Source organism: Dermacentor variabilis, chromosome 1, assembly GCF_050947875.1.
Source record: "Dermacentor variabilis isolate Ectoservices chromosome 1, ASM5094787v1, whole genome shotgun sequence".
In the NCBI taxonomy this organism is placed as follows: Eukaryota; Metazoa; Arthropoda; class Arachnida; order Ixodida; family Ixodidae; genus Dermacentor; species Dermacentor variabilis.
In genome coordinates this window covers 26,197,102-26,319,753 of record NC_134568.1, presented here as the reverse complement: position 1 = coordinate 26,319,753, position 122,652 = coordinate 26,197,102, and the positions used below count along the sequence as shown (strand labels likewise).

At 47.2% G+C, this 122,652-nt stretch overlaps 1 protein-coding gene and 1 long non-coding RNA gene across 4 annotated transcripts; one reads left to right on the top strand and one right to left on the bottom strand.

Moving 5' to 3' along the window:
- The first annotated feature begins 25,747 nt into the window (after nucleotides 1–25,747).
- On the top strand, nucleotides 25,748–106,384 carry LOC142570493 (alpha-(1,3)-fucosyltransferase C-like). 3 transcript variants are annotated; one of them, XR_012825669.1, is made up of 2 exons: nucleotides 25,748–25,969; nucleotides 104,682–106,384. XR_012825669.1 is itself a non-coding variant. In XM_075678878.1 (2 exons), the coding sequence occupies exons 1-2, from the start codon at nucleotides 102,269–102,271 to the stop codon at nucleotides 105,895–105,897; spliced, it is 1,221 nt and encodes a 406-aa protein (XP_075534993.1). In that variant the 5' UTR covers nucleotides 102,106–102,268; the 3' UTR covers nucleotides 105,898–106,384. The 3 variants fall into 3 exon arrangements, 1 of the variants encoding a protein (XP_075534993.1); XR_012825670.1 differs by lacking the exon at nucleotides 25,748–25,969 and adding an exon at nucleotides 69,204–69,359; XM_075678878.1 differs by lacking the exon at nucleotides 25,748–25,969 and adding an exon at nucleotides 102,106–102,273.
- On the bottom strand, nucleotides 73,454–103,166 carry LOC142570509 (uncharacterized). Its single transcript, XR_012825671.1, has 3 exons — nucleotides 103,065–103,166; nucleotides 87,666–87,707; nucleotides 73,454–73,722 (listed from the first exon to the last, which is right to left on the bottom strand). It is a non-coding gene; the product is annotated as an uncharacterized LOC142570509 (long non-coding RNA).
- Nucleotides 106,385–122,652: the final 16,268 nt, after the last annotated feature.

The following is a 122,652-nucleotide window of genomic DNA, read 5'->3' as shown; positions in this document are numbered from 1 at the left end:
ATTGAAAAGATGGCAACACCGGCCTTCACTAAATTTTGTGATGCGTCCGTTCAAATTATCCAGTGAGACGGAAATTGATCTTGAAGGTGTGCTCGAAGTTTTGCGTGTTTGTGGTGCTCATTTCCATCCGAACGAAGTGGGTGCCCGTGAGCACGCCACGTCGTCCGCTCATAAGACCAGCGCTGACTGACAGAACCTTGCCGTAGGGTGATAGTGCGTAGACGATGACTTCGTTCAGAACGCGCGCGCGCACACACACACACACACACACACACACACACACACACACACACACACACACACACACACACACACACACACACACACACACACACACACACACACACACACACACACACACACACACACTCACTCACTCACTCACTCACTCACTCACTCACTCACTCACTCACTCACTCACGCACGCACGCACGCACGCACGCACGCACGCACGCACACACACACACACACACACACGCACACACACACGCGCACACACACACGCACACACACACACACACACACACACAAACGCGCGCGTGCACAAACACACAAACGCGCGCGTGCACACACACACTCACTCACTCACTCACTCACTCACTCACTCACTCACTCACTCACTCACTCACTCACGCACGCACGCACGCACGCACGCACGCACGCACGCACGCACACACACACACACACACACACACGCACACACACGCGCACACACACACACACACACACACACACACACACACACACACACACACACACACACACACACACACACACACACACACACACACACACACACACACTCACTCACTCACTCACTCACTCACTCACTCACTCACTCACGCACGCACGCACGCACGCACGCACGCACGCACGCACACACACACACACACACACACGCACACACACACGCGCACACACACACGCACACACACACACACACACACAAACGCGCGCGTGCACAAACACACAAACGCGCGCGTGCACACACACACTCACTCACTCACTCACTCACTCACTCACTCACTCACTCACTCACTCACTCACTCACTCACTCACTCACTCACTCACTCACTCACTCACGCACGCACGCACGCACGCACGCACGCACGCACGCACACACACACACACACACACACGCACACACACACGCGCACACACACACGCACACACACACACACACACAAACGCGCGCGTGCACAAACACACAAACGCGCGCGTGCACACACACACTCACTCACTCACTCACTCACTCACTCACTCACTCACTCACTCACTCACTCACTCACTCACTCACTCACTCACTCACTCACGCACGCACGCACGCACGCGCGCAATGGCGTAAAATACAACAAAGAAAAAATTAAGTGAAAAGCAATTCTCAGTGTACAATGCTGTAGCGCATAAAAATACTGGCAAAGGTAATGTAATGAACGATGTAAACTCAGTTATACAACTAAGAAAGGTTAATGGCATGATTAAATGCATGGAAGAATGGAGATTTAAGCGTGTTGGGCAAATCATTAAATAGCTTTATAGCCGCAAATGAGGATGGAATTTTTCCATAGACACTGGAAATTGGAGTTACGGGCAAACCTCGCATTATTATTATTATTATTATTATTATTATTATTATTATTATTATTATTATTATTAATGAAATTCATGGAATCAATGAATTCGTATGAAAGCTGTTTAGTAAATAATTTATAAAGCGTAAATGTTAGATGATAGTTGAACAAGCTCATCACAAGTACGATGTTGCTTTCTCGAAGTAACGGAGTAGCACGCGAAAAAAAGAACGCTGTTAGTGATAATGCGTATTGCAAGGTTTTGTTAGTGCATTAACGTGATTGTGAATGAAAGCAAAGTATAATGCTAATAACGCGTCCTTGGAGAACTATGCACTTGGTTTCATTAATGCTCTAATACCGAAGGTACACTTTTGCTTAATGGAGGCAATTGTAGAGAAAACTTTAGCTTAGAGTCTAGTTTGATGGCCAAGAATGATAGACAGTTGGAGACAGGAATGTGACGACCATCCATAGTTATCTCAGGCATATCGGGTAGTATTCTCTGGCTCGATCGGAAAATCATGAATAGAGTTTTGGTAGGATTAATTAAATAATTGGAAGAACACCAGGCAGCAATCTGTTCAAGCTCATTATTCAGTTTAAAGATTAAGGTTAAGGATTTGTCACACAAGGAGATGATAGTATCGTCCGCGTATAGTATACAATGTGCAGATTTAAGGCACCTGGGTAAATCATTAATATAAATTGAGAATAGTAAGGGATCTACTATGGAGCCTTGTGCTAAACCTTGATTATTAACTTGAATGTCAGAGTAAGAACGTCCCGAAGAAGCTGTTTGTTCTCCATCATGCAGGTATCGTTTTAGGAGCTTTAAGACTGGACCGGTAATTCCCAGGGCTACTAGCTTAGTAAGAAGTATGTTGTGATTAACCATGTCAAAGGTTTTAGTAAATCTAAAAATACCGAACCAACGAAGTTACCAGTATCTATCGAGTTACGAATGTAGTCGGTTAGGGATATTAAAGCTAGTCGAACTGCCAGCGCGAAAACGAAATTGAGAAGCTTGCAACAAATAAAATGTTTTAAAGTAAATATTTAGGCGCTTACGAAAATAACTTCTGAACAACTTTACTAATCGAGGAAATTATAGAAGTGGGACGATAAACACCTCCGCACAGCCACCGTAGGAATGGGACCGCATCGATCCGGTACGATTCGCCTTGTAGGACGTGGGACACCCCAGGGCTCAGTTCTTTCCCCTACTTTATTCAACATCGCGCTCGCAGGGCTCCTCCGACTACTCGACCAGATCCCTGATGTCGCCCACGCTATTTATGCGGACGACATTACTATCTGGTCGACACGGGGTTCCGACGGAGCCATCCAGGACCGACTGCAGCAAGCAGTCGATACAGTTTCCGAGTACGCGAGAAAATGCGGCTTAAGATGTGCTCCGGAAAAGTCGGAGCTCATAATCATTCGCCCCCGGAGCCGTTCCTCTACTCCTCCTCTCACTGTGCACGTGGATGGCACACCGATACCACAGGTTAATCGTGCTCGTATCCTCGGCCTACACGTCCAAGCGGATGGAAGGTCAAACTACACTGTTTCCCTTCTATCCAGACAGATTGAGCAAATTCTGGCCATGATCCGGAGGGTCTCCAACAGGCGCTCGGGCCTTCGAGAAGAGGACCTGCTGCGCTTGGTGGAGGCGTGCGTGATCAGCCGCCTTACATACCATCTCCCATTTCAGCGGTTGACCCAAGCGCAACAACTTCGCATAGACGCAATGATTCGCAAAGCGACGAAGCTGGCCCATGGCCTCCCGAACTATACTTCCACACACCGTCTCCTTAACTTAGGGACACATAACACACTAGGCGAGCTGCTAGAGGCACATTGGGTCAGCCATCGCCAGCGCCTCCTACTCACTCCTACTGGCCGCCATCTTATCACACGGCTAGGATACTCTGTTCCACCCCTTGAGTGTGAAACCCGTCCAACGATCTTGTCGTCAGCGATACGCCAAGCACTAAGTATTCATCCATTGCCACGTAATATGCACCCCGAGCATGACAAAGGGCGGCGCAAAGCCCGTGTACGATACATTGGCCGCATGCTTGCAAACACCCCGGAAACACATACTTTATACGCGGACACATCACGCACTCAAGAGGGCTATACCTCGGTAGTTTTGGATGGCACCGAATCCCTGAGAGACTCTGCTGCAATGCGCGGAACAAATGCCGCTTCGGAGAAATTCTCGGCGTTGCTCTTGCAATTCGATACGCCATCCGTGTTCCTGAGGAAGTGTATATATTGACGGACTCGCAACAGGCATGCCGGGCGTTTCTATCAGGACATGGCATCCGAGAGCGGCGCACCAAATTCTCAAACAGATCCCGCAAAATACACTAACCACACCTCCCCGCATCCACTCACTCTGGACCCCTGGTCATACCTCGCTGCCGGGTAACGAACGCGCACATGCGGTTGGCCGAGAAATTTCCCTCCGGGCGACTCGGCGTGGTGAGGCGACTAGTTCAGAGTGGAGGGATCCCTTGCTCCGTTACAAAGACATACTCCGTCATTATACACGCATTCGTCGCACCACCGCCGCACCACCGCCGTCCTTCTCGCGGGAGGAAGCAGTGGCATTACGCCAGTTACAAACCGCAACTTTTCCTAATCTTGTCTCTCTCAATAAATTCTACCCACACTGTTATGCAGATCGTTGCCCTGGCTGTGGCAGCTCGCCCACAATCTTCCACGTCACGATTGAGTGCACTGCAAACCTCTTTCCTCCCTCGCCAACTCTCCTTTACCCCCTACGCAACCAAGAGCTGTGGGACGATGCCCTCCGCGACGGACCTCCCGAGGTCCTCCGAGCTGTGATACAACGGGCTCGAAACATCGCCGGAATCATCTTAGGGACCCTGGACTGAGGGTTCCTCCCACACTGCTCTCGCCATTCAAATATTATTAATAAAGATGTTTTACTCTCTCTCTCTCTCCGTTTTATGACCTTTCTTATATACCAGAACAATCTTTACTCTTTTAAGTGAACTTGGAAAATTACACTATTCAAAAATATGAATAATGATAATAGAAAGTGTATCGGAAATAAATGGGGTAACAAGTTTTAGATGAAATACAGAAACGTTACCTAAGCCAGGGTTTGTATTCTTCAAACCTAATACCGCGGATCATACTTCATCTGAAGTTACGGGAAAGACAGAAAAGGATTGAGTGCAGCGATGAATGGGATAAGCAGTCGTCATCTGACGGCTGCTGTATATTTTTTAGAAGTGGTCAGTGAAAGCGTTTGCGACGTCAGAAGAATCAGTAAGGGTTTCATTGTTGTAATTTATTTTATCAGCAGTGTTAACGAACTTAGGTAAATTCATGAACGGATTAAGAAGTTGCCATTGTTTTCGGGGATTGTTGTTGTGTTTTGCAAATTCATTTTCGTAATACTCTCGTTTAGACTTCTTTACCAAGTTATTCAGAATGTTACAATAATTTTTACAACGTGCCGCTCAGCGTAAATTAAAAGGTTTCTGTTTAGATCTTTTGCATATGTTTTCTTTTTTTTTTCTCATACTAGGTAGTAAACCTTTCGTTAGCCAAGGATTGCTTGGAAACTTAAATGTTTCCCGCATTGGACGGTAGTTGTGTTAGTGCGAACAGCTTCTAGAATTTATTTTAGAATTTAAAAGTAAGTAGTAAAACAGCTGCATCAGAATTTGAAAGACATTTGGTAATTCTATCATATTTGTTCAGTCATTCCCGGTGTCGTTTATACCTCCCCAAAAGTTTCGACGCTTGCATTTACAGGCTTGTTTGATGACTTAAACAGACACTGGTGACTGGCCGTTCGCAGATGGCGCTTGCGTTTCATGCGACGGGCCCAAAGCAGGGCCTCATTGTAAAAAAACAGAGGAGTACTTATTGATCGGTTTTTAATGTCCAAAAGCAAAAGAGTAGCTATATATGAGAGACTCAAGAATGGAGGGATCCAAAAATAATATTGACCATTTGGTGTTTCTTATCGTGAACTCAAAGCATAGTTGCACAATAGTTTTTGCAAACCATCCCCACCGGAATGGGTTATTTGCGGTTGGGTATCGAACTTGCAGCCTCGTGCTCCCCAGCATCGGGACGCCACAGTCACCGTGAATCGCTGCACTTTAGGGGACCTGCATGAGTACAATCTAATTTACGGAAGCCTTGTAGTGCAGCCGTCTTGGGCTATTCCAAAGGGCGATTCCTATCTGTTACAACAAAAGCACGAAATTAAGGTCGATTCACACGCACAAAAGTAGTTGTACAAATGCGTTCGGTGATGCACGACTAGGCAAGCTTATGGAAATTGCGCACAAAATTGACAAGTTACTCGAAAACAGTCCAAGATGGTGACATCCATGAACCAAAAATAAAATCCTCAATAATCAATCGCCTTTCTTGCACATTATTTCGTCGCACTGAAAAAACTTGTGTGAGCTTTGTATTCAATTAACTGGTCTTGCCTTGCTGGTCCTTCCGACGAGCAATCAAGGCCTGCGGTAACCCTTGGATGCTAGAAATTATGACAGTCGAGGTTACTCAGACACTCGACGGCTGATCTCATTCAGCCAAAAGAAAGCGTCATCGATCTTACACGTCGAGGTCATGGCGTGTCATGGTGAGGACCTCAGTATTAGTGTATAGAAAGGAGATCGCGCCAACAAGCTGGCTTAGAACAAGTCTGGCAAAGCCTTGTAAAAATATACCCGAAATAAGCTGTATGGTTTAAGCATACAATCTGCGTCGAAATCTGGCTTGTATAAACTAAATTAGATTTCGCACAGTATATATTTATAGATGTTATGGGAGAAAGCTCTTGTGACAAGGTTGGGGAGAAAACAGACCAATATCTGTTTTGCCTATGTATTCCAAACACCTTGCAAAGATCACTTTATGTCAACTATACAGAATATTCTTTTTTTTTTTTGAAGAAGGATGTCTGAATGTCCGCACGGTTTCACAAATGGCAAGTCTACTGAGTCTGCGCTCCTTGTTAAAAAAATCATTCTCAAGAACATTGAAGCGGGAAAGTTGACTCTTGGAATCTTCATTGATTACAGCAAAGCATTTGACTCATTCTACCATGACAGATTTTAACAAAACTAGAACAATCCGGCTTATGAGGTGCAGTGGCGTAGCCAGAAATTTCGTCCGGGGGGGGGGGGGGGGGCTCACGTTGCAGGTGGACCTCCTCCTTAAGAGGAAACATTAGGTCGGATGCTCCTATCTAAATACATGTAGAAGGAGAATTCGTTTTTCTCGGCAACCACTGGCGAGAAACCTGGCGAGGTTTGTCGCATTTAAAAGAAAAACTTAAATTCTAGTGACTGTTTGTTTCGAATTTTCGATTTAGGTCGTCAATAGGTCGTCAAAAGTGGCAAAAATCAATAATTTTCAGAAAACGAAAAGTATAAGTTTACAACTCTGTAAATCAGCAAGGAAAATTGATATCACAATTCTGTGAATTCCACATAATAGTACATCTACAGCGGACAAAACTGATATGTTACACAAGAGTCTCAAAAATTAAGTATTATGGAAATACGGCTTTTGCAGAACCCTTGTACATAACATAACCAATTCACGTAAGATACACATTGACATATCGAATTTGTCCGCTTCGAATGGTGTACATAACATAAACAATTCACGTAATATGCACATTGACATATCGAATTTGTCCGCTTTGAATGGTGTATAATGGATGCCGTTTACAGAACCACGATATCTGTTCTTGATGAATAGCTATTAATATTTAAACTTCGTGCTTCTATTTTTTTTCGAACTTTCGAATTTTTCAAAAATTTTTACACAAAGTGCAGGCCCTAAATCGCAATTCCGCATCCAACAGACACTAGAATTTAACATACTCTTTCAAATGCAACAAATTTCATTAAAAGCGATTTAGGAGTTATCTCAGAAAACCGTTTCTGCGTTTTACATGTATCTGAATAGGCCGCGTCGGAGTTGGGCCCGAGCTAAAGCTTCCTCTTAAACAATTTGCCTAGGGATCAAATACGCGAATAATAACTGCATTGCCATTGCCAAAGATGTTGCAAACGAATTGTTGAACGCTATGCACTGTCAGTACAAGTAAAATATGTATTTTTTCATAAAAGAATATACTCGTATGTGCCAAGAGAGAGAGAGAGATGCAAATGAGAGAAAGGCAGGGAGGTTAACCAGACTTAAAACCTCCGGTTTGCTACCCTGCACTAGGGGAAGGGAAAGGGGAAGTAAAGACGGAAAGAAGAGCGTGACAAAAATAAAAGCGTGAGAAAAAAAAATATGAAAAGGGATGAAATGGGGTCCTTATAGTCTTTCTAATAGGCCACTGTCACGTAGAAAAGTCAACAAAGCCTTGACCGACTTTTGCTGCGACGACAGTTCACGTCGGCATTCCAAAACTGACTGTTCTGAAAGTGGCCTGTCGTCAAGGCGTGCCAACGTGGTCGCTAGTGACAGCCGGTGCGCGCTGTATTGAGGACAGTGGCAGAGCACGTGTTCGATGGTCTCCTCGCCGCCGCAGTGTCTGCAAGCCGCGCTGTCGTCCATACCGACTCGGAAGGCGAAGGATCTTGTGTAGGCGACACCAAGCCACAGTCGGCAAAGTACTGCTGTTTCTAGTCGAGAGAGTCCAGATGGGGGTCGAAGTCGAAGGGATGGGTCCAGTCGGTGTAGACGTGTATGCTGTAAGCTTGGTGTGTTCCATAAAGTTTTGATGGATTCATTTGCAAGCACACGAATTTTCGTTGCAGCGTCTGTTCTTGAGAAGGGAATGGAGTCTTGCAAGCCCTCCTCATGTGCAGATCGTGCTGCTGCGTCGGCAAGTTCATTGCCCATTATGCCACAGTGGCTTGGAATCCACTGCAACGTGATGTCGTGTCCTTGCTCGACGAGGTGGTGAAGCAGCAGTCTGATTTCTAGAACTAGTTGTTCGTGGGGTCCTCGGCGTAAGGCAGAAACCAAACAATGAAGCGCAGCCTTAGAGTCAGTGAACACGCTCCATTTCTTGGGTAGTTCTTCAGAAATTACCCGAAGTGCACAACGAATAGCAGCAAGCTCCGCGGCAGTCGATGTAGTCTGGTGAGAGAGTCGAATCTTTATGGTGGAAGGTTTTGCAGGAAAGATCACCGATCCTGCAGACCCATTCACCGTGGTTGAAGCGTCAGTATACAGATGATGATGATCGTTGTACGTCTCGTACAGCAAGAGCAGTGAAAGCTGCTTGAGTGCTGGAGACGAGAGTTGGGCTTTTGTTCGTATGCCTGGTACGATAAGTCGAACCTTTGCTTGAGCCAAGCACCATGGTGGAAACGGAACTTTCGCTGGAGCTGTATAACCGGAGGGAAGGTATGCACGATAGGGCAGGACAGTTTCACAAAAGGAAGCGCGTGGTCGATCCTCTGGCAGTGAGGCTAGATGATGGGCAGGGGCTCGAGCAAGGTGTCTTACGTGTGCTCTGAGTGCTTCCATGACTATATGGGTCTTGGCTGGGAAATCGTGTGCAATCGCAATGGTTTCAGCCGTTGATGAACATCGAGGCAATCCAAGACACACTCTTAGCGCCTGGGCCTGGACGCTTTCGAGTGTACGGATATTACTTCTGCAGGTGTTGGTCAGCAAAGGCAAGCTGTATCGCAAATACCCAAGAAAGAGCGTCCTGTACAGTTGCATCATTGCATGTACTGAAGTACCCCAGACGTTTCCTCCAAGAAACTTAAACACATTAGAGATATCCGTCAGGCGCTTCTTTAGGTAGGCCACATGAGGACTCCAGCAGAGGTCGCGATCAATGATTACTCCTAAGAATCGGTGCGTCCCGACATAAGGAATGTTTTGACCGTCGATAGAGACATCGTATAATCTCATTGGCTTCCGGCTAAACGCGACCAATGCGCATTTTTCTGGCGAGATCTTGAGGCCTTGTTCATTTAAGTAGGCCGATGTTGACGTGGCAGCTTTTTGAAGCCTGGCGCGTACTTGCGGCCGTGTCACACCAGATGCCCACACGCAGATGTCATCGGCATACATTGAAATTTTAACTGTGTTCGGAAGCCGTTCCACGAGACCAATGAGTACAAGGTTGAAAAGCGTTGGACTCAAGACACCACCTTGTGGAACTCCATGGTGCGTATAATATTCCGAGGTTGGGCCAGCTTCAGTGTTAAGAAATAGAGACCGCCTATGTAAATAACTGCGAGTCCAACGATATAATGGACCGCCTAGGCCCACCGATTCCAATGCTTCAAGTATGGCGTCATGAAGAACGTTGTCGTAGGCTCCCTTTTATATCTAGGAACATTGCGACAGATAACCTCTTACACGCCTTTTGGTGTTGAACATAGGTTACCAGATCGATAACGTTGTCGATAGAACATCGGTGACGTCGAAAACCAGCCATGGCGTCCGGGTAGATTTCGTAATGTTCAAGATACCACTCAAGTCTGGCGAGGATCATTCGCTCCATTACCTTCCCAACGCAACTTGCCAGCGCAATCGGTCGGTATGAAGTAATCTCTAAGGGAGACTTGCCAGGCTTAAGAAGCGGTACCAGGCGGCTGAGCTTCCAATCTTGAGGAACTTTGCCCTCTTGCCAGGACTCGTTATAGATATGAAGCAGTGCACTTCGTGCCCGTTCACCAAGGTGACATAGCATGCGGTAAGATATGTCATCCGGACCAGGCGACGACGACCGATTACAGAGGGCGAGCGCCGCGTCAAGCTCTTGCGTCGTGAAAGGCAGATCCATGCGTGAATCGCGTGAATCTGGAATACGGTTCAATGTAAGCGAACCTGTGCGAGTTGGCTGGCCCGCAATCATAGCACAGAAGTCTTCCGCCACATCAATGTCTTGTCGGCGCTGGAATAGTGCTAGGGCCTTAAACGGGAAACGCTGTTCCGGAACAGAACGTAGACCTCGCACAGTTCTCCATATTTGAGATAGCGGTTTGCGGGGATCTAGCGACGCACAAAATTTCGACCAACGCTGAGCCTCTAGTTTATCCATGCGCCGTTGTATCTTCTTTTGCATTCGCCTGGCTGTTCTGAGATCCTGAATTGACTTAGTGCGTCGATATCTCCTTTCGTCACGACGGCGAATCGCACGAAGCCGCTCCAATTCCAGGTCGAATTGAGAATACCTTGGAGAACACGTAAGTGTGCGCGTGGCCGTCTGTGCCGTGTTCTTAATAGCTTGTTGAAGGCCACAAGAGAGGCCTTTGTGACAAGCGTCCTCAATCTGGGATGTAAAGACAGACCAATCTATTCTTCGTATCGTGGTGAACGTATACGTGTTAGACATTCCCTTGATCTTGAGGTAAGTGGGGATGTGGTCACTTCCGTGCGTTTCAATGTCCAAAAACCACTTAACATGTGTGGCGAGGCGGTGGGAGACGAAAGTCAAATCGAGGCAGCTGCTGTACGTTATTCCCCGCAGAAATGTTGGACTCGCGTCATTCAGCAGGCAGAGACCATTGTTGGAAGCTAATGAAGCTAGTCGTCTTCCCGTCGCGTTAACCTTTGAGCTTCCCCAAATGGTATGGTGAGCGTTGAAATCCCCAGTGATAATCCATGGACCAGGTTGTGTTTTCAAGATGTCTTCTAGTCTTTTGGTGTCAAATCGACTCGATGGAGACAGATACACCCCCAAGAGTACAAAGGTGACTTTCCTATTTTTAACAGTCATGCACACATACTGATTGTCGTCATGATGTTGCACCGGTTGGACGACGTAAGTGAGTTCACGGCGAATAAACACGACCACCTTGCTACTTTTGATGTCTCTTGATGAGAATATTGTCTCGTAGCCGGATAGTCTCATTGGATGGGATAATCTTGGTTCACATATGACAATGATTGGAAAGCGGTTAGTGAGAACAAATTGACGAAAATCGGCGATACGAGATCTTAGACCTCTCGCGTTCCACTGAAGGATCGACGCTTCTCTGACCTCCTTACGAAATGACTTGTGATTGTCAGTCATGGCTTCACTCAAGGCTTGCTAGGACGGGGCTCAGCGCGTCGAGCACTTGTAGTCCACTACGAGCAGATGGAGTGTCAATGCTTGTCAGCATGGCCCTGATGACATTCACAATGGATCGCAGCACCGGGATCATTTGGCAGTCGACTGTTGAAGCCTCACCGACAGAAGCGGGCTTCGATGGGAGCATCAAGCGTGGAGGCTCCTTAGAAGACTGAGAGCTTGCAAGCGCCGGCCACTCTTCCACGGGGGCAGCAGTTCCCCTCTGAGGCTTCCTTGTGCTCTCGGGCGTTCCATATGAAGATGATGGCGTTGGCGCAAGCGGCGCACGAGCTCCACCCTGTCTTGAGCGTTTCCGTCGATGACGACGTCGACGCCGGATCTTTTCTGAGGCTTCTCTATGGGTTGAGTTATCCCTCACCATTTGCTTCAGAACTGCGAACTCTTTTTTGATTCTTGGGCATTCTTTAGACGTCGCTTCATGGGTGCCTTCACAGGTGCCACACCTTAAGTTTGTGGCACGGCAGACATCTACCGTGTGTGACTCCGCGCACCGGGGGCATATTGGGGAGTTTGTGCAGGCGCCCTTAACATGTCCGATCTTAAAGCACTTGTGGCATTGAAGCGGCTTTGGGATAAACCGTCGTACGACATGTCGGAAGTGACCGACCTTTACGTGCGAAGGGATGGAATCCCCCTTGAACACAATCTTCACACAACGGCTGTTGCCAAGTCGGCATACGTGCGTGATGACCATTCCTTCGTATGCCGGTTTGATCAGAATTGGCAGGTCCGAGTTCGAAATAGCCAAGTCAATATCGTAGATCACACCTGCAGTGCAGGCCCCATCCATAGGTATGACCGATCGTACTTTTATGTTGCCCAAATCTGTTATCTGTCGTAGCGTTTCCAGCGTGGTTCCACGGGTTGTGTCGACAGCTAGAACATTCTTTCGTGTGTTCAGCCGGACTTCCTTGATTTCGTTAGGCGCCTTTCCCTCAAGAAAAACAGAGAGAGCTTGCCTGTTCAATACTCGAAGGTTGACAGAAGAATCCACTGGCATGAAGAGGATGGCGTGCGGCCAGCGTTCACTACCTGCCTGCATGGTTGACGTACTCGCTGGTGACGAAGCCTTGATAAGCCTCCTTTTAGCCCTTCGGCTCCTCACCGACACGAAGCTGTCATCAGATGAGTCGTCACCTGTGATTGAGTAGACCTCTGTGTCTTCGCTGGTGCTGGACCAGGTGCCTCGTTTCCTTGAGGAACTTGTTAATGTAGTGATCTTGCCAGACGGGCCGGCAATAGGCTCTGCATCCATGGCCACAGGAGTAGGAGTCTCTCTTGAGTGGTCACTGGTGGTTGACCAGGTGCCTTGACTCATAGAAGAGATTGCCGTTGCAGACTTCTGGCAGCACGGGCCTGCGGAACGTTCCGCGTCCATCGCCTCAAGCCAGGACGCGGAAAATGCCCCAGAGACTGATGAAAATTTGACGAAAACTGGCTAGCTGGGACAGATGCGTTCTAGCACTGAGTAACTTCCGTATGTGCCAAAAATTGTGCCCAACATAACTGATGTCAATGCTTCCATGTATTTTGTCTATTTAATAAGTATAGAAAATATCACACGAACATTAGAACTACATCAGTTCGACGCCAACAAAGCAGTGCATGCCGCTGATATGAAAAATGTAAAGGCCATGAAATGAACAAGTTGAGGGCAAATATGTTAATGACACTTTGTCATTCAAGATCCTTGTTTACATTCTTGTACATATGCAATGGTCAGTGAAAAATCTCAATGACGCTGCCATTTGTTCCAATGTATTACGCAGCAGCAGCTGTCACCGGTCGTGTATCGTGAGTAATTGCACCGAAATTATAGTCGCAACAGAGAGCACGTATAAAAAGCGGGAGTTCTGCAGAATATACGAGGGCGAGTCAAATGAAAGTGAGCTAATGCGAATATATAACAAACGGAGTACTTTAATTTAACGTAGCCCCCATGAGCATTTAGACATTTGTCCCAATGACTAAAGAGTCGCGCAATTCCCGTCTCATAAAGCTCCTTGGGTTGCTCCTTCAAAACGTCTGCAACTGACTTTCACGACATCGTCTGAGACGAATCTGTTTCCCTTGAGCTGTTTTTTCGGTTGCCCCAAAATGTGGAAGTCGCAAGGCGACAGGTCTTAGCTCTATGGCGGATGTTGCAGCGTTTCCCGCTTGAACTTTGCCAGTTTTGTATTAACCACATTAGCCACGTGGGAACGGGCATTGTCGTGGAACAAGATGACCCCATTCGTCAATTTTCCACGTAGTTTGTTCTTGATTGCGACACGCAGCCGATCCGGCGTTTCACAATATCGGAAACAATTGATAGTCTCTCAAGATTTAGCAAATTCTATCAGTAATGACCCCCGACGATCGAAAAATGAAAGTCAACAACACCTTTCTGGCGGAAATGACGGCGTTTGCTTTCTTTGGGGAAGGTGAATTTGAATGTTTCCACTGTAAGCTTTGCCGTCGTGTTTCAGGCTCTTAGGAGTGGCATGATGGTTCGTCTCCGATCACAATTGCAGACAAGAAATCGTCACCTTTATTGTGATACCGGATCAGTTGAGTAAAGGCAGCGCTGATCTTCTCCGTATTCTGGCGGTGGTTCAAAATCTTGCGCATCCATTGCGCACACAAGAGCCGATAACCGAGATGTTCATGAATTATGGCGTGAACCAAACCGTGACTGATGTTCACACGCTCTGCCAGTTCATCGATGCTTATCCTCCGTTCTTGTCTCATCAGCTCATCAACCTTTACAATTTTGTTAGGGGTGATTTCACGATGGCTTTGGCCCGGTCTGGGATCGTCTTTGCAAATTTCACGTCCTTCTCTGAACCGTTTGTTCCAACGCTTCACAGTGGACGATGAAATGCAATGTTCCATGTACACGGCAGCCATACGGCGACTAATTTTTTTTGGGAACCACCTTCAGCTGTCAAAAATCTGACGGCACCACGCTGCTCAACTTCTGGAGAGTCCATTACGGCACGCAACCATGTTCAACCCAGTGTATGAGAGCATTAAAGAACATTTATCCTCACACCTGCGTGTCACTTTTGTAAATGAGAAATGCCTGTGTGCTACGCGCAGGCCTTGCAGATAATCAACAGAACCATAATTGCACGGGGTGGGTAGGCTCACCTTCATTTGACTCGCCCTCGTACATTAGAAATGCGAAGATGTAATGGAATATACAAATGCGAAGATGCAGCTTGATAAAGGGCAAAAAAGTGCCACTGGAAACGAAGTTCACTGCACGTATACACAAAAACTCGCAACAAGATATTTAAACATACGTATAAGTAAGTCTCCAATAAATCTACGTATCTAAGAAAAAGTCATGGTATATAATGCGTCAAACAAGGCAAATAAACATGTTGCGCAATCACAGATCCACAGAATCCTAGATCCCGCCCCCATTCCACCCACTCCCCCCGATGTATCGCGCGCGACGGAAGGCGGCGCGCTTGCTCCTCACTTTTCTCCCTTGCGCGCACAAGACTGAGCCACTATCTTCGGCTCACCCATTCCCCCCCCCCCCCCACCCCCCGCACACTTTCACTCGCACATACAGCATGCGGCTCGGGGTCACCATGTTATCGCACTTGGACTTTATGCGGAACATGAGGGCGACGGCGACGGCAGGAATGCGCCTAGAGTGTCCATATAATTGCTATCGCAATAATATAATAAGAGTATCCGGCAGCTGAAGCGTCCCATGGCCCTTTACTTTCCGCAAAAGAAGTAACAAAATAGCACTTTCACCAAACGACAATTCGCTGCACCGCAACAACGCTTCTTTTTTTCCTTTTGGGGGGCGGGGGCACCGTAATGAAAAAAAAAACGCTAAGTATGTTGGTCACAATAGGATGCCTAGTTTGGGCAACTGATATGGCTATTAAAGGAACATCGAAGAAAACACGAGACTCTTGGTCCACCAAGAACCATGCGCATACTGCTCGGCATCCTACACCGGCGACACAAGACTTTCTGGAGAGGTTGCGCTCAAGCGAACGCGCTGCAATCCGCCAAGTGCCCACAGTGATGGCGGCTAGCGACCATTGTTTCTTTTTTTTCGTCTGCTAGCTAGAAAGCGTCCAAAGCTCTGCCAGGCGAAAATGCACTCGGCCAGAGAAAACCGAACGCGCACCGAAGTGTGCCGCGCGGTGGTCAGGGCAACACGGGAAAAACGCATGCGCTCTGGCTGTCTCTGGCAGCGCGCGGGTAGGGGAGCGAGAAAAAAAAATGAGGAGGCTCAATGTGTTCTCGCGATTAAAAGTCAAAGTAGAAAAATAAATAAGAACGTAGTTGCCTTGGCTGGCTTTAGTGTCTTCACTGGATGCTTTGGCCCAGGTGAAAAAAAAAATTATGTGACATGACGGCACGAATGAACCACCACAACGCTTCGTCTCATCGGGCCTCGCTGCGGGCTTTGTCAACTTGTCTGATAGCGTGTTCATTTGGCTTGTCTCGTTTTATGACCCCATGTACGACTTTGGAAAAGTCAATGCACCTTTCGCGTCAAATATTTATGCGAGCATTAAACTTACAAAGTTCCGCAATTGAAAATCTAAAGCACATGTTTGGAAATGTCAATGCACCTTTCACATCAAAAGTTTATGAGAACTTTATACCCATAAAGTTTCGGAATTTATATCCACGCGCTCCGTAAATTCCATGATAGAGTGTAGATTCCTCGGCCTCCGCGAAATGCCGCGGCGAGCCCGTTCGCCATGAAAACATCATTGAAACTTTGTGCTCGGATGGGGCTGCTTGCGTTATGTGACTCCCAGTGCATGGGCGTTGCCGCGAAATTCAGCCCGAGTTCGCAATTTTCGCGGTGAAATGGCTCTTCGAGCGTGAAAAAGGCACCTTAGACAAAATCCAGAATGATTTCCGGTGCCGGGGGTTGCTTTTGTCGGCGGTGCATGGACAGCACGAAAAAATTTCGGGGGGGGGGGGGGGCTGAAGCCCCATAAGCCCCCCCCCCCCCTGCCTACGCCCCTGATGAGGTGTCGTTCACTCAATTTTGCAGTCGTATCTCTCCTGTCGACAGCAGTGCGTAGTTATAAACAGCTCTACGTCATCCTTTCGTCCATTACTGAGTGGCGTGCCCCAGGGAGGCATCTTGGGCCCCTTTTTATTTAACGTATATGTAAATGGCTTACATTTTATTGACCATTAAGTGTACAAATTTTGTTTTATACGAAGACGACACTAGCCTCTTTGTTTCTTCTGATAACGAATCAGGCTTGTTTTTATACGCCAATAATGCGCTATACAAAGTGTTCGAGTGGTCCTTATGTAAACAGTCTACAAATCAATGTAAAAAATTTAAAAGCCGTTGTTTTTGCTGCAAAAAACAAATTTGTCTCATGCTTTGACTTAAACAAAGGTTCCCATTCGCTTGATGTAGTACAGGAACACAATATTTTGGGCGTTGTATTTCATAGACACATGATGTGGAACTCACACATAGACTTTGTTGTAAAAACATTGTCTGCTGCGCTTTCTGTGCTATTTAGATACCGTCATATGTTCCCACCTCGTGTAATCTTCCAGCTTTATCGTTCCCTTTTTGGCTCGCCTATACGCTATTACACCTTAGTATGCGCTCAACTACTCAGTGTAACATTAACAGGTTGTTGCTACTCGAAAAGAAAGCTATTCGTTGCATTAACAATGTTCACTATTTACATCTTACAAAACCGTTATTTTAAGAAAACGGTGTAATAAACGTCAAAACTCTTTACGCATATCGTCTCCCACGCCAATTACGTTTTGCATATAAATATTACAGGCTCACCACTAATCGAGAGTAGATGTAAGTATGAAATGGCTACCAGCAAAGCAAATTGGTTGGAGAGGGTACTATAGCCACAATCTTTAAATGGTGTAGTGCATGTCCGGAACAGCACACCCCTCCTCACCGCACCACATCACGCCATAACGCGTACTGACCCATATGGATGCTGCTAGGGTGGCTAGAAGGGGCCACCCTAACGCTGGCCTTCAGAAAGAAGAAAAACGGCTGTAGGCGGCACGACTAGCAGCGAAAGACGCCAGGTAGACAGAGTGCACTGCCCAGCTAGAAAGAGCCTGAAGGAGGCGCCCCGCAGTGTGGCGCCATCTCTCGAGGAAACGCAAAACCCGCGCCACGAACTCACGGACCGCTGGCACTCAAAAGAGCACAGGCAAGCCTGTCTCAGCGCTAAAAGACGTCAGTGAAGTGTATGATGCCTGTATCTGCATTTTGATCATCGCCTATTGGAAATGACAAATAAAACTTCAGCGTACTAGGAGTTACAGTTTGAATGATATTGCGAAGAAACATTAGGAAGAACTCGGAAGCAATATTTTTGTAACTTGCTTTGGCATGAACTTGCGTATGTAGCGGCCCTGCACAAATTGTTGGGAGCCTTAAAGTTAAACCTTAAAATAACGCTAGCAAAAAGGAACTATCCCCAAGTTGCCCTCGATAGAGCTTATGATGCCGCGTCGAGATTGGAGAGACAGTCGGAATTGGCGAAGAGACAGCCCACACTAGAATCTGACAGACCGCCGGCCTTTATAACAAAATATTCTAATGCACTTCCAAACATAAACAACATCCTAAGAAAATACCACCCAATATTATCAAGTAACGAGCGTCTGCGAAAAGCGTTCCCGGATGTACCTAGGGTTACCTATCGCTGAAACAGGAACTTTAAAGACATGTTAATGCACGCAAAAGTCAGCCAAAAGCATTCCCCCGTAATAAAAGCATGTTGTCGCCCTAGGTCCAAAACCTGCAGGCACCTTCAAAGTGACATTAAAATTAAAAGCACCGCAAATAGTTGTACACATTAAGTCAAATCTAGCTTCACTTGTACAAGTTCGGATGTGATTTATATCCTCGAATGTTCCTTCTGTAAGAAACAATATATCGGTGAAACAGGACAATCAATGAACGTCAGATTAAACGGACATCGCGCGGACACAGCTAAAAAGCTTCCCATAGCCGTCGCCGAGCATTTCAACCAACCAGGTCATAACTTTGATGAACTTAAGCTCTACATCTTACAGTCAGATTTCCGCTCTGAACGAGAGAGAAAATACTGAGAATCATACCTTATCCATAAGTTCAAGACATTGCAACCAATAGGCATAAATGTTTCAAAGGGAACTCTAGAATCTATTCGCTATGCTAAACTTCAAGCTATAGGCAACGACACTTAGTTTGATTTCTCTGCGTATCCCCCCCTTTTTTTTTCTCTTTCCATTCCTTTTTGTTTTTCAGCCGGTGTGTCAGACGCCCTTGACACGCCAGCTAACAGGGGTGCGTTGACAGATCGCGGTCGGGGGGGGGGCGGGGGGGAGGGGTTGCCCTGGCTGTGACCTTGTGAACAGCGTTCTTTTACTCTCAATTCGACACGCTAACACACCTTCCTTCGTTACCGCACCTTCCCACCTCACACCCTCTCCCCTTTAGAAGAACCTCACCTATATATACTGTGGCGAGGAAAGCGTACGTCGCCTTGAGGAAGACAAGTCCAATTGTCGAAACGTTGGCTCCTGCATTCACCTTGTTCTCGTTTTGCTCATCGTCTTGAATTTCCATCTCCCGCATTCCCCGTCTTTTCCCTGGATTTCCCTATACCAGTTTTCCGAATGGCACGCACCGCTGCGATCACGAGCGCAACATTTGGAAAAATTCGCGAGCGGCGAGAGCGGCAACCAATGACAGAGCGCCTTGAGCAGTCACGTTAAGATCACGTGGCAGGGGCGTGGCCAAAGCGCGGACGGCCCGGGTAATCGGGCGACTCGCACGCTCGAGCAGACGGTTCTAGTGCACCGCCACGGGAAGTTCTTTTGAGGGATCACCAGCCGTTTGTGTGTAGGCGCGAGAAAGAAAATCTGGGTGCTTTTGCTCCTTGAATATATGACTCTGCCTAGGCATTACGGAGGCAGTTTCTTAGCGCGTGTTGCATTTGTTTGTCCCCAGACATGCTGGCATTGTGGAGTGAGGTCGCTTTTACGCTCAGCCGCTGGCTGCCCGCGCGGTGAGGCTGTGGGAGCGGTCGCCCTTTGGTGATCGCTATGTCTGAAGGAGCAAGGTTCTGACTGGCGTTGTGTCGCGGGTAGCTTTTTTCGTCGCGAAGATAGATTGCATATTTACAAGCACTGCTCCAGGAGGACACATGTAACCGGCAAAAGGAGGCCTCAGGAGAGCACCTGAGGTTATAATAAAGCAGGTGGCGCAGGATCTCCAGGACACCCAAGGGGTAGCAGGGGGATCAAAGCTGGAAGCAGAGCGGCCCGTGGGTTGGGGCCGTGGAGGCCGAAGCGTATCAGGGGGTGCTCGCATAAAAAATCGCGGACAGCCAATCTTATATATCCCTGGCACGCGCAGGCCTCGGCGAGCCCCAACCCACTTACCAGTCCGGGTCCAACTTTGGTGTCCTGGAGGCGCCGCCAATAATGCGAAATAATGACACGTTGTTACAATTAGTAAAAAAAAAACACACGATTGAATAAATATAATTGCGCCCAGATGTCAACTTGTGACGATAAGTTCAGCACTACCGCGCCCCGCGACTTCTGCAACACCAGTCAGAACTTTGCCTCTGAAAGTACGTCGGACGGACTTTCTCACGCCTGCGGCGCTGGTGCTTAGTCTGTCATCGTCACCGGCGGCCTTTCACCCACTTGCGTTCAAGCGGGGTTGCTAAGGCGCTCTGCCTTCTAGATTTTCAATATGTGCGGCCCGGGCTCTACTGCGGTCGCTACTGCTCCTACAGAAACATCTGTGATGTTATTTACAAAGTACATCACCGTAAGGCGCGAGGAAGCTATGATCCGCCACGACTGACTTAGCACGAGCGCCGCAGGGGCGAGACAGTCTGTCCGACACAACGGTTGCCAAATCGGGCGTCAGTGCCCGCTGCTTCCCCTTTTTTACCGCGCTGGCAGCCAGCGTCCCAGCGTAAACAAACTCGACCCCACTCCGCACGCAATGCCGTCACGCCTAGGGACAAGCGCCTACAACATGCACTAAAAGAAACCTCCTCTGTAGTGCCTAGGCAAAGTCATTTATTCAAGGAGCAAAAACCCCCAAACTTTCTCTCGCGCTCGCTCTTACTCGCGCCTGCGCACAAACGGCTGGCGATCGCTCAAATGACCGTCTCGCGTGCGGGCGCTTCCAACAGTGCGCGCGGGATGACTGAAGTTCGCGGCTGCGATTTATCCTTTGCTCTGGTGCCAGACTGCTTCTTCTGTGGTGACAGCTGTAGGGAAGACGCTGACCTTTGTGGGAGCGGGTATGAACACAACATGGTCCACATACGTGCTAGGTGCGTCCCGCCGACAAACGCCATGAACCCCATTTACATGAAGTGGAGCTCACGTTAACTAGCCGATAAATTTTATTGAGTAATGCGATGTCTCGATCGTTTCTTTCAATTCTACCCTTGCCGTAATGCTGCTTCTGTACCTCAATAATAAGCGCCCGTCGTTAGTGCAGACTTATATCCAACAAGTCCGCACCATGCGATGTCTCCATATGCCGTTTTGATTTTTCTGCCCATGAATACATGTGACATCGCCGAATAAGTGCAGTCAAAGTGGCCTCAAGAAGAGTAACTGCGAATTTATTGATGGAAACGCGTACACTAGTCAACGAAGTCACCAAACGCACGGGATAATAAAATCGCGAGTTAGCTCTGTACCACCGATGCAATTGTGCTGCATACGCCGATTAACTGCTGTTCCGGCTGCAGTTTTTGCAATTTTAAGTTCCCCAAGAGAGCTGCTTGGAAACGTACGAAGCTAAAGTCTAACTTCTCAGTATTTTTTAAAATGTTACTAGAGAGAGGTGCCGCATGATATACTTAAAGGTAGAGCATCGCCAGTCAAAGTAGATAAGCGCTGGCGGCAAGGCTGGGTTTAGTCCTCTGCGGCGTAAGCATAATCAGAAAGAATTCAACTGAGTACGAAATTCACATGCTGCAAAAAGGGACTACGTTGTGAAGCAAACAAATCACTCGGCGTGGCAAGGCGAGAATTACCGTACCATACGCAGGACAGAAATACCATGCGCAGCAACTATTAGTCTTTCTCGCCCTGAACTACCCTTTAACACATTTTCCGAGGAAACGCACTATCTAAGATACCCTCGGGCGAGAAGAATAAAGCTGTTAAAGAAGCACCTCCTTGGTATCGTTCCGATAAGACACAGCGTGATTTGCACCCTTTACAAACGAGGCACGCTGAAAACCTCGTAGCTCAAAAGAATCGACAAGAGTTATGCATGAAGCAACTAGTAACAGTTAAACATGTGCGAAGCGAAGCCTAATATAGATGTAAAAACATGAAGGTGCTCGGCAGCTCGTGCGAGGATTTACCGAGCCCTATAAAACTAACAATTTCAGTTCTTGCAAGCTTCAGTAGCTGTAAGATACAACATAACGCGCTCGTGCCGGCGTGCTGCCCAGCTAGCGCAACGCGGTAGAGAAGCGGCAAACGGCATTCCGACCTTTAGCGAAATGCCATTAAACCACATGCTGCACTGCAGACGAACTTCGTCCTTTGCGCGTTTAACTGTGATCGAGTGGAAGAAAAAAAACACCGACGCGACAAAGGAAAGGATGAGAAAAAATTTCCCGCCGCAGCGACGATGCAATGCTACCGTTGCTCCCGCTGATGAGGCTTTGCGGGGAATGTTTAGGAACCGTATCGCCGGCACGTTTTTGCCAGTATTTGAGCACCCCCCGCACAACAATTCTTCTTCGACATTTCTTGAAGCTTGGCCACCCCACACATGCGAAAAGTGTTGCACATTTTGCTCTGAAAACGTGCATAAGACAGAGAAGCACGATCAATGACGCAGAAAACTACGGCGCGTGGCTACCTCCTTTCCCGAGCGCCCTTCGCAAGGCTGCCATCTGTGGCGCGTTCATCGGCGCGCGCTATACGTACAGTCGGATACAAGTCAAGCCTGCAGTGAAGCCCCGCCCACGCTCTCATAACCGCCAGCCACTGTTCCTCCGCGAGACTGCAAATAGTTCGCGCTTCAAATTTTCCCTGTTACCTAAATAAGGCTGTAACCACAATAATAAAACTATAAGCGTGTAATTTTGGACATTTTCATTCGTCTATTATTGCGGAATGGGGAAAACCTAATTGTTTATTGAACTGAAATAAAACGCTTGCTACACTGCAACTATTTATTGTCAACTTTCACTTCAGTTGGCAGTGAAGTTTCATGAGTAAAACGGGGATAGCAGTGAAATGAACTTTATCGCGGGCTTTTGAAGAGTGAAATGCTCAGACTCCATACACTTTGGCCATGTGCACATATTTGGCACACCTCATCGCTTCCGCCGATGAAAAGACCCTTCAAGAACAGCAGACGCTCCGGAGGTATCAAGTACGATGCAATTTTGAAATGGTCGCATGAGGACGATATTGTTTGCTTTTGTGATTGGCTGGCGGAGTAACAACCTCGCGCGGTCCCTGTGCCTTGGTTGCCAACTGCTGTTTTTTTAAGTTGTATCCTACTCTATCGGAGGACATTTGTAGCAGATAAAGTCCGCTGCCAGTTTGCAATGTCTCGCGCGGTTTTCAACGAGCTGATCATCACTCAGATTGTGCAGTGTCCAATTGTTTGGGGTGCTAAAATTTAGGATTTTCGCAACAAAGAGGAGGGAAGAAATCTTTGGGAAGAAATTATGGGCTGAAGCCGAAGGTACTCCTCGTCGCAAGTGACGCATACTTCCATAACGTAAATGTCTGTGTCGCTCGAATACTGGCCATGTCCGTTGGTGCGTCATAATTGCCGCTTGCTTCCGTCTGTCGTTTCCGAGCTCCATTCTTTGGAGACAAATTGTCCCCACGCGCTGCTTTCTTCTTGCCTCTTCTTTTCCCCCGATGGTGACCACTTATGGCGACCACATATAAATCGCGGAAATGCGAACCAACCCATTGATTTGCTTCCATGCGGTTAATTCTGTTTGCCTGTACTAAGCAAGAATGTTAAGCTGTCGGCTATCAAGAGCTAAAATAGACACAAATGTCACACACACAAAATAGACACACACACACACACACACACACACACACACACACACACACACACACACACACACACACACACACGCACACGCACACGCACACGCACACGCGCACGCACGCACGCACGCACGCACACACACACACACACACACACACACACACACACACACAAATATATATATATATATATTGGCGCCAGCATGAATACATTTCCCTGGTGGTTATGTTATGTACCCCTACTTCAACGTGCTCGTAATGCATATACATGTACGTAGATATATTCATGCCCAGGGAAGTGCATATATACCACGTGTGGTATTAACGATGCTACCGTTATAAAAACATTGTACTGCGGATGTGTGCACTGCTGTTGTTGCCTCGTGGTGGTCCCCTCGTCAAGCTTTATGCTTACAGCTTTCTTACCAGGGTGGCCATAAACAATGTACTTTGTGCATGTTGTGAACAAAACTTGACTTGTTTAAAACGTTAACTGTCAGCAACCTGCCGTAATCGCTTTCCACGAAAGACGATTGTGGATTTCGTGACCCGCTGTGATTGCTTAGTGGCTATGGTGTTAGGCTACTGAGCACGAGGACCGTGCGACCACGAGGACCGTGCGACCACGGCGACCGCATTTAGATGGGGGCGAAATGCGAAAACACCCGTGTACTTAGATTTAGGTGCACGTTAAAGAACCCCAGGTGGTCGAAATTTCCGGAGTCCCCCACTACGGCGTGTCTCATAATCAGAAAGTGGTCTTGGCACGTAAAACCCCATAATTTTATTTTTGGATTTCGTGCGGCTGTTTTCCTTTTCTTCGTAAATTACGGATCCGCATGAGTGGTCCAGTCTCGGTCGATCGGAAATGTTCCACTTCAGGCGAATAGCCAACACATTTGCTTGAATTCGTAAAGAAACAATACGACACGCTTCTCGCGTGTCACAGCCTGACATTTAGCTCGTACGAAGGATGGGACAGTGCTTATAAGATACTTTATTAAAACTAAACTGTGTGGTTTTAGATTTCAAAACCACGATTTGATTACGAGACACGTCGTAATGTGGGAGTCCGTAAATATGGACCACTTGGGGTTCTTTGACGTGCGCCAAAATTTCAGTACCACGGGTGTTTTCGCATTTCGCCCCCATCGATATCAGATACTTTACTTTCTGCTAAAGTATGGAATTAAAATGCCACCCTGTCGTCATTTGCATTATCATGACTGCACGCCAAACAGCGAAATTAGCTGACGTCTGGCGGCAATAAATGTACGGTTATGACGATATTGCGCATAAATAAAATTCCCTTCACATTCATAGGCCGATCTGAGAACTGATTAATAAAACATGGTGAAACTGCACAAGTGAGTTCATCACACTCTTCGAAAGTGTTACGGGTTCTGTTCACTGGCTCAAGGCGCCGTATAAATGCCGTAGCAGTTGCTAGTGCGTCCGAGCGGGATCGTGACGGTTCTAACGCAGGCGACGTTGAAACAATACGGATTCAACATTCACCGCCGCTGCCGTACAAACATCTAGCTGACCTCCAAAGTGGAATCGCTGTAAGGCGACGGGTGAAACAAAAGTTACGTATTACTGGATGAAAAAACGCGCATGTAAGTTGGGGCCTTTTATTTTACAAGAATGTATCATTGCACATTGTGTGTCAAACGAAATCTGGGGCTGGGATACACATTGCGTCGCATTTTATTTTATTTATTTTATTTATTTATACATACTGCAGCTTCATTGAGGCTATTGTGGGAGTGGGATGAACAATAAACTAACATTTATAAACAAGCTTGCGTGAATTGTTTCAGTGGTAGTGAACGGATGTTACCCGGTAATGCATTCCAGACTTCAATAGTTGATGGAAAAAAAATTGTGTTTAAAGGAATCAGTGCGGGCAAAAAGGCTTGAGATATTTAGATCATGGTGACTCCTCGTACATGAGGGTGTGAGAAAAGTCAAATAGTTATCTAGAAAGGAGAGGCGAGGAAAATTGCTTAACGTGTGAAGGAATCTTAAGCATTCCAGTTTGCGACGCTCTGCAAGAGGAGTGAGACCAAGTAGGGGAAGAGAGTTAGACGGCGAAAATTCCTTGTCATATCTCCTACAAACAAAGCGCACTGCCTTTTTTTTTTTTGCACTGATTCTAGTTTTTTGATGTCACAGTGTTGGTATGAATTCCATACAACGCAGTCATATTCGAGGATGAGGCGAATGAGGGTTTTATATGTAAGAAGTTTAGTTTCTTAAGGAGCAAGACGCAGCGTACGATGTAAGTAACCTAGTATTTTAAGGGCCTTGTTACATGTGACATCAATGTGTTTCGATCATGACAAATCGTGTGTTAGAAGGATTCCTAAGTATTTGAATTCGAAGAACCTATTTAAGGTAATATTGTTAAAGACTTAGGCAAAGAAGGAATGGGATGGGCGTCGTGTAAAGGACATAGAGACAGTTTTGGAAAATATATTAATTTGCCATGCTTTGGACCAGTTACAGAAGTCAGCAAAATAATTGTTGATGACAACATGGTCAGTAGGAGGTTTATTGGTATGATATAAAACGCAATCATCTGCAGAAAGGAGTATTTTAACTGAGGTGTGTACGGGGAGATCATTATTATAAAGCAGGAATAAAAGAGGACCCAGTACTGAGCTTTGGGGAACCTCTGATGAAACAGGCATCAAGGGTGATTTAGTAGAGTTCAAACATACGCATTGAGAACGCTGGGAAAGAAAGTATGATATCCAACAAACTAAAGATGCATCTTTAGTATAGCGAACAGCTTGTGAATAAGCTTAGGGCGTGAGGCAGTGTCGAATGCCTTTGCAAAGTCTATAAAAATAACATCAATCTGGTCACCTATGTCTAAAGAGCTGCTGATGCCATGAACGAATTCTGTCAGTTGAGTTATAGTGCCGAGGCCATGCCTAAAACCATGCTGGAAAGTGTGTAAAGTTTTGTTAGTTTCAAGAAATTCCATAATATGTTTAAAGGTAATGCGTTCGAGTAATTTACATGAGTGTGCTGTTAAGGAGATTGGCCTATAGTTAGATAATAATTGAACGTTACTCGACTTAAATAATGGCAGAATTGAAGCAAGTTTCCACGAGGAAGGAAGGGTGGCGGTTGAGAGAGATTTCCTAAAGATAATTGTTAGATATCTGCTGCACCTAAGCGAGTATCGAACGAGAAAAACAGTCGGGATACCGTCAGGACCTCTCGACTTTTGGTGCCTAAGTTTAGGATTAAATTAAGTATACGAAGCTCTCCACATCTCAGTAAGGTGCCTGGTGGTGGTCTCGTGCTGACGATGCCCTCTCGGTGAGCGCATATTTCCCCCCTCATCTTTTAAGAGATTCAATACATACAAGCATTTGTCTCGCAAACCAGATTTATTCCAAGGGAATTTTCCACGTCTCAATAATTTCTCTCGTCGTATTCGAATGCTGATTGCCGTGTTATAGTTATTTAACGAAACTACCCCTCAAGTCTAAATATTGTAAGGCAGTTTGTCGTGTGCGTATCATGGCCACGCATGCTTATATCGCCTTTCCGTTTCTCTACCACGGTTGCGCTTTAAAACCACGGTGCTGCAAGTTTGCTTCAGAGACTTTCCTTTCCTTCCCTCTTCTCCGCCCTTAAACTGGCTCTCTTAACTACTACACGCGGAAACAAAGAAACAGCGCACGCTTTAGATCCTATAGATGAGATGAATATTTACAATTATTATTAGGGTTATAATTATATTCGAGCGCTGATTGCCGTGTTATAGTTTGTTAACGAAGCTTCCCCTCAAGTCTAAATATTGTAAGGCAGTTTGTCGTGTGCGTACCATGGACACGCATGCTTATATCGCCTTTCCGTTTCTCTACCACGGTTGCGCTTTAAAACCACGGCGCTGCAAGTTTGCTTCAGAGACTTTCCTTTCCTTCCCTGTTCTCCGCCCTTAAACTAGCTCTCTTAACTACTACACGCAGAGACAAAAAAAAAAAAAAACAGCGCGCGCTTTAGATCCTATAGATGAGATGAATATTTACAATTATTATTAGGGTTATAATTATATTCGAGTGCTGATTGCCGTGTTATAGTTTGTTAACGGAGCTTCCCCTCAAGTCTAAATATTGTAAGGCAGTTTGTCGTGTGCGTACCATGGACACGCATGCTTATATCGCCTTTCCGTTTCTCTACCACGGTTGCGCTTTAAAACCACGGCGCTGCAAGTTTGCTTCGGAGACTTTCCTTTCCTTCCCTCTTCTCCGCCCTTAAACTGGCTCTCTTAACTACTACACGCAGAGACAAAAAAAAAAAAAACAGCGCGCGCTTTAGATCCTATAGATAAGATGAATATTTACAATTATTATTAGGGTTATAATTATATTCGAGTGCTGATTGCCGTGTTATAGTTTGTTAACGAAGCTTCCCCTCAAGTCTAAATATTGTAAGGCAGTTTGTCGTGTGCGTATCATGGACACGCATGCCTATATCGCCTTCCGTTTCCCTACCACGGTTGCGCTTTAAAACCACGGCGCTGCAATATTGCTTTCCTCTCCTTCCTTCTTCTCCGCCCTTAAACTGGCTCTCTTAACTACTACACGCAGAGACAAAGCAAGAGCGCGCGCATGCGATCCCATAGATGAGATGAATACATATGTAGAAAAGCATCAGTCATAGCTCTCGAAGTATAGCCTTCTGAGCCGTTTCCTTTTTTTTTGTTTTCTTTGGAAGAAGTCCTATTAGGGTTATTATAATTACACGAAGGTATTTCGCCCTCGCCAGCAGCAGTACTTGAGATAGCTATTCCGGCGGCTAGCTTCCCACGCTATGCGTGCCGCCTTCGCACCTGTTTAAGCTTTTCCTAGACGCTAGAGCTACACTATGCCTGCGCAACCTTGAGCGATCGGAAAGCGCGTTTTCCACGCTTGGCCGGCGGAGAGGGGAGGCTTCGTTCCGGCCGCGAAGCTCTCCACATCTCAGTAAGGTGCCTGGTGGTGGTCTCGTGCTGACGATGCCCTCTCGGTGAGCGCATATTTCCCCCCACATCTTTTAAGAGATTCAATACATACAAGCATTTGTCTCGCAAACCAGATTTATTCCAAGGGAATTTTCCACGTCTCAATAATTTCTCTCGTCGTATTCGAATGCTGATTGCCGTGTTATAGTTTGTTAACGAAACTACCCCTCAAGTCTAAATATTGTAAGGCAGTTTGTCGTGTGCGTATCATGGCCACGCATGCTTATATCGCCTTTCCGTTTCTCTACCACGGTTGCGCTTTAAAACCACGGCGCTGCAAGTTTGCTTCAGAGACTTTCCTTTCCTTCCCTCTTCTCCGCCCTTAAACTGGCTCTCTTAACTACTACACGCGGAAACAAAGAAACAGCGCGCGCTTTAGATCCTATAGATGAGATGAATATTTACAATTATTATTAGGGTTATAATTATATTCGAGCGCTGATTGCCGTGTTATAGTTTGTTAACGAAGCTTCCCCTCAAGTCTAAATATTGTAAGGCAGTTTGTCGTGTGCGTACCATGGACACGCATGCTTATATCGCCTTTCCGTTTCTCTACCACGGTTGCGCTTTAAAACCACGGCGCTGCAAGTTTGCTTCAGAGACTTTCCTTTCCTTCCCTGTTCTCCGCCCTTAAACTGGCTCTCTTAACTACTACACGCAGAGACAAAAAAAAAAAAAACAGCGCGCGCTTTAGATCCTATAGATGAGATGAATATTTACAATTATTATTAGGGTTATAATTATATTCGAGTGCTGATTGCTGTGTTATAGTTTGTTAACGAAGCTTCCCCTCAAGTCTAAATATTGTAAGGCAGTTTGTCGTGTGCGTACCATGGACACGCATGCTTATATCGCCTTTCCGTTTCTCTACCACGGTTGCGCTTTAAAACCACGGCGCTGCAAGTTCGCTTCAGAGACTTTCCTTTCCTTCCCTCTTCTCCGCCCTTAAACTGGCTCTCTTAACTACTACACGCAGAGACAAAAAAAAAAAACAGCGCGCGCTTTAGATCCTATAGATGAGATGAATATTTACAATTATTATTAGGGTTATAATTATATTCGAGTGCTGATTGCCGTGTTATAGTTTGTTAACGAAGCTTCCCCTCAAGTCTAAATATTGTAAGGCAGTTTGTCGTGTGCGTATCATGGACACGCATGCCTATATCGCCTTTCCGTTTCTCTACCACGGTTGCGCTTTAAAACCACGGCGCTGCAAGTTTGCTTCAGAGACTTTCCTTTCCTTCCCTGTTCTCCGCCCTTAAACTAGCTCTCTTAACTACTACACGCAGAGACAAAAAAAAAAAAAAACAGCGCGCGCTTTAGATCCTATAGATGAGATGAATATTTACAATTATTATTAGGGTTATAATTATATTCGAGTGCTGATTGCCGTGTTATAGTTTGTTAACGGAGCTTCCCCTCAAGTCTAAATATTGTAAGGCAGTTTGTCGTGTGCGTACCATGGACACGCATGCTTATATCGCCTTTCCGTTTCTCTACCACGGTTGCGCTTTAAAACCACGGCGCTGCAAGTTTGCTTCGGAGACTTTCCTTTCCTTCCCTCTTCTCCGCCCTTAAACTGGCTCTCTTAACTACTACACGCAGAGACAAAAAAAAAAAAAAACAGCGCGCGCTTTAGATCCTATAGATAAGATGAATATTTACAATTATTATTAGGGTTATAATTATATTCGAGTGCTGATTGCCGTGTTATAGTTTGTTAACGAAGCTTCCCCTCAAGTCTAAATATTGTAAGGCAGTTTGTCGTGTGCGTATCATGGACACGCATGCCTATATCGCCTTCCGTTTCCCTACCACGGTTGCGCTTTAAAACCACGGCGCTGCAATATTGCTTTCCTCTCCTTCCTTCTTCTCCGCCCTTAAACTGGCTCTCTTAACTACTACACGCAGAGACAAAGCAAGAGCGCGCGCATGCGATCCCATAGATGAGATGAATACATATATAGAAAAGCATCAGTCATAGCTCTCGAAGTATAGCCTTCTGAGCCGTTTCCTTTTTTTTTGTTTTCTTTGAAAGAAGTCCTATTAGGGTTATTATAATTACACGAAGGTATTTCGCCCTCGCCAGCAGCAGTACTTGAGATAGCTATTCCGGCGGCTAGCTTCCCACGCTATGCGTGCCGCCTTCGCACCTGTTTAAGCTTTTCCTAGACGCTAGAGCTACACTATGCCTGCGCAACCTTGAGCGATCGGAAAGCGCGTTTTCCACGCTTGGCCGGCGGAGAGGGGAGGCTTCGTTCCGGCCGCGAAGCTCTCCACATCTCAGTAAGGTGCCTGGTGGTGGTCTCGTGCTGACGATGCCCTCTCGGTGAGCGCATATTTCCCCCCTCATCTTTTAAGAGATTCAATACATACAAGCATTTGTCTCGCAAACCAGATTTATTCCAAGGGAATTTTCCACGTCTCAATAATTTCTCTCGTCGTATTCGAATGCTGATTGCCGTGTTATAGTTTGTTAACGAAGCTTCCCCTCAAGTCTAAATATTTTAAGGCAGTTTTCCTAGTCTCTAAAGCCGCTCGAGTTCAGGCTGCTCCTCTGGCGGCCATTTTTCCAAGAAATTATGCCTTCCAACCACTTCCAACATCAGTCCCTTTCCACATAAGTATGTGGCTCGGAGCAGGAGCTATGGCGCTTGAAAGTAACCGCTGGCTTGACGAACCAACCGACTGAGCTACCTTTCCGGGCAACATTGAAGGATCACGAGTTCAAATCACAAGTTATGTTCCTTTTTTTCCCCCTTTTTTTTCTTTCTTTTTAATGTCTTTTCCTTCATTTTATCACTGTACGGAAACCCTCCTAAAAAAAATTATTTATCCTCAATTATGTGTGGCCACACATGTGCAGGTCATAAATACCAGGTTCTCTAGCCGAGTGCCATCCATGCGGTATAACCGAGCTCAGATTGGCCCACCTTGACTGATCAAATAGGGCACCACTGTAGGTTAAATGAGGCGTACAACTCCGGCGGGACCCGCCGTGGTTGCTCAGTCTTTATGGTGTTAGACTGCTGAGAACGAGGTCGCGGGATCGGACCCCGGCCACGGCGGCCGCATTTCGATGGGGGCGAAATGCGAAAACACCCGTGTACATAGAATTTGGTGCACGTTAAAGAACCCCAGGTGGTCGAAATTTTCGGAGTCCTCCACTACGGCGTGCATAATCAGAAAGTGGTTTTGTCACGCAAAACCCCATAACCCAATTTTTAATTTAACTCCTGCGGGGACGGTAGAGTATCCGTCTCCAGTGCAAGAGGACCGTGATTCAAATCCCGATGCCGCGCAATTCTCCACCGGAAAGTACAAAAAAAAAACGTGTGTTGAGAAAATTGCACAAACAGGCCTGGAGTGCGGTCTGATCCCGGTGACCAGAACCGGTAACGCACTCTCTCACCAGAGCAGGATTGGCCACCCTGGTGCAGTACTTGGCCACAACCTCCTATATGAATACAACAATCAAACCCCGGCCCTCAGTCCCCAGCAGCCGCGAAGCAACTGACCACGGCGGCGGTCAGATCTGTGACGCTGCAGAGGGTGCTAAGAATACCTGGCTCCGGACAGGCCGCCATTGGAATCTGAACTTGGCAACGTTTAACGTTAGAACGCTATCTAGTGAGGCGAGTCTAGCAGTGTTATTGGAGGAATTAGAGGGTAGTAAATGGGATATAATAGGGCTCAGTGAGGTTAGGAGGACAAAAGAAGCATATACAGTGCTAAAAAGCGGGCATGTACTGTGTTACCGGGGCTTAGCAGAGAGACGAGAACTAGGAGTCGGATTCCTGATTAATAAGGAAATTGCTGGTAACATACAGGAATTCTATAGCATTAACGAGAGGGTGGCAGGTCTTGTTGTGAAACTTAATAAGAGGTACAAATTGAAGGTGGTACAAGTCTATGCCCCTACATGCAGTCATGATGACCAGGAAGTCGAAAGCTTTTATGAAGACGTGGAATCGGCGATGGGTAAAGTCAAAACAAAATACACTATACTGATGGGCGACTTCAATGCCAGGGTAGGCAAGAAGCAGGCTGGAGACAAGTCAGTGGGGGAATATGGCATAGGCTCTGGGAATAGCAGAGGAGAATTATTAGTAGAGTTTGCAGAACAGAATAATATGCGGATAATGAACACCTTTTTCCGCAAGCGAGCTAGTCGAAAGTGGACGTGGAGGAGCCCGAATGGTGAGACTAGAAATGAAATCGACTTCATACTCTGCGCGAACCCTGGCATCATACAAGATGTAGACGTGCTCGGCAAGGTACGCTGCAGTGACCATAGGATGGTAAGAACTCGAATTAGCCTAGACTTGAAGAGGGAACGGAAGAAACTGGTACACAAGAAGCCAATCAATGAGTTAGCGGTAAGAGGGAAACTAGAGGATTCCGGATCACGCTACAGAACAGGTACTCGGCTTTAACTCAGGAAGAGGACCTTAGTGTTGCAGCAATGAACGACAATCTCATGAGCATCATTAAGGAGTGCGCAATAGAAGTCGGTGGTAACGCCGTTATACAGGAAACCAGTAAGCTATCGCAGGAGACGAAAGATCTGATCAAGAAACGCCAATGTATGAAAGCCTCTAACCCTACAGCTAGAACAGAACTGGCAGAACTTTCTAAGTTAATCAACAAGCGTAAGACAGCGGACATCAGAAACTATAATATGGATAGAATTGAACAGGCTCTCAGGAACGGAGGAAGCCTAAAAACAGTGAAGAAGAAACTAGGAATAGGCAAGAATCAGATGTGTGCGCTAAGAGACAAAGCCGGCAATATCGTTACTAATATGGATGAGATAGTTCAAGTAGCTGAGGAGTTCTATAGAGATTTATAGAGTACCAGTGGCACCCACGACGATAGTGGAAGAGAGAATAGCCTCGAGGAATTCGAAATCCCACAGGTAACGCCAGAAGAAGTAAAGAAAGCCTTAGGAGCTATGCAAATGGGGAAGGTAGCTGGGGAGGATCAGGTAACAGCAGATTTGTTGAAGGATGGTGGTCAGATTGTTCTAGAGAAACTGGCCACCCTGTATACGCAATGCCTCATAACCTCGAGCGTACCGGAATCTTGGAAGAACGCTAACATAATCCTAATCCATAAGAAAGGGGACGCCAAAGACTTGAAAAATTATAGACCGATCAGCTTACTGTCCGTTGCCTACAAAGTATTTACTAAGGTAATCGCAAAGAGAATCAGGAACACCTTAGACTTCTGTCAACCAAAGGACCAGGCAGGATTCCGTAAAGGCTACTCAACAATAGACCATATTCACACTGTCAATCAAGTGATAGAGAAATGTGCAGAATATAACCAACCCTTATATATAGCTTTCATTGATTACGAGAAAGCGTTTGATTCAGTCGAAACCTCAGCAGTCATGGAGGCATTACGGAATCAGGGTGTAGATGAGCCATATTTAAAAATACTGGAAGATATCTATAGCGGCTCCACAGCCACCGTAGTCCTCCACAAAGAAAGCAACAAAATCCCTATAAAGAAAGGCGTCAGACAGGGAGATACGATATCTCCAATGCTATTCACAGCATGTTTACAGGATGTATTCAGAGGCCTGGAGTGGGAAGAATTGGGGATAAAAGTTGATGGAGAATACCTTAGCAACTTGCGATTCGCTGATGATATTGCCTTGCTTAGTAACTCAGGAGACCAATTGCAATGCCTGCTCACTGACCTGGAGAGGCAAAGCAGAAGGGTGGGTCTGAAAATTAATCTGCAGAAAACTAAAGTATTGTTTAACAGTCTCGGAAGAGAACAGCAGTTTACGATAGGTAGCGAAGCACTGGAAGTGGTAAGGGAATACATCTACTTAGGGCAGGTAGTGACCACGGATCCGGATCATGAGACTGAAATAACCAGAAGAATAAGAATGGGCTGGGGTGCGTTTGGCAGGCATTCTCAAATCATGAACAGCAGGTTGCCACTATCCCTCAAAAGGAAAGTGTATAACAGCTGTGTGTTACCAGTACTCACATATGGGGCAGAAACCTGGAGGCTTACGAAAAGGGTTCTGCTGAAATTGAGGACGACGCAACGAGCTATGGAAAGAAGAATGATGGGTGTAACGTTAAGGGGGGATAAGAAAAGAGCAGATTGGGTGAGGCAACAAACGCGGGTAAACGACATCTTAGTTGAAATCAAGAAAAAGAAATGGGCATGGGCAGGACATGTAATGAGGAGGGAAGATAACCGATGGTCATTGAGGGTTACGGACTGGATTCCAAGGGAAGGGAAGCGTAGCAGGGGGCGGCAGAAAGTTAGGTGGGCGGATGAAATTAAGACGTTTGCAGGGACAACATGGCCACAATTAGTACATGACCGGGGTAGTTGGAGAAGTATGGGAGAGGCCTTTGCCCTGCAGTGGGCGTAACTAGGCTGATGATGATGATGATGATGATGATGATGATGATGACCCTCTAGAGACAGTGATATACCATCGATCGGAGGGTATGGTTCGGAATCAAAAAGAGGGCTTACAGAGTTATCAATCGTAAATACAGAGTGGAAGAAGGTGTTAAAAGAAGGAGCTATTGTCGGCGAATCAGAAACTGCAACATTGTCAATTATTAATGTGTGCGAGGATGACGCAAGTGGCAGGACAGCTTTCCAAAATTTTCGGGGATTAGCCATCATTAATTTCGGCAAGGTTACGTTGTAATGAAATTCTTTTGCAGCAACCATTTTAGAACAGAGTTCCTTTTTTGCGCTATGGAATTGCATTAGTTTTGTTGAGTCGCCAGAGTGTTTCGATCGACGTAATCTGGCTACACGACGTGATAAATGCAAAAGGTCCCTAGTCATCCAAGGAATTTCCGTTTTGTTTTGTTTGTTTTTAAAGGAATAAAAAGGTTGATACACTTACGGAGAAGATTTTTGAAGAATCTTGTCAAAGTATTAGTATCACTAGTGGTACTCATTAGTTCAAACTCATGAAAATAATCGCATAGGGCGTCTGTTATTGCTAAACCATCAGCGCAGTTAAAGTCAGGAAATGTGCTATACATATATTGGCACGCGCGAGGAAAGCAGAGACGAGGCGTGGGGCTTGGAGTCTCGGTGCCAACTAATCTTTATTCTTTGTGCGCCGGCCCTCTCTCGGCGGCCGGCTGGCTACGGTCGGCTCTGTTCCGCGCTGGCAGCGCCGCGGCTTATCCGCGGCATATTTGTGTTCACGGCAGCACTGCCCCCCTAGTGAGAACACGAACGGAACCAACACGACAAAACACTCCTGTGATTAGAGGTTGAGGCGATTTGGCGCATTGAGACGTCTGCCACTACGTATGTGGTAGGTGCGAGTATCAGGCGTGGCTGCATTTTCCGCCCTGGTGGAAACCGCTGCCCTGGGACGAGGCACTTTTGTATGGGTTCCAGGCGACGGGATGGAGGTGGATGTCATGGACTGCGTTTCCATGCAGGCAGGTTTAAGTCTGTTCAACGAGACAACTTCCCGCCGCCCCCGCATTTCGATAGTGCACTCTTCCGCCCACGACGGATAACCTTGAATGGCCCATCGTACGGTGCTTGTAGTGGTCGTCGTACAGCGTCTTTCCGCAGAAAGACATGACTACATGACTCAAGCTCGTTGCTCACGTGTGTCCTCCTCTCTGTGGGCTGTCGCGGAGGTGTAGCTCGAAGCTTGTTCATGATGTCACAGAAGAGAGATGCGTAGTCGCTGGCGGAAATGCGAGCTTGCTGTTGGCCGGATGCAAAGAAATCACCGGGTAGACGTAGCGAAGGTGCCGTAGACAAGTTCCGCAGCGCTGCAGCTTATATCTGCCTTGCACGCTGTGCGTATGCCCAAGAGCACGATAGGCAATGCTTCCACCCAAGAGTCATGTTCACTTGCCATAAGTGCTGCTTTCAGCTGCCGGTGAAACCTCTCGACCATTCCATTGCTCATCAGGTGGTAGGCCGTAGTCCTGATGCGCGAAGCGCCGATGACTTTCGTCAGACTGGCGAACAACGCAGACTCAAACTGGCTTCCTCTGTCCGTTGTAATGGAGGAAGGTGCACCAAAACGACATAGCCAGTGGTTGACAAAAGCGCGAGCAACAGTTTCGGCTGTAATGTCGGGAATCAGGATAGCTTCTGCCCACCGCATGAAACGGTCGACCAAAGTGAGCAAGTACGTTTGGACCTGGCAAGGTGTCTATGGTCCGGCTATGTCTATATGGATGTGGTCGAATCGGGCATCTGGCCCTGGGAAAGTCTCCAATGGTGTCATCCTGTGACGCTGAACCTTGGACCTTTGACACCTAAGACACTCGCGAGTCCACTGTCGGGAATCGCGGTTGATGCCAGGCCATACGAAACGTGCCGTGAGCAGCTTCTGGGTCACCCGGATTCCTGTGTGTGAAAGCTCGTGTAACGAAGCGTATACCTCCCGACGGAGGCAAGCAGGCAAGAATGGTCGAGGGCTACTTGTAGATGTATCGCAACAAATGTCTCCTGGTCCGGGCAAAGGAAACCAGTGTAACATAAGTGACGTCGATGTTTCCTGCAAACGGCGCAGTTCGTCATCGTCGCGTTGAGCTGCCGCCACTTTTGCGAGGTCTATTCCCGTGTGAGGGATGGCATTTACTGGGCTGCGCGACAGAGCATCGGCGACAGCGTTGTCCCCTCCTTTTACGTGGCGAATGTCCGTGGTGAATTCCGATATGTAGGACATCTGCCGCAGCTCGCGGGCTGTGTGCGTGCCGCCATCAGATTTGAGGGCGCGTAAGGCGTAGGTGAGAGGCTTGTGATCAGTCATTATAAAGAATGCCGTCCCTTCTAAGTAATGACGAAAGTGCCGGATTGCTGTGTAGACGGCCAACAGCTCGCGTGCGAAAGTGCTGTAACGCTGTTCGGTGGGTGTCAATTTCCGAGAAAAGAAAGCGATCGGTTGCCATACTCCTTTGTTGAGTTGTTGAAGGACAGCACCCACAGTTGGGTCCGAGGGGTCGACCATGACGCACTGTGGGACTCCCGGTTGCGGGTAGGCGAGAAGTGTCGCGTCGGCGAGGTGTCTCTTGATCTCTTGAAAAGCCGCTTCGGCGTCGTCCGTCCAGAGCAGCTCCCTAGCAGCACCTTCGTGTGTCCACAGCAAGAGGTGGAGAGGGTGTAGAACGGCCGCGCACCGAGGTACTAAACGTCGGTAGTAATTTACAAGGCCAAGGAACTCGCGGAGCTGGCGCTTAGTGGTGGGTCGGGTAAACTTCTCGACAGCTTTAACCTTTTCTGGATGAGGTTGAATGCCAGAGCTTGAAACAACATGGCCAAGAAAAGTCAGCTTCTCGGCACCCGGCTCGCACTTGTCCGTGTTCACCAGGATGCCATGCTCCGCCAGGCGCTGAAACACGGATCGCAGATGCGCCTGATGCTCATCCGGTGAAGTGCTTGCAATGAGTAGGTCGTCGAGGTATGCACGGCAGAAGTCGAGGCCATGCAAAACGCCTTTGATAAAACGCTGGAATGTCTGTCCGGAGTTTTGCAGGCCGAACGGCATGCGTAGGAACTCGAACAGGCCGAAGGGCGTGGTTATCGCCGTCTTCGATACATCCTTTGGAGCCACGGGGATCTGATGGTACGCCCACACGAGGTCGACCTTGGAGAAAATTGCTGCATCATGTAGGCCAGACGTGACATCATGAATGTAAGGTACCGGATAGCGGTCGGGCACGGTTGCTCGATTCAGGGCTCGATAGTCGCCGCAGGGTCGCCAGTCTCCTGGTGTAGACTTCGGCACCATGTGCAGTGGAGACGCCCACGGACTAGCGGACGGGCGGATTATGCCGAGCTCGAGCATGTGGTCGAATTCCTGTCGAGGTGCTTGCGGCTTTTGCGGGGACAGGCGACGTGGGCGTGCGTAAACTGGTGGGCCTGTGGTGACAATGTGGTGGCATGCATATATTGTGTTTGACGGCCGCGCTGCCCTGTGGTGGCCGCGTCAGTTCGGGGAAATCGCCGAGGATACGGGTGAATCGTGTAGCGCCCGGCGGTGCTACGAACGTGGGGCTGAGGGGTGGATGCCTGGATGGCTTCCCGCACACTTCTGCTTGTGACAGGGGGTCCTGTAAGCGGCAGTTGCGGACATCGACAAGAAGTCCGACGTTGCGCAAAAAGTCCGCTCCCAGGATGGCAAATTTTACGTCAGCCACGACGAAAATCCACCGAATCGTCCTCTTGAGGCCCAGGTCCAGCGAGAGGGAGCGTTGCCCGTACGTCGGTATCGTCGTATTGGGCCTCTTCGATTTTCGGAGTTCTGGCAGCCCGCTGGCAGCCAGATGGCAGCCAGCTAGCTCCGGTTCTGACAGGAAGTCACGTGGGCTGGGATCCCAAGACAACCCGAACCTGCCCGAAGTTTGCAAAATCGAACGCCGCTACAGCTGGCCAAATGTAAACATGCTACCAGCATGGCAGCGCCCGGCGAGGCCGGCGCGCGCTCGGCGTAGTCGGCCCTGTTGCGTTTCGCCTGCGACACGTGGTTTTGCCGGCGCGACTGCGGCGGGGCGGCAGACATTTTGGCCCGATCGTCGTCGCCGCAACGCTCATCGCCAGGTGTTTCCAGGCGCGACTGCGGCGATGCGACCGCAAAGGATCACCCTCTCCTTCCAGTCATTGTGCCCGAACCAGGCGATGCGAAAGCAGGGATCATCCTCTCATTACAGTCATTGTGCCCGACCGGCAGCGCTACGACAGTGTGCTACGACATTGTGCTACGACATTGTGCTACGGCATTGTGCTACGGCAGCGCTACGACAGTGTGCGTCACCATTAGCCCATTGTACATTCACGTGCTCGTCTATTGAGGGGTTCCTTCTTGCCCTCAACTGCGAGAGTATAAAAACAGCTGCCCCCGGACGCCAAAAGGAGGGCTCCGATTTCTTCTGTTGAGTAAAGTGCTCTCCCGTCTCTCTACTTCGGTCAACCTGACCGCCAACTCTTTGCGATGTTAAAATAAACAAGTTGTTTTGTTGTTACCAGTCGACTCATGCTTTGCCGGGACCTTCGGATGCTTCCAGTTGTACCCCAGGCCGCCAGGCCAACGCTACCCTTGGGGCTTGCGACCCAGGTACAACCACGGGCGTCAGCGCCGAGTTCCCAACAGATCGTACCAGCGGTGCGATCCAAACATCTGGTGGCAGCGGTGGGATCGCGACAACGGAGGCCAGCAGCGAAGAGATGCAGTTGACTGTATGCTGAGCAGCTCAACGACGATCCGGGAGCAGTGCAACGAGCCCTGTGTGACGACTGGTTGCCTGCAGCGGAACGACTGCGCGGAATTCCTGCCTGCGAGGTTTGGTGAGTGCGGGACTTTCTTCTTCTGAGCTTTGCCAGGCTTTTGTTAGTGTCAGAAACAGAGCTGGTAATTGTGGTTGTCGTTGCTGCCGGGTTAGTTTGCGGCAAGACAATAGTAAGCAGTAGAGAAAGCAGCATTCAGAGCAGCCATGGATTTGAAGTCGTTGCGCAAACCGAAATTGTTGGAGCTTGCAAGAGAGTTGGGTCTGGATGTCTCAGACAAACTCAGAAAACCAGAACTGCTAAAGGCTATTCTTGAGTTAGAGGCTGTGGATGACGAGCTGTCGGAATGCCTTGAGACTATTGAGGAGAGGACAAAAAGACAGGAGCGCGAACTTAAAGAGCAAAAAGAGAGACAGGAGCGCGAACTTAAAGAACAGAAAGAAAAAGAAGAGCGTGAACGTAAAGAACAGAAAGAGCGAGAGCAACAAGAGAAAAAAGAAGAGCGCGAACACGCTTTGGAAATGAAGCGTCTCGAGGTAGAGATGGAACGCGCTCGTAATGGAAGTCAGGCACACGGTGCAGGAGAACGAGTATTGTTCAAAATGACTGACCTGATGCGGCCGTTTAAGCTTGGAGAGGACATTGGTTTGTTCCTGGTTAACTTTGAGCGAACGTGCGAGAAGCAGGGATTCTCTCGGGAAACGAGGCCACAGCGCTTGCTCACTTTGTTACCCGGCGAGGCGGCCGACGTAGTCGCTCGCTTGGATAGAGAGGAGGCAGAGGATTTCGACAAAGTAAAATCGAGTCTGCTAAAAAAGTACCGGCTGTCTGCGGAAGCGTTCCGTCGGAAGTTTCGGGAAAATGAGAAAGGCAAAAGTGAGTCATATACAGAGTTTGCGTATAGGCTTATGTCGAACATGCAGGAGTGGCTCAAAGAAGAGAAAGCGTTTGGTGACCACGATAAAGTTCTGCAGTGCTTCGGGCTAGAACAGTTTTATAGTCGGTTACCGGAGAACGTGCGATACTGGGTCTTGGATAGGCCAGACGTTTGTACGGTGGCTAAAGCCGCTGAGCTAGCCGAGGAGTTTGTGACGCGTCGGGCTCGCGGAGCTAAGGACGGTCAAAAGGGTGAATTTGGCTCGAAGTTTGAGAGGCCGAAGTTCACGCCCATGAGATTAAAGGGGGACACGCGTAGTGAGGATGCGAGTGAAAGCAGTCCGACCAAACGTAAAGAGACGGCGGCAGCCAAACGCAGAAAGCGGTTCGAGATGAGGCGAGCGCGCGTTTGTTATACGTGCCAGAAGCCGGGTCACTTTTCGGCGCAGTGTCCGGAAACAACACCAAAAGTTGTGTTTTTTTCAATAGGCAGCACTGACGAGAACATGAAGCTTCTCGAGCCTTACATGCGAGACCTCCTCGTGAACGGGAAAGAGTGCCGAGTGCTTCGCGATTCCGCAGCTACGATGGATGTAGTTCACCCGTCTTATGTAGAACCCCATATGTTCACGGGCGAGTGCGCATGGATCAAGCAAGCCGTGGAAGCTCATAGCGTGTGTCTGCCAGTAGCAAAGGTGCTTATTGAAGGACCTTTCGGAGCGCTTGAGACAGAGGCGGCAGTGTCATCTATGCTGCCACCCCAGTACCCGTACCTATTTTCAAACAGGTCCGATCACCTCCTGCGCGAGAAGGGGCTTTTGTTTGGTGAAGCTAGTGTTCAGGCCTTAACCAGATCGAAGGTTCGGGAGCTCGCTGCAAAGGCGGTAGTTGCGGGGCCGACGTTATCAAACAACGAAAAAGGGTCAGAGGCGCAGCAAGCTGATATTCAGAGCACGCCCGAACTGAATAAACTTGAGTCTGTAACGTTAAAGGCGCCAGATACTGGAGAGGAAATGCCCGACACGGGAAAGTTAGAAGAGCTATCTACTGATTTGCTCATCGCGCCTACGTCAGACGGACTTGATAGGTTGCTAAAAGTCAGCCGGTCGGCTTTGATAGCCGAGCAAAAGAAGGATGGTAGCCTAGAAAACATACGCTGCAATGTCAAGGAAGGTATCGCCAGGAAAAATGCGCGTTTTGTGGAAAGAGGTGGAGTCCTGTACCGGAAGTATCTAGACCGCAGAGGAGTGGAGTTCGATCAGCTGATCGTGCCTCAATGCTATCGTCAAGATCTGTTGCGCTTGTCACACGGGGGTTCGTGGTCCGGACACCTAGGAGTTAAGAAAACTAAGGACCGTCTCTTGCAAGAGTACTATTGGCCAGGGTGTTTTCGGGACGCAGACCATTTCGTGAGGACATGTGACACTTGTCAGCGGGTGGGCAAACCAGGGGACAAATCAAGGGCGCCGTTGAAATTGGTACCTATCATAACGGAGCCTTTTAGACGGCTCGTTATTGATACAGTGGGACCTCTGCCGGTAACAGCCACGGGGTACAGACACATTTTGACTGCGATCTGCCCAGCGACAAAGTTCGCTGAAGCAGTGCCGCTTAAAGAACTCAGCTCAGTTGAGATAGTCAATGCACTACTGTCCATATTTGCGCGAGTTGGTTTTCCTGCGGAAATCCAATCAGATCAGGGCACAGTGTTTACTAGCGCTTTGACGACAACTTTTCTCGAAAGGTGTGGGGTAAAGCTGCTACACAGCTCAGTGTACCACCCACAGTCGAATTCCGTTGAGAAGCTCCACTCCGTCATGAAGCGCGTGTTGAGAGCGTTGTGTTTTGAACATCGAACTGACTGGGAGCTGTGTCTGCCTGGGGTGATGTTTGCATTGAGAACCGCGCCGCATGCGGCTACGGGGTTTTCGCCAGCTGAACTGGTGTACGGTCGCTCGCTTCGATCTCCGCTTCGCATGCTTCGAGAATCGTGGGAAGGTAGGGGCGACGACCCAGTCGTGGTGGAGTACGTACTTAAGCTCCTCGAACGCTTAAGAAGGGCACAGGAGTTGTCAGGTGAAGCAATGACAAAGGCCCAGCAGAGGGCCAAGGTTTATTATGATCGGACAGCCAGGGCCCGTCGTTTTGAGGTGGGCGATGTGGTCATGATATTGCGCACATCGCTAAACAACAAACTAGACGTGCAGTGGGAGGGCCCAGCACGAATTGTTCAGAAACTGTCGGACGTTAACTACGTGGTAAGTCTGCCAGGAAAGCAGAAAGCACAGCAAGTTTACCACTGTAATCTGCTCAAACCTTATAGACAAAGGGAAGCAGTGGTGTGCATGATGGTAAACGTTCCTGAAGAGCTTCCGGTCGAGCTTCCGGGACTAGGCTCAGTGACGAACAGGGAAGACACCGGTCAAGTCATTAGTGACCTTATCAGTAAAGCACCGCTGTCGCCCGAGCAGAAAACCGAACTACACCAGCTATTACAAGAGTTTCAAGGTCTGTTCTCTGAGAGGCCTGGTAGGACTTCTGTACTTACTCATAATATAGAACTTACCTCCCCAGAGCCAGTACGATCCAAGGCGTATCGGGTGTCACCCCGCCAGAGCGATATTATGGAGGCTGAGGTAAAGAAAATGCTACAGCTCGGTGTTATTGAGGCAGGTGAGAGTGATTATACCTCCCCTTTGATTTTAGTTGAGGTACCGGGCAAGGAACCTCGTCCTTGCGTCGACTACCGCAGGCTTAATTCCATCACTAAGGATCAAATTTATCCGATCCCTAACATCGAGGAGCGCCTTGAGAAAGTTAGTAGCGCTCAGTTTATTTCCACCCTAGATCTTGTCAGGGGTTATTGGCAGGTTCCACTTACAGAAGAGGCTAGTAGGTATGCGGCGTTCATTTCACCAATGGGAACATTCCGTCCTAAAGTGTTGAGTTTTGGTTTGAAGAACGCGCCATACTGTTTTTCAAGCCTCATGGATAAAGTGTTGCGGGGACAGCAAGAATTCGCTTTACCGTATCTAGACGACGTAGCGATATTCTCCGCATCCTGGTCTGAGCATATGACACACTTGCGGGCAGTGCTAACCCGCCTGCGCGGAGCGGGCTTGACAGTCAAGGCTCCTAAGTGCCAGTTAGCACAGGCCGAGGTTGTCTACCTCGGTCACGTGATTGGTCAGGGTCGTCGCCGCCCCTCTGAAATAAAAGTGGCCGCTGTGCGAGACTTTCCGCAACCGCGCACCAAGACCGATATTCGGTCGTTCTTGGGTGTCGCCGGCTACTATCAGAGGTACATCCCTAGGTACTCTGATATCGCGGCTCCCCTGACGGATGCTCTAAGAAAGTCAGAGCCTCAAACAGTCGTCTGGGACGAGACAAAGGAAAGAGCTTTTAGCGCCCTAAAGAGTGCCCTAACAAGCCAGCCTGTGCTACGATCGCCAGACTATACAAAAGGGTTCGTTGTTCAATGCGATGCTAGTGAGCGAGGCATGGGCGTTGTACTGTGCCAACGGGAAAATGGAGAAGTAGAACACCCCGTCCTGTATGCTAGTCGTAAGCTGACCAGTCGTGAGCAGGCGTATAGCGCCACCGAGAAAGAGTGTGCATGTCTCGTGTGGGCCGTTCAGAAATTGTCATGCTATCTAGCCGGCTCGAGGTTTATCATTGAGACGGATCACTGCCCTCTCCAATGGCTGCAGACCATCTCTCCCAAAAATGGCCGCCTCCTGCGCTGGAGCCTCGCTTTACAACAATATTCCTTTGAGGTGCGTTACAAAAAGGGGAGTCTCAACGGTAACGCCGATGGCTTAAGTCGAAGCCCCTAACGTAGGAATCAGCCTCAAAATTGTTGGTTACTGATGTTTTTCTTCCTGAGGCAGGATTTTTTTTAACATATTGCTTTTGTTTAGTGTTTCAAAGTGATGATATGCTTTCTAGTGCAATTTTTCAATTTGTGGACGCGTTCTGAGTGATGCTAGACTACTGTAAGGAACTATGCAGTGGTATAAAAAGGGGAAAGAGCCTGGCAGGGCTTAGTGAGGGTTGTGCCGTGCTTGCTGACTGAGCGGTTGAGTTTCAGCGTAGTTCTAACGCTTGCCGGGAACGAGAACAAAAATGTGAACTCTCCCGAAGTCACTTTGCAGTGTCCCGTGCGAACCTGAACGAGAGAACGAGGCCTTCTCTGTGCGCTGCGCTCACGAAACGTCGAGGGACGCCCGACTTCGGTTATGAGCATCATCGAGCGACATCCCTCCGGACAGCGGATGCAGTCCCCTGTCCATCGGGATCTCCTTTCCCCGGCGGGGCGGTCTGTTGCGTTTCGCCTGCGACACGTGGTTTTGCCGGCGCGACTGCGGCGGGGCGGCAGACATTTTGGCCCGATCGTCGTCGCCGCAACGCTCATCGCCAGGTGTTTCCAGGCGCGACTGCGGCGATGCGACCGCAAAGGATCAGCCTCTCCTTCCAGTCATTGTGCCCGAACCAGGCGATGCGAAAGCAGGGATCATCCTCTCATTACAGTCATTGTGCCCGACCGGCAGCGCTACGACAGTGTGCTACGACATTGTGCTACGACATTGTGCTACGACATTGTGCTACGGCAGCGCTACGACAGTGTGCGTCACCATTAGCCCATTGTACATTCACGTGCTCGTCTATTGAGGGGTTCCTTCTTGCCCTCAACTGCGAGAGTATAAAAACAGCTGCCCCCGGACGCCAAAAGGAGGGCTCCGATTTCTTCTGTTGAGTAAAGTGCTCTCCCGTCTCTCTACTTCGGTCAACCTGACCGCCAACTCTTTGCGATGTTAAAATAAACAAGTTGTTTTGTTGTTACCAGTCGACTCATGCTTTGCCGGGACCTTCGGATGCTTCCAGTTGTACCCCAGGCCGCCAGGCCAACGCTACCCTTGGGGCTTGCGACCCAGGTACAACCACGGGCGTCAGCGCCGAGTTCCCAACAGATCGTACCAGCGGTGCGATCCAAACAGCCCATTTATGCGTTACCAGCTTGAAAATATATAGTTGCATTCAGGAATACGATCACTTTCGCGCGATTTCGCGCGACTCAGCGCAGGACGCGTACTGGGACAACCTCGCCTTGCGCAGCGCAACAGGTGGCCTCCGACGCGGCGGATGACAAGACGCGAAATCGTGATTGTATACTCGAAAGCGATAGTTGGAGGATGCCTGTTCGCGGCGATCACGTCGCCCACTGGCGACATTGATGAGTTGGCGCTGTGTCATTACAAGACATGAAAAAGCAGGTTATCGGATACGTCTCATACGCATAAAATTTCGCGCCTACCTGCTTGCACGGGCTTCGATTTCAGAAAGTTTGTTGTGGCTGGTGGTGCTTCTCATTTTGACCCCAAGGAGCTGGGGACGCGGCTGGCGCATGAAAATGCACGTCGCCTGTGACCAGCGAAACGTTTCACACGAAAAACATTGGTCGCAATCATGAGAGCAATAAGCCAATGTACATACGTGTGTGTCTAATGTACCGAGTGCAATCAGTGTATTCTTATATCAACGGCCTGCAGTTCGAACACATCGGTTTCGAGCTGCCACCTAAGCATACGACGGACAGACGGAGCGAACATGGGCTAGCTGCAAAGCCTTGGCTAATTGCAGAGAAAGGAGAGATATATACATACGCGAGATATGTGAGAAGGAACGCCACCAGTGAAAGACGAACCCAAAATGTACCGCAATGTGTGGATGAGCGTCTACAACTTTCGTGGAACACGATGCAGTTAACATGCACGCATGAGAGCGCGGCGCTCTGTTCACCGCCGCGAAGAAGCAATCAGGGGACACACACACAAAAGCTTCAAGCGGTTCACCACGGCTCGTATCACACCGCTTCGCGATGCGCAACGGAGCGTTAGCACCTAAAAAGATAACGCTAGAAGTAAGGAAATCCGAAGATGACCGTAGACAGTTGGCTGAGCGAGGTAAATGTAAGTCCTCAAGCGCCCGCGTTGCAATCCGTGAAGTCCCAGCAAAGATGGCGGCGAGCGCCCATCGCCTCTTTTAGTCGTCTGCTAGCCAGAGAACTTCCAGAGAGCAGCCAGACCAAAATCGTCCTGGCAGGTTCTGGCAGCCCGCGGGTAGCCAGAACCGTCCAGCCCGAGCAAAACGAACGCCCGGCGGAAGTGCGTCGCGCGGTGGGCGGAGCAACCTGAGAAAAACGAAGGCGCTCTGGCTGGCTCTGGCAGCCCGCGGGTAGCCAGAAGTGTAAAATCGAAGAAGCCCATTGTTGACAGCTTGCAACGGTGCTGTGCACGGTCGTTTGCGGTCGGCTGGCGACGCCGGCACGACACTAACTTCCACCCCTGTGTCGACTAGGAAACGAGCACCTCTTTCGCGATCGGTCAGGAAGAAAACCGATTGGCGTCTGTCCGGCGGGGCGGGGGCACTGGTCACCCTCAGTGCTGGCCCGGGGCGTTTCCCGAATTTTCACAGGGCGACACGCAGTTCCGTGCAGCGTTGCCGAATTTGCGGTGGTACCAGCACACCCTACGTTGTTGTGGTTGTGATGCGGTACGCTGTCATGGTCGCTGGTTTCCGCTCGAGTGCAGCGCCGCGACGGTGTCTGCGAGGCGAGAAATTTCCTCTCGCATCTTTTGCAAGGCACTGGCGGACGGTGCGTCTGCGTGCACCGACGCGACTGTGGGCACTGCGACAGCCATGAGTTTGTCGGCGAGCTCGGCCATCTTGGCAAGGTCTGTCTCACCCGACGCCGTGAGGCCTATCCGTACACTTGTGGGAAGCCTTTGCAGGAACAGTTCCCGCACTAAACGACCGTCGCTTGCTGTTGCGTCGCCGGCCATTTATTGCATGTGCCGTAGCAACTGGCTGGGTCGGCGGTCGCCAAGTTCGGCCTCCCGCAGTAGCTGTTGGAGACGCTCCGGCTCTGTAGGTGTGACACGGCGAATAAGTCTCTTTTAGCGTCTGGTAGGCGTTCTCTGCGGGTGGTGTTAGCAGTAGGTCCCGCACCTCGCTGACCGTCGCAGGCGGGAGGCTGCACACCACGCGGTGGTATTTCGTGCTGTCAGCAGTGATGCGGCGTGCAGCGAACTGTGACTCAACTTGCACGAACCAAAGTTCCGGGTCGCCAGTCCAAAACGGAGGTAGCTTGACATCAAGTACGGCTACCGTGGGGCTGTCGGCGTCGCTTGGCTGGTTCATGGCGATCACGTCCGGGTCACCAATTATTGGCACGCGCGAAGAAAGCAGAGACGAGGCGTGGGGCTCGGAGCCTCGGTGCCAGCTAATCTGTATTCTTTGTGCGCCGGCCCTCTCTCGGCGGCCGGCTGGCTACGGTCGACTGCGGTCGGCTCTGTTCCGCGCTGGCAGCACCGCGGCTTATCCGCGGCATATTTGTGGTCACCGCAGATATAGCGGGATTTAGGGACAATGGCAGGAACTGAAATTAACACAACATTGTGTTCAGATATGCCATCAATAACATCGTATTCGTAACCGGCATTAAAAAGAGATTCAGTAAGAAAGACAAGATCAAGTACTGAAGTTTGCCGAGTGAAATCCTGAACGATCTGGTGCAGGCCGCAGGGCAATCAAATGTGGACCAACTCCCGCCCTATAGCTACTTCGTGTCCGCTTACTTTCATAGAAGACCAATCAACACCAGGAGCATTAATATCACCCATGCAGATAACGTTGGATGAAGTATTATGACTATGCAAAAAATCACATAGAATGTGTAAATGGTCAATATTAGAACCAGGCGGACGGTAAACGACCCCTATAATCAAAGACATATTTTGAAGTTGAACTTTACAACACAAAGACTCAGTATCAGGTGGGGCAAGGAGTACAGAAAGGGGAAGGTGAGATTGAAGAAATAGAGCAACACCGCTTCCTCTCCCGAATTCTCTGACATGCCGAACCACTTTGAAACGAGGGGGGTAACCTCAGAATCATGCATACCATCATGTAGTCAGGGGCGCTATAACGTAAAATTATTCCAAACTTTTGTGTTCCAATTCCCCAATCAGCCCTCCGCGATTGGTCAAAAACTTTTTTGGACAACCCCCACTTCATCTGTTTGTCTCGCGACTTCACGAAAACCGTGATAGCTCCCCATCTGATATGACGTGTACACACTGATTATGCATGATTTGACCGAACAAAAGAAATATAGCTATTTCTGATTCGACGCCTTCTCACCATTAGCCCTCGGCTATTGGTCAAAAGTTTTCGGGCTGCACCCACTTCACCTGCCTGTCACGCGATGTCGCAAAACCGGGTCAAAGTGACGTGGGGCGCTATAACGTAAAACTATTCCAAACTTTTCTATTCCAATTTTGCAATCAGCCCGCCGTGATTAGTCAAAAGCTTTTTTGGACCCCCCCCCCCCCCTTCACCTGTCTGTCACACGACGTCACGAAAACCACGATAGCTCGCCATCTGATATGACGTGCACATACTGATTATGCATAATATGCATACACACTGATTATGCAAAACAAAAATAGTTATCTCTGATTCGTCGCCTTTTTGCCATTAGCCCTCGGTTATTGGTCAAAAGTTTTCGGGCTGCACCCACTTCACCTGCCTCTCACGCAACGTCACAAAACCGCAAAAACTTACCACGTCAATGTGACACGTACGCGTTAAACATGCATTAATATGCCGAAAAAAATTGAATTTTCTTCTGAATAGCCGCAGGCTGCTCCGTTTCGAAAGGAATAAAAGATGGCTGCCGCCGATCGCTTCGGCACTGGCTACTCGCCCCTGCCGGAGAGCATGGGTTTATTTCCGTGTATAAATCTTTTTGTGTGGCCGTGTAACATTTTCGAGCACTTTCGGCACGTTTACGCCCTCGTTCTCCCAACTCTTCTTCGCTGAGGATCCGTTTTAGCGTCATTCTTAAGCTTACGTTGCATGCCGCCGCGAATTTCGACCAGCCACCGCAAGAGCTAAGTAAGAGAAGGCGGACCAATCCCAGACGCCGGCACCACCCTCTTCATCCGGTTATCGATATTCAATGCAGTGGCTCGGCCCCATCGAATCCCTCTCCACTTGAGCGTGTTCCTTGCCTCCTGGCAGCCAATTAGATAAGACAAGACGCTCAGTGCAGGCAATGTTATTCGTTTTTCAAGGAAACAAAAGTGACCTCCTATGAACGAGGGGAGCATTTGATTGGTTTGTTCAGACAACCCTGCTGGTGACCGCCCGATGCTTGCGTCGGCGGTTACGGAAATTTGACGTGAGGAGATTGGAATAAAAACTTATTGGAATAGTTTTACATTATACGACCCGTTTACGCGTTAAAGACGCATTAATACGCCGAACAAAACTGAATTTTGCTCTGAATTTTGTTCAGGCTGCCCCGTTCCGAAAGGAATAAAAGATGGCTGCCGTCGATCGCTCAGGCACTGGCTACTCGCATCTGCCGGAGAGCACATGTTTCTTCTTGCGTGGCTGTGTAACGTTTTCGAGCACTTTCGGCACGTTTACGCCCTCGTTCTGCCAACTCTTCTTTGCTGAGGATCCGTTTTAGCGTCCTTCTGAAGCTTCGGTTGCATGCCGCCGCGATTTTCGACCAGCCACCGTATGCTGGGTAAGCGAAACCGGACCAGTCAAAAACGCCGGCTGCACCCTATTCCCCCGGTTACAGATTTTCAGTGCAGTGGCTCGGCCCCATCGAATGCCCCTCCACTTGAGCGTGTTCCTTGCCTATTGGCAGCCAATTACAAATGAAAAAAAAGCAGCTCAATTTAGGCAATGTTATTCGTTTTTTAAGTAAACAAATGTCACCTGCTTTTAACGAGGAGAGCGTTTGATTGGTCTGTTTAGACAACCCGGCGGGAGACCGCCCGATCCTTGCGTCGGCGGTTACGCAAATTTGACGTCAGTAGGTCGGAATAAAAACATATTGGAATAATTTTACGTTATAGGGCCCCAAGTCTCAGTAATACCAATAATACGCGTATGTGGCGAGTAAGACGAGACCAAGGAAAAAAATTAGAAAAATTGCTGACAAGGCTTCTTGCATTAATGTTTAAAATGGAAAATTTATTCCCAGTATACCGTATAGTCAAGGAGATTTGGTCCTAGCAAGTGTTTCGGCGGGTTTAGTTGAGCGAGCAGATGATCTGACAAGAGTATTGAATGTGCTATCCCAATCGTATCGTACCCTGTCAATAAATACATGATCAAATCGAAGTTGGACAGATGAGCCACTATCCCTATGAGAGCAGGATCCTTCCCAGAGCTTCTTGCGAATATTGCGAACCTGTGGCGAGAAGCCTTCAGAAACACGAAAGCTAATGTTCTTAAGTTCATAAGTTTATAGCAATGCCTCAGCACCAGCAATCAACATGGTACCCGCGCCGCTGTTGCCTCGCCCACTCATATCGACCATGCCTTCGTACGTCCGTCTTCACTGCCTAACGAAAGCGGTCATGGAACTTTCCTCAACAGCAAAATGTATGTGTAAAGCGACAGTTATGATAAAGATCACGGTAATAAAGAGTAGAGAGAAAATTCCAATAATATTTTATCTCGACGCTTCCTTAACCAGGTTTTATCGTAAATGCCGCTTTTTTCGTGTATTATATTCTTGACATTTATTTCAAGCAACTTGTTACTATGCAACTGAAGCGCGCGCATAAAAGTAGTAACGGCGACTTTTATTCGCGGTTTCGTTTTTGGCGTTTCCGGTACCAGAATGAAACTGGTATGATTCAAGGAGCTTGTCTGTGCTCATACGAGGGAAGTACGCGTGCGATTGTGCCGCAAAGGCTAGGGCCTCTGGCTATTGTGGTGGCCGACCGAGGTTCCATCCCACCATCGGACCCGTATTTTTCTTTTTTTTTGAGGAGGTCCGAAGTTAGACGGGACCTACCTATACCGACCGCAACGTGCCTGGTATGATGCAACGAACGTTTTGAATTAAAAAAAAAATCACAGGCCTGCGCGACGCGCACAGCACAGTCACAGCGTAAGCTGGAGGAATGGCTCCACAGGAGCTTCATTTTCGGCACCACGCACAAAAGGGTCTTCGCGTCGCGTTCACGAGAGCGACTTGAACTGTCCGCCCGGTGTTGAAGGCGAGCTACGGCTTATCCTGATCTCTGCACAGAGGTCTGCTGAGCCCGATGTTGCCTGGTTGCGGCCGTCCGCGTAGCTCTACGATTCGCTTCTTCAGCAGCGGTTCGTACTTTGCGAGGAAGCGCCATAAGGTGTACCGAAGCGTAAACAAAGTTATCCAGACTACGCGGCGCACATCTAAAATCCCTTGACACGTGGCATGGTGCGTTGCTGTTGTTGGTGTTGATAATGATGGTTTATTGACATACCGTTCGAAACGAGCTGGGGGCAATCCCGGCAGTCGCCTAGCCTGCTTGACATAATCAGGTATGCCATGCATGTATTGCATTACATCAATATGTATACGTCTTCATAATCTTTTTTTTGTTCCTCAAGACTTCTTCATCCCTCTTGTACCGCTTCCCTCTGCAACTGCTACATGGCGTGCCACCTGGTGTAATAATATGCAACTGCAATGCAAAGGGCGAACGTATCGATGCTATGCGGAGCGCATCTCACATCGTAAGACAGGAGGCAAGATAGGATATCAAGATGATGATGACGATGCTAACAATGGTGATGATGATGATTTATTGGCATACCCTTTCAAACGCGGCGGTGCCATAGAGAACCAGCGCTGGCCAGGTGGTGCGCTGTCATGGGCCAGGTGGCGCGACGTGACAGCGGCTGTCTGCTTTTGTGCCGTGCGTGCGTGCGTGCGTACGTGCGTGCAAAATGTACAGCGCCGAACAGCGAGCTTACGAGCAGGGTCGAAGGCAACAGAGTGGGAGCTGCCACTCTGGAGCAGACTGTCTTAGCGAACGGCTTGTACCACCGATATTACGAGGCCTTGTGTTCAGCCCCACATCACGATGGACCAGGGTTGAGCTAGTCGATGCTGCTGGTGCTGGACCAGCTGTTGCTCCCTCTCCACACCCCTCGTCCTGATGGGCAAGGGGCGGACAATGCAGCGCCGAATCTACTGTCACTGGTTTCTCGTGCCTAACATACATTTCCTCCGTGAGGTCCAATGGGTCAGCTTAATCAGGACACTGGGGAAATGCATAATGCAAGATTGCAGTCAGAATTAAAAAAAAAAATGTACGTAACACAGCTTATCGACTGCTAGATATGCGGATTTACACGTGTTTACCTTCCGTCATTGCTGTTGTGTCGAGGCAATGCAGCAGCAAGGCCTGACCGTTACTAACCTAAAAAAAAAGAAGCAACAAAATATTCATATCAGCAAACAATGTCCCTAAGCTGTCAAAAACACATAAAACATTCAGGAGCAGTGGCACGCGCGCTTTCGCGCGGTAGCGCAGAAGGGCGCCAACGAGCCAGCTGCGGAGCAAGACGATGACGCTCGAGTCATTGCTGATGGTGACAGTTTTGTCGAATTCCGAGAACTACGGCACATGGTCCGCATAAGCAGCTTCGCTGTAATAAGCCTGCAGCCGAAGCGATGTTACATTAACAAGATTTCGCCACCACATAGAACGTCTAGCTCGTAGTTAATGGATCTGCACAAGGAAAACTCGCCTGTTTTTTTTCTCTCCACTGCTCCTGTGGAATCCGAGGTGGTACTGCACTCTAAAAACAGTTGCACCCTTTGGGGGTGTGTATTTGCCACACAACGATAATCGTCATCTGTCTTGTCCGCATTTCCTTTCTTTAACGCGCCGAGCCCGGTACTTTCCAGTAACGAACGGCATGCGCGTTATCAGCGTGACATAGCATTCCCGACAGGAAAGTAACGAGCGCAGCGTTCTTAAGAAAGGAAATGCGGGCAAGACAGATGACGGCTATTGTTTTGTGGCAAATATACACTCCAAAGGGTGTAAATTTTTCTTAGAGTGTATGGTGGTACTCGGTGGTGCATGATGTTGCTCCTCTTATATATTTCCAACGAAATGCTGGCTACAAATTCTTGTATTCAGTGTTGGTTGCCACGGTTGGGCGTCTGGCCTGCACATACAGTAAACCATGCGTTAGCTTACGTACTACTAACAAAGGAGACGGACGTCCCGGCAGAACAAATTATTACGCGTACGGAGAAGTATGGGCATGATTAAACTATACCGCACTCGCCTGACCGCTTGGATCCAGCCGTTGCCGCCGCTCTTTCTCGCACGGCCTCGGCGGGAATGAATAAAATATGTTCGGGCCGTGTCTCTCTTCGTTCTGACCCTTGTATACGTATCAGTGCCTGCGCTTCCTGCGTTTTTCTGGGCGCCCTTCCCCGCAATCAAACGCGGTATACCATCGCCGTCCGACTACGGGATTACAACATGGCCGCCAGGGCGGCGCCACATGCTACCAACAACTCCAGCTTTAGCCTCCTATATACTCACCTAGCCAGCTTGATTTAATATGGTATACAACGTATGTTTTTCTAGCATTCTTGTGTGCATCTCCTTATTTTTCCTCAAACCTTCCTTAACGGCCTTGCACCCCATTGTATCTGTTACATGACGTTCTACCTGGTGTAATAATATGCAAGTGCAAAGCGAAACATGCACGTATCGACGCTACGCGGTGCGCATGTCACATGGCGTGTCTCCTCGCGCGCGAAGACGCGTTTATAGGGCATTTTTCCACTGCATGCTAACAAGCGCTGGCGTGACTCAGTTGTAGAGTAGCTGACTCCCACGCAGTGGGCCCGAGTTCGATCTCGGCGGGCATCGCGTACTCTTTTTTCCGATTCCCGGCGATAGCTGCTACGGACACGGGACACCGGCGGCGGACACCATCGCCAACCGAGATGGCTGTTGGAATGATCCCCTAACAGCTTACGCTGTAAACATTCGTCTTTATCCGGGGATCCAACCCGTGAATAAAGCCGATCCCGGACGGTAGCTTAGTTTCATAGGAACAAACGACAGAGTCTGGGCCACTTTGGAAGGCTTATATGGCTCCCGAGTCATCATATTCTTGATGTTCTGCACCACAAGCGGCCAACCATATTCGTTCTAACGTTCGTCGGGGAGTGGCTTAGTCCTTTCAGCTCGGTAGGACACTGATTATGGTAAACCGGTTCTGTGTAACTCCACAGGACTGGCCTGTCACAACGATTATTGGCTGGATAATTATCAACAACAATAACAACAAAAGACCTTCGCCTTATATACATACCGTGAGCATTTACATTATGGACATCATCTTCCTCATCTATACATAACCATCACCATCGCTTTGCATCTTTATATTCGGCGCGCTAGCTCGTGCTTTTGGAATAAAAGCGTCGCGTAATACCGTTCCTTCTCAATATATTGATTGGAAGTATATCAACATCAGAACAGCAGTTCAAAGTTCTAGTACTCATTAGTATACAGTTACTTATCTTTCTGAGAAACCCGCATCGGGTTTACTTTGTTAATTCGTGCTATCCGTCGCGTGGATGACAATGTTTTTCATTTAATTCTAGTACATTAAAGAATAGACTGCATTTTATGCGTTAAATAACGTGGATTAACGTTCCGAAAGTGCACAGTGGTTTATGAGTGACACCGCTGCGAAGAGTTGTGGATTAGTTTTCACCACACCGGGTTCTTTCACGTGCCCAGAAATCTAAGCACACAAAAGTTTTTGCATTTGGCCCCCAGATACACACGCGGCCGCGGCAGCTGGCAATCGACCCCGCGGCCTTTTGTTCGGCAAGCAGAGCGCCATAGAGGCACAGCGTTGACTCTTTCCGTATTTAATTTATAGTCCTCAGCTCGATGAAAGCTCCCACCTTATTTGCATAGGTTGTGCGACAGCTCAAACAGATGGCCACTGCAGCAGCGAAACTGCATTCCATCGGTCACATAAGTTCAAGAATGACGCAGCTTAGTTTCAAAGTGCGCGCCACATCGATCATTTCTTCCCTCTGTACTCGGCGATTCTCTGCATTCGAGAAGGAATGAACATGATCCTCGGCTATCGGTTTTCTCGGAACGCCGAAATACATTTTCACACACTCTCGCATATTCTTCTGTTGTTTAAAGAAACATTAAATGCCGAATAAAAATAAAGCTGCAAGACGATTGAAGCTGTAATTAAAGCCGGTGAAAAACAATGTCTTCATGCGGGAGGTTGGGGGTGAGAATGGGGTGTATGAAGAGCATTAGTATATAGCCACGCTGGAATCATACTGGAGCCACGCTGGATGTACTGAAAACGAAGTGCAATGAAGTACGAACTTGGGCAGGTTGGTACGTGTTGCAAAAAAAAAGAAAAAGAAGAATTGATTGCTGGATCTAGCGCACAACACAAGACAATGATACAGTGTTAACCGACGAAGACAGGCGCTAACAGGCGCTAATATAGCGCCTGTCATCGTCAGGTTTTACTCTTTCCTTGTCTTGTGTTGTGCGCTCGATGCAGTAATGGAACACCAACATGCCCAAACTTACGCTATTTCAAACCCGCCGTGGTTGCTCAGTGGCTATGGTGTTGGGCTGCTGAGCACGAGGTCGCGGGATCGAATCCCGGCCACGGCGGCCGCATTTCGATGGGGGCGAAATGCGAAAACACCCGTGTGCTTAGATTTAGGTGCACGTTAAAGAACCCCAGATGGTCAAAATTTCCGGAGTCCTCCACTACGGCGTGCCTCATAATCAGAAAGTGGTTTTGGCATATAAAACCCCAAATATTATTATTATTACGCTATTTCAAAAGGAGTTGTGGCAGAAGCCATCTCACGATCACTGTCGACAGTAATGTGTAGCATAGGATCAATATTGGGGGCGAGCTCCACCACTGGAAAAATTTGGAGGACGCTCAAGCTTCGCCTTTAAGAGTGGAACGCGATAGCATTCAAAAATCCCTGACTGTTTCTCACGCTTCCCGACAACTGGAGCGTATGTAACTGTAATGTTTACCGGAAAACGTCGGCCGCGAATGCTATGCACGAAGGCGGGCTTTCTGGTAGAAACGCGGCCTCTTGCGTGGTGGAGGAGGAAACAACTTTATTAAATAGTAGAGGAAGGGGAAGGAGGAGCCAGGTGATGGGTGGAGGCTAAGTCGGGGCCCAGGGGGCCGCAGCTGTCGCCGTCCATTCCGCCAGCCTGGACTGTGATTCTTGGTAGACACTTCTCAGCGTTTTCTCCCATTCCTCAGGTGAGGGAGCTAGCCGCAGGAGCTCTTTTTGGGGCGGGTGGCGGTCCCATCCCCATAGAACGTGATGCTCTCCAGCTTGAGCTAAGCCGCAAAACGTACATGTAGAGACGCTGTGGTCCTTCAGGATAGCCGCTAGTCTCCTGGGGTTGAGCACATTGCGCATTTGAGCTCTGCGCAGGGCCACGGCCTGTTGTCTGTTTAGGCCGCCGCATGGAGGCGGGTAAATCTGTTGTTCCCCTCTTTGCCGACAGAGGAGATCCCCGTAACTTAGTGACAGAGATTAGAGATTAGTAAGCAACAGAGATTAGTAAGAGACGATTGGAAGATTGGTGGAAGAAAAGTAGGGAAACGACAAAACACGGAGACGTACAAAAGAAAAGTTCGCAATAAGGGGTCAGAAAATTTGGCTGTGGGAGGTAATAGTGTTTTTTTTTTTAATCTAGGTAGGACGTTAGGTAGTATAATAGCAAGAGCTTGGTTGCGCAACCCACTGCTCCGTCCCAAAGGGGACGCTCATAACATCCATCCATGACAGTGTTTCAGGGTTTTCCGGAGGAGGCTGCCCCTCGGCCCGGTTAGTAGTTGTGCGGGCTGTGAGGTGGGCAGCTGCATTGCCGGTGTTTCTTTCGTGGCTAGGGACCCAGAGAAGCCTGATGCTTATCTCCGGCCTCTGTAGTTTTTCTGCCGTGATTTGGCTTACTTGGCCCTATCTTAAGCTTTTGATCGCTGACATTGAGTCCGATACTATGACGAGCGTACCTGCGACAGCGGTTGCACTAGCAATGGTGGCCTCTTCCGCTTCTAGGATAGACCTCGCTACGATTTCCTCGGTTCGGAGGATCTGCCCTGTTCCGTCCGCAGCCACTGTCGCATATGCGCCGTTCACCACAGGCGAGGCGTCCACAGACGCGGCCGGTTTGTCTGCTGGAGTCTTCTTGAAGGACTCCGCGCGTGCGCGACGGCGTCCCTTGTTGTGCTCTCCCATGTTCTTCGGGAGTGGCGGAATGGCCAGTTTGTTACTCTCTCTCGGAATTTTCACTCTCCTAGTAGTTCCTGTGTGTGTGGCGGGGGATTCAGGAGTTGTAGGATCTCATGCCCTTGCCGTGTGCATGACATCCTTCACCACTGCGCAGCTCTTTGCGCTTCCACGGTTTCCCGACGGTGTTAGGGAGTCATAATTGCATCAGTCTTTTGTTGCTTGTCCATGTAGGAAGTCCGGCGGCTATTCTGTAGACTGAACGCAGTAGAGTGTCGATCTTTGCGTTGTCGGTCTTTCGTAGTTGAAGGAAAGGACATGTGTATGCTATCCTGCAGACGAAGTAAGCCTGGATTAGCCTGCATGCCTCTTTCCCTTGGAGTCCAAACTTGCGGCCAGTAATACGGCGCAGAAGCCCGATTATCTGGCGAGAGGTGCTCGCCAGTCTCTTCATGGTTTCTTTGCACGAGTTTTCTTCTAGGAAGAGCCCCAGTACTCTGATGGGGGGACTTGGGGTACTACTTCTCTGTTGACTACGATTTGCATGCAGTGCAATCCTATCGGACATGAATGCTGGGGCACGGCCGCACAGATACATCATTGCCTTTCTTCGCGACCGGACAGCCACCTTCAACATTGGAGATATAAACAGCCCTCAGATCAATCTCGGCGTAGGGGCGCACGCCAGGGTACAGTACTATCTCCTTTTCTTTTCAACTGTGCAATGAGGAACCTACCCAAAGAACTTAACAAGTTCCCGCTCATCCGCTATGCGGGCGATGTGACCATTTGGACGAGACAAGGCAATGCCGGAGGCGTTAAAGAGGCATTGTAAACAGCAGCCGACACGGTACAAGCCTACGTGGCATCTTGTGTTGGCCGCGATGCAGCGGAGGGAGGGAAGCGCCAGCTGGAGGTATTGCAAGGAACCGGGCGCGTCGCTCCATGGCCCCCGATCATGCCCCCGATAGACCCGCGCGGCGGCGCGTGCAAATGGCGGACGCCGCTCTGTGAAATGTAGAAACGCAGGAAAAGGGGTTTCTTTGAGTTTTCGCGTTACAGAATTATGTTTTCTCCTATAATCAAATTACAATCCGAGAGCTACCATGTCATTAGGTCGTGTGTATGTCGTAGTTTACAATTTTTCCACGTATTTTAGCTCCAGAAATTCAATAATTCAATAAATTCTGCGTCACACGGATGACCGTAATGTGAGTGATTCGAAAATCTTTCGAAATTCGAAATTCGACCGTGTGGGCGTCCGACGCCGGACGCCGACGCGGGATATTTAGCCACACGGGCTCCTCAACGCTATGCGTTAAAGGGGTGGAGACATCAAAATTTTCGTTCATGCGTTTGTTGATTCAAACGTTGCGTCATGCTTCAGGGAGCACGATACCCACATCGGGATTCATATATATCCGATAAATAATTTAATAACAGCATTATTATACCGAGGAATTTCGGTTTCGGGGCTCCGTGAAATGCTATGACGTAACAGAGGAGGAAACGCAACATGGCTTGGTCACGTGGGCCACAAAAAATAGTGACGTAAAATTATGATGCGTCATCTGCTCGCGCATACGCGTGCTCTGCCAGCAGAGATCAACAACTGGTGAATCGAAGTGCATGTCGCGATTATTATAATTATTGCGAAGAGCGACAACAACGGTAAGAAAATATTGCGGCTTGTGAGAGTCGGTGATTCATTCCGAAGCGCCGTAAGCTTTAGCTTTAAAGTGAACCGGAAAAGGCCTAGCAGCGATATCGGCGGCGCCGAACGATCAGAGGCGGTGAAGCTGCCGTCGGTGCCAGAGTGACCACTCCTCGGTCGCTGATTGGCCGCTTCGCCGTACGGCTGCCGCACAAATGGGTCCCAGGCCCACCTTCTCTACGGCAAGGAAATCTCGCCCTTCACGAACAAAACCGCCGGCGCACAGGGGCCCGTGAACGGCAAACGGCGTGCGGCGAGTTTCCGTGCCGGTAACGTGGACGGGCTCTCACATTGAGAAAGGCCAAGCGAACGAGAGACCGCTCCGAGCTGCCGAACTATGCGACTATGCGAGGAGAGAAGCGGACAACACGAACGCCGCATATCCTGGTCCCTTTCGGGGTCGGCCGGCTAGTGTTACACTCAAACGCGTCCGCACGGCAACTCGCCGCACGCAGTTTGCCGTTCGCGGGCCGCCGTGCGGCGTTCCTGTTTTGCACTTCTCTCCTCTTGTGTCCGTGCCTGCACGCCTTACCCCTTCTTTGCATTAAGAAAAGACTTCTATATGCCTGTAGCTCGGTCATAGTGGAGGCTATGCTCGGTTGCTCGGCTCAGCAGGCTCCGTAATCGGCATTTTATCGCTACTCATCATACGTCACGTTTTTGTGCTAGTGTGCTATGACGTCAATATTTTCGTTCCTCCTCTGTGACGTAGTAACTGCCGCGCTAGCGATGGGTCTCGACTACAAGAAGGAGTTTTAATGACTTTTTGGAGCTGAATTAAAATTATTTTGAGATGTTTGCAGCGTCCAATACCTCGTTCTGGGTGTCCTTGCATACGGAAGCAGCCTACAACATGCTTTTTATAGCCTCAAAATTTGGTGTCCCAACCCCTTTAAAAGCTGGCGCTGTCGTCGGCGTGTCGTGGTATGAGGGATCACGCGGACACAGCGGCTGTGTCGGCTGCTTCGGAAGCGCCGAAGCAAGATGAAAACGAAACTTTAAAGTCCCACCTGCGCCGCGGTTCTGATTAAGTGGGGAGGTTTTATCGCTTCGGGTATCCACTTGACAACACTTGAAAGCACTATAATAGGTAGTGGCTGCCTTTGAAGGCGTCCAACATTGTAGGCTATAATGCTCGGTGCCGCAGTGTCGGACGTACGCAACAGAGCCCGGTGTCAACCTTCACACGTACCCGCGGTACAAGATGCTGCGCGAAGCTTGGATCGCGACATTTAGGACTGGCAAGCAGCCATCGTCTACAACTAGGGTGTGCAGCAAGCCCTTCCGTGAGGAAGATTTCTGCTACGGCGTCGGGGCTGCGATGTTGGGTGCGTAGCAGAAAGCGCGCACTGAGACGCGCGCCCGCGCGCGCAGCCCGGCTAATGTCATGAAGCTTTGATCTATGAACTTGTTAATGCTAGATACTGGCAAGTTCACTGGAAGGGAAAGGGAATGGTAAGAAGCACATTAAAAAAAGGCATGACATATGCTCATGTTTGTGTTAGCACCAAACAGTGAATGTATAGTGGATTAAGAAAAACAAGCAGCGTGAAATTGCTGGTTGAGAATACCGATGAACATACAGGTGCAATGCAACTTGAAAAATAGTCATATTGAAACGTCCAAGAATTCAGAAGAAACGGAAAAAGAAGATTCGTATATGCCACACCAAAATCTCGAACGCGTATGATTTTAGATGGACCTCTATTGTAGGTGCATCTAAAATGTCATAGGTTAGTGGTACATTGAAACACATAACAAGGAAATTGCAGCGACCAAAAGACATTGCAATAAAAGGTTTTCCATCAGAGTAATGTGTACATAACATGAAAAGGCCGAAAACAGTTAAGGCTGGCAAAAATTTTTTGCCAAGGCACTTTATTTAAAGCTCCTGTGTACACTTTGTGTTCAGCACATATAAGATATAAGATTTCTTAGATAGGTCCTAATTGATAAATAGTTCTTGCAGCAAGGCAAATCTTAAAATTCTCTTAGGTCTACAGAAAACAACGGCATTTCACATTTCAAACGCAGATATTCCAACTTCGGCGCCAAAATAGGTTTGGACGCATGAAATAATGATCGTTTGCAGCATGATCAAGCTTTGGGAGTATAATCAGGCTGTCACAGCTAACGACATTTTCTCTTTCTTCAGCTAAAATAAGGGCCGCAAATTTCCTTAACATCACACGCAGTTACACGAGCGGAAGTGGGAAATGAGCTGGTATACACCGAAACTGGCGAGCAGACGAGAAAGAACTTCTCTTGTCTAGCTTTAAGGCTGTCTACAAAGAATATTGCGAATGTGGCTAAGGTGGAAGTGATTGATGTGTACTGCAGTGACCATTGAGACATACATGTTGAGGGTGGTGTAATAAATGAAAAAGTGGTAGAATACTGCAATAGCAATAAAATATGCGCATCAAAAGCGGTAACACTCAAATCGTATCCATAGCGACCTTTAATTTTTACGTTCGAGGTTAGAAAGCTTCTTTTTGTAGAAACACACAATAATACAATACAATACAGTTCAATAAATCACAATCTTATTTTCCATCCATATATGAAGGTGGAGCACGTAAGAAAAAAGAAAACACTAAAGCGCTTGACGAGATTTTCACCCCCCTTTACAGCAGGCCGCGGCAGGAGACGATTCACATTCTCGCTGAGAATAACAAAGTAAATGCAATTGAACTTGCACAGTACACAATAATAATGCAAAAAAAGCTTTTAATTCAATCTTAAACTTCCACAGTTTTTAAAAATTGTGTTCGCTAAGGTAATTAGGAGGCAATTATTCCAACTTGTCGCTTTATCTGCACCCAAAATGCCTTGGATATGTGCCCGCGTCTGCTCGAAACCCGATGGAGACCCGTTAGTTAACGGCCCATTGCCCAGTACGGGCCCCCGGCTTCAAGCCCGAGCCATGCTTGAGGACATTAGGCTCAAGCCCGGGTCAGCCATAAGACGCTTGACGCTGCATTGCAGGCACGGCATGGGGAGGATCAGTTTCGCCACTAGTATAAGAACATAATGCATTTATAAAGTAAACCATAGCATATTCTTTACAGGTTCTGCATGGAATCCCTCGTTCATCTGAAGCGCGGCTTCAACGATTAATAGCTAGGAGCCCTGGAGTATTTTTATGCGTTCCTGGAGCAACCTCGAGTCCCTTAGTAATTGCAGAGGCACGTCATCCTCCATTTCCCATTATGAGAACGGTCGTAACCTGTCAGCTCTTCTTTCGCGTTTCAGAGCAGCACAATAGGCGTTCACTAGGAACTGCACTTATTTAGAGAGACAGGGCTCGCACCAACAAGGTGATTCAGCTGCTCAAACATGTACTACCATAACATGAATTTTGGAACTCAGATGTCTCTTACCCTCCATGGAAACTCGTAGCCCCAAAATTTGAACTTTCATTTAAAGAATTATTCGCAAACGAGACATGTTTATGCTACCCAGACAACAACTGTAAGATTACGTTTTGTTGTGCTAGTTGGTGACGCATACCTATTAGAAGAAGGTGCACGTTAACGCATACATAGACGAAGGAGACAGGACGATTGACACCACCAAGTGTTTTATTAGGCCTGCGGGAAAGTTCTCATAATCAGGTAGAACGGCTGTTTTCAGCTGGACTACCCTGTTTGGTTGTCGTTGCGCTGGTCGTGGTCTTACAGCAGCAAGTAAAAGGCGCACGAATAAAGGCTGAGACTGAGCAAAGGAAGGGTCGACTGGCTGTGCTACGTTACTTGCATAGGGTTTCGCATATCCTGAAGAAGGTTGCCGGCAGGTATAAGGTGTCTATGGTGTTTTCAGCGACGAACAAGCGCGCCTGCCTATGCGCACGAATCTATTGCAATTGAAAAAAAAAACTGGTTTCTGGCAAGAGCCACGCCACACGCATTGTAGATTTCGCCGTAAGAGCGGTATATCGCATAACTATTCTCTTTTCGTACGTCCTACATAAGAAAACCTGGCCGATGCGTAAATGACCGAGCACGGGAGCATGTGTTGTCCGTAGGAAATAAAGAAGGCGCGCACATGCCCCCCCATTGTGATTCCTGCAGATGTGAGCCGCTCTTCTCAGACATTCAGATTTCAAGGAAAAATAAGAACACGATCGGGAGATTAATATTAGAAGCCTACCATGCAGAAATGCATGGGAGGCTTCTAATAGAAACAAATGCGGCAGTGACACACCTGTAGCTTACATCAATCGTGTCCCGATGCGCCGCTTCGTCAGCATTTTTGTACCTCATTTCATTGCCTCCGATCCCAGAGTGGCCTGGCAGCCAGCACACGACAAGAGCAAGGTTTAGTTTATATGCTCCATGAATGTGTTTACTAACTGAATTAAAGAAAGCTTAAATTAAAGGAAATGAAAGTAGAATGAAAAAACAATTGGCGGCAGGTGGGATACGAACCCACGTCTTCGCATTATGCGTGCGATGCTCTTACAAATTGAGCTACCGCGGCGCCGTTTGCCCATCCACTTTGTGGGCTAGTTTTGTTTTACTACTAGAACTAACCCTGGGAGTGTTAGCCAGCGCCATCACTCCAAAACCTAGGCGGCGAATGTGCAACATATCCTTTCTGCCGCAGACGTCCCGAGTACGTGATCCATTTGGGAAACGGCAATTGGTCAATAAACCCACTCATGCTACCTGAAGGCATCAATGTTGCCGGATTCGCCGGAGGTATAGTTCTAGTAGTAAAACATAAATACCCGAGAAAGTGAATGGGAAAACGGCGCCGTGGTAGCCAAAATGGTAAGAGCATCGCACGCGTAATGCGGGGATGTGGTTTCGTGTCCCACCTGCCGCCAGTTGTTTTTTAGCCACTTTCATTTCCATTAATTTAAGATTTCTTTAATTCGATTACTAAGTACAAGCAACATTCCCGATGTAGTCTTTGGTGTCTTTGTTGGCTTCTTGTGATACGATGAATAAAAATCAGGATCCTAGGTTCCGTTTCATCTCGTTCATGAATGTACGTGTTTAAGTAGCTTGTTGAACACAGGATTTCGGCTACCGTTGCATCAGTACAGGGCTGTCAGAGCGCTTAAACAATCAGTTTACACTACAGAATTTTTCTTGCAATGCACAATGGGCTGAACAGTGATCAGAATACTGCAATCTTCCGCTGTAAAGATGCGGCTATGGTTATGCAATGTTTCAGATTTACGGATGTTCGGGCTATGGGCAGCACATAATACTGAAGTTGCAGACTTTGACGCATTACCGAAGATAGCGATAGATCTGTGCGTGTCTTCAAGGGCGTCCCACAGGGAAATGTCTTATCTTCCTTGCTTTTTAACGTTGCCATAGCCAGCCTTCCGGACATATTGAAGGTAGGTTGGACGGCAGTTAAATTGTTTGTCTACGCAGATGACATCTGTATTTGGATCTCGGGGTACCAACACGAACGTTTCGCGCAGATAGCCCAGGGTGCAATCTCCGTCATCGATCGCCACTTATCCATGCTTGGTCTATCATTATCAGCAGGAAAATGTGCCTTCATGCTTTTCCCGGGAGTGAAACCGAAGTCAACACTCCTGTTGCTGAATATTCGAGGCCATCCAATTCATCGTGCCACTAGTGTTCGATTCCTGGGCATCGCCGTCGACTGCAAGCTACTATGGCGACGCGCAGGATAAAGTGTTGTGACTGCATCAGTGTAAAAGTCAACGCCCTTCGTCCCATGGCAGTTGGACGATGGGGAAACAATCCTGTGTCTATGCTTACTTGAGCACAGCGTTTCAAAGCCACCTACAAGTGTACACAGACGGGTTGGTGTGTGCACAAACAGATAGCTGCACAGCGCATTCTGCATACCCTCCTTTGATGTACCATGGTCTCACCGCCTGGATCGCGTAGTTTCGTCTACAAAAGTAGAAAGCGATGCAATTACCGTGGCCTTGCGAAAACTACACACCTATTCCGCATGTGACGTCGTGGTGCTGACACACTCAACCTCAGTGTTACGGCGGTTAGACCGCGGCCTACCTCAAGAGAAGTTTACGAGGCAATCTCTGGCCCTGGTCAAAGGTCTAACGAGCAAGAGATTTAAGGTGAAATTTCGATGAATCCCATCCCACGTAGGAATTGAAGGAAATTAAGAAGATGACGATCTTGCACGCCTAGTGCCTACCTGTGTCCCAAAATTAAGAGCGCCAAAGATTTTTGAGAACGCCAAGGATGCAATGCGCATTAATTTTCGGGCGATCCACCAGTCCTCGCGCCTAGCCTGTGTGACTCATGGAGTTATTCGGGACGAAGCAACCTTGTTGTACCACATCCGAACCGACTCCACGTACACCCCGGCTTGGTTATTCAAGACTGCACGATGCGCTTCTCCGCTCTGAGCCTTCTGTAGTGACATGAACGACATCGAACATTTCATTTGGCTATGCCCACTGTTACGTTTCGCCTCCGACGTACGGTATAGCCGGCGCGGATGCAACGGACGCCGGGGCTTTGTTCACAGCGGCGGACATTTTGGCCAGTTCAGCGCTGTCCCAACGCCTCCTCTAAGCGCGTCCAGGCATGTTTCAATGCCACGTGTCTTCGTGTGTGTGCGTGTGTGTGTGTGAATGTTGGTGCCCACGCTTGTCAAAGCGCGGCAGCCGGGGAGAGGAGCTCCCCAACTGTGAAGCGAGGAGGTCTGACCGGCGCCGGCCCGGCGGATTCGTCACTTGTCTCAACGTGTCCGTGCGCCTCTCGCAAGCCGTTCCTTCTTGCCCTCGACTCCGAGAGTATAAAAGCAGCTGCCCCCGGACGCCAAGAGAGAAGCTTCGATTTCTTCAGTCGAGTAACGTGGGCTCCCGTTTCTCCACTTCGGTCGACCTGACCGTCCGCTCTTTTGCGATGCTAGAATAAACAAGTTGTTCTGTTAGCAGTCGACTCATCCTTTGCCAGGACCTTCGAATGCTTCCAGCTGTGCCCCAGGCCGCCAGGCCAACGCTACCCTTGGGGCTTGCGACCCAGATGCAACACCACACTTTGCCACACCGTTTTCCCCGGATGGGGGGCCCCCGGCTTTCAGGAAGAGAGTGCAACGAATCCTGATTGCCATCATGCGAGACACGGGGCTCTTCGACACCTGGTGACCCACATAGTGACACTCCCAGGAGGCTTAGGCGGAGCAATTACCGGCTATTTATGCCAGGCTAACCCCACGTGCTGCAACACCACCGCAATTACCATCACCACCACCATGATGGCCCAAAAAATGTTGCTTAATTAGGGCACTGACAACATTGGCTCACAAGGCGGGATGAGTTTAGTGTCGTAACTTTCCTACAGATCTGTGAAAGCTATTCCAAAAGTTTGCGCAACCGCTTTTACAGCTAACGGGAACGGCGGGGCTTGTGCAGGCCGGTTTAAACATAGCTGATTTGTGGACAGATCACTCGTAAGTGATTTGGATGGATGCTGTTTAAGGGACGTGGTTCGTGTTGCATGAGTGACTCCAAGATATGTTCGCTGATAATCCAGTCGCCACTGATCTGCATATAGGCTTTGGACAGGGCGGGTACGAAAGACCCCAACTGTTAGACGAATATTAGACGAATCAAAGTGGTAGGCAGGATGAAGTAGCTTAAGTGCTGTCTATGAAGCTGACTGGTCAACAATACATTCATAGTCTATGCGTGACAACACAAGGCCTTTAAATAGAGGTAGGATGAAATACCTATCTGTTCCCCTCGATTGGTGAGCTAAATCTTTAGAAGGTTAATAATTTTGAGCCATTTCAGCTTCAACTGCTTCATATGCTTGATAAAGGTTAGTTTAACATCGAAAATTACATCCAAAAATGTTTGTTCTTTCGTAATGACCAGGCTTTTCCCATTCATTGTAATTCAACGGTCAGGAGATACCCCTCTTCGCTTAGAAAACGGCACACAAGTAGTCTTTTCTCCATTGATTCAGAAGTTCTTTTCGTCTTTCCATTTGGCGAGCCGATTAACAATTTATGTACATGCATCTGGCGTTCACGTATAGACAGGTTGCAAGAGTTGAAGATGATTTGAATGTCGAAGCCATAGACAGGATAAGATACCGTAGGTGGGATAACAGAACGAACAGTTTATTTTAATAACGAAGAATGTGCAGCTTAAGGCCCTCTCCCCTCTGTGGTAGACCGTTTTCTTGAACAAAAGTGAGCGATAGCACACTGCCAATTTTTACGCGAAAGTTACTTTCAGATAAGTAATTCCGCAAGATATCGAAAAAACTACCACAAATTCTGTACGACTACAGGTCTTGCACAGTTCCGTATTGCCCGGCAGTATCCAATGCCTTCTCAAGATCAAAGAACACGGATTCACCGTATTGTTTGTGTACAAATGCATCAGGTATATATGACTCGATTAGGACAAGGTTATCGGTTGTAGACCAAGATATCCCGAAGCCAGGTCGGCATGGGCCCAATATACCGTTATACTCTTAAATGCACTCGTAGATAAGGTGACGGTCAATCATTTTTTTCAATGACCTTTAATTAACACGTAGTGAGTGCAATAGGTCGGTGACAGGTAACTAAGGAATTGTCTTTGCCCTGTTTGAGTATTGGTAGGACTATTGCCTCATTCCAAGCTGAATGTATATGACTAGTTGTAAAAATCTTTATGTAAAGCCCTAAAAGGCAGTTTACGATTTCATCAGGAAGTTTTTTCATTATTTTATACCTTATTGTGCCAGAACCTAGAGCTGAGCTGCCACAAGAGCATAGGGGAAGCTTGAGTTCATCGAATGCTAATGGTTGGCTATATCCCTCCGATGAAGACTTGTTCGGACGCAGAGTTATATTTTGAGCTATTCTTTTATGGTGTATAGTGAGCTATTCTTTTAGGTATGCAGTTTTGAGCAGAGCTGAGGATGGGCTTAGTGATATAGCAGGTCATTTCGTCTACAACTAGGTGGCCCAGATCTTACAAGTGCAGTGAACATTGGTTTTTAAATTTCGACTAGTTTGCACTATGAAGCCTCCTTTTTTGGGGTACATTGTTTCATCGTGCCATTTTGTATTTTCTAGGAGCGTTGGGTAATGCTCGCTCCCATACGGTTTATTAAGAACACTCCATTCTAGGTTTGGAATAAGTGATGCTGACCCTATTGTTAAATCTACACATTGACACGTGTTGTGTATGGCACTGTAATAATTTGCCTCGGTCTCATTAAACAGACAGCTACAGATCACAGAAGGAAATTGTTCATTGGCCGACCTTTCGTATCACATCTTGAGTCGCCGCAGAATGTGCTGTGAGCATTAATATATCCGAATATCATATAAGATTCAGCAAGCTCGCCAATTAGCGATTCAAACTCAGCTGCTTCACAGAATGAGATTTTTTTCCCTTTACGATGAATGCAATTATTTCTTTTTCCCTCTTCCAGCAAAGGGGAACTTCTTAAGTAGGTTGAATGACCTCCATTGAAATTCACACTTTGCGCAGGAGCATTGCAGTTGTCAGAAGGATGGTCGTCGGTACTACACTTCGCGCATGTATTTTTGCTTCTACATGATCGTTATGCTTGGCCAAACCACTGGCACTTGATGCACCGCCTCGAGTTGGTATGTAGGGTCTGACGTTAATCTTCACATATCCTTAGTCAAGTGAACTGGGTGCAGCACTCGTACCACATGTGAGTATCGCTTGTTTCGTGGGTATCTGTTGGTAATTTCGCCGGAGTGTTACTCTTTGTAACTTAATGAAGTTTTGCTCTTGGAATTCTTCGAGGAGCACTTTGTCACTAAGGCTCAGGAAATCTTTTGATATTGCTCATCTGCTTGCGTTGAGCCAGCGATTTGCAGAGATTTTCACATTAATGTCACCGATACTCAGGAATTCAGCGAGCTCTTTGTAAATTCGAGGGTGAGGCCTCCGCTTGCAATCTTTGAGGCTTTGTAGGCAGGTCCAACCATGTATGCTGTGCATTGAGATACTATGATAGATGACAGTTTTCGTATAGTTGTGCTGCCTTCAATGTGAAGGACATGGTACTTTGGTAAGTCGTCTTCGTTTTGCCTCAGAAAGAACTGGAAAGTTGCTACGCTGCGCCCTCTTTTTATGGGGCAACCTTGAAGGGGTAAAGGTTTTGCCAATTAAACCATCAAAATTTGGCGGCGATAGTAGCCTCCCACCAACGAGCCCAGGAAGGCGACGCTAAAATTTTGGGAGAATACCTGCAGACGTCAGCCGTGCATCGCCGCTATGACCTAACATACATACATACATACATACATACATACATACATACATACATACATACATACATACATACATACATACATACATACATACATACATACATACATACATACATACATACATACATACATACATACATACATACATACATACATACATACATACATACATACATACATACATACATACATACATACATACATACATACATACATACATACATACATACATACATACATACATACATACATACATACATACATACATACATACATACATACATACATACATACATACATACATACATACATACATACATACATACATACATACATACATACATACATACATACATACATACATACATACATACATACATACATACATACATACATACATACATACATACATACATACATACATACATACATACATACATACATACATACATACATACATACATACATACATACATACATACATACATACATACATACATACATACATACATACATACCCATCGTGGTTGCTCAGTGTGTACGGTGTTAAGCTGCTGAGCACAAGGTCGCGGGATCGAATCCCGGCCACGGCGCCACATTTCGATGGGGTCGAAATGCGGAAACACCCGTGTACTTAGATTTAGGTGCTCGTTAAAGAACTCCAGGTGGTCGAAATTTCCGGAGTCCTCCACTACGGCGTGCCTCATAATCAAAAAGTGGTTTAGGCATGTAAAACCTCATAATAAAATACATACACACATACTGGGGGTGCCGTGTACATGAAGCGGGGGCCGAAGAGGTGTGCTGTCTCCGCTGAGGGGCAATAAAAGGTTCAAACACCCGGCTTAGGCTCAACCACCAGGATCCCATCATTCCCGGATTTGACTCAGTCGCACAAGGCTACACTACGGAGGGTCCGATCCACATGTTCGCGGGTTCGTGGTGATGGAACACACCAAAAGGCTGCTGACGCACATGCCCCTGCGATGATCAAGGCATACTATGTTTTCATCTTTGTCATCTCTGCGCATAAACACTGAGCTGAAAAAAGAATAAATGTATTTTGCTTTAGCGTAGGTGTTTTCAAGAACAGCGCCATCGTGGTTAAGGGAGGGTATTGTTATCTCGTCCTTTCCGTTTGTTTTAATTGTTCGCCATAATTCTTTGGGTCGGTCTTTGAGCCATGAACGCAAGGTAGGAAAAATGGCATCTTTGGCTCGCTTAATCACGGGCTTCATTTCCGCCATGACTTCTTTCAGTGTCTCCTCCCTTATGGGTGAAGGGGCCGTGTTATATGCATTTTAAGCTCGTTGTCTGCGTATAGCAACTTTGCTCATTTATTTAGTGCACCACGGCTTACTTTCGCTGCACCGTGTATTGTCGTTGTCCACGATGGCACGTATCTCAATCATCTGATGTGATGGCTGACAAGCGCATTTTGTGCATTGCACGGCAAGGTGAGCATGCTATTCTTTGAAGATAAATAATGTTGCTCTGTCGTTCACACATCTGCAATTTGACCTTTCGGAAAGAAAGCGGTATGCTGTAGGCCTTTCAAGCAGAGCGTGCTACATATGGTGTGGCATGATTTTTGCCGCAGTCGCCTTTTTTTGCCATAGCTTCGACTAATTTTTGGACAGAATGTCTGGGCGTACTTACTAATACTAGTGGCAGTAAGCACGACCGGTTAGTTATACCGGTTGTCTGCATTCTTCTTAAACGTCATGTTATGCATGTACGGCACTACAAAGGGCGTTTTTCTTGTTTGATTTTTTAGAGATCTTTGTACTTTTTAAGTGTGACTGCCTGTCATTTTTTTGTAGTAGAAGTTCCGCTACAACAATCCGACCCGAACAAGGGAACCCCGCACTTTTCAGCCAATCCAACTGGTCGTTCATGCTCGTTTGTTCTTCGTCCTTGTTGAATCGTTGTGACTGGAGCCTGCTCCGCTTAAATCATATATCAAAGTACAGAAAAGTAGAAAGCGCTTGGTCGTCTGGTATGCTGTCGTGTGGAGGTCGCACAGCGAATAGCACTCTAGCAGAAAAGCAGACAACCGAGTAAGTCGGAGACAGTGTGAAAACATCGCGGTATTCTGCTTCCACATGACCACTTTCTGAGTCATGACGTCACGACACATGCAGCTACTGAAAACGAAAACGAAACTGGCTCAATGAAAACGTGTTAGAGGAAATTATTTATTGAGCTATGAGTATTCTCCGTATTTTGTCTAAGATTTCGATGTCTAGTAACTTGACTGAACGCAAAAAAAGCATAGAGCAAAACGTCAAGTCAATACTCGTGTAAGCAATTTCTACATACGTCGATGGCTTCGTGCTACTCCTTGACGACTGAACTGAAAGTGTGACGTCGTTGCTGTTGTGAAAAGTGCTCTTGAGCTTGTAGTGATAGTTGACATTTGCCAGCCCTGACGTATAAAAGTAAAAAAAAAAAACAAATAGCAACATCTTGTTTTTAGGTCATGCGTCTCCAGTTTTTGAGAGGGCATTTCCGCTGAGTATTTGAACGTTTGAGTCTCGTCACTCTGAACTCGTGAAGAGGAGTATTGCAGCTTCTTGCTTATTAACTGCACTTAAGAAATTGTACAGACATGTGACGGAAAAAATCTTTTAGGCAGCAGGTACGTTGCCTGAATGCAATTAAAGTTATGCCTTGAGTTTGCAGATTGTTATGGCAAGGAAAATCTTGAAAAGAAGCCAGATGTACCACTTGCGTACGCAAATAGGACACTGAAGCTAGAAGCTACGAAAAAGATAGAAAGAGAAAGTCTCTGTTACACACAAAAAAGACAGAAAGGCTCTCATTTCATATTTTACTGGGATCTCGTACAACGTTAAGAAGCCAAGTTAGTCCGCACAAGTTGTTTTTTTTTTGCATCAATGAGCAACAAAAAAGCACAATGCGAAACACTTATGAAACACTATTAGGACAGCCACATGTCGTTACCTATAAGTGATGGCTTGATCACCAAATCCAAAAACATTGTCATAAATGGGGGGACCGTCCCACGGCCAATAATGGCATTACATGCTATCTGCAAGAATTGACGCTGAGCTGGCTATCGAAGCTTGGGCTAACACTGGTGGGTAGCGCCCTTCGTGATATGTCAGCGTCGTGCCAGCGTAGGGTGTCGCTATCTGCGTACATAGAGCCGATGTAGGCCCAATGCTGGATCACTGCTTCGGACCCTTCTGACGGAAATGTTACGGCAACTTCGCCGCAATAGATGCATAGTAGAGAATCTTCCATAGACGTTCATACGTCTGGAACATGGCGGATTATGTAGTGTAGCCAGCGCCACCTAATTGCGCGACAGACGTGACGCAAATTTCGCCACTGGTTTCAACATCCTCATTATATAACGGGAAACTTGGGCGTGCTCTTGGCGGCGGGAAACTGCATTTTTGTTCTTGTGGGAAGGATGAGTGGGGGTGACACGTACTATGTGTGAGAGACGCTATTGCACAGTCAACGGCTTCGACTCAGCACCGATCATGTTTTCCACATTTTAATTCAAAGGGTGCTCAAAGCAACAAACACAACAAAGAAAGTAGGTATATATTTTGAAACTGACAAGAGACTCAGATTCCAAGCAGCCTACTACTTGTGGGGCCCATTCACATGTGGCTTTAGCATATTCGGTACATATTTTAAACAACTATATGCGCTGAAACCCTTTTTGATGTAGGCGAGGGTTCGCATTGTCCCGCAGTCGACGGTGGTGTTGATCAAGGAGCTGGCGCACAGCGTCGTTGGCCAATTCATTCCCAAGAATACCTGCATAACGAGTTAACCAACTTATGCTTGCCAGAGAAAACGAGAAAGCGTGCTACCAGCAGCCATTCTCACTTCGCCATGGTCCACACAATGCCCAGATATGTAGGCCAGCTAACAGAAGGGCGTGTCATTATGAGCTCGATACACAAAGGTCATCTACAAATTATATATAGATAATATTCATTTTAAAAGCAGTTTTTTGTTATTGTGGGATGCACTTAAGCGTTTAATTATTGTTTAATAATTGAGGTATCTGCCAACATAGGGCAATTAAAATTTATTCTATAGTAACATTGCAGAAGAATTAGGCCTTCTCACTGCTGTTGGCATTGCGATTAATAGCCGTTCACCAATCGCCCAGCCTTAAGAGGGAGCTTTAGCTCGGGCACTCCTATCTAAATACATGTAAAAGGAGAATTCGTTTTTCTCGGCAACCACAGCGCCAAATTTGACAACGTTTGTTGCATTTAAAAGAAAAACTTAAAATCTTGTGACGGTTGGTTTCGAAGTTTTGATTTAGGTCGTAAATCTTTTATTAAAAAGTGGCAAGAATCAAAAGTTTTCAGGAAACAAAACTGTCAAGTTTACAACTCAGTAACTCAGCAAGGAAAAATCATATCACAATTCTATGACTTGCATCTGATAGTACATCTAAAGCGAACAAAATTGATAGGTTACACACGAATCTCAAGAAAATTTAGTAATGTGTAAATACAGCTTTTGCAGAACCTTTGCAAACAACGTAAGAATTCACGTAAGATATAAGATGACATAGACAATTTGTCCGCTCTCAATGATATAATGGGTGCTATTTACAAAACCGCGATATCTGTTCTTGATGCAGAGCTATTAATATCTAAACTTCGCGTTTCTATATTTTTAAACTTTCGAATTTTTGAAAATCTTTTTAACAAAATTCAGACAATAAATCAAAATTCCGCTTGCGACAGGCACTAAAATTTAACTTACTCTCTCAAGTACAGCATATTTCATTGAAATCGGTCCAGCAGTCATCTCAGAAAAGCGTGTTTGCGTTTTACATGTATTCGAATAGGCCCCGTCGGAGTTGGGCGCGATAGCCATGGACGTCAGACTCTGGAGTTTTGCAAGACGTGTAGCGCCACCTGCCGGTGCGAAGAGAGAGTAATTGAGTAGTGCGAAGCCCGACTCCCTTGCTAAGTTACCTATGCAGCTAGCGACTGCGAAACAACGATTTAACTAGATTTTGGTCCATATGGCGAGCGTTTTGCGCATTTAACACCCAGACAGATAGCTATGAATTTCTACGCGAGGCGGACTCGCCTCCGAACTGCCATAAAGCGCTTACTGGCTCATTCGTCAGACTGATGCGGAAACGACGGCAACCGCGATAGCTCCGAGCGCTACAAAGAAACGCCGCAATCGACGTTACTGTTGTGTTGCAAATTGCCATGAACGTGAAGGATGGAATACCAACGTTCAGTTTTACCGATTTCCATCGCGATCGTATGAAGGGGAAATGTGAGAGCGCTGGGTATACGGGCCGTTCAACATGTTGGGTAATCGATTACTTGCATTCCGCACAACACAGCGGCTCGCATGAGAAAGTGCGACAATGTTGTTTTTCTGTAATTGTGTTACGTAGCCCTGACGGAGTACCGTGGTAAATAAGCAAAAACTCCAGAATCTGCAGCCGCCACTTCGATGGTAACAGAAAAAACAACGTTGAGAACCATCTTGCTTATGTGCCATCGATATCTCCGCCTTTTAACAGACGTCCGTCTCTGCTAGACTCAACAAGTGGAACGGAGAGATTTGTCTGGTCAGTCTAACCAAACATATTGGTTCGTTTATGAATTAAAAATCCTGTTCCAGAGCATCGTTGCATAGCGAGCTCATTTCTACTTTCGGCATTTTGTATGTCCTGCGCCGATACAACAAGCACGCTTCGCAATGTGCTGAGCCTGCTCGACTGCGTTTTTCAAATGTGAGCAATAAGGTTGCTGTAGGAGCACTGGATGAGTAATTGCGAAATAACGCAAATGTGTAAAGAAAAAAATGTCGCATTTATTTACATTTATTTGTGCGCGCTTGTTGCTCGAAGCGTCTGCAAAAAGTTCAAATTAAGGTACTGAGCGATGCTGTAGCTCCTGCGAGAATAAAAGATGCAGCGCGTAGGCACTGTAGGAAGCTTACTTTCGTTATGATCGCACGCTATTTGCTGCCTTGGAAAACGTTGTCTGTTTGCAGCTGCCCTGGAAAAGGCTATGAAAGGATTTACTCTCTGTAAATAATTGCGAGAGAAAACATTACGATAACATACATAAAAATATTGGAGATACCTGATAAGGCTTGTGTTCAGGACATATTCAATATGAAACAACTTGAAATTCTTAGATTTTTATGCTGATATGCCTATAGACAAACCTGATGCTCTCTGTACTTGCGAGTTGCAGCACGCCGAAATAACACTCGAGACTTTCTTTTATATTGTACACGTACTTCGCCCTGCTAAGCTTCCATTCCGAAGCGTCGATGGGCGGAAGAAGCTTTCTAGGTCCTTGATTTTTAGGAAACCGTGCCTCAATGCAAGCGAAGGTCCATTCTGGCCTATGCACCTTCGCTTGCGGACAGCTCTCCTTGCACTACTCAGTTTGCGCCAAGGCTCCGATGGGGGCGCTGGTGACGGGTTTTTCCGCAGCGCCGCCTGGGCAGAGTCTGAGGTCTTTAGAGATGGCTGTCGCGTTCGCTCGCCGCGTGCAAGTCGTACCCCATGCGAGCGAGGATATTCAGTGACGTCGCCCCGGCGTTGCCGGTGTGAGGGCAGCAAATACGCGCCGAAACTAGCCTGACGCATGCATTATTAATTTAAGTTTATGTGTGTTACTGTAAGGAGCAGCGTAAAATATCTGCGAAGCTCTTGCAGTAGGTTCCTACCCTTGCAAGTGTCAAAATTGAGTCATTTGCTCGTTCCGTGCGACAATCGGCCGTACGTGACTGATGTACATCCAGTTCCCGCTTTGTGCTACGGGCTAGTTGCTTATAGCACGTCCGAGCGACGAGCGACGAACCCCTCCCCGCTATTTCTTAAGACAACGGTATAGAACAGTAAAACTTCGAATTGGGCGAGTTGGTTCATGGCTATTCAAAAGGCGCAGCGTGACAGGGACGGAAACAAAGAAACACAAACCAGATCACAAGCCCTGACTAACAACTGCTTTTATTTGCACCGAAACCGGCCTTTTTATCCGAAAAAGGCTTGCCATGTAACACCGCCGTTAGCGCAGGTATGGTCATACGTGATCAACCAAAAGCAAGATACCGCAAACATTTAAGAACACGTTACTAAATCTATAGAAACAGTACGAACAAGATACGTTCAAGCCACAGACACATCTTCCCTGCCCTTGCGTGCAGGAGCACGTACGCTGAACGTTTATGTATATCTTGTCTTGAGCGTGCCGCTCACCTGTAACGACGTATTAAACTTCTGTTATTTGTTTTACATAAGCTCCTCTTCCGTGCCTAACCTTCTCCCATGGCGAGCCTCGGTTGATCTCCAAGGAGACGCCGTTGAAGGTCGCCGAAACTCCGTCGACCTAGCATCTGGTACCAGACCCTAACAACTGGTAATCAGTGGAGGGGCATGGATATACGAACCTCTTCTACCAAATCGCAACTGAATACAGCGTTTGTCAGGGTCTACGCCGGGTTCTTGGCTGCAAGGTCGTGAGCGTGGGATTTTCTCTGCTGAGTTTGCCAGGTTTTGTTGAAGGGTTAACAGAATTGGTAATTCGAGCTATTGTTGTCGCCTAGTAAGGTTGGGGCAAGACAGTTGTGTACCATAGAGACAGCAGCACTGAAAACAGCCATGGATTTGAAGTCATTGCGTAAACCGGAGTTGTTGGAGCTGGCGAAGGAGTTGCACCTGGATATCACTGACGCGCTCCGAAAACCACAGTTGATTGAGGCTATTCTTGCTCCAGTGACTGAGGATGATGAGCTTACGGAATGTCTAGAGATCAATGAAGAGAGGGACACTGTAAAAAGTCAGGCAGAGGAACGTAAAGAACAGTAAGAGCGGGAACGTGAAGAACGGAAACGTAATGAACAGGAAGAGCTTGAGGAAAGGCAACGCGTATTTGAATTGAAGCGACTCAAACTTGAAATGGAACGCGCTCGAGCAGCATGTCTGAGGAGTGAAGGAAACAGTGGTTCTAGAAATTGTGCCGAGGAAAAGGGGAGATGCAATCCTCTTTATCCTTAATGTTTGCAGTCCACCCAAAGACAATGCTACAGGTATACTGGAGCTCTTGGTCAGGACCCTGAAGCTAGCGGCCGGGGCTCGGTTGCTCATTATAGAAGCTTTTAATGCGTCATACCCAGAATGGGGCTACTTCAGAACCAGCCCGAAGGGTAATAAAATCTGACAGTCGGTTCAAAATTTGGGCTTAACCGTTTTAAACAATCCACAGGAATGTACGAGGTTGCGTACAGTATCAGCGTAGATTTATTTCCTCGGATCTTAGCATGGTTAGAAACATTCAAGATGCCAGATGGTGCAATACGGGACACACGTTAGTGATCATTACATCCTGTCTACCACCTTCATAACGGCCAGACACAAGACAGTTCAGGCCAAGTCGCGGACTACGGACTGGGATAAATTCAGGGATCTAGTGGGGCGTGTTGATCAAAAAGAAATCATTAGCCTCAAAGAATGGGTAGAGTCGCCGAAAAGGGACGTAAAAGAGAGCACAGTGGAGATGTCTATGCAAGAGGAAGAGCAAATCTGCGACTCCAAACTATTGCACATGTGGGAGGCGCCTCTCAGCCCACAGAATCGCTGCAGAAAGAGTAAGCATAAATGAGCGCTTAGAAGGGGAATAGCGCAGTTGGAAAGACAGGTACAAGTTTATACTTTGGAGCTTCAGGACAAGTGGGCAGATATGTGACCGCATGAACAGAGAGCTACGGTGCAAGAAGACTTGGCAAGTGCTGAGACACCTTCTGGAACCTACGATAACTAAATCGATACAGAAGAGTCAGCTGACGAGGCTTATCATCATCATCATCATCATCATCATCATCCTGGTCATTGTGGCCATGTTATCCCTGCAAACGTATTAACCTCATCTGCCCACCTAACTTTCTGCCGCCCCCTGCTACGCTTCCCTTCTCTTGGAATCCTGTCCGTAACCCTTAATGACCATCGGTTATCTTCCCTCCTCATTACATGTGCTGCCCATGCTCATTTCTTTTTCGTGATTTCAACTAGAATGTCGTTAACTCGCGTTTGTTCCCTCACCCAATCTGCTCTTTTCTTATCCCTTAACGTTACACCCATCATTCTTCTTTCCATAGCTCGTTGCGTCGTCCTCAATTTAAGTAGAACCCTTTTCGTAAGCCTCCAAGTTTCTGCCCCGTACGTGAGTTCTGGTAAGACACAGCTGTTATACACTTTTCTCTTGAGGGATAATGGCAACCTGCTGTTCGTGATCTGAGAATGCCTGCCAAACGCACTCCAGCCCATTCTTATTCTTCTGGTTATTTCAGTCTCATGATCCGGATCCGCGGTCACTACCTGCCCTAAGTAGATGTATTCCCTTACCACTTCTAGTGCCTTGCTACCTATCGTAAACTGCTGTTCTCTGTTGCGTACTCCACGGTAGCGTACCGTACTGCTGCCGAGAAGTAGCGGCGCCTGCCTATCGAAGCTCGACCGACATTACTTATTGGATAGCGTGGGGTTGTCGGCGGGCTGCAGGCATCCGGAAGACCATGGCGACCGAGCAAAGGCGAGACGATTTGCTAGTGCGAAACTTGCACTGTTTATTCAAAGGTAGTTGAAAGAAAATAAGAAGGGCATGAAGTATGAAGTATGAAGTATCTCACAAGTACATTTCGGAGTCCCTTAAATAGGCTCTCTACAAGTGTGGGCGGGATCTTGCTTCCGTCGATGACACGTGACAGGCACAAAGAGTGGGCCCCTCCTCCTGTATTACCGAGCACGGGAGGGAGAAGTCGATCCTCTTTTCGACGAATCCGGGGAGAAGGTCGGGTGAATGACCTCTTCGGCGCCGAGGGATCCGGCCAAGTAGAAGTTAGGGGGATGACGTATCGCCCGTGGCGTCCGACCAAGTAGAAGGTAGGGGGATGACGTATCGCCCGTGGTGTCCGACCAAGTAGAGGGTAGGGGGATGACGTATCGTCCGTGGGTGTCCGACGCCAACCCTAACATCTCTTCCGAGACTGTTAAACATTACTTTAGTTTTCTGCAGATTAATTTTTAGACCCACCCTTCTGCTTTGCCTCTTCAGGTCAGTGAGCATGCCTCCTTGTAATTGGTCCCCTGAGTTACTAAGCAAGGCAATATCATCAGCGAATCTCAAGTTATTAAGGTGTTCTCCATTAACTATTATCCCCAATTCTTCCCACTCCAGGTCTCTGAATCCCTCCTGTAAACACGTTGTGAATAGCATTGGAGAGATCATATCTCTCTGCCTGACGCCTTTCTTTATTGGGATATTGTTGCTTTCTTTATGGAGGACTACGGTGGCTGTGGAGCGGTTATAGATATCTTTCAGTATTTTTACATACGGCTCGTCTACACCCTGATTCCGTAATGGCTCCATGACTGCTGAGGTTTCTACTGGAACCCGCCGTGGTTGCTTAGTGGCTGTGGTGTTGGACTGCTAAGCACGAGGTTGCGGGATCGAATCCCGGCCACGGCGGCCGCATTTCTATGGGGGCGAAATGCGAAAACACCCGTGTACTTAAATTTAGGTGCACGTTAAAGAACCCCGGGTGGTCGAAATTTCCGGAGTCCCCCACTACGGCGTGCCTCATAATCAGAAAGTGGTCTTGGCACGTAAAACCTTATAATTTAATTTTAAAGGTTTCGACTGAATCAAGCGCTTTCTCGTAATCAATGAAAGTTATATATAAGGGTTGGTTATATTCCGCACATTTCTCTATCCCCTGATTCATAGTGTGAATATGGTCTATTGTTGAGTAGCCTTTACGGAGTCCTGCCTGGTCCTCTGGTTGACAGAAGTCTAAGGTGTTCCTGATTCTATTTGCGATTACCTTAGTAAATACTTTGTAGGCAACAGACAGTCTAATCGGTCTATAATTTTTCAAGTCTTTGGCGTTCGCTTTCTTATGGATTAGGATTATGTTAGCGTTCTTCCAAGATTCCGGTACGCTCGAGGTCATGAGGCATTGCGTATACAGGGTGGCCAGTTTTTCTAGAACAATCTGCCCATCATCCTTCAACAAGTCTGCTGTTACCAGATCCTCCCCAGCTGCCTTCCCCCTTTGCATAGCTCCGATGCTTATACATCAGTATAAAGGCCCCACAGAGGAGCTCTTGCAAGAGTTACAATGCCGATACCTCAATAAGACCCAAGGGGAACTGTTACCAGCATATCAGGGGCTCCCGAATCGGGAGCTATATGCCGAAATCACGGACGCGGAGGTGTGGTATGCCATGGGACACCTCAGCACCACGTCCGCGGCCGGACCAGACGGATTTACAAGAAAAGCACTTAGGAACATGGACGCAAAGTCGGCGTGGGCTCTTACTGACCTAATGAACAAATACTGGAAGGAAGGGCAGATTCCGCAGGAGTGGAGGCACGCAAAAGTAACCTTTATCCCGAAGCCAATGAAAAAGTTGTGCATAGAAAACTTCCGTCCCATTTCCCTTACCTCTTGCTTAGGGAAGTTAATTGAACATGCGGTGATTTATAGGCTACAAGAGTTTGTTTAAGACAACGACCCAATTCCGTCCATCATGTTAGGGTTCAGGGCCAACTTATACATGCAAGGCGTTATGATTCATCTTAAAGTGGACATTGTACACCATGGGCACGGTTCGGGAACTAATGTCATTCTAGGACTGGATCTAAACAAAGCGTTTGAAAACGTGGCGCATAAAGCCAGTAATCTTTCGGGCAACAATCCGGATAAAAGAATCTTTCAATACATTCGCACATTTCTTAGAGACAGGAACGCCGAAATAGCGGTAGGAGACCTCCAATCGGACAGGTCCTCGAGGGACGCCTAAAGGCTCGGTGTTATCGCCGTTCCCCTTAATCTCGCTCTCATAAAATTTCCACCCAAACTCGCAGCCATTCCCGGGCTATGACACACATTCTATGCAGACGATATCACTCTGTGGGTCCCCACAGGCAACGACGGTCACGTAGAGGATACTCTACAACAGGCGGTGGATACCATCGATGAATTTGTGGGCTTGACCTACTCGCATTCCAAGTCCGAGTCCTTATTCATCAGAGGTAAACCCAGGGGCATTCACGCCAGAGGATACGTGCCCCCACACCCACTCAGCGTTTATGTGGGACGACATCCCATTAAGCAAGTACAGACTATACGAATTTTGGGAATGTACCTACAAACAAGTAGCAAGCATAAGGAGACGCTTGAAAAGCTGAGGACGGCAGTGAACATGTCGGTGAGGCTAATCAGGCGGATCGCAAACCACCAAAGAATGCTGAAGGAGAGAGTCCTTTGTAGATTGGTGCAGGCCTTTGGCCTGAATAGAGTAGTTTACTCATTCCCATATCTCAAACTAGATTTCGCAGAAAAGAATAAAGTTGAAGCAATCATTAGACAGACGTGCAAGGCCGCGCTAGGACTACCAAACTGCACTTCCACCGAAAGGCTCCTGGGTTTAGGGGTCCACGACACACTGGAAGAGCTGAAAGAAGCACATCTAACGATGCAGCTGAGTAAATTCACGCGCACGTGAGCTGGAAGGGCCATACTTGAACGTCTTGGGATAGGAACCGAAGTTCCAGTACAAGGAGCTAAGGCGCAGGTAGCCAAGCGGGTCCGGAAAGCGCTTATAATAAAAGCTCTGCATAAGGTATTTAATATCACGAACGCAGGACGAAGGTGAGGGGTTATGCTCGGAACAATAAATATGGCCGGTATGAAGGAGCGGTATACGTGGACGCTATGGAATACACACGGGATGAAGCTTTTGTACTGGCAGCGGTGGACGCGCACGGACGTCTGATCGTCTCTGGTACGGTCAAGACAAGGTCCTCCGAGATCGCAGAATTAGTGGCGATAGCACTAACCATAGTTAGCACAAGGGCTGATATTTAGCGATTCCAAATTAGCCTTCAGCAATATTGCACGGGGCAGGATTTCAAAGGCGGCGGGGCACATTTTGAAGCCGGCCAGTCACTCAGCCAGGGAAATTGAGATCATGTGGCTTCCAGCCAACTTGGGAAATCCGTGAAACGAGGCAGCTCACAATAAGGCTCGAGGTTTCGTCAACCGAGCAGGGGGGCTTGCTCGTTCCCGCGAGTTTTTCGAGGAAAGGGCTGGCTTCATTTCATGACATAACCAATCACTACAAAGTGGGAAGATCCATTTTCCCTCCGCCCGAGAAGTCGCGCGATAAAGAGAGAACTTGTTGACGTCTTCAGACGCGCTCCTTTTTGAGCCCTTATCTGTTATCGCGCATATATCCCGGGGACTATGATCCAGTATGTAGATATTGTGGCGAGTTAGCCCCTAATGACGATATTCACCAGTTCCTTCTCTTGAGCGATTGGAGGCCGTGTTGGCCAGCTCCGATCTGGACACTAAAGTCCAAGCTACTGAGTGGGACACCCAGGTCACCGTCAGCCATGGGCTGATGGCCATCTAGCCCGGAGCGTCATCATCTGCTATGAGACGAAATGAAGTTTTTCATTCCCTTCCAAATTGATGACTTGGAACTTGGTACCTGGCTGGCCACGCCCAGCACGCTAGCATGTGGGCTTGAGGTCATAAATGTTAGAACATCCGTGCGTAGGCTAGGACTCAAAGATGGAGTCTTCCACCACTGTTTCTGGAAGCTGCCAGTTTGACTAGTGTTTTCATAATTTCTTATGATAGTCGATGCGTTTGGTCTACCACCACACTTCCATGGCTGATATATATATTTGAGGCCTTCCTCTTGTTGGCAATTGCAGCTCCCAAGGCAAGGACCACGCTTTCCTTCTGCTCATTAGAGAAAAATATAGTGACTGGGACGAAACAAAACGCACCTTTGAACCTTTACACTGACGTTGTCGGTTCGCTTTTGTGGTGATAGGCTTTGTTGCAAAAAAGAAAGAAAAAAAAATCATCCGTGCACTTAATCTACGCTGCGACAACAGCTATCACAGCTTGTTTCTAACACTAAACACGACGTGTAACTTGCGTGGCAGATAAGGAACTAGCTCCATCACGATCTTTTTATTTATTTCCTTTATGTCGTTCTGGTTAACTCATAGGGAGCTTGTTCCAGGGCACTGCTTTATGATGCGGGTGGGAGGGCAGTCACGTGGCACTTTTTAAGTTTCGCGGGAAAAAATTAGCACGCAATTAGTACGTGACTGAAAATACCACAGTTAGATGTTCCTTGGCTGTGCCTACAAATGCCTCATCGACACTTTGATAACTAGGATAGTAGGTTTCGAGCTAGATAATTAATCAATATTACCCAATTAAATCTCAGCAATGGCAACCTTACTGGCAGCTACTCCACTGTACCGGAAACAATATGCACTAGGTTGTCTTGGAGCAACGCAATTGCTAATCTTTTTTTAAAACTGGGTGCATGATAGTTAATTGGGACATCCTGTATATATTTATGACCTCTGGACCTCTGAGTGCATGTGATGATGTTTCAATTCCTAATAAATGTTGTAAATTATTAGAAGAGCTTTTTTTTCATTAGTCGTTAGCTTTGATTACTGGAAAGATAAGCAATACTAATACAGTGGCGTAGCCAGAAATTTCATTCGGGGGGGGGGGGAGGGAGGGTGGCTGACATTGCGGCTCCTCCTCCTCCTGATAGGATTTGTCGAGGGATCAAATACATTAATAATAACTGCATTGCCATTGCCAAATATGCTGCAAACGAATTATTGAACATTACGCAACGTCACAACAAGTAAAACATATATTTTTTCATGAAAGAAGATACTCGTATGCCCCAAAAATTGTACCCGAAATAACTGATATCAATGCTTCCATGTATTTTGTCTATTTAATAACTAAAGAAAATATCACACGAACTTTAGAACTATATCAGTTCGAAACCAGCAAAGCAGTGCATACTGCTGATAGGAAAAATTTAAAGACCATGGCATGAACAAGTTGAGGACAAATATTGTAATGAAGTTTTGTGATTCAACAACCTCGTTTACATTTTTGTACATATGCAACGGCCAGGGAAAAATCTCAATGACGCTGTACTTTGTTCCAATGTATTGCGCAGGAGGAGCTGTCGCTGATCGTGTATTGTAATTGCGCCGAAATTATAGTCACAACAGAGAGCACGTATAAAAAGCAGGAGTTCTGCAAGATGTACGAGGCTCTTGTGTCAAATGAAAGTGATCCAGTGCGAATATATGAAAAACGGGGTACTTTGTTTAAAAGTATAGTGTCCATGAGAATTTAGATATTTGTCCCACTGACTAACGAGTCGCGTGATTCCCGTCTCATAAAACTCCTTGGGTAGCTGCGTCAAAAAGGCTGTAACTGACTCTTTTATGTCATCGTCCGACATGAATCTGGTTCCCTTGAGCTGTTTTTTTTTTCAAATGTTCCAAAATGAGGAAGTCACAAGCCGGCAGGTCTGGGCTCTATGGCGGATGTTGCAGCGTTTTCCACTTCAACTTTTCCAGTTTTGTGTTAACCAGATCAGCGACGTGGGGACGGGTATTGTTGAGCAAGATGACCCCATTCCTGAATTTCCACGTCGTTTGTTATTGATTGCGACACGCAGCCGATCCGATGTTTTACAATATCGGAAACGATTGAGTCTCCCCATGTTTAGAAATTCCGATCAGTAATGGCCCCTGATAACCGAAAAAAGTCAACAACAGCTTTCGACAGAAATGACGGCCTTTGCTTTCCTTGGAGGTGGTGAATTCAAATGTTGCCACTGTAAGCTTTGCCGTCGTGCTTCAGGCTCGTAGTGGTGGCACCATGATTCTTCCCCGGTCACAACTGCAGACAAAAAGTCGTCATCCTCATTGTGATAGCGGATTAGATGAACCAAGGCAGCGCCAAACCTCTGTGTCTTTTTTTTATTGAAGTGATTGTTAGGAGAGGTTGGCGCCTTTATGGTGGCACCGACTACTCCTTGTCACTTGGCAAACGAAACAAATTTGCGTAAAAAGGAAGAATAGCGACACAAAGTATAACATTCAGTAGAACACCGGATCAATAAAAAAAACTTCTGGCAGTGGTTCAAAATCTTGGGCATCCATTGCGCACACAAGGGCCGATAACCGAGATGTTCATGAATTATGGTGTGACCCGCACCGTGACTGATGTTCACACGCCCTGCCAATTCACCGATGCTTATCCTCCGTTCTTGTCTACTAAGCCTTTGCAATTGTGTTGGGGTGACTGCACGGTGGCTTTGGCCCGTCTTGGATCGTCTTCGCAACTTTCACGTGCTTTTTTCAACCGTTTTCTCCAATGCTTCACAGTGGCCAATCAAATGCAATGTTCAACGTACACGGTAGCCATACGGCGACTAATTTCTTTTTGGGAAACATCTTCAGCTGTCAAAAACCTCACGACACCACGCTGTTGAACTTTTGGAGCGTCCATTATGTCACGCAATCATGTTCAACCCAGTGTATGAGAGCATAAAAGAACATTTATCCTCACACCTGGGTGTCACTTTTGTAAATGAGACATGCCTGTGTGCTACGCGCATGCCTGGCAGATAACGAACCGAACCATTATTGCGCGGGGTGGGTAGGCTCACTTTCCTTTGACGCCCTCGTGCATTAGAAATGCGATGATACAATAGCTTGTACAAATGCGACGATACAGCTTAATAAAAGGCAAGAAAGTGTCACTGTAAACAAAGTTCGCTGCATGTATACAGAATACCTCGCAACAAGATATTTATATATACGTATAAGTCCCCACTAAATCTACGTATCTAAGAAAAAGTCACTATATATAATGCGGCAAACAAGGCAAATAAATATGTTGCGAAACCACAGATTCACAGATCACAACTCCCCCCCCCCCCCCCCCCCCCCTCCGTCGGCTCTCTCTGATGTATCGCGCGTGACAGGAGGCGGCAAGCTTCTTCCACGCTTTTCTCCCTCGCGCACACAAGATTGAGCCACCACCATCGGTTCACCCATGCCACCCCTCCCCCTTACGCTTTCACTCGCACATACAGCACGCGGCGCGCGGTCACGATGTTAATGGCCTTGGATTTTATACGCAACATGTGGGCGACGGCTATGGCTGAAACGTGCCTGGAGTGTCCATATAATTGCTATCGCAATAATACAATAACAGTATCCGGCAACTGAAGCATCCTGTGGCTCATTACTTTCCGCAAAAGAGGAAGTAACAAAATCGAACTTTCACTGTGCGACAATTTGCTGCGCCGCAACAATGACTTCTTTTTATTTTGTAGGGCGGGGCCTCGGGAATGAAAAAAAATGCAAGGAAAGCATGTTGGCCATAATCGCATGCCTACTTTGGGCACCTGATGTGGCTACCGAAGGACTATAGAAGAAAACGTGAGACGCTTGGTCAACAGAGAACCATAGGCATACTGCTCGGCATTCTACACCGGCGAGACAAAAATTTCCGGAGAGGTTGCGCTCAAGCGAACGCGTTGCATTGCGTCGAGTCCCCACAGTGATGGCGGCGAGCGGTCATTGTTTCTTTTTCTCGTCTGCTAGTCAGAAAGCGGCCAAAACCTATTACAGGTGGAAAGCCACTCGGCCATAGAAAAACGTACCCGCATCGAAGTGCGCCGCGTTGTGGTCGGGGCAGTGCGAGAAAAACGCATGCGCTCTGGCTGGTTTCGGCAGCCCGTGGGTTGTGAGAACAAAAAGAAAAATTGAAGAGGGTCAATATATCCTCAGGAATAAAAGTCAAAGTAGAAAAATAAATAAGAGCGTAGTTACCTTTGCTGACCTTAGTGTCTTGACATGTATGCTTTGGTGCAGCTGAAAAAGAAATTGTTGATATTCTTTTCTGTCAGATGATGGCACAAATGAACCACCGCAACGCTTCGTCTCATCGGATCTCGTTGAATGCTTTGTCAACGTGTCTGATAGTGCGTTGATTTGGCGTGTCTCGTTGTATGGTCCAATGTACGACTTTAGAAAAGTCAACGCACCTTTGGCGTCAAATGTTTATAACAACATTAAGCCCACAAAGTTCCGGAATTGAAAATCTAAAGCACGACTTTGGAAATGTCAATGCACCTTTCGCATCAAAAGCTTATGAGAACTTTATACCAATAAAGTTCCAGAATTGAAATCCATGCGCTCCGTAGATTCCGCGGCCTTCGCGAGATGCCGCGACGAGCCCGCAAGCCATCAAAACACCCTTGAAAACTTTGTGCACGGATGGGGCTCCTTATGTTACGATCTATGACTCCCCGTGCATGGGCGTTGCCGCGAAATCCAGCCCGATTTCGCAAAATTCGCGCTGAAATGTCTTTCCAAGCGCGAAAAGGACATTCTAGACAAAAGACAGCATGATTTCTGGCGCCGGGGGTTGTTTTGGTCGGCGGCGCACGACAGCACGAAAAAATTTCGGGGAGGGGGGGGGGGGCTGAAGCCCCTTAAGCCCCCCGCCCCCTAGCTATGCCCCTGTACTGACGCACATATCATTCACGTGCAGTTCACACGCCGTTGATAAAGGACTCTGGCGAAGGGGTGACTGAAGTCTCCAAGTTCTTTTTCAGCGTCAAAAAGCGCCCAAAGCAATTTGAAGCGTGGTGAACATACAACAACACATTGATCCTCTAGACATAGGCTATCCATACCTTTAGAAATCATTTTTAATTGGCTACCTGGTTCTCTTTCAAGAGGATAATAAAATTCGACAGATGTGTATATGCAGATATATATTGTGCCTGTGCATGGTGTTTAGAGTGGAAATTTAAAACAATGTTCAAGTGATAAAATACGCATGAGGCAGCCGCCGCTAGTGCTGCTAATGCGCTCGTCCTCCTAGAGTCATCCTTTGCAGAAATAAAGCGAAAGTGTGAATTAAAAGCCGTGCACGTCCACTCCAACAATGATGCATTAAGCTATTAGCCACAATAAAATTTTAAGTGAAAAGATCGAGGCACGTCAAAAGAAGCCCCAAAAGATGAGAGTGACAAAACTGTGGTAATGAGGTGTGTGGGGGGGGGGGGGAAAGGGGGGCTCTGCTCTTTCCGGAAAACTCCGGAGGGGGTTCGGGCCCCGGAGCCCCCCCCCCCTCGCGTAGTCGGCGCCTATGGATCGCGGGCTTTCGGCATGGTGAACACACATTCTAAATTTCCATAGGCTGTATAAGCGCAGTGCTAAGAACATGTCACAGGAAGGGCCAGCAGTAACCTTAGATGGTAGCAACCTAATTGAGTATGGAGTGACGTTAATGTCCTTTCTAAGCGTCCCTTGAAGAATACCCCGCGCAAAAAAAAAAAAACAGCATCCATATACAATTTATGAAACAGTGATCTATGGTCTCGGCTCGTGAACAGAGTCGAGAGTTTGTTGACCACGGTACAAAGCAGCCCTTCCACTTTAACAGAGTTTTAACAGGGAGTGTTAACGAATACAATTTAAATAAAAATTTTTTTATTTCAGGAGGTACGCACATTTTACGGACCCACCTAAGTACGTCCTGATAAGGTCTACTTAAATAACGTGCACAATACAAAGTATCTGGGAAAATGGAGTGTACCAGTGCCGCAGGAATTTCTTTTCGATTCGCAGTGACAGTGAACATGTACTCCGGGCGGAATCTAACTTTCAAGAAAAGAAATGAGTCAACGATCTCCTTGAGAAAGCCCCAATGAGTTTGTGCGAGACCTCTGGCATCTGATGACACCACTATAATTGGAAGAAAATGAACTAATCGGAGTTGCAACATTTCACGGAAAAACGAATGGTCACTGTCTCGAGAGGAAAACAGGCGCGAAACAATTTGCCTGGCAAAGAGATGGACTAATTCTATAGACCACCACGTTCAAGGGGTAGGAACAGTTCGTCGCGCGGCATCGATATTACACATCTGATGTTCACAAGTGGTGCGTTCCCAAATGAACTGAAGATCACTCGCGTTTGTCCTATATATAAAGGAGGAAATAGAAATGAAATCACGAACTATCGTCCCATCTCCGTGTTATCATGTGTTATCGAAGGTATTTGAAGGAACCATTAATAGTAGATTAGAAAAATTCGTTAGCGTTCATGACATTATTAACCCCTCTCAGTGTGGCTTTTTTAAAAATAAATCGTCTGAGCAAGCTTTACTCGTCGTTAACGAAAAGATCACTGACAACATTGAAGCCAGAGCATCCACTCTCGGACTGTTCTTAGACCTCCGGAAAGCTTTTGACTGCGTACAGCGTGAAATTCTTTTGAGTAAACTGAACAGTTACGGGATACGCGGAATAGCTCTAAACCTGCTGAAAGGTTACCTAAATAACAGAATACAATACGGTAAATGGAATAATTTTGTTTCGAACCATTTGCGCACTACCCAAGGGGTTTCGCAGGGATCTTTATTAGGTCCACTTTTGTTTTTATTGTGTATAAACGACATCTGTAACATACCTGATTCTCCAGATTTGGTTATGTACGCTGACAATACAAATATTCTTTTCACATCACATACTCTGCCGGAATTAGAAACTATCGTGAATGCTTATTTGGTAAAATTATACGCTTGGATGCAGGCAAATAAGTTTAAACTTTTCAAAAACCAGGTACATAATTTTCAGACCTATTAATGCCTCTGTTCATTACACACTTAACTTTAATATACGCCAACACAAAACTGCAACAAGTAACAACCCAGAAGTTTCTTGGTGTCTGGTTTAATGAACATTTATCATGGAACACACATATTTCAAGACTTCTTACGGACCTTAGTAAAACTGTTGGTTGTCTTTACCGGATCAGCGATCTCTTGCCCGTTTCCCTAAAAGTGTCCATATGCTACGCACTATTTTTTTCCAAATTGTCCTATTGTGCACTGGTCTGGGGCACTACAACAATAAGTAATTTTCAGAAGTTATTGCTTTTGTAAAAGAAGGCATTGCGGGCTATTGAGGGTTACCATGGTAGGCCGGAAAACCTACCAACATTACCACTCTATCATAAGCATAATTCACTTAAAGCAAACCATCTTTACATATTAATCCTGTTACAGTACATCCATCGTAATCGTTTGCATCCCATTGCTTCAAACCGCCCTCCTACTAAATACCCCCTTCGGCAACACAGAAACTTGGTCCCTAAAACGAGGACAAGTTACGGCAAACAAAAGCTCGATTACCAGATTCCAGTCGTTCTCAATAACCCATCTTTAAGTGTCATGTTTGATCTCCCTAAGAACAAATTTAGAAAAGACATCAAAAAGTTACTAATCAGCACTGACTCAATATAATCTTAGTTTTTTACTTAGCGAAGCATCTCTTGTTTTCGTGTCAAGTTGTTTGTGTGTGTGTATTCTTTAGCGACCTCATGCCATGTTTATACACTGCTTTTGATTTAGGGTGCACTGTCTTTGTATCAAAAGTAATATTTCTCACGGTAATACTGTCGTTTGATGTAATGTATTTTGTTCACTATTATACTATGTTAATATTTATTTCTGTGTTGCTCACTGCTGTATCGACTGTTTTGGGGAACTGTGACCTAGTCAGGCTTTACCGCCTTTTGTCGCAGTTCCCTCTTTCATCTTTTAAGGAAAATAAACCTCAACCTCAACCTCAACTCCAGCTCCACACAAGTGTCGCAAATACGTGATGCTGTGCCTGAACGTGAAGTCGTGAGCAGTGCAGTACTTGCAGCACATACATCAGACGGGAAACTAAGAACACCGTTGTACACTTCACCACGACTGAAAATAGACAAATTCCGCCCTCGCCATGAATTCACTTTACGTTGAATTTTTCCAACTTCTCCCGACCAATGAGTGCAACACTGCACCACATTGAAAGTGGTTATCCTTGTTCATTTCGACCATGGTAACAGTAAGTATCTCTGTTCCCATTGGTGTTTACACTTGTACGCCGAGAGGCCAGGTACGCTTTCACTCCGCCACGTCAACTCGCGCCTCTCTAGAAGAGCAAAAGTGTTGTTAGCATTTACAAACACTGCGTGAAGTACTAGAACAGCGATTTTGCTTTAAGATCATCATCATCATCATCATCATCATCATCATCATCATCAGCCTAGTTACGCCCACTGCAGGGCAAAGACCTCTCCCATACTTCTCCAACTACCCCGGTCATGTACTAATTGTGGCCATGTTGTCCCTGCAAACGTCTTAATGTCATCCGCCCACCTAACTTTCTGCCGCCCCCTGCTACGCATCCCTTCCCTTGGAATCCAGTCCGTAACCCTTAGTGACCATCGGTTATCTTCCCTCCTCATTACATGTCCGGCCCATGCCCATTTCTTTTTCTTGATTTCAACTAAGATGTCGTTTACCCGCGTTTGTTGCCTCACCCAATCTGCTCTTTTCTTATCCCTTAACGTCACACCCATCATTCTTCTTTCCATAGCTCGTTGCGTCGTCCTCAATTTCAGCAGAACCCTTTTCGTAAGTCTCCAGGTTTCTGCCCCATATGTGAGTACTGGTAACACACAGCTGTTATACACTTTCCTTTTGAGGGATAGTGGCAACCTGCTGTTCATGATTTGAGAATGCCTCCCAAATGCACCCCAGCCCATTCTTATTCTTCTGGTTATTTCAGTCTCATGATCCGGATCCGTGGTCACTACCTGCCCTAAGTAGATGTAGTCCCTTACCCCTTCCAGTGCTTCGCTACCTATCGTAAACTGCTGTTCTCTTCCGAGCCTGTTAAACATTACTTTAGTTTTCTGCAGATTAATTTTCAGACCCACCCTTCTGCTTTGCCTCTCCAGGTCAGTGAGCATGCATTGCAATTGGTCTCCTGAGTTACTAAGCAAGGCAATATCATCAGCGAATCGCAAGTTGCTAAGGTATTCTCCATCAACTTTTATCCCCAATTCTTCCCACTCCAGGCCTCTGAATACCTCCTGTAAACATGCTGTGAATAGCATTGGAGATATCGTATCTCCCTGTCTGACGCCTTTCTTTATAGGGATTTTGTTGCTTTCTTTGTGGAGGACTACGGTGGCTGTGGAGCCGCTATAGATATCTTCCAGTATCTTTACATATGGCTCATCTACACCCTGATTCCGTAATGCCTCCATGACTGCTGAGGTTTCGACTGAATCAAACGCTTTCTCGTAATCAATGAAAGCTATATATAAGGGTTGGTTATATTCTGCACATTTCTCTATCACTTGATTGATAGTGTGAATATGGTCTATTGTTGAGTAGCCTTTACGGAATCCTGCCTGGTCCTTTGGTTGACAGAAGTCTAAGGTGTTCCTGATTCTATTTGCGATTACCTTAGTAAATACTTTGTAGGCAACGGACAGTAAGCTGATCGGTCTATAATTTTTCAAGTCTTTGGCGTCCCCTTTCTTATGGATTAGGATTATGTTAGCGTTCTTCCAAGATTCCGGTACGCTCGAGGTTATGAGGCATTGCGTATACAGGGTGGCCAGTTTCTCTAGAACAATCTGACCACCATCCTTCAACAAATCTGCTGTTACCTGATCCTCCCCGGCTGCCTTCCCCCTTTGCATAGCTCCTAAGGCTTTCTTTACTTCTTCTGGCGTTACCTGTGGGATTTCGAATTCCTCTAGGCTATTCTCTCTTCCACTATCGTCGTGGGTGCCACTGGTACTGTATAAATCTCTATAGAACTCCTCAGCCACTTGAACTATCTCATCCATATTAGTAACGATATTGCCGGCTTTGTCTCTTAACGCACACATCTGATTCTTGCCTATTCCTAGTTTCTTCTTCACTGTTTTTAGGCTTCCTCCGTTCCTGAGAGCCTGTTCAATTCTATCCATATTATAGTTCCTGATGTCCGCTGTCTTACGCTTGTTGATTAACTTAGAAAGTTCTGCCAGTTCTATTCTAGCTGTAGGGTTAGAGGCTTTCATACATTGGCGTTTCTTGATCAGATCTTTCGTCTCCTGCGATAGCTTACTGGTTTCCTGTATAACGGAGTTACCACCGACTTCTATTGCGCACTCCTTAATGGTTCCCATGAGATAGTCGTTCATTGCTTCAACACTAAGGTCCTCTTCCTGAGTTAAAGCCGAATACCTGTTCTGTAGCTTGATCCGGAATTCCTCTAGTTTCCCTCTTACCGCTAATTCATTGATTGGCTTCTTGTGTACCAGTTTCTTCCGTTCGCTCCTCAAGTCTAGGCTAATTCGAGTTCTTACCATCCTATGGTCACTGCAGCGTACCTTGCCGAGTACGTCTACATCTTGTATGATGCCAGGGTTCGCGCAGAGTATGAAGTCGATTTCATTTCTAGTCTCACCATTCGGGCTCCTCCACGTCCACTTTCGACTAACCCGCTTGCGGAAAAAGGTGTTCATTATCCGCATATTATTCTGTTCTGCAAACTCTACTAATAATTCTCCTCTGCTATTCCTAGAGCCTATGCCATATTCCCCCACTGACTTGTCTCCAGCCTGCTTCTTGCCTACCCTGGCATTGAAGTCGCCCATCAGTATAGTGTATTTTGTTTTGACTTTACCCATCGCCGATTCCACGTCTTCATAAAAGCTTTCGACTTCCTGGTCATCATGACTGCATGTAGGGGCATAGACTTGTACCACCTTCAATTTGTACCTCTTATTAAGTTTCACAACAAGACCTGCCACCCTCTCGTTAATGCTATAGAATTCCTGTATGTTACCAGCTATTTCCTTATTAATCAGGAATCCGACTCCTAGTTCTCGCCTCTCCGCTAAGCCCCGGTAACACAGTACATGCCCGCTTTTTAGCACTGTATATGCTTCTTTTGTCCTCCTAACCTCACTGAGCCCTATTATATCCCATTTACTACCCTCTAATTCCTCCAATAATACTGCTAGACTCGCCTCACTAGATAGCGTTCTAACGTTAAACGTTGCCAGGTTCAGATTCCAATGGCGGCCTGTCCAATGGCGGTCTGCTTTAAGATATCCATATCAAATTCAACGGTAACCACTGTAAGGGTTGTTACAGCTAACTTCGGCAGCTACATCTCGCTCTTTACATTTTTGAGCCCGCATATAATTTTTGTGTTCAATGCAAAATATTGATACAAACATTCGTGGATAAGTGCTCATTTATACAGTGTACTGGTTTCTCACGGTAGCGCCTGTGTCAAAATAGGTAGCGCCTGTAGGTAGCGTAGGTAGCGCCTGTGCCTCGATTGTAACCGAGCGAGACAGATTTTCACGCAGCTTTGTGGAACTTTGTAAACCAAAACTTCTTTTCCGCTTTACAAAAGCTTATGTAATATTTCTGGGAGAGAGAGAGAGAGATAAACTGGATGGGAAAGGCAGGGAGGTTAACCGGATAAGATTCTGGTTTGCTACCCTGCACTGGGGGAAGGGTAAGGGAAAATGTCAGTGCAACAGTACGCGCAAGTTCGCAAGCCTGTGTGTCGCATCTTACAAGATAAAACAAAATGGATACGCAGGCATTGCCGCAGAGGCGCTGATGTCGATCAGCGGCCGATTTTGAGGAAGCCGATAGGGCGATTGCTGGTGTTTCGTCGTCACCGCAAAATTACGACAGTTGGCTACGTCGACTTTAATACCGCTATCGGTGCTATCGACATTGCCGGATTCAGAGAACGCACCATTGAATATACCGCGTAAGAGAAAAGTACAGTATACACCACCGGTGTGAAACTGGTACACCAGTTTGAAGCGTCGCGATGGAAAGCGCTTCTGTCGCGATGTCAACAGAAATTTCTGCAGCCGCGACAGAAATTTCTGTAGCTGCGGCAGAAATTTCTGTTGCACTTTTCAAATGGGCTGCAGCGTGACCACATGGTCACGCATATGTACGCGGATGGATGGATGTATGGATACAACTTTCTTGTACGTCCAGCAAGGTTTAACGCGACCCAGGCTCAGGTCTCCCACGGGGGAACGTCAAGGCCCTGCCTCAACGCCGCCTCACGGGCTTGCTGGACTGCCCACATCTGGATTCCGAGGTCTGAGCTGCGCAGAGCGGCGGCCCACCTCGACGACAGGGTCTCCGGAGTAACTGCCATCTTTCCTATAACTACATTGCACTCCCACAGCATGTTTTTGAGTGCTGCTGGTCCTTCCTGGCACAATTTGCACGTGTCGTTCTGATGCTTATCTGGGAAGATACGTTTCAGACGGAATGGATTAGGGAAGGTGTTCATCTGGAGTTGTCGCCAGGCGACGGTCTGCCTCCTGTTCAATTTGGGACCCGGCGGTGGGTATATCCTTCTGGCGTTCAAATATGCCCTGGTTATGTCGTTGTATCTGGTGAGCCTGTCCCGTTCTGCTCGAGAAGCGTTCGCTATCGTGAGAGAGGCGTTGCCCTGTTCGGCGCGGAGGGTCATGTCTCGCGCCGTCCGGTGCGCCGTCTCGTTTAGGTTCGGGAGCGCGTCGCCTTCCGTGGTGACGTGCGCGGAAAACCATATGATCCTCGAGCTCGCGGATTTGGATCTGCCCGCTTTGGCCAGAATTGACAGGGCTTCCTTAGAAATTCGTCTTTGGCATAATTCTTTACTGCCGTTTGCGAGTCACTTAGTACGACTTCGCATTCCTGTTCTGTGAGGGCCAGCGCAATCGCTACTTCCTCCGCGATTTCCGAGTGTTTGGTGTATAAACTGCATGTGGTTCTGATTTTTGACTCTGCGTCTATGACTACGGTGATGTATTTTTGGCCGTTCGCATATTCGGCTGCGTCGACAAAGCGCGCGTTTCTCTCCCTGCCGAACGAACAGAGCAGAGCCTCGGCTCTTGCCTTTCTTCTACCTCGGTTGTAATCGGGGTGCATTTTTCTTGGGATGGTTGCCACCGTAATGGTCTCTCTGATTTTGTTGGGTATTTGCATTTTCTGGCCGTGCTGGTTGTGGTACCTTATGCCGAGCGTGTTCGTAATGTACCTTCCAGTCGTGGTGGTCGACAGGCGTTCGAGCTGCGAGGTGCGTTGTGCTTCGGCTATTTCTTCTAAGCTGTTGAATATGCCCAGCTGAGCCAGGAGCTCGGTGCTCGTCGATTCCGGGAGGCCCAGGGCTATCTTGTACGTTTTCCTTATGAGCGTGTTGATCTTGTTCTTTTCCGCGACGTACCAGTTGTGGTAGGCGGCTACATAGGCGATGTGGCTGACAACGAATGTGTGGATCAGTCGAATGGCGTTTTCTTCCTTCATGCCCGCGTGTCTATTGGTTATTCTCTTTATGAGTCTCGTGGCGCTGGTGACTTTGCCTTCGATCTTCCTCACGGTTTCGCCGTTAGCTCCGTTGGCCTAAATGATCATTCCGAGGATTTTGATCTTGTTTACTTTGGGGATTGCGTTTCCGTCTTGGGTGTACAGGCCGATTTTCTCGTACTCCCGGGGTCTTGTGTAGCTCTTTGGTGGCATGCCTCTGCGCGTAGGCCGGTAAAGGAGTAGTTCGGACTTGCTCGGGAGCATTTTAGGCCCGTTCCTTGGAGGTACTCTTCCACTTTGTGAATGGCCGTTTGTAGTGCGTGTTCAATTTGCCCGTCACTGCCGCGGTCTGCCCATATCGTTATATCGTCTGCGTATATAGCGTGGTGGATTCCTTCGATTTCCCATAGTTTGCTGGGGAGACCCAGCATGAATAAGTTGAAAAGGAGCGGAGATATAACTGAGCCTTGGGGGTACCTGCACTTCCCTGGGTTCGTTCTTCGGACTCGAGGTCGCCAACCGTCAGGAAGGCTTGGCGATCGTTCAGAAAGTCCTTCACGTAGTTGTAGGCCCTTTCCCCCAGGTTCAGATTAAGGATCGGAGAAGATTAAGGTTTAAGGATCGACTCGTGAGCGACGTTGTCGAATGCTTTCTCCAGGTCTAGTCCTAGGATGGCTCTGGTGTTTCTTGTCTTGTCGTCAAGGATCTGGTTTTTCAGTTGTAACATGACGTCCTGCGTGGACAGGCGGGATCGGAAGCCTATCATGGTGTGGGCGTAGGCTTCCGTCTCTTCTAAATGGCTGTTGATACGGTTCAGAAAGGCGTATTCCAAGACCTTACCCACGCACGGCGTGAGAGAGATTGGGCGTAGGTTCTCCAAACTCAACGGCTTTCCGTGCTTGGGTATGAGGATAGCCTTGGACCTCTTCCACTGCTCCGGGATGCGGCCTTCTCTCCAGGACTTGTTCATATAGCCCGTGAGTTTGGCGACAGATTTGTCGTCCATGTTTTTGAGCGTTTTGTTGTTAACTCTGTCCGGTTCTGGGGCTGACTTGCTGTTGAGTCCTTGTAGTGCCGTTCTGATGTCCGCCTCACTGAAGTCTTCATCTAACTTGGGACTAGGACTGCCAGTGTACCGGCCGTGCTCGACCGTCGGTCGTTGCGGGAGGTACTTGTCGCAGAGTTTCATGACGATTTGCTTTTCGCTCGCCGCCCCTTTTTCTTTGTGCAGAAGTCTCTGCATGTCGGCTCTTTGCTTGGGTTTGCATTGGGTTTCGCCCAGCAGGTGCCTCAGCAGTCGCCACGTACTTCCATTGTGGAGTTGGCCATCCGCGGCATTGCAGACTTTGTCCCACTGTTGCTTGCTCAAGGTTTTGCAGTGCTCTTCGATTTGTTTGTTTAAGTCGGCTATCTTTTTTCTCAGCTTTCGATTGAACCGCTGGCCTTGCCATCGGGTTTGTATGGATTTCTTGGCTTTCCAGAGGTGGGCGAGGCGACTGTCCATCTTCTCTGTCAGGAAATCGGGAGTGATGGTTTGCGTGGCCTCCCCGACATCCCTGGTCAAGTCTGTGATCCATCTGTCAATGTCACCGATTGGCTCGTCGTCTTGCCTGATATCGCGGTGCTTGCGGAACTTGTCCCAGTCTGTCCATTTGAACCTTTTGACTGGGAGGGTGGTTCCCGCCCGGGGGATCGTGATCTCGATGATCATGTGGTCGCTACCTAGGTCTTCTAGGATGTTTCTCCAGGTAGCCCTCTCGATGTTCTTGATCATTGTTAAGTCCGGTGTGGTATCTCTTGCAACCGAATTGCCCGTACGCGTTGGGGCGCTGGAATCCGTGATGAACGTGTATTCCAAGTCTTGCGAGTCCTGCCATAGCTGTTTGCCCTTGGTTGTGGTGTGGCCGTATCGCCAGGCATGGCACGGCGCATTGAAGTCCCCACCCACTATCAGCGGCTCCAGGCCGGCGAGCTCGGCTGCCTTTTCGAGCAGGGAGAGAAAACGCTGCCGTCTTTTGGATGGGCCACTGTATATGTTCAGTATAAAGATGCTATTCTTTTGCGTTCTGTTAGGAATAATTTTTATCATTATATGCTCGGTCTGCGGGCCTTGAATTTCATGTTCTATAGGTACTAGGCCCTTTCTGATTAGTGTGGCGATGCCCCTATCGTTTTGGAATTTATATAGGGACGAGGGCGCGGTAGCCCGGATGTTGGCCGACGTGCCCACGGTTTCTTCTGGCATTATCACATCGGGTTTGGGTTGGATGTTTCTTACGTATTGTTGTAGGATAAGTTTCTTCCCGGCTATATCTCTGCAGTTCCATTGCCAGACCAATAGCTCTTTATCGCGTCTGGCCATCCTGGAGTCTTGAATAAGGAGCTGTTGAGAAACTGGAGCGGTGCGCGGGGGGCGGTGCCACCGTGGGAACGTCTGAGATTACGGGATTTATATTATGAGTTCCCATGTTTGGCTGTGGTGATTGCGACAGAGACGGTGCCCACATCGCACATTCTTCGAGCTTGACCACCCTGGTTGTGAGGCCGGATATGGCGGAAGACAGATTGCCGATTGCACTTTGTAGTTCGGTAAGCATGGCTTTATTTCCGATCTCGCCTGTTCGGCGCGGCTGGTGTCTTGGCTTTGTACGGCTCGCTTTTTCGCGGGTGGGGTTGCTTTGGGGTCCTGTTCCTCGCCATTGTTGCTCGGAGCAGGAGTACTGACGGGAGTGGGTCTAGGGGGTTGCGCGGGAGGCGCGACCTTTCTCAGTTCGCGTACCTCTTGGGTTAGCTGTTGTACTAGGCTCCTGAGCATGGCGGAACCTTTCAATTTATACAGGTTCATTAAACCGCGCTCAAATTGCCCCAACATGATACAGTTTACAGACACCAAGTGGTTAAAGTTGTCTACGTTTACTTGAGAGTTGCTCAAAAAGGCGGGAAATAGTGGTTTCAAGTTCGGCACGAGGAGAGGCATTGCTCCCGCGGATAAGTGTTTTTCTTCTTTTTTCAGTATTCATTTCAGCAATAGCATGATCCACATGTATCTGTATGCCTCATGCAATACCTGACTTCCGGTGAGAATTTGTGAGAGATTAAGGTTCGTTTACTTTATGTGCGAGATTATTATTTTACGTGTTGCCATATGGTCACGCTGGGCCTTTGGGCTCCCTATGTTGTCTAACGCCAGCCCCGTGACTAAGAAAAGCACGCGCTTTCCGACGACGGCGTAATCTTTGTGCGCTCGACGGGAAAAAAAATGTGTTACAACAATTGCAACAAGCACCGTACATGGCGTAGATCCCATGGCATATCTGGAGACAGGTATTCCCATGCCTGCCATTCCTCCCATCCAGTGCCTCGTCCAGATGTTGTTGCCCAATATAAGTGCTGCATGGGAGGCATAGACCAGATGGGTGCAAACGCAGGGGCCTACCAGATTACGATTTGTGGCAAGAAATGGCGGCGGCCGATATTCACTCGTTTTTTTTTTTTTCGATAAGGCCATAAGCAACGGTCGGGCGTTTACTCGCAGCAAAGGGGACCACATCACTCGACTTGAATTCCGGAGGCAAACATCCCAAAGCCACCTCCCAAGATGGTACAACAAGCCAAAAGGACCTGGTCGTCGAATAACGCCAAAGCTTGGTGACATTGCTTTTTGTCGTGCACGATATCACGAAGTGGCCTACTTTGTTTGGAGCCGCGTACTTAATGGCAGAAGGCACCGGTGCGCTGGAGACAATTGCAACGGCACGCTGCGCACATAGCGCACTAAATGTGACATCGGGATGTGCGTTCCACGCTTCGAACCGCACCACACTAAAAAAAAAACCCTGATTATATTTGTTGGGATGTATCAAGGCGTCAAATAAAATTAGCCACCTTGTGGTTTTTGCTGTAGCCTAGGGGCCCAGCGTGAGCGCATATATGATATATTTGTAAACTAAGAGCACGTTCACAATGAAAGCTATTATGTGACTAATTTAGACGCAGATACGAGACAAATTGAAATTTTTCCGACAGAACACGAAAAAAAAAAAAAGAAATCGGTCCTTAATAGGTTAAGGCCGTTGTGGGTGAAATTGCAGAGCCATTAACTTATATCGTCATTAAATTATATCATCTGGTAATTTTCGCGATAAGCTACAAATTACTGGTGCAACGTCACTTCAAATAAAAGTGGAAAATACAATGAGTTGGAGCAATTACAGACTAATATCTCTTTTATTGCTTTCATCTAAAATTGTCGACAGAGCATTGTATATGTGATTTAATAATTTTTGTAAAGAAATATCATCGTAGGACGACAATTCGTATTCCTATTGGGCAAGTCTACAGAAAGTTGGAGAGCATGGCCTTAGAGATAAAGTACGAAACGTTATACATTGCGACGTGCACTCTGGATTCCAGTACGTTTGCCTCCACGACGTTGTCTGAGAAACATGCAATTAAATATGAGTGTGCCTCAAGTCTCTATAATGGGCTACCCGCCGTTTAAAGGTTCCAGAGAACTCGGAGAGTGTCAACATTATACTAATCCACAAAAAGGGAGATGTTAAAGAATTGAAAAATTATAGGCCCATTAGCTTGCTTTCAGTACTGTATAACATATTCACCAAGATAATTTCCAGTAGAGTAAGAGAACACTTGACTTCAGTCAACCAAGAGAACAGGTTGGCTTCAGGAAGGGATACTCTATAATGGACCACATCCATGTCATCAATCAGGTAATCGAGAAACCTGTAGAGTACAATCCACCTTTCTATGTGGATTTCATAGGTTAGGAAAGGTATTTGATTCAGTAGAAAAACCAGCAGTCATAGAGGCAATACGTAATCAAGAAATACAGGAGGCATACGTGAATATCTTGGAAAATATCTACAAACGGTTCCACGGCTACCTTGGTTCTCCACAAGTAGAAATACAGCTATAAACAAAGGGGCCAGGCAAGGAGACACAATCTCTCCAATGCTATTCACTACATGTTTAGCTGAAGCACTCAAGTTGTAAAACTGTTAAGGCTTAAGAGTGAAGACCAACGGCGAATATATATACAACTTTTGGTTTGCAGATGATATAGTCCTGTTCAGCAACAGCGGCGAAGAATTGCAACAAGTGATAGAGGACCTTAACAGAGAAAGCTGTAAGAACGGGGTTGAAAATTAATATGCAGAAGACAAAGATAAAGCCCAATGATCTGGCAAGGGAACAAAAGTTCAAGATCACTAGTCAGCCTCTACAGTCTTAGATGGAGTACATTTACGTAGGCCAATTGCTCACAGGTGACCCTGATTTTGAAAAAGAAATTTAGAATACAATGAAGATTGGTTGGAGGGCATGCGGTAGACATAGCCAGATCCTCACTGGAAGCTTACCACTATCATTGAAAGGAAAGATGTACAATCAATGCATTCTAGCGGTGCTAACATATGGAACAGAAACTTGGGGGTTGACAAAGAAGCTCGAGAACAAGTTACGGACCGCGCAAGGAGCGATGGAATGATGAATGTTATGCGTAAAGTTAAAAGACAAAGAGAGAGGGGTGTGGATCAGAGAGCAAACGGGGATAGCCGATATTATAATGGGCATTAGGAGAAAGAAATGGAGTTAGGCAGGCCATGTAATGCGTAGGATTGATAACCGGTGGGCCATTAGAGTTACAGAATGGATGCCAAGAGAAGGAAGGCGCAGTTGAGGACGGCAGAAAGCTAGCTGGGGTGATAAAATCAGGAAATTCGCAGGCACACGTTGGAATCAGTTGGCGCAGGACAGGGACCGGGAAATCGCAGGGAGAGGCCCTCGTCCTGCAGTGCATATAAAATAGGCAGATGATGATGATGATGATGATGGGCGTCGCCATGTGTTGTACAAAACTTGATCAATGAATTAAACGCGAATCTAAAAGAGAAAATATTCGCACATCCTTAGTAAAAATAGAAATTATGCTTTGCAAAAAACATTTTCGCAAGCCGTGCCGACAACTATAAAACTGACGCACACGATTACGCCAATGAGATGCAAATATACAATGCGCTCTAACTTACAGGAAATGCTTGTCTACGAGTTGAGCCAGTACTTGTGAACGGTCCATCAACTGATTTATGAACGGGTTCCACCTTTACCCCTTCCTCTCGCTGGGTAGAGCAAACACCTGTAGCGGCAGTTGGGTGTTTGGATAATTACAGATGAAGAAACTTCTGCGTATTTTAGCATTCTAGAGTTGATGAATCAATGACTGCTGATGACAAAAAATAAATTCATATAGCTAATCCCTCTTGATAAACCAACGCTGTCAATAAATATAGTACCAACGGCCAGGAAATTAGCTTTTGGTACTGAAGAAAGCACTGAATGAACAGTGATTTGTAAATATGATGGAAACATATCCTTCAAAATTTGAATGGACCGCACTATTGGATTGGGTTACTTGAATAGGCCGGATAATAAAGCTAATAACGAGGCTCCCAAACTTCCATTGGTTGGATCGCAGAGGGAACGTAGGTCTTTGTCGAGATGCATTAGTTTATCTTTTGAGACAGCAAACATCAGTTCCTTATCTATTTTAAATGACGATAAAACAGTTCAGCGCGTAGAAACAGTCGCTTGTTTTTGTTGCGCAGGTGTATCAAAGATTATTGACTCAAGTTGAGCAGAGGTGAAAAGGAACCCTTTTGCTTTCAGTACCTAACGACAGATGAAATATAATAATTTAGATTTGTAGGTATTCTAGTTGTTATCCATGGAGTGTTCAGAAAACTTGGTAAAGTAGTGAATAACAAATGCTTCTAGTTCATTTTTATTGATACAAGATCAGCTCTCGTGTACTTTGAATGACCTAATAAGTTATGGGAAACATACACCTACAAGGCAAAGCCTAAAGAAATCGTTTACTCCATGCAGGTACGTTATCAGTTAGACAAGGTCGCCTGCCGGGGTAAGATGAAGGTCAAAGATGAAGGGTTTTTACGTGCGAGCAATTTACTTAGCTGTGTAAAGTTAAAATTATTACAAATGTGCAAAACAACATTATTTGTCTTTGCAGGCTAATAACACCGCACTAAGGGCAAAGGACGGTGAAACACAACACGGGTATACTTTCTCCGTGGTTCGTCCTTCGTGCGTTGCTACTAGTCTTCCAAAATATTCAAAATCGTCTAGTTCTCGGACACTGCTTTGTAGTGCTTAACAGTTATAAATTCATCGGCCTACACAATGTTAAAAAACTGATGACTAAAAAATATTCTTTTGTTATGGCACCTCATAAATAGCTGGTTAATTTTATCATGTAGCCCACGACCATAAGACGACGAAGCCGGCAGCAGTGATTATTAGGCACAAAAGACAAATCCATAGATAAAATTATCACCAAAACACAAATAATCTCGAAGGACTAAACAGCCAGAATGACTTAAGAAACAAGCACATGGTTAATATCGTTACGTTTCATGAAGGCACCGAAACAGACTCGCTTTTGGACGTAATTGCTACCAAAATATGTGTACCTCTAGAGGACACCGCCTTTGAACGCAAACCACAACGCTCACGGGCGTCCTAGTGTTCGTTTTAGTGCAACATGTGTTATATGACTTTACATGCAATTACAATTTCTTTGGTCGCGTGCCAACTGAATCTGGCTTTTACTTTTCTTCCACTGGTTACAGGGTCATCTTCGCCCTCCACCTTCCAGTTCAGGAGACACGTGTCATGACGTCCCTTCAGCGTGTATGCTTATTCATGGCGCTGGCAGCACTGTCCCTGTATTACTACACTGTAATGCAGACAAGATACTTAGGTATACCAGAACAGAAGAGTCATTCTTGCACTCCCTTCGGCTCACCAAACAGTAGCATTGACACAAAGGATGTGCCACGGATCATGATGTGGACCAAATTCTTTAGTGATTGGTACGGGACGCTCGACGATGAGAGAATCGGCGAAGTATTGCTGGAAAACTGTCCTGCCAAGTGCCTCGTCACAAATGACCGGCGTTTGATAGAATATAGTGACGCTGTCATTTTCCATGTGCGCGACCTGAAGATGGCAGATCTGCCACCTAAGCGCTTCAGCTGGCAGAAATGGGTCTTCTTCTTGATGGAATCGCCACCACACACCGGTTTCAGAGACTTCCATCTCACGCACGGTATGTTCAACTGGACCATGACGTACAGAAGAGACTCTGACGTTTACGTGCCCTACGGTAGGGTTATACCTCGCGATTCCTTCAATACGAATACGAAGAGAGACTTGAAGGCCATCTGGAAGTCTAAGAAAAAAACCGCCGTATGGATGGTCAGCTACTGCCGCAGCCCCGGTGGAAGAGAACATTTCGTGGCGGAACTGAAGAAATACATGGACGTTGATGTGTACGGTGCCTGTGGTGACCACGCGTGCCCGAAATCCCGAGGTGATGCCTGTTACGTGGACTTCGAGAGCACCTATTTCTACGCACTCGCCTTTGAAAACTCGATATGCGTAGATTACGTCAGCAAGAAGATGTTCAACGTACTGAAGCACAACATTATACCAGTTGTGTTCGGTGGCGCAAATTACAGTCATGTCGCTCCAAAACATTCTTACATTGACGCCCTCTCCTTCGAATCTCCCAAGTATCTCGCCGAGTACCTTATACAACTATCGAAGAACTATACAGAGTACTCTGCTTTTTTCGCCTGGAAAGAGAGCCATGATGTTGTTAGGTGGGACAAAGGATTCTGCGATCTATGTATAAAATTGCAAAACCGTGCTGAACTTCAGCAGCATTCGTCGTACGGTCACGTCGAAGAGTGGTGGTTTGGCAGGCACCTTTGCCGGAGTTGGGACCAGAGGCAGAGTTTCCAGACCGACAAGTTCAATATATCCGGCAGTCTTGAAAATTAGCCCAAATTTATCCAGTTGGCTGCGCACACCAGAGATGCTAGCAAGAAATTACCCAAGCTTTAGGCATTGGCTTTTACGTGAGCAAACACTTTGCTTGGCAAGGACTGGAAATGTCCCTATTAGAACAGTTCTATTCAGTGCCATTTGATTCGTTTAAGAACACTTCCAGGGATGCCAGATCTGCTTTAATTGCTGACAGTGCGGGGAACTTCACGATTTCAAGATTAGATTTACTACAGAGCAAACGTGAGGTGCTGCTTTCTGTGGTCCCCTACATAATTGCATGAATAAGGGCACCCGAACACTTTTATACAGGACAAGAAAACTACGATTCTTTTTCATACACAAACACTTGCGTTGTTACGAATGTTCGTCGAGCTTACGACATGCAGATTGTTGGGTCCTGCATGTGCAGTGGACGAGCGGAAGCGTTATGAACACAGTTGTGATGATGTCATCAGTGACAAGGTGCTATAAAATCGTATGTCTCTACCGCTATGTCGTGTGGTGTATGTTAAAACGGCGATGACGTTTGCACTCAGTCGATGAAGCATTAAAACCTGTTCGACCTGGACCGAGCATAGTTAAGGTGGGACCGAACGGCACAGTTTCTACTTGGCGTTATCTGCTACGGCGAAATTATTGGGGAATGGAATCCGATCCCGTAGACGGCGTAGCCCAAGGATTGTACAGTCCATCACAGCGTCTGAAAGCGCGAGCTATCGTGAGTAAAGAACAGATGAAACTGGCACATGGCGAACGCGCCAAATGTATCAAGCAGCTAGTCGGTTTTTGCATGAGAGGAGTATGCGTGCGATCGTGGCCTAGTCTCGGTAGGCTACGATTGCACTAACGCTCCTCTGATGTTTCTTTTGTAACAGAAGGCAATAAAAAAAACAAGAAGAAGCGATCGTGGTATAGTGGTCAGCGCACTGGGTTGCTGTGCTCGAAGGTACAGATTTAGTTCCATGGCCAGTCGCGCATTTCTTTTTAATACAAAGGTCCGAAAAGTGGCGAGACAAGAAGTACCTGCCTACATACCTCCCGCAAAGTGCTTAGATTCAGGCGTAGAATGCTTCGCATTAAGACTAGATAAGAATTTAGTAACGCTATTCGATAGCATACTTAGATTGTGGTGATTGTGACGTCTCGACAGGTGCGACGCGGGATTCAAGGCCGACCTTGCACCCTCTCACTTACCAAAGTTACGTTTCTATGCCTCGTATTTTGTTGTGTTTCATTTTACTTTCCTGCGATTTCAGGCGCACAGTGACGCAATCGCGTGCGCTCTGCATGCCTCGAGCGTTCTCTTAGTTGCCTGCAAAGTGGGTGAAATTTGCGTACAATGCTATAAAGAAATGCGTGCTTGATGGTGGGATCAAACAGCTTGTCTTTAAGCACGGCAGCCCGATGCTCAACCATTTGGCCCCGATCGCAAGTATGGTTCTCTCGAACCAAAATCGCTCTTTGAAACAAATGGCGCGTGCATGACGTGCCATATTCTCGCAATATTCCCTCATCGCTGCTAGCGCTTTGGTAAGCTGTGTTAAAGTACATTGCCTTCGGGATCGGCCCACATTTTTTGTCAGGCCAATACCTACAAAGTGTGTGAGGGCCACCTATAACGCTATCGCGCTGACTGAAGATATATATATATATATATATATATATATATATATATATTGAGAAATGCGGATTTCCATTGCATGAAAAGAGAGCGGCTAAATATGCGTCACTTAGAGTTATTTTCGTAACAAAATCCGTCAGGTAATATACCTGCGAGGGAATATATTACGCCGGACTTGAATGTAAGTCGATAAATAGTCCACAGCATCGATATCTGTAAATCTTTTATCGTCTGTTATTGTTGCCTGTGCAGGATATCAAGCCCGATACACTTGCTATTTGAGAGCATTGCATATCAAATTGGTGCTATGGTGGAGCTTATCTTCCGGTAAACAAACACCGTGATATCACACGCACGAAAAACAAAAATAAGCAGAAGGAGCAGCTTAGTAACTGCGTCTACAATAAATATTATATTTGCACGAGCCAGAAAACTTCTTATTTATTTATTTATTTATTTATTTATTTATTTATTTAACACACTGCCCCTAGCGCCGACAAGGCCTTTCAGAGGGGAGGGGGGGGGGGTTACAGACTGCATAATTTGAAATGATGAAAAGCAGCATAGCGAAAAGCGATTAGCATCAAAAGCAACAACTTAACATAGTGCATCAAATAACAAGCACAAATTACTAGAATACGAGAATGTAAATATTTACAGCAGGAACAAGAAGACAGAGTTGCAATTAATGGTGGCAACATGGTCTGTTAAGCGATTCCATTCGGAAAGCGTGAGCACAAAAAGAAATAATTTGTTTTTTGTGTGATCAAATCGTGGAGAGACGTAATGGGGTAGAAATATATAGTTGTCGCTAAGTATGCCCATTCTAGAAGGAATATATTGTGAAAACATTTAGTCTTGATTTATCCCTCTGTTCTTCGAGCGTATCCCATCCAAGGCTCGCCTTCGCAAGGGACACGCTATAAATGCCCCCTCTGATTGTTAAGGTCAAGCCTTATGGCTAGATTCTGAACCCTTTCTAGTTGTCTTATGTCTTTTTTTAGCCACGGGTCCCATAGTATACAAGCGTACTCAAGTATATACCGGACATTAATTGGGTACAGTAGCTGCTTAGTTTTTATTGGGGATTGTCTTGCGTTTCTTGGCAAGAAACCTAAACCAGGCTTTGGCTGTGACATAATGTATGTGGTAATCCCATGATCAATTTCTTCATGAAAACACGTGTAGGTATTTGAATTGGTGTACTGGAGTAATTTAGTTGCCATTTATAATATAATTAAACTCACGAGTAATTTGTTTTCGGGTAAATGACTTCATACATTTAAATATTGTTTATTCCATGCGATAACTGATGTGTTTATATTGTACCATTCTAATTTTTCGATTAATGAGTGAAGAACGAGGTCGAAGGCATTTATGAAATCAGTAAAAATTCCGTCAGCAATGAAACATGCATCTAGTGGACTTGCCAAGTCACGTATCAGTTCTGTGAGTCGGGTGACACGAGAGCGGTCGTTACGGAAGCCATGTTGTTGGGGAATCAGCAAGGAGTGTGCATTCAGATGTGCCATATGACATTAGTAAAGGAACATGTTCAAAATAATTTACACACCACACTAGTGAAAGAAATTGGGCTGCAATTGGAAACGTTGTTGGGAGGACCTGACTTGCGCACGGGAACAGCGTTTGCCACTTTGTAGTCATTTGGCAGCACTCTCTCGTCAAACGAATTTGGAATATCACACACAATTACTTGGACAATGGACGGGAACAAAAAGAAAAATTTAAGGGGACCAGTAGTCTGGTCCAGCTGTTTTCGATACGTCTAGGTCCTTTAGTAGTAATCCAATTCCACGCTAAGTAAATGTTATGTCACCCATGCATTCCGGGAATAACTTATCAAGGCGGCGTAGGATTGATTTGATCAATTATTAAATTATATTGGCCCAAGGGCATCTAAGAACAAAAAGCGCCGGAACATGTGGCATAATTCAGCAGAATTGTTAGTTTAAATTCAATACAAAAATTTTAAATGAAAGCTGTATAGAGACATACGCGTAAAGTAGACCTATACCTCACCTAAGTTACACCTCACCTGTGAGGAATAATCTGACAATTAGGACGGAAGGACACAATTTCTAAAAAATTAAGCAAGATAATTAAGCACACTCTTAAGGTTAAAAAGTGGATCCTCTGAATATAATAATTGGGGATGAGGGGGTATATGGCGCGAGTATAATTCCCTAAAATGAGCCACTCATTCTCGGTGCAGTCCAGGACATTCTCTGAGGACATGCAGAGTGGTCAGGCTCTCTCCGCAGTTTCTGCACGTCAGTGGATCAGTCGCTCTGAAGAGGTAGTTACGTGCACCATAGGCGTGTCCTATTCTGAGCCTCGCAAGGGTGAGTTCACTGAGTCTATCGAGCTTCAGTTGGAAAGATTTGGTTGATTGTCGTTTCAATAGATGCAGCTTGTTTTCGACTTCCTTGTTCCATTCAGCTGGCCGGTGCTTACGTAGCGCCATATGTACAACAGGTTTCATGTCCCCACCAGGTACCCAGCTTACATCAATCGTGTCCCGATGTGCCGCTTCCTCAGCATTTTTGTACCTCATTTCAGTGCCTCCGATTCCAGAGTTGCCTGGAACCCGACACACGACAAGAGCAAGGTTTAGTTTATATGCTGCATGAACGTGTTTACTAACTGAATTAACGAAAGTTTAAATTAATGCAAATAAAAGTGGATGAAAAACAACTGACCAAAGTGGGATACGAACCCACGTCTTCGAGATAAACAGAGATACTGCGGCCCCCCTTTTTCCATCCACTTTCTGGGCTATTTATGTTTTAGTACTAGGACTAATCCTGGGAGTGTTAGCCAGCGCCACCACTCACAAACCTAGGCGGAGGATGTCGAATATATCCTTTCTGCCACAGGCGTCATGAGTACGTGATCCATTTGAGTGGCGGCAACTGGTCAATAAACCCACATATGCTACCTGAAGACAGCAATGTTGCCGCATTCGCCGGAGGCATAGTTCAAGTAGTAAAACATAAATACCCCAGAAAGTGGATAGAAAAATGGTGCTGTGGTAGCCAAAATGGTAAGAGCATCGCACGCGTAATTCCAAGACGTGGTTTCGTATCCCACCTGCAGCCAGTTATTTTTCCAGCCACTTTCATTTCCATTAATATAAAATTTCTTTAATTCAATTACTAAGTAGAAGTAACTTCCCCTATGTAGTGCTTGGTCTCTTTGTTTGTTGGCTTCTTATGATACCATTAATAAATATCAGGACCCTCGGTTCCGTTTGATCTCGCTCATGAATGTGTTTAAGTAACTTGTTGAAAACAGGATTTCGGCTAGCGCCACAGTACAGGGCTTTCGGAGCGCTTAAACAATCAGCTTACACTACAGAGTTTTGTTGGTTGCAATGCACAATGGGCTGAACAGTGATAAGAATACTCTAATCTTCCGAGGTAAAGATGCGGCTATGGTTATGCAATGTTTTAGATTTACAAATGTTAGTGCTATCTGCACATAATACTGAAGTTGCAGACTTTGAAGCATTAGCGAAGAAAGCGATAGATCTATACTTGTCTTCAAGGGCGTCCCACAGGGAACTTCCCATCTCCCTTGCTTTTTAACGTTGCCACAGCCAGCCTTCCGGATGCACTGAAGGTAGGTTGGACGGCAGTTAAATTGTTTACCTGCGCAGATGACATCTCCATTTGGATCTCGAGGTACCAACACGAACGTTTGGAGTGGATAGCCCAGGGCGCAATCTTCGTCATCGATCGCCACTTATCAACAGTTGGCCTATCATAATCAGCAGAAAAATCTGCCTTCATGCTTTTCCCGGGAGTGAAGCCGAAGTCAACACTCCTGTTGCGGAATATTCGAGGCCATCCAATTCGCCGTGCCACTAGTGGTCGATTCCTGGGCATCACCGTCGACAGCAAGCAAATATGGCGCCGCACAGGTGAAAGTGTTGTGGCTGCATCAGTGCAAAGATTCAACGCACTTCGTCCCGGGGTAGTTGCGCGTCGGGGAAGGAATCCTATGTCTATATTTAAACTGAATGCTGCACTGAAAACAAGCCGCATTCTCTATCAGCTCCCGCTGATATCACCATCACCGAGCCAATTCGAGCACTTGGAGGCAGTGCACAGGAAGGTACTTCGCTTGGCGATGTTAGTTCCTCAGGCGGCCTCAAACAAGAAAGTCAGTAATGAAGCAGCGTCTCTTCCACTCCACCTTTTGGCATCTCAGGTCTTGCTGACTTAGCTATTAAGGCTGAGCGAGTCCCCCGCAGGCGCGGCGGTTCTCCGGCGGTTAAGATCAAGAACTCGCTCCCATTTGGGAGCAAGTTTTTGATCAGGCGCTCAGATGTTCAGTGCTCCCATGTGGCGCTGAACATCTTTCGATATTTAGGATTGGAATGGGGGGGCCTAAACGGTGTCGCCTCCAGCCGCCATGATCTTTATCTGACGTTACCTGCTGCCTCAGTGTACCCCACTTACTGGCGAAATGCACCATTTCAACTGCCAAAGCAAGGTTTCTCGTGCTAGACAACTTGAGCACAGCATTTCAAAGCCACCTACAAGTGTACACGGATGGGTTGGCGTGTGCACAAGCAGATAGTTGCGCAGCGGCATTCTGCATGCCATCCCTCAATGTGCCATGCTCAACTGGCCGCCCGCACCGCGTAGTTTCATCTGCAACAGTAGAAAGCACTGCAATTACCACGGCCTTGCGAAAACTACGCACCTATTTCGCACGTGACGCCGTGGTGCTAACATAGTCAAACTCAGCGTTACGATTCTTAGACGGCGGCCTACCTCGAGAGAAGTTTACAAGGCAATATTTGGCCTGATCAAAGTTCTAAGGAGCAAGGGATTTAAGGTGAAATTTCAATGAATCCCATCTCACGTCGGAATTGAAGGAAATGAAAAGGCTGACGGTCTTGCACGCCTAGCGCTTACACGTGTCCCAAAAGTAAGAGCGGCAAATATTTTTCAGAACCCCAAGGATGCAATCCGCATTCATTTTCGGGCGATACACCAGTCTCCGCGCCTAGCCTGTGTGACTCATGGACTTACTCTGGACGAGGCAACGCTGTTGTACCGCATCCGAACCGACTGCGCGTACACGCCGGCTTGGTTATTCAAGACTGGACGATGCGCTTCCTCGCTCTGGCCATTCCTTGGTGATATCAACGACATGGAACATTTCATTTGGCTATGCCCGTAGTTCGACACAAAAAGAAAAGCGATGATGGAAAACCTGCAAAAGAATGGTCTTTGGGACAGGATCTTTGAAGTAGTCGTTTTCCCCGGAGGGCCCGCAGCTTTCAGGAAGAGAGTGGAACGACTGCTGATTGCCTTCATGCGAGGCACGAGGCTCTTCGACACCTGGTGACCCACATAGTGACACTCACAGGAGGCTGAAGCGGAACATTTGCCGGCTATTTATGCCAGGCTAAGGCCACCTGCTGCAACACCACCACCACCATGAAGGCCCAAAAGATGTTGCTGGATTAGGGCACTGACAACTTTTTCTTGCTATCGAAAGGACAAGTCACAGGCTACTGGACTAGGCTCCCCAACGCGGGATGGGTTCAGTATAGTCAGTTTCCTACAGATCTGTGAAAGCTATTCCAAAATTTTCCGCAACCGATTTTACTGCTGACGGGTATGAAAGGCCCTAAGGGTTAGACGAATACCAAAATGGTAGACAGGATGAAGTAGCTTAAGTGCCGTCTTTGAAGCTGACTGGTCATCATTGCATCCATAGTCAATGCGTGACAAGACAAGGCCTTTAAATAGAGGTAGGAGATAATACCTATCTGTTCCCCTCGACTGGTGAGTTAAAATGTTTAGAAGGTTCATAATTTTGAGACATTTCAGCTTCACCTGCTTTATGTGCTGGACTAAGGTTAGTTTGGCATCGAAAATTACATCCAAAAATGTTTGTTCTTTTGTAATGACCAGGCTTTTCCCATTCATCACAATGCAATGGTCAGGAGATGCCCCTCTGCACTTGGAAAACAGCACACAAGTAGTCTTTTCTCCATTGATTCAGAAGCCCTTCTCGTGTTTCCATTTGTCGAGCCGATTAATAATTTATGTACATGCATCTGGCGTTCGCGTATAAACAGGTTGCAAGATTTGAAGCTGATTCGAATTTCGAACACAGAGACAGAATAAGATATTGTATGTGGGATAACAGAACGAAGAGAGTTTATTTTAATAATGAAGAATTTGCAGATTAGGGCCCTCTCCCCTCTGTGGTACACCGTTTTCTTGAACAAAAGTGAGCGATAGCAATCTGCCAATTCTTACGCGAAAGTTTCTTTCACATAAGTAATTTCGCAAGAATTTCAAAATACTACCACAAATTCTGTACGACTACAGGTCTTGCAGAGTACCGTATCGCCAGGCAGTATCCAATGCATTCTTAAGATCAAAGAACACGTATTGACAGCATTGGTTGAGTACAAATGTATCGCGTATATATGACTCGAGGAGAACAAGGTTATCGGTCGTAGACCTCAATCTTCCGAAGCCAGATGGGCATGGGCCGAATATACCGTTATACTCCAAGAAGCACTCGTAGATAAGGAGACGGTCAATCATTTTATCAGACCTTTAACACGTCATGAGTGCAATAGGTCTAGAACTCTTAACTAAGGAATTGTCTTTGCCATGTTTGAGTATCGATAGGATTATTGCCTCTTTCCAAGCTGAAGGTATATGACTGTAAAAATTCTAATGTAAAGGCCTAAGAGGTAGTTTAGGCTCTTATCAAGCAGATTTTTCATAACCTCGGACTTTATTGTGCCAGAACCTAGTGATGAACTGCCACAAGAGCCTAGGGAAAGCTCTAGGTCATCGAAAGCTAATGGTTTGCTATATCCCTCTGATGAAGACTTGTTTGGACGCAGAGTTATATTTTCAGCAATTCCTTTAGGGTTTAGAAACTTTTCGGAATGAATGTTTGAACGTGGTATAAGCTCAAAATGCTCTCCAAAAGTTTTCGTTTTGTCTTTTATTGTATCACCGCATCCGGTGACAAGTGAGTGAAAACGTTATTCGAAATGTCTGGCGATTTGAGCGGGGTGGTCCATAAACACCCCAGCTTAGGTGACGGCCTCGAGTCCTTGGACGCAGGCTTCTTCCTCGGCGTACCGGACAGTCCACAGTTGGTCGGCGAGGTCGTGGCTGAGCAGGGCCGCCTCCCAACGCGCCCCTCGGTTCGAGACTGCAGTCTTGAACCGAAGGGCGCGTTGGGAGGCGGCCCTGTCTACCCCGTTTGTCGGGGACTCCTGCTGCTCGCTACCGGTGCATTCCCACAGCATTTGCTGCAGCGTCGCTTTGGTTCCGCACTCGCTTTACCCTCGTCGGAAGAATAAAGGTCGGGGTAGCAGAAGCGAAGGATTGCCGGGTTCGGATACATGCGTGTCTGCAATTGGCTGCAGGCAACCGCCTGTTTCTTGTTCACTTTGGCTTGCGGTGGTAAGTATTTGCATCTGTTCAGTCTGTAGTGTTGCGTGATGTCTCTGAAAGCTGTCATGCGATCCCCCCCCCCCTCCCCGTCCAGTCTTGCTTCGCTGTCGCGCTGTCGCGCTGGGCGAGACGCCGGGATGGCCGGCGGGCGCCGCCGCTCGGCATGTAAGTCCTCGAGCCGCGGCGTGGGCCGTCTCGTTGTCCAAGAGCGGAGGGTGCCTGTGGGCGGGGGTCCATACGAGGAAACTGTCACTTCTGCGACAAAATATTGCCGTCTTGAATTCGGAGAATGTGGGCTGCTTCCCAGGATATCCGGCCGCTAGCGTAGTTGAGTATCGCTGCCTGCGAGTCGCTTATTATCACCTCGGCGCCCGTGGTGGCTATCGTGAGGGCCATCGCCGCTTCCTCGGCCGCCTCCGTCGCTTCCGTGCGTATTGTCGTGCTCGCGATGCAAGTTCCGCGGTGGTCCGTGATTGCGATCGCGAAACCGCGTCGCCGCTCTTAACGGGCCGCTTCTTCGTAAACGGTTTCTTTGCTGTTGCCGTATTTCTTTTACGGGTCTCGCACGCGCTTGTTGCGCCGGCCGACGTGATGAGCCGGGTGCATGTTCTTGGGCAACAGCGAAACGACGATGCGCTCGCGAATCGGTGTGGGTATTGCGACCTTTTCGCCGTGCTGCGTGTGGTAGCTGATGCTCAGCGTCTCGAGGATGTGTCGTCCGGTTCCGGCCTTTGCCAAACGCTCGTACTGCACGACGTTGTGCGCTTCGATTATCTCGTCTAGGGTATTGGGTAAACCCAGTTCGAGAAATTTATCCGTGCTAGTATTTATCGGCAATCCGATGGCACGTTTGTACGCTTTTAGTATGATGTGGTCTAGCTTGGTTCGTTCGGTCACCTGCCACTTGAGGTAGGAGGCGACGTACTTTATGTGACTGGTTACGAACGCCTGTACCAGGCGCATCGTATTGCTTTCCTTCATTCCACTATGTCTATTTGAGATCCGTTTCAGCAACAGGATCGTTTCATCGACCGCGCGCTCTAGCCTGCGTACGGTTTCGCCCTTGTGGCCGTTGGACGACAGGTGCAAGCCCAGTACCCTAATGTTGTGAACGTACGGGATGACAGTGCCACCCGATGTGACTCCTCTAACTTCTTTGCCTGCGCGCTCGGCTGCGGAATCGGCGTTTTTAGGTTTGCGGCCCCTGCGCGTGGGTCAGTATAGCGGAAGCTCCGATTTGGCCGCTGAGCATTCAAGGCCCGTGTCGCGCATATACTCCTATACCGCTTCGACGGCCGCCTGCAACGTTTGCTCTACGCCACTGTCATTTTCCTCGGAAACCCAGAGCGTGATGTCATCAGCGTACAAGCTGTGGTGGAGGCCTTCTATCTGTGCTAGTTTCCGGCGTAACCCGAGAAGCACGAGGTTAAAGAGCATGGGCGAGATCATGGAGGCCTGCGGCGTGCCCGTGCAACCTATGCCTATGTCTTGCGGTTCCAGTCCGCCGATCGCTATGCGGGTCCGGCGACCAGTAAGGAAGTCCGGTATGTAGTCGTACATTCTCTCGCACTGTCCAAATGTTCGTATGCTTTCAAGTATCGTGGCGTGTTTCACGTTGTCGAGCGCCTTTTTGAGGTCGAGCCCGAGTATCGCTTTTATGGATTGCGTGGGATTGTCTACGATGTGGTGTTTGAGTTGAATCATGGAATCGTGGAAAGGCCATGGTGAAACCGCAGCATCGTGTGCGGTAGCATGTCTCGGTCCTCGAGGTAGTTGGTAAGGCGAGCGAGGACCGCGTGTTCCATGACCTTGCCGACGCAAGGTCATGGTCGAAGATTGTCGATCTGTACCCGTTTGCCCGGTTTGGGGTCATAATTATGCGCGCCATTGTCCACGAGCTCGGTATCGCGCCCGCGTGCCAGCACCCGTTAACGTAATCTGTCAGCCGTTCTATCGACTGGTCGTCAAAGTTAGGAACGTTTTATTGGTCGCCCCGTCCATGCCCGACGCCGATATTCTGTTGAGCTTGTGTAGTACCGCCCTCACCTCTGCTACGCTGAAGTCCTCATCTAGCTGTGCGTTACGCTCCCCTGACTTAACGGGTTCGCAGGGCTTCTAGAAAGTTCGCGGACGTGCATTCGTAGTCCTGTACTAGCCTGTTGATTTTATGCGCGTGCGCTGATTTTGTCTTCTCAGGATCCAAGAGGCGCCGGAGGAGGTGCCATGTCTTGGCTATTCCTAGCTGGTTCTTCATGCCGTTGCACATCTCCTCCCGTTGCGTTTTGTATACCTTCAATGCGTGGTCTTTCTACGTCACTGTTTAGTCGTGCTATGCGTCTGCGTAGCATTCGTAACAACCTCTATTGCAGGCCGCGCTTGGCTTCCCAATATGTGTAGGAGTTTACTAACTATAACCTCGAGATCTGCTTCCGACAGGACTTCCCGCGTTGCCGTTTCAACGTCCCCCCTGAGCGTCGCGGTCCAGCTCTCGATGTCGTCGATTGCCGCGCTGCCTCGATTCTGCTCTTTCCGGACTTTGCGACTGTGACAAAGGAAAACATTTTGGCGTTGTCCTTTTAGTTTAAGTATCCTGTTATATACTTTGCTCGCATCCGTGTACGAAATTATAGAGGACACGTGATGTGTTCAGCTTTCTCATTTGGATATTCGGCACATACGCCGGCCATTTGCTCTGCATCGTTTAAAATTTATTCGATTTTCTGCTGTTGGGTAGCGAGAAAAATGATCCATGCTTTGTTCTGACGTTTCTTTGCAAGTTCACAGTCTTTGTTCCATTACAGTTTAGGATTAATTTTATTTGTGCAGGACTCATTTATGCAGTTTTGAGCCGAGCTGAGGATGGTCTCACTGATATAGCAGGTCATTTCCTATACACCTAGGTAGCCACACACCTTCCAGGCGCAGTGAACATAGCTTTTTAAATTACGACCAGTTTGCACCATGAAGCCGCCATGTTTTGGGTACGTTGGTCCCTCGTGCCATTTCGTTTTATTTAGGAGTGGTGGGTAATGCTCGCTCCCGTACAGATTATTAACAACACTCCATTCTAGGCATGCAATAAGGCATGCTGGACCCTATTGCTAAATGTACACATAAATACGTGTTGTGTACATGTGGCATTGTAAAAAGTTGCCTCTGTCTTGTTAAACAGACAAGCTCAGGATCACAGAAGAAACTTGTCTATTGCCCGACCTTTCGCATCACATCTTGAGTCGCCGCAGAATGTGCTGTGAGCATTGATATATCCGAATATCATATAAGGTTCAGGGAGTTGGCCAATCAGATTTTCAAACTCTGCTGCTTCACAGAATCAGATTTTTTTCCTTTACGATGGTTGCAATTATTTTTCCTCCCTCTTCCAGCTAGGGCAGTTCTGTGAGTAAGCTGGATGATCTCCATTGAAATTCACACATTGCGCAGGAGCGTTGCAGTTATCATAAGGACGGTCGTTGGCACTAGACTTGGCGCATGCTTTTTGCCTCTACATGATTGTTATGCATGGCCGAACCACTGACACTTGATGTACTGCCTCGAACACGCTTTCGGTACGTAGGGTTTGACGTTAACATTCATATATCCTTAGTCAAGTGAACTGGGTGCAGCACTCGTACCACATGTGAGTATCACGTGTTTCTTGGGTATCTGTTGGTAATTTCGCCGAAGTGTGATTCTTTGTACCCTAATGACGTTCTGTTCTTTGAATCCTTCGAGGAGCTCTTTGTCATTACGGCTCAGGAAATCTGATGATATTACTCCCCTGCTTGCGTCGAGTGAGCGATTTGCGGAGTATTTCACATTAATGTCACCGATACTCGGGAGTTCAGCGGGGTCTTGAACTTCCTCTGTCTTTGTATATTCGAGGGGGAGGCCTCCGCTTGTATCTTTGAGGCTTTGTAGGCAGGTCCAATCATGTTTTCTGTGCATTTAGCTACTATGATAGATGATAGTTTTCGTATATTTGTGTTGCCTTCATTGTGAAGGACATGGCACTTTCGGAAGGTGTCTTCGTTTTGTTTCAAAAAGAACTGGAAAGTTGCTTCGCTGCTCCCTCGTTTTAAGGGCATGCAATCGTCAAGGGGGGAAAGCTTTTGCATTTAAACCGTGGAAAATTTGACGGCGACAGTAGTCTCCTTCCAACGATCCCAACAAGGTGTGTGTGCGTGTGTGCGTGCGTGCGCGCGTGTGCGTGTGCGTGTGCGTGTGCGTGTGCGTGTGCGTGCGTGTGCGTGCGTGTGCGCGTGTGCGCGTGTGCGCGTGTGCGTGCGTGTGCGCGTGTGCGTGCGCGTGCGTGCGTGCGTGCGTGCGTGCGTGCGTGTGCGTGCGTGTGCGTGCGTGCGTGTGCGTGTGCGTGCGTGTGCGTGCGTGTGCGTGCGTGTGCGTGCGTGCGTGTGCGTGCGTGTGCGTGCGTGTGCGTGCGTGCGCGTGCGCGTGTGTGTGTGTGTGTGTGTGTGTGTGTGTGTGTGTGTGTGTGTGTGTGTGTGTGTGTGTGTGTGTGTGTGTGTGTGTGTGTGTGTGTGTGTGTGTGTGTGTGTGTGTGTGTGTGTGTGTGTGTGTGTGTGTGTGTGTGTGTGTGTGTGTGTGTGTGTGTGTGTGTGTGTGTGTGTGTGTGTGTGTGTGTGTGTGTGTGTGTGTGTGTGTGTGTGTGTGTGTGTGTGTGTGTGTGTGTGTGTGTGTGTGTGTGTGTGTGTGTGTGTGTGTGTGTGTGTGTGTGTGTGTGTGTGTGTGTGTGTGTGTGTGTGTGTGTGTGTGTGTGTGTGTGTGTGTGTGTGTGTGTGTGTGTGTGTGTGTGTGTGTGTGTGTGTGTGTGTGTGTGTGTGTGTGTGTGTGTGTGTGTGTGTGTGTGTGTGTGTGTGTGTGTGTGTGTGTGTGTGTGTGTGTGTGTGTGTGTGTGTGTGTGTGTGTGTGTGTGTGTGTGTGTGTGTGTGTGTGTGTGTGTGTGTGTGTGTGTGTGTGTGTGTGTGTGTGTGTGTGTGTGTGTGTGTGTGTGTGTGTGTGTGTGTCGTCTACATGAAGCGGTTCAAACACCCGGCTTAGGCTAAACAACGAGGATGCCATAATTCCCCTACTTGGCTCAGCCGCGCACGGCGCACGGCGGGAGGGTCCGACCCCATGTTCGCTTGGGGGTCGGATTGACAAGATTACCAAAATCATAAAAGCTCTGAGGAAATAAAAAAAAATCAAAGTTATATGGCCCCCACATCCCTGTAGCTTCTCAATAAAAGCAGAAACCACGGTATTGTGTAGTCTATGAATTATTACATACAGAGCAATTATTATTCGAGTAAACCATTGTAAACCATCTCGATTATTCTTAAAGAGTGCTTTCTCGAAACGCGTGCCTACAATGTAGTAATACGTACGCAGTAAACTCACCCATCTGATTTGGTAGATCATGCATTCATGAAAGAGCTAAGAGTTCCTGAGAAAATTTGTTATTGAAGGACACTGTGTTCATCCGGATGTTGCATGCCTGCGTGTTTCCCCGCAAGGGATGCAGAGAAGAAAGACAAAGGTGCTCGCAAGAGAAAATTAACAAAAATTGGAGATGGGGAAAGACCAGTTATCGTGACTTCATCGATAGCATACGTTTTCTTGATGATAGAAGATATAAGCGGGATTTGAGTACTTAATTTATTATCTTGAGAAGTTCATATATATGGAAACAATAAACATTCTTGAATAGTGAAGAGATCTGGTTGTAGTTTCCACAATACAAAAAGAAATTATTCTTGTCCTCACGATAATTCCGAATGATTTGTCTTAGTTTTGCCAGTGGACGCTACGCAACAATTTCACTGTCTATGCAGGTATGTACAACGATATGCAACCAATAATGATGGAAAGCCTTCTTGGCGCTTTCAGGGCAATTTTCTGTCGGGCTGGCTATCTAACCGCTTTGGTGGGTCGATGCCGAAAATAGTGCAGTCTAAAAATGTGGGTCAAATTCTCCGATAGTGCATTATAATATTGTGGACCAAGCCCGAAAGTAATGCAGTCTACAAATGTTCTCATAACCTCGTTCACGACGCTCTCAAAAGCAAAAAAAAAACTCATTTAAGATTTAGCCCAGTTTATTATGTCTCAAAAGAATGCTGTTAACTGGCTATTGATCGTGGATGAGTTCTTCCCCACTTTTCTATAACGTTATGAAAGTATATCTAGCCCTATATATTCACTGCCGTGCAATAAACGACACAAAAAGGCAAAATTTACGGTGCGAAATGTTAAAATGGGGGAGCGTTGAAAAAGCCCAGCAAGCGCTCTGATTTTACTTTATGTGACATAGACAACAGGCGTGTTCCCTCATCAATTAAAAGTTGCAAGGTTACCCCCAATTTATAAGGGGGTGGCATGAACAGCTTGTCAGCATCAGTACATACTTACGACAATGTTTAAAATTTTTTAAGATTGTATTCCTCACAGGTTGTTATCATTTGCTAATCAGCGCCACATTATTACAAAATATTCACGTGGTTTTCTGAATTCGAAATCTACTGAGCAGGACATTATTGCTAACCGAAAATAAAATCATTGAAAACATGGAAAATATTTGATTTACGTTTCGCTGATTCTTGGACATGGAAAAGTTGTTTATTCCCTACATTATGACATATTACTACAGAAACTCTCAAGGCATGCCATACGCGGGCTTGCACTTGAGCATTTAGAAAATTACTTTCGCAACCCGTATTAACTGGTACATATTATAACTTCTACATCAAGTCAGCTTCAGTTAGTCCTAGTACTTTCTTAAGATTCCACATTGGGTCCTTTCTCTTCCTGCTCTACGTGAATGTCAATGTCTGTATACCATCTTCCCCACAGCTGGCCATGCATGCAGACGATACGAACGTATTCTTTACACCACAACACTTAGGAACACTCCAGAACAAAACGCTTATGAAACTTGTCCATCGGGTGTGTGCAACGGGATTATGCACCAGTGCAAATCCTGCTCTCCTTTGTCCTCCTTTCAACACCTCTGCGCCAGGGAGAGGCTTCTCTCCGAATTCCTCCGTGTGAGCTGACCCGACGTGACCTACGCTCACCACCTTTACGCCAGGGAGTGGTTTCTCTCTGTATTCATCTGTGCTGGCTGACCAGTACGCTGACAAAGTCCTCTACCCGGTAACAAGAAAGAATGAGGTTGACCGGATGTTGTAGGATGTAAGAAGACCAGCAAGACGCCACAGACACATCTTCCCTGCCCTTGCGTGGAGGAGCACGCAGGCTGGACGTTTCTGTATTTCTTGTCTTGAGCGCACCGCTCACCTGTATGGACGTATTAAACTACTGGTATTTGTTTTACATCAGCTCCTCTTCCCTGCCGAACCTTCTCCGATGGTCAAACTACTTTGAGCTCCAGACAGACGATGTTGAAGGTCGCCGAAACTCCGTCGACGTAGCGTCTGGTGCCAGCCCATAACAACTCTTAATCAGCGAAAAGGCATGGATCTCGTCTACCAAGTCGCAACTGAATGCAGCGTTTGCGAGGGTCTACGCCGGATTCTTAGCTGCAAGGTGGTGAGCGGGGGATTTTCTCTGCGGAGTATTGTCAGGTTTTGTTGAAGGATTAGAACAGAACGGGTAATTCGAGCTATTGTTGTCGCCTAGTTAGGTTGCGGCCAGACAGTTATG